Raw genomic sequence first — 129,141 nt, forward strand, 5'->3', positions numbered from 1 at the left:
TTAACTTAACGAAGCCTTTTGTCGACGCCGGAAATCGTGTCCGGCATCCAAAACCGTCCGTAATGTTTCATTCTTGGCATTCGCCCCCCTCCTCGAGCTCTGGATCTCGGCTGCGCCGTGCATTGTTCGCTCCGGCGTTTGCGAATGACGGCCGCCGCCGCCGCCGCCTCCATCGCGGCGTCCCGCAGCAGTCCGGGGACTCTTGACAGTATCTGTCCAACCTGAGGCGCTCGTTTGGAATTGCAGATTGGGCGGCAGAGATCTCCAGCCCCGGCCATGGGTCGGTTGGTTACATGGCCTCGCTACTCTCAGGCGCAATCCCTCTGAAGCCAAACATGACAGATTTCCTTTTTTTTTCGATTTTCATCTGATCCTGTGGACTATATTGCCTCCATCCCCCTCGGACTCATGCAGAAAAAGCACATACATTGTGCACGGCTTTCTTTATTTATTTTTTGCCGGTAACCCCTCTGCTTCCCGGGGCTTATCTTCCAACCGGCAGACACGGGAAATCGCACCTTCCCCGGCTTCCATCCCCGTCGTCTCAGCCACTGTCGTCGCCACTCTGCAAGCTTCTCGTACCTCCTGCTCTCACACCTTTCCAGTTCCGCGGCCGAGCGTCGGCGCTCGGTTCACACTCAGGTACAGGGCTCAGCGCGTGCGGCAGCTATCGACAGCCAATGCATCTCGACTTAGGAGACACAGTCACAGGTTCTTATATCGCAGGAGTCCATCTGCTTAGTAAAACAAAAAGGCTTTTGAAATGTTGCACAGTCCAAAAAAAAAAACATGCAGGAGGACTAAACTGGAATCAGTTCGGCAGGTTATAACAATAACTGCTAAATCAGGAAAAACACCTATATTATATCCAGAATAGCTAGAATGGCTGAAAATGGACAAAATAATAAAAATTACAAGCGTGAAAAATGGGAAAACTAAAATGACTAAATTTGTTTTTTTTGGAGGAAAAAAAAAAAAGAAAGGAAAGAAAAAAAATGAGGAAAAATGTGCGAATTGCTCGAACCATCAGAAAATGGAGAGCGAAGATTTAGGAAACAGCTAAAAGCCTAAAAGATGCATAAAATGACTAAAGCGGGGAAAATCTATGAAAAAAAAAAAATTATCTTTCAAAAGCTAAAAATAGAATAAAATATTTTTTGGACTTGTACCCTTCGTGAATGCAAAATCTTTTTTTTGTATTAAAGTCATTTTTTTTCTTCATCCTGGGTGATTAACATGTTTTGTGGTGGAAAGTCATGATAATGGCTCTTTAGGTCATGAAGGCTGCAGCAGACCCCGGCTAGAAACTCTGCGCCTCTCTGCAGGTTTTCTTCCTCTTAAAAGGAGCTATTGAAAGGGATTATTGAGTTTTTCTCGGTAAAAGAGCTTTTAGATGACCTCCTATGTCCCCGACAAGAGAAACACACTGCATGTTATAATTGGGCTCCTCTGATAGTTAGAATTACTGACATCTCACAAGTCGATATACCTCTTCCTGTTCAGCTCTGAGGGTTTCAGCCGCGTATTCACTGCGAAGCACGGCCGCGTCACAGATGGCACAAGTACAGTGCGTCTCCTCAAGAAACTTCCTGTCATAATGCATTAATGATGTGCCGCCGCAGTGCAAAAATCCAACCGCAGCCTCCTGCGAAAGTCAAACACAGTTAAAACCTCAAGACAAACAAGCGGCGCAGACGGACGCGCGTCTTTGTAACCGTGGCGGGCTTCACCTGACCGCGGCTGTTTGACGAAGCGACGGCGAAGGTTAAGCAAACTCCGATGAGCACACGCTGTGCACGTCAGCTGCCGAGCGTGATAAGGATGCTGTTTATAGCCGCTGGCAAAAAAAAAAAGAAAAAAAGACAACGGTAGTGGCTCGGTTACGTCCTTTTTTTTTTTTACAAGAATAACAAAAATGGTACTGACTGACTTGGAAGTCGATCAGGTGACAGTTTCCCTCCAGTCCACCAATAGAATCCGTGCGGTTTAATGATTACTGACCCTTTTGCGGCGGGAATGAGCGCGAGGAGCGCAAAACCTCCGATGTGACTGTCGGGGGGTAAAAAGCTCGTAATTACACCTGAATAGTGAGTTAACCTTTCCACCCCTGCTTCAAAAAAAATCACTCAACGCTCCGACTTAGCGACGCGAAGAGGGCGGACGCTCTCGTTACGCCGCCGGGATTGAGCGCCGATCACAACTTTGCATTTCCCCGAGATTAAACCCTTTGTGGGGGTTTGTTGGATTCCGTAAAGATGCAATCAGCCGCAGATACACCAGGAGACAAGATAAGTCTCTATTGAACACTAGTTGTCACAAAAAGTTCGCTCTCCTTTTACACGTCGCTTCAAACTGTGATTCTCACTTCATCCCATTAAGATGAGAGTGTGTCTTTGATTCTGACCTCTGCGTGAGGAAAGGGAAAACAAGGATATCTGAAACGGCGCAAAGTGTAGAAGCTTGTCAGGAGGAGGCAGAAGAAACAGAGACGCCCGGGCGGTAAACATCCCTTCAGCTATAATTAATTAAGCGAACCGACAGATTTAACATTCCCCGTAACCGTTTGCAGTGATCTGACAGCGAGAGAAAGTGCGTGGATGATTTGTCCCCGCGGGGGGGGGGGGGGGGGGGGGGTGGGGGGTGGGGGTGGGGATGGTGGTGGTGGGGGGGGGGGGGGGGGGGGTGGGGGAAGGGGGGTGTTCGACTGTTTGATCCAAGAAGACCCGATGGTTCGTGATTTCTGCGGGGAGCAGGGAGCCGCGTTTTGTTTCGGAGTAGCCGGAGAAAGACGAGCGCATTGCATCCGGGGTTCGAAAAAGGCCTCGGTAACAAAACTCAGTCGCTATTTTCTGTTTGTTGAATGAAAAGGAAGTTTTAGTAAAGAAATTCGATCTTGTTGTTCACTAAGATGTTTCTCAAGGCAACATTTGATTTGGCATTCGAGCAAACTTTAACGGAGAATGATTGTAATCTGACGATAAATCACAATCTGAATAGGGAGAAGCACGGATTGAATGTGATATGATATAAATGTGTTAATTAGCAAAAAAATATGCCCCAAAAAAAAAGTACACTATGCGAGGACCTCTCTGCCCACTGGATAAAAGTTACTAGTTCTGTGCCTCTCAACAGCCAACAATTAAATCGGATTAAAAGTGATACTCATAGGAGATGTGACGTTGACGAAGATATGTTTTATAGCGTGAGACAAATCTCTGTTTTTAGAGAGCATCGATAAGCTTTCACTCTTAAAGAGAAATAGATGCAAATTAGATCAAATAAAGTAGTTTTGTGTGTAACCATGGAACCAGGTTTTGCATTCAGCCTGTTTAACTTTGCTGTTTTTTTTTAATTCAATGTGTAATCCAATGAAGAAACTGACTTTTAGGTTGAAAATATGTCAGTTGCCATGTCCTGTGTAACAAATGAAACTGAGCACCTGAAAAGCCTATTTTTAAGCAATATTGTGTTTTTTTCTTAAAGCATCATATCGCGAGTTGTAATCACTTTTGTTTTGAAATACCAACCGTTCCATTGTGGGAACGGATTTGCTCTTTTCAGTTGAGTGATTATACTTTGAAACTACCTGAACCAACCGATTTATTTTCCCTGTTTAAACTAAACACTATATGATTCCCCCCCCTGCATTCAGAGTCCAATATTTCACATTCAAACCACTTATGTTTTGTCCAGCAGTGACGGAGTTTACCTTGCAGCTTGCTCTTGGGGATTTTCCCACAGGGCTTGGTGGCTGTGACGGTGGTGGCGCAGGTTGCATCCATGAGCGCTCGCTTCAGCACGCCCGTCCTGTTCTTCTTGCCCGTTGCCAGATCGCACTCCCCCCAAGCCTGGAAGTCATACTTGCATTCCCCTGCGGCACAAGAAGAAATCCGACCCTTAGACCCCCGTTCACAAAGGTGCCACGTGAAAACGCCTCGTTTTCGGAAAAGTTTCACGTTTACAAGGCGGCGTTTTGAAAACGATGTCCGCTGACACGGAAACGGCAGAGACACTGAAAGTGATGCAGTAAAGCATGCCAGGCCACGGCGTGGCTGCTATAAACACTGACAATGGGAGAACACAGAAACTTTCGAAACTTTTGAAAAAGTTTTTATTTTTTTCAAAAAGTTGCATTTGCCCCCATTTCCATGGAGACAGAATCAATGCGCTTTCGAAAACTTGCATTTTCTGTCTTTTCTACATAGAAAGAGTTGGAGCATTTTCAAAACGTTGCCTTTTCCCTCATTTCCACAGAGACGGAATAGAAGCACATTCAAAAAGTTGCATTCCCCCCCCCCCCCCCCCATTCCTACAGAGAATGAGTTGGAGCATTTACAAAAAGTTGTATTTTTGGCCATTTCTGTTGAGACCGAGGTGTAGCATTTTCAAATAATTGCATTTTCTATTGCGTAAACAGACAACCAAAAATGCAACCAAACTTTGTCAAACTGGGCCTTGATTAAATGTTTGTGTTTTGCGGAGAAGCTCCGAAGAATTGATCAAAGAAAATGAGCGATCCTGTGTGTGTGTTTTCCAAAAGCAGCCCCCCCTCGTCCCCCCCGGGACACTGGGGACTCTGAGTCAAGTTTCCTGAAAGGCTGTGTGATGGGCTGTTATCTCCTTCTATCAATCCAAAGGGCCCAAAAAAAAATCCAAGGAGTGACTTCACGAGACACTTTTGTGAACAATATGAAATCTGCTTTGGCGAACAGGAACAGATGCCGCCTGGCAGGTTCTGATTTTAAATGTCCTGCACGACGAAAGCCGCTGACAGATGAGCGTAATCAATAGCAGCCTGGCAGATATCATCTCGGCACCGGGGTGGCGAGATAGTCGCTCCGGCAGGACCGACCCGCACATGTGCTTAGATTTGATGTTGCATTTAACCTACTTTAAACCCAACCAGATAGGACGGGAGATTGCTCCCGGAATTGGCTGCCGAGGCCGACGCGCGTTTCGCAGAACTGGGTCGGGGGGAAAAGCGTGCGTGTGTCGTTCGCCCGCGTTGCTGTACGCCCGTGTCTGTCATATCTGCCTCCCGTTATTATTGTTGCCAATCCAGCCGGGCTCCCTCGAGGCGGTTGACACTCGTTCGTCAGCGTCGCCTCGCGCGAAAAGCGTCGGACCCCGTTGTCGCCGCCGCCCGAGATCCCAGGGCGCTCGTCAAGAGGCGGGGAGAAGGGGCGAGGACGGGAGGTGGCGGAGGGCAGAGGACGCCGGTGACAGGGCCATTGTTGTGAGAATCCTTCAGGGACTTCCTGGAGCGGCCCAACTTAAAAAAAAAAAAAAAACACCGCCTGCACACCTATAATTTGTCTTTGAGAGACAAGAGAGAGAGTTCTCTCGCCAGCTCCTGGGAGTCTGTCAGGCAGCTCATGTCCAACTTAAGGTGTTTCATATGTGTAGGCAAAAAAAGGGGGGGGGGGGGGGGGGGGTAGGAGATGGTTGTGGAAGTGTGAACGCACCCACTCGTGCAGCTCTTTGTGTCTGAGCATGATATCTTAATTGCTGGAAAAAGGATCTGATAAAGTTGACTCACGCCGCGTGCCGCTGCCAACGGAGAAACAAAAATTCATCACGATTCTGGTGCCGAGAATAATTTCTCTTTACCCCCCCCCCCCCCCCCCCCCCCCGTGTGGAATATGTTTCCCTCAAAGTATGTGTAGGTGGGTCATACGTTAATTAGCATTATATTATCTTCGTTTCGTTTATTAAATCAAAACATTTGGCCACTCAGTATTATTTTTCCTCAAAATGCAAAACTTTTTTTTATTACATTTTTATTTTTATTTTTTAAATGCTCCCCATTCAGTTGTATGAGTGCACCAGTTTATGGTTGTAGCGGGCCTCTCTCATTGTTGTGATCCAAGCCCAGAACTTCCCTATAATGCGCCAATCTTTCTTTTTTTTCCAGCAGGTGTTTCGATTTGTTGCAGGCAGATACGACAAACGCCGGCGAGGACGGCTCGCTTCCATCAAGTGCCCCCTTTCAGCTTTCACCCCTTTTAGGTTTGTTTTGTCTGTTTGTGTGCGACTGCTCGTATTCGTGGTGCGTCAGCCATTGTACCTGCAGTGTATAACGCCCCCCCCCCCGCCCCGGGCTTATTGTATTCAGAACCATTAGTGGCAGTGTTTGCGAGCGGTGTCACCCATCCCACAGGTGCGTGTCTGGTCTTTTTGGGTCGCAGTGCCAGGAACCCCCCCCCCCCCCCCCCCTGAACTCCATGGCTTTCTGCACACTCTCCTGTTTCAACATCCATATGCGAAGTTTTTTTTTCTCCATGTGCTTGAAAGAGAACTGTTAAATACATTTTTTTCTCTCTTCTTTTTTTTTGTTGTTGCTGGTTTAAACCTGTTGGGGTTCAGTGTTTTAATCAGATGTGACAGCATCACCAGACGAGACGTCAAGTCTGTCATGCTCGGGATCTCAGAACCTCTCAGAGAAAACTCCTCCGGCTTTCCGACGTTGCAGCGGCGGTTGGGATTTTCCCGGCAGGGCGGGGTAAAATAGTGACAAAACACATTAAAGTGAATGTTTTTTTTGCTGACGAGGCCATCTAAAAGCGGTACAGAGGGTTTATTTTGTGAGTTTTCAATCATTTTTATTCCCTCTACTGAGAGCGAACAGACAACAAGCTATGCCTGTGTGTTTTCTATTTCCTGTGTCGCGGTTCGCCTGTGTTCTTTTTGAGATTTTATAATAAATTTCAGGCCATTTTTACATGGACCCGCGTTTTTTACAAAAACTGATATTTCCCTCTTTATATTTACAAAAAAAAAAGAAAACTTGATTTACAAGGACCCTCATATAAACCTGATTCAGAGCTACTATGAGTATGCCAAACCTGTAGGGGGCAGTGTATTGAGAAGCATGAAGCCATGATAGACGATCAGAATCTTGAAAAAAAAAAAAAAAAAAAAACACGTCATGAATTGCAAAATTGCAAAGTTATTTCCTGTTCAGCGATAATGGCGCAGGGTTCGTTTATTTGGACCGATAAAGAAGTGGAGCTCCTCCAAAATGTGGCGGCAGAATTTAACGTATAAACAGGCACTGCTTTTACAGGAGCCATTTTCATTACATAGATGACGCCGATGACGCTTCTGTCGCCTGTTGCGACATAACTCTCCGCCTACCCCTCTTTAAATGCAAACTGAGTTTTTCTAAAGCTCCACTATCGCCGGAGTTTTCATGACTCATAGTTTCTCGCTGTGTTTATGTGTAAACGCAAGGTCCAAATGCAGCGAAATATAAGTTTTTGTAGTAAACGTGGCCTCAGGTCCCTTGACTTCCCCTCCTTGAGTCTGATTGCTGCTGATGTGTTCCACCTGTGCCTGAGTGTGTGATTATCTGCACCTGGTGTCTGCTGTATATATATTGAGCCTTCTCTGTGTGGTCTGTTTGTTGGGTTGTCTGTGTTTGGCTTTCCAGGGCCTCAGCAACAGTCTCCTGTGATTTCCTGGGGGATTTATGTTTTGGGGTTTTTTTGCTTTATTTTGGAGTGCTCCTTTCCCACCTCTGAGCCAAACACAACAACCTGAACCCTTTTTGTAATCACTGATTATAAAACAAGCTGGATTACATGCCCATGCAAATAGATTACACTTGCAGTTCAATTACATTATTTTCAGGTGACGCACTAAAAATAGACGCCGAGGCAGGCGTGTTTAAATGAAGATGTATGCTTTAGACCCGGTTTACATGAGAACCATCTGCAGACGAAAGGTTTCGCTTCTGGCTGTATGGTTATAAAATCAGCTAATAAAAGTTTACATGTCTGACCAAACGGACCTCTATGTCCACCATATGTTGGGCGGATACCTTGTAACTCCTTCCTATGCCTCTACGGTCACCTGAACACACAAGAGTTTGCTTTTAATGCTCAAGGCTGCCGTCTCGTACTGAATCTGTAAGTTTACAAGCCAGATAAATCCTAGTTACTCATTGCACCTGCACTGTCACATTGTGCGAGGTCCAGGTCCTTGTTTATTTTAAGAATACCCAAACTAAAGTCACTGCTCTCGGTTTGCAGCAATGTCCAGTGTCTTACGACACAACATGAGCTAGTTAGGCATTTCCATTGTTACTTCCTCAAGTAACTTTCTGCAATTTAAAGGCCAGGGGCTTGTAACTTACCGCCACTCCCCCCCTAAAGTTTTGCTGCTATAATCTATATAGCCAGTTAGTGTGGGCCATTATTTCCTGCAGTGTGTTCATCATTCGTGACAAGCTCATTGCAGAGCAGCAGGCTTCTGCCTGACAGGCCATACCGTGGGAACAAAAGTCCCCCAGGCTTGTCACTGCGAGACATTTTCGGCTCGAAAAGCTGCACAGTCTCCAGCCCCAAAAAGCAAATGACAACGCCGGCTGATTATTCCTGTGTTTTCCATGACAATGTATCACATTCTCCGCCGACGTCTCCGCTGTACCTCTAATTAGCGAGCTTATGCATTTTCAATTCTGAAAATAGGACCATTGTTTTGCGTGAATGACAGGCCACAATCGATCACCGGGAGGTGCGAGGTGGAAACGGATGGGAGCGATACATCTGCAGGGATGGAGGGGGATTTTTGTTTTTTTTCCTGAGTCTCTGGCATGTATATTTTAAACCTTCTTTGAAAGTTTTACACAGCGTTAAGTACCACCTGGGTTTTCGAGGAAAGCAGAGCTTGGTTGGCGCTGCCCAGGAAAATGGCTGTCTCATAAAAAATAAGCCCAGTTGGACGCGAGCGTCTCGTCTCACCTCCGAACTTCTTCTTCCAGTTGCACGGGATCTTGCAGCGTTGGGTCTTGATGGTCTGCTTGCAGTCGGTGCCGGTGCGCGTCCCCTCCCGGGTGCCGAGTCCACAGTCCCCCTCGTTGGCTACGCACACGCTCCACTGCCATTCCCCGCAGTCCGACTTACGCTCTTTCTTACCTGCAGGAACAACCACATACTTTCAGCACTGTAGATTTTTACGAGCCACTGTTGCTCTGACACTTTAAGTTTGAAAAAAAACACTTCAAAACAATATGATAGTTTCTAAACTTTTGAATGCGAGGAAGCAGAAGGAAGAATTAAGTTATGGAATCTGCCCCATTATATCCCACAATCCATTTACAATAGGAATAAAGACATTTGTACGTCTTTCCCAGTTGTTGTCTGGAAATCACAACAGCATTTTTCTTAATTTCAAGTTCAGTAAAGTAAACTATATTTTTATCTATTATATATTTCTTTTCATTAACTTTCTCTTTTCCAGTGTGAAGCACAATAGCTGAGTTGCTAGATACAACCAATAATGTAATAACGGCCAATAAAGTGAAAAATGGGACTATTTTTAATATAATAAACTCGATTAAAAACAATAAATTTCATGTGATTATAGATTTCCTTGTAATATAACGGCAAACAATTTTTTGATTAAATTTCCATGTTTCTTGTAATTTCTTTTGTTTGTGTCTTTAGATAGTTTTATATTAGTGGTAATGGGTTTAGATGTTTGTGCTCGTTTCCCATGCAAATGAACTTTCTCCCTTGTATTTCAAATTAAACCCAAGTGGCATTTGCCAGACGTATTTCTGTTTTTTTTGCTGAATATTGCTCTTTGGATCTGGTGAAAATCTCCAGTGACAATAATTATTCCCACCTTAAAGTGTTACTTTTCATTTAATACTTTTTGTGTGTGTGTGTGTGTCCAATGAAACGAGTTGCATTGCAGCATTGTCGTGCCGCAGCACCGTATGTGTATCACTTGATTCGAGACTAATTGCTTCCGCCGTCGTCTAAACAAGCGTCGGCGGCAGCTTGCGAGTCTCACCTTGTTTCTCTCCTTTGCCTCCTTCAGCTGCCATCACCGTTAGCACCAGGAGCGCCATTACGGCCACCTGTGTCCACCGCTTCTGCCCGTTCATCCTGAAACGAGAGACAAGACGAATGTTGACGGAGGATCCAATTTTCGTTACACAGCTGAACTGCCGTCGGTCGGCGCACGACAGTCGGTCTTAGTCCCGCTTCAAATGCTTGTATTTGTAAAAGCTTTTATTGTGACAGAGATTTTTAAATGCTCCTGGACTTGAAGGAAGGGAAAGACGCAAGGAAACCAGTCGTCGTCTCGTAAGACTGGAGGAATAGCTTTCCATCACCACGGAAACGGGGGAAATGCGACTTTTTGCATATTGTTCTCTGAGTGCATGTGATTTCATTACAAATCCAACCAGCAGTGTCAATTTGTGGCCCAACGTGCTATAACGCCATGGTCCGTGGAAACGGACACCATTTTCAAAACGCGGAAACGCAAAACTTCTCCCGAACGAAAATGCGGCGTAAACCAGGGGGGAGTTTTCATGTCTAACCCTCCCATCGCCACCAGCAAATCACACCCGGGATACATGAGCAGCTTAAGGCCCTGTTTACACGACAACGTTTCACGTGACAACACCTAATCCGCAAAAAAAAAAAGTGGGGGGCGTTTACACTGCAGCAGCGGACACAGAGACTACGATGTCGTTAGTATGCCGGGCCACTGGAGGGCGCTGTTGCTTGATTTTGTTATGAAACTACACAGACGTGTGCAGAGAACAACACACTATAAACGTGAGGAAAATGGAGAGCACCCGACATCCACATGGACTGATGACACATTGGATGCTATCAGGGGTGAGTCTCAACTATTAAACTACTGATCTGGACGATAAAACTAGAATATAGACCGCGGGTCGTACGACTACGCGGCCGCCATGTTTGTTAACAACTGAATGAGCAGGAGGGAGGGGGAGAGATGTGCATGTGCAGTCGCAGGCTCTGTAGCCTCCATCAGTCATTTGCAGGAGGGATTTGCACCATGAAAGAATCTTTCCACGTTGGGAGCCGGATTCAAAACTTTGCGGGTACAGTGCATCCACTTACTGGTGCCGTGTAAACGGACCCCCCCCAAAAGTGAAGAAAGTTTTGCGGATACACTCTAATTCGTTGTCGTGTAAACGGGGCGGAAGAAAAAAAAGAAAAGAAATGATATTACGTGAATAGATAAATTGCATTAAGAGTTAGACTTTTTCTTTAAAATCTTCTTTATTTCATCAACCCAGTTGGATGTCAGATACCACTGTGAGCAGAAAAAAAAAAGAAAAAAAAAAGTTTGTCTCTTGGGAGGATTTGAGTCCAGCCGAGCTCATTGAACAGCCTAATATTTGCTCGAGAGACGGACGGAACGAGCAGAAACACGTCTGGGTATTAGTGGAGCCGCTCATGTCCACGCGTAGATCTGAATATATTTATATATACATATATATACTGTATACGTTGCTGTAACAGAGCTTCCAGCTTTATCTAAGGTTTAACAAATCACGGTGGGATGGGATACATCAGAACAGACTCGTGGATCTGTAGACGCCGGGCTGCTCCTGTCACCATCACCAGACTAATGCACCCTGATGAAATTAAAAAAGAGAGAGAGAGAGAGAGAGAGAGAGAGAGAGAGAGGTCTGACGCCAACAACCTCTGTTGAACAGCACGGACCTGGCAACGGAAATAATATACATTTGTCATTTTTAATTAATCTTGAGCCGCTTCTGAGTCCATCATCCACCGATAATTCCCTGCGTTTCACTTCGCTCGCCGTACGTCTCATGTGAAAATAATAAATTAAAAAAAAAAGTTCAGCCTCGCTGACAGTAAAAGGAATTTACAGGCGTTCAAACCCAATATTTGATTATTAGATGGCATGAAAGTGTATTTTATCTTGGCGATAATATCTTCCGGCACTCATAATGAGCCTCGAGGCAACGCCTGTAGTTTTCCTGCCAGGAGAAATCGTCTGTATCCTCCGCGTGATTGATTTTATAGTTTTCTGACTGCGGCAGCTCAGCAGACAAACCCAGTTTTGATTAAATACGTTCGACTCCATCTCCTCGCTTTTTTTTCTCTTTTTTCTTTCAGTACTGTCTCCTTTTAAGAGATTCCAAACTATTCATCTCCACCCCCCCCCCCCCCCCCCCCTCCAAAAAAGAAAACCCAGCTTTAAGAAGTGCACACAATGACTTCTAAGAGTTTTCATAGAGAAACCCCAAAGAAAACTGCCTGATAAAGATCATTTTCCAAAGAAGAGGAGAAAAAAAAAGGAGGCAATGTGGCCTTTCAAAAGATAACAGAGTCTCTCCCTCGGTTAGTCACACGCAGGATGATGGGCTCTTGATGCAGTGCCGGCGTGATGGAAGGCCGGGGCTGATGGCTCTGAATGAGCACTCCATACGGCGGGTTAAAGGAAAATAAACCTCTGAATTAAGCTGACTTAACCGTTTCCTCGGAGATGACGGGGTCTCGCCTCCTCTGGGGAAAAAAAATCAACAGATGAATTGAAAGGCGCCGTGTAGGCTCGCGTTTCTCCTGTAATGGACGGCCGGGCGAGCGGGAACGTCTGACTGCACATCCAGCGGGGAGATGTGTAACACTTTGATAGGAAGCTCGTCCACACGGTACGCCCACATCCACATCTCCCCCCCTAAAAACAAGTGTCTCCCTTTTGGATTTCTTCACCCGGAAACGTCGAGGCCTTGACACATTGTTCAGAACTTAAAGACACACACACACACACACACGGATGGTTCGTGTTTAAAAGTCGAAGCTCCTGGCAACCTGAGTTCAAATCAGCCTCCTGTCATGACTCACACGCTCCTAATTTGATGTTGGGGGTGTTTGAGTTTTGTTGAACTTTTTTTTTTTTTTTTTTTTCTTCCTGTTCGGATTTTTAGGCGGGTGTGAGTAATGAGTATCATAAAACTCTTAGATATTACAATGTTCTGCTAAATTTGACACCAACGTGGCTTGACACAAGGGGAGGAAAAAAGGTGTCATTAATCATCCCTCAACATGTCCCTGGATCCAGAGACGGATATTGAAGGGAGGATATTGCCCAACCTGCAGGTGAGCGAGGGGAAGATCATCAACTAAGAGAAAGTAATTCATGTTCCAGGTTGGTAAGACTGTCTGGGGAGTAATCCCCACTAATGACGCGTCGTGGTTCAACAAGTGAGGCCAACTTGGGATGACAATATAGAGAAAACGTTGGAGAACGTTATGTGGGAGATGTACAATCAAAATTTGAAGTAAACCGCGGAAAATATCTTGTTAGAAAGTCATCGATTGAGATTCTGTTTACACGACAACATTATTAAGTAAAAGTGGAAAAACAATTCGTTGCATCCTGGGATCAGTTTATTTGACAGCGGAGTTCTGAGGCACTAAAAAATGTTAACTTCTTAAATTTTCCAAAACACTCTGTGGTCTCCATGGAAACAGGGGAAAAAACCCAACCTTACAGAAACGCTGCTCCTGAGCATGCCACCGCAACCGGGGTAAATTGTTCCGCACATGCTCAGTACACGGACAATAACAAGCATGGCGGCCTCCAGAGTGTAATGACTCCCAGGGTCCGCAGCAAGGAATTGTGGGGCATCGTGATCTGGTCTCCTTTGGTAAAGGCTGCATCAGTGTTTCCTCGGCTAAAGGAGGTTCTAAAGGAAGCACTGAGCCTCCTTTCCTGACCTTACTGAGAATTCAGATGTTCCTTATGGCCGCCACTTAAACACTTCGGGGGTTTAAGGAAAAGTACGTAGGAAAGGAGACAGGAGGGACGAGTTGGATGTACCCATAGTCCACATTCTCCTGGAACTCGGTAGTTTTATAGTTGACGGTCTCCATAAACAACAATCCAACTTGGTCGTCTGTCCACTAGAACGTCCGTGTACTCCCTTTTGTTAATGCTTTTAGTGTATTGTTCTCTGCTCGTGTGTGTGTGTGTGTGTGTGTGTGTGTGTGTGTGTGTGTGTGTGTGTGTGTGTGTGTGTGTGTGTGTGTGTGTGTGTGTGTGTGTGTGTGTGTGTGTGTGTGTGTGTGTGTGTGTGTGTGTGTGTGTGTGTGTGTGTGTGTGTGTGTGTGTGGTTTCATCACCAATAGAACCAACTCATGGCCCGGCATGGTAACTCCATTGTTTCGTACCGTTGAGCAATATGTCTGTGATTCTGTCCTCCGGTCTGTCGCTACTCTCTTTCAACTGGCTTCTGGATTTGCTTTGCTTTTGTGAGGTGTATTTTATTTATTTATTTATTTTTTTGAAGTATTTACATTAAAGACGGCCTTTTGTCACGAAAAGATCCAAACGTTCAAACGTTCCTGAATTCAAGAGGAGTAGCGAGACGTAACCTCAGCAGCTTATGTCTCACATTGGCAGTACAGTCGACGTGTACTTGAGAGACTAAAGCAATAGAAGCATGATTTATTATTTTTTTTTAATTAATATCATGTTCTGGGTCATATTTTTTTTTTAGGATGTTTTTTCCCCGATGCCTGGTGGACGCGGTTATTCCCGAATGATGCCGGTTCTCTTAATCCAAGATGGGAACTGGAGGAGAATCGATTGTTTTGCGGAACCTCACACCAAGGGTCACTTTAGCTGGAACATTAGAAACATCCCGCCGTCGGTACGGCTCAGGGGAGAGCGAGAATTAGCCCTATCAAACCCGACCATTTGCCCCATTGATCTGTGGGTTCCTGCTGAGGGGGATTGAAGGAGGAAAACCAATACGGGCCACAGATCGATGGCCCTTCAGCGACTCCTCGTGCGCGTCGGCAAATACGCACAAGAAGCTGCGGCGAACACTGGATCCGGCGCGGCCGCCGTCGCTCTCCTCGCTCTCTCTCTTAAAAGGACTGACGTAATCCCCGCTGAGCACATAACGGAGAATCTATTTATACGATCAAAACCTTTTGCTCGTGCTTGATATGAAGGCAGGAGGTGACGGAGTTGACGGCGGAGGAGTAAAAAGCAGTTTAATGAATCAATTACACCAACGAAGAAGAGAGAAACCGCCGGAGTTATTAACCCGTGGGGAGAAAAGAAAAAAAAAAGAAAGACCTCCAGCATTAATGTCGAAGACGACACTGTAGTCTCGCTCGTTTTAACTATTAACCTCTCGCAGCCCGCTTCCTAATCAGACAATCTATAACGATGCATACGGGGAGCGTGTAATCAGACGGAAGCGTCTCTGCGATGTGGAAACACAAATATTATCATAAAACACATGTATGCATTTAATACCACTTAGCCGAATATGAATTAATCATGTTTTTGTTTAGTTTTTTTTAATAGGTCTTCGCCCTGCGAGGTTCTAAACGAAAGGATGCAGCTTCCAGAGGTGCACTGTTGACTCAAAACTGTATCATGGCAATTTAATCTGTTCAGTTTTATTGCTGTGGCACCAAATACTATATATTCAATACAACAATGTCCCCTGAGCGACAAAAGGAAAAACTCTAATATTATAACAGCTCAATTTTAGACTGAATTAGACAGGATTTTGAAGTAAACGTTATTCACCACAACCACTGACTAGTGAGAAATTACGACTGTTTTGTGGCTTTATGGCATTGTTGTCAATTGAGCTCGTAATTCATTTTAAAGCTGTAAATGGGTCTTATTATCCAGCTTTTTAACACCTTCACATGGGTCTTGCTGGTCCGAAAACATTGTATTCAAAATTTATTGCCCCCAAATCCAGCTTTTCCTTGATTTTCATCCATTTCAATATTGGCTCATAGGAGCTGCATTCAGAATCTGCTGTGTCTGTGTGAGCTGGACTGGCTCCGCCCACATATGCCCATCTTGGGAAGAGGAGGCAGTACTTCCTCTCGTGGTGCCATGTGCCAGAGCCTAGTCAAAGGGAGGATTCGGATTGGCTGAACCCCCGATGACACTAGTTTGATTTCTGATTGGCTGGTTGGAGCGACACACTTTTTAAAAACTGAAACAAGCCAGGGAGAGCGATGACAGACTTCCTTCACTTCTGGGGCGTCATTCCAGGCACGGGGACGCATATTACTGTTGGAAAACTATTAGAAAGTGAATTTTGCATAATACGACCCCCCTTTAATGTATTTATTATATTTCTTTGCAAAGCACTGTGAACTGCCTTGTGTTTGAATGGTGCTCAGTAAATACATTTGCCTTGCCTTCTATTGAACCAGACCCAGAGGTGGAGACTTTCTTCAGAACCAGACTCCATTATTGGCTGAGGGAAGTTTGGCTTTTACCGTCTTCAAAATGTGGAGTTAAATACAGTATGTTTAAATAGATAACAGGCCTGCAACTTCCTATAACGTTCGCCGTTTGGGTTCTTGATTCCCGATGTAAATCAGCCTGCTGGTGGGATGGGAGAGGAAGTAGAACTCTGCGTGCTGTCAGCACGCCAGCTGGTTGCTGACAGTCACTGATGCGACGCCGAAATCCTCGCACAAACAATTACACCCGGGGAGGGAGAGGTGACGAAACGCGCAACGAAACACGTGAGAGCGGCGGACGAGCCGCGACAAACAAACAACACATGTTTCCATCAATCACCGGGGGGCATCATTGACGGGAGATCAGGTCACTGATGAAGGTTCCGGCTGAGGCAGAGCTGAACACATTGGAACCAAGAGAGGACAGCGCCATTGATTTTTCACTTTTAAGGCTGGACTCTGATGAGTTACTGAAAAATTACTATTTTCAATTACCAGTTATGGCTTTAAAAAGTAGTGGAGTCACTCGACCAGGTGTCGCAAATAAGAATAATAGTCACATTTCAAAGTTAAAATCACACATATCCATACTTTCGCACAATTTAAAATCATCAGTTGACGTTAAAGGCCGGTTTTTGAACTGCAGGAGGGTCCGGAGGGATCCTGCACAGGACATATGGAGACAAATGGCACAACAACACGACGCAAATGAGACAATACAAGTTGAAATGAGGCATGAAAAGTCACTATCAACTATAGATCTCACTCCTGCTCCCACTGCCAGGTCTGATGCCTCACATCGATTATTTTACTTCCTGTCCTGAATGGGAGCTTCCCGAGTATATCATTATATTTTAGTATATTGTTGTTCACTTCAACCTTTTTTTGCTTTGTAACCCGGCTAAATAAGGGTGAAATAACAGTTATATTTTTTTCTGATCATTATCTCTAATTTCATCTTATGCTGCTATGTACTTTGAGTTTTGTTTTGAAAAACCGGAAGTTTATTTTCTGCGAAACCAGACCTTCTTAATATCTTAAGAACACTCATTTACAGACAGAGCAGATATTGTTTCTCCGGTGAGAGTGAGATAAAGAAGAGAAAATGGTATGAAAACCCCCAAGCTTTAGTGTAAAAATGAAGAAATGATCTAGTTGATGAGCTCCTGATTCAAAATCTCGTTTTAGAGGTTGGAGAACCGAGGAGGAAGAACTTTTATTTGTCTCGACTCCTTTCTTGGTAAGCTCGCTCCCGCGTGTTCCCATCGGTGTGTATGTGACAATACCACGCGAGCACACGCTGTTAAGGGTGAACTCTACATTTTAGGTTGTTTTTGAGGGATACTTTTACATTTAGTTGTTTGATTTCAGTTAAAATTCTGCTTTGATTGATCCTGTATGTTGTAATTAGCACATTGTAATCATGTTACAGTGTGAAATGCTCATCAGCTTCACTGAAGAATAAAACCAACTTCATTAGGAAGGTAAAATGTCATTATAAGTTTATTTATGAGAGGTAAGCTGTAATTTATGTACATTCTGTTAATTAAAAAGGATTTATTTAATTGATTTTATTTCAAATCTAAGAGCCTGTGTTAAAGATTAAAAAGAGAGAGTACAAATGAGTTGGCGCTGTTTGTTTGTTTTTGTAATGAAACTACACAAGCATGCGCAAAGAACAAAACGGATTGTTGGAAAGTTGGATTGTCATGATGGTGACAGTTTTTTTTTTTTTTCAAAAAGTTGCATTTTCAGTGACTCCGTTGTCAAGTAAAGCGTTTTCAAGGTAAAACTCAATGCAGACTAATGGAAATTTGAATCTACTTTTTCAAAAATAAAATTTTTTCTTCTCTCTTTGAGGCCCAGTGCCAAACAATCCACAAACCAGGAGTGGTCCGCAGCCCCTGGTGTAAAGCACAACTCGTACCAGAACTGAGTTCAAATCATTTTCAACCATCCATAACGACCTCCAAAATGTGTCCTTTTTTGCTTTTGATCAAAAACACACACTTATTTGCATGAAAAATGAAGAAGAAAAAAAGAATATAGAAAAAAAGAATATAGAACAATATGGTAAATCGTCAGCAGAAGCTGCGATGACGCCTTCTGGTTGGTTAATGGCCGCCATTGAAGACAAAGTGAATCATTTTCCTCATTGGTCAAAACCACATTTTACTGCCGCCTTTTCTCGTGTGTTTAAGTTCAGATGATTCGAGGAAAGTGTGTGTGTGTGGTACTCTTTGTGCGTTTCAGACTAGAAAAAAAAAAAAAGGACTTTGAACAGCGGTGCATAATGATTAAAAAAAACCTCACAATAATAAAGATGATGAACAATGACTCGGTGAGAGCGTCGGAGCTGAAATTGAAGGCCGGTTCGTGCACTAATGCCTCATTACGCTCATCGTATCATCGTATTGTGCTTTGCCTCCAAACACCCACTCAGTGGCGGACCTGGCTGGTTTTCCGCTCTGGCTGAACGACCCCCCCCCCCCCCCCCCCCAAAAAAAAAAACATGACGGCGATGCCAGTCAGCCGAAACTCCGGCACTGCCGTGTGCTGCGCATAATGAGTATCAGTCCTATTTTAATCCTGTTTAGCGCGTAACGTTGCTACTGTATGAGCCCCGCAGCTCGTTAACATGTCGGAGGGCGGCTTTACATGATGCACCTGAACGCATCACTTAAAGCCATTTGCTTGTCCGCTCACTCATCTCTTTGTATTATTGACACGGTTATATACTTTTATTATCCAAGGGTTTTCTATCCAAGGGTTTTCTTTCCAGTGTTATGTGTACTTAATTTAAAAGTTAAGGCTTCATGTCTGTATTTTGGAGCTGCAGCAGCATCTCTTTGGGAACTTCTCATTTCTTTGTGTGTTTGGCTCTTCTGCACCACTGGACATCCTTCTGTCATGACCTCCACCTCTGGCTCTGCCCAGCAGGAGCCCTTTTCCCCGTCCCCCTCCCTCCTTTCCTCTTTCCCCCGGTGGGCGTGTGCTGCCTGCTGTGTGGTTTGGTGTCCTTTATCACTTTTTTTGTAAGTGAAGTGCACTGAGTGAACTCCTGATCTACTGAGTTCGTTCATTCATTCTGATGAATACATTTGGTTTTATCTAAGTAGACAAAGCAATGTGAGCATGCACAGAGCACAAGATTCACACAAGATGACGTTTGAAAACTGCACAACTACAAAAAAAAACATTTTTTCCAAGCTCACGTAGGAAAACAGTAACAATGTTCCTTAATAGTTGGATTATTTAACATATGTTGGTCATGAAGTGCTTATTAAGGCTTTGCTTGTGTTGGGAGTATTGAGTATGTGTCGAAAAATAACTTGTATTCAGGCCCCGTCTACACGTTTTCAAATACGACAGTGAAGTTGGTAGTTTGATAGATAGTCACCGTAACAACAATCCAAGTCCCAGGGGAATAAGGACGGGGAGTCATAACACTCTGGAGGCTGCCATCGTGGTTATTGTCCATCTACTGAGCGCGGGCAGAAGAACCGTTTAATACTGCATTTCAGAAAACCTTTTAGGACCAAATTAATGGAACGCCGCATTTTAAAAAGTAAAAGGGGTCAATTTAAATAACATTCTCGGCAAGGAATCAAAAGATCCACATTCACATGCAAGCTATATAAAAAGTAATTACAGCCAGCATATTACTCGAATACAGAGAAATAGCATTATAGTGTCGTGATATAATAATTGTGATAAGAATGAGAGTGGCTGTGCCTCTCAGGCTTTATAGGCATTTAGTTTATTTCTATTATTATAGTAAATTGTTTGTTACAAAAGGGGCAGATTACATGACTTCATTCTTTCTTCTGCTCCTTTTTATTCATAACTCGGAAACCTTTGTTTTGTATTTGTATAATTTTGTTTGTATGTGTCAATAAATGGTATATGAATAAACCAAACTATAATGCGTTCTACCATTTACAGAGTCTGAGCATTTTTAAAAAAGTTGTGCTTTCCCACATTTCCATGGAGAAGGAGCTGGAGCGTTTTCCCCCCAAAATTGCATTTTCGAAAAGTTGCACTGCCCCCGATTTCCAAGGAGATGGAATCGGAGCGTTTGCAAAAAGTTGTATTTTCCCGTTCCCACATTGATGGAGCATTTTCAAAAAGTAGCATTTTCCCTCGATTCCATAGAGATGGGTGTCAGAGCATTCTCAAAAAGTTGCACTTCCTCCCATTTCCACAGAGACTGAATTGGAACATTTATGACAGGTTGCATTTTCCCCGTTTCTACAGAGATGTTGCCAGACTGTTTTTCAAAAAGTTCCACCTGGGAAGCCATTTTCAAAAGGTTTTTTTAGTGATTTTGAGCACCGTTGCATAACTGGACACCCAAAGGCACAAGTGAACTTTTTTCATTTACACTTGAAAATGTTGTCATGGAAACGGGGTTCTATTCCCACAGTCCAAAAACATGCAGGTCAGGCTCATGGGTCCATTACATTGTGCTCCTTTTTTCAGATAATTTGCTATAAATAATCCTGTTTATGTCGTATTTTAGTTTAACACATTTGTTGGATGCACTGCGCAAACAATCTGACATCCTCCAACAAATGCTGCAGCCGGATATAAACTACGGTATTAAAATAAAGTTCCCTCCAGCACTTCAGGAACCGTTTGTGATTTCCCCGGACCAATTTGTTGAGCTTACAGCTGCCTTCGCATAAATTGGATCGTGCTGTCTTGTAGTATTATTGTGCTCTTTTCTATAAAGGTCTCACTACGAGAAGAAGGAGGAGGAGGAGGAGAAGAAGAAGAGTTCAGGGGACACGTGGACCGGTAAAACAGGGCTTTGTTCTTTGTTGGGGTGCACAGTTTGTCATACAAATGTCCCTAAAATTGCAATAATCTTAACATGAAGCCAATTTTAATTAAACTTTCTGCTGCAAAATACGGTAAAATGTAAAAAAAAACCCTCTCCATTGCTTTGAGACTAATACTAGTTATCAAGCCGATATCTGTTGCATCTGCTACTCTTACCATATTTGTTTTTTAAAAAAAAAATCAATATTTTCTTTGGAATTTTACCATTTCCTTAGTGCTTTGGCCGGATCGGAGCTTCTTGCCGGCCAGTTTTAGCCGACGGTTCTGATCATTTTCGATCTCGCTGATACGGGGAAGCTGTTTTCACGCAGTCATCTATTTTTATCCTGTCCATTAATCTCCATTCCTCCCAGTGAGAGAGGCTCCAGTGGAAGCACCTGTGTGTGCGAGCCGGCTGCAGGCGACGTCTTATCACAGCTCCTCGTCCTTTCCTTTCTGCCTCCCTCCCCCCCTTCTGATTGCTCGAAATAGCTTTGCTTGTTCACTTCTGATGCCGGCTGTCTGGCTGGACCCGTGCAGCCTAACCCCCCCCCCACAACCTGACAGCCCGGGAACAGCTTCGCCCTCGCTCCATCCCCGAAGCCAAACGCTGTTATCGCGAGGAGTCACCACCTCCCTGTCTCCTGCCGCCGATGCTTTCTCCTGCTGCACTTCGAAGGCGCCAATTTAGAGGTGGCTGTCTAATTGAGTAGGCAACATTCATGTGCGCGCACACACACACACACACACACACACACACACACACACACACACACACACAGTGTGGGGCAGTTTTGTCCCTTTGGATTGAGCCATCCTCCATCTTAGTTTTTTTGTGTTTCTGTCCCCGTGAGACTTTCTGTCCCAGCAAACATTAAACTTGTGTCTGTGGGCCCTTGGGTACTATGGTACAAAGTTGGCATGAGCCAACAATGAAGAGCTTAATGGGCAAACGAGTCCCCCATATAGATTCGCCTTTGTTGTCTTCCTTTAAGGTTCTAGTCTGGTCAATAATGGGAAATGTTGTGGGGGGGGGGGGGGTCACCGAAAATGTTCCCGCCTTCATTTGGTTTGGTTTACTTTGACGCTGCACTTTGGAGAAGAAGAAAAGCTTGACGAAGTAGCAACCCGACTCGTTGACTTGAGCCGTACGGTAAGCGGAAATCCCGCCCCTTTTAAGCGGCTAGCAGCTAGCGGCTAGTGGTTAGCCACAAGCAACCACGATAAATCTCTTCAGATATCAAAGAGCGTCTTCCTCACTATTTCTTCCTCAGTATTTCTTCCTCAAGTACTCCACATCGGCCCGCGACACATTTTATAAGATTTTCTCTGATAGCTTTGTTTGTTTTCTACCCAGAATGCACTGCGCTCTACATCACAGGGTCTGGGTTCTGACTGACTTGGACATCATTCATTAGTTTTTTGTATTTAAAAAAAAAATTTCTTGTCCACTTGCTCATAAATTCAGCGTACGTTTAAATCCCCTCCAATGCTTGTAACCGGGTCTTTGGGATTTTTCTCACGGTTTAGATAAATCTTGTTCAAAACCTTTTCTTTCTTTCTTTTTCTTTCTTTTTTTGTCTAGACATGAAATTACTTTTCAATCGCACATCAATAGGCAGTCACTCAACTCACAACAAAAGCGGCAGTTTGTCAGACGGCACTCGACCTTTAATTTCTCGTGTTTCAGCGTCACAATTTGAGTTGAGCCTGAAGAGTCGATCTTCACTCGCAAGGCAGGGCGACTCCACTTCAGGGGGGAAATGAAGCCTGCGTTCGGAATACTCATATAAACTGTACGGGGTCCCAATTCACCGCGTTGCTGCAAGTATTCTCCTCTCGCTGTACTCTGTGGAGAGGATGTTTACATTTCCTCACAGAACACTTTCAAATCACTCTTAGGTCCCGTTTTACACGAGGCTTTGTGTGGTTTCACGACAACAACAACCAGCAGCACCCACTAGTGACCAAACGTGCTAAAAACTACATTGTTTTCAGCGTTTCTGTCATTTTCTGTGTAACCACACATCGTTTTCACTAAAACGTGCCTCAGCAGTACCATAACTACCTAAAAACAAAACTGGTTTATTTGATCATTTTAAAGCCAAAAACACGATATGACTCCAACCTCCTCACAGGACTCTACACCGTGCACCACACACAGGAAGCTTGCTCATCTTTGGATTTCCACCATGATTCCAGACTCAGATAACCTCCGTCTACCACCTACACACGCACGCCAACATTTCCCCACAGACCTTTTTTTTCCACCCACTTTCCCCAAACCGGCCGTCTCACACACACACACACACACACACACACACACACACACACACACACACACAGAGCGATGCTGCTGTAGCTGCTGTAGCTGCTGGTGGAGCGATGAATCCTGCAGTCACCTGTAATTCCCACACCAGTTTCCTCACACACGTCACATTACGGCCACGGCAACGTGCGGAGAGGGGCAGACTGGGATTAACACCAGACTCTCAGACCCACAGACGGCAAGTCAATATCATCGAGTGCCCGCAGATTCTTTTTTTTTTTGGCTTCTACTTTTTTTTTTTTTCCTACCACTCCTGAAGTCTCTCCAGGTTCCTCCTCCAGAACGTCACTCTCTCATATCGAACAAACCAGAAAACCTGTTAAGTCCTTTCTGGATTGAGCCCCCCCCCCCCCCCCCATGAAATCCAGGAACGTCGACCGTAACCAACATCGGCTGAAATCAAATGTACTTTTTATGGAAATGTCAGAGATTATCACGTCATACACGCTGTTTACTTCACCCCGCTGAGTTTATGACACACGCGTCAGTGCAAATTTGCTCTTGAGCGAGGCTGGGTAGTGTAAATATGTTCCCCTCGATATGGGAAATGACAGCAGTCGTTATTTCACCTACAAGTCGATGGGGTTTGGGTAGAATCCAACATGAGGGAAAATTTTTCCCGCTTCTTCGACGGCGGCGCTCCAATTAGACCGGCATGAAAGTGTCAACATGCGGAATGTTAATGCAATTAGAGGAGGTATAACTTGATCTGGGTGTAATCTAGACCGTCACGACATTTTGCATCGCACGTGCACAAGATGAACGTCTCTTGTCAGGCCGAGAAATGAAGGTGTGCAGCTCGATGCCGAGCCGGTCTTGAGGATCTATATCAATTAATAGCCACTCTCTATTTAGTCGTGCACGATGGAGTGTCAAGGTCAGCGTCTGGGAATTTATGAAGGCTGTGGATCATGCGTGGACATGTGCTTCTCTCCACAGTCAAAACAAAGCAAACTATTTTTTATTTTTTTCCAACTTCGGAGAGCCAAAAATGCTGCCACGCCTCTAATCCTCTCCACAAAAGCCGAAATGATTTGGAATTTGGAAATTGGAACGATCATCCGGATTTGCCCTCCGCATCTCGTGAGAAAAAGGCGACAATGGCGGCCCGGCATTAGCTGAACTAAACCGCGCCGTCACCCCAGACGCGCGCCCCGCCATGAGAAGTTTTGACTGTCTGACATCGACGCAAGGCAACAGCGGGGAAAGCGCGGGCGGCTTGTGTTTCTTCACTTTGGCAAAACAAATTGTGGCGGACAGCTTTGACACGCTCTTCCCACTATTTTTGTTTGTTTGAGGAGACGCAATGTTGTGTTTACCGTATTGGTGTCACACCGCTGGCCAAAAAGCACTTGAGAATATATACGCAGCCCAGGCTATATATGTATTTATACATATCGCGTTTTAAAGTGGGACTCTCCTGATCCCACACGCTGTGAATCAGAGGCGCCTTTATGTGCGCTTCTTCACATGTTCTGGAAGGTGCAGCTCTATACGGGCCCCGGTGGTGAATAACAACGATCCAGTACGGTTTTCTTTGTTTCGCCGGAGCTCCGGAGCCCCCGTGGGTTCCCTTGTTGCCTGTGTGGCGGTGGAATAAAGCCCCGGCTGCAGATTACGAAAGCCTCACACAAGGCAAACGGTAGTAAATTTCCCTCCAGGCTAAAGCCCCACCTCAGATCACACAGGAGCAGCCCGGGGGGGGGGGGGGGGTAGTTACAGTTTAAAATCCAGGGGGTGTGCGTCACGCACCCTTCAACCAGTCAAGCACCAAAAGCGATGCCTAAAAAAAAAAAAAAGAAGAAAAAAAATTCCTATTGATTTTAGAATAACAATAACAGTCAGGCTCTGCAGCCCCTTTGAGTTGCGGCGTTACCTGAATATACGTCCAATTTCAGGGATGACTGCAAGCAGGCAACGTTCGGCCTTTTTGATCACTAACTCGCACGATTTCGTCGGAGTCCCTCGCCAGAGGTCATTCTTCCCGATTTTTTTTAACTTTCACGCCTGTTAGCGATCGTCTGATTCGCCGCCATATGTGGCCGACGCGCTGCATCCACGCGTGGATTCCCTGTTAATTAGAGCGCGCGTGTCCGAACGCCTCCGTTCGATTCCCGTCTCCAAGTTTCAGATGTTAAATATTAACAGACACGCCGCCGCCGGCAGGATGACCTGCGGAGGGAAGGAGCAGCACGCCGTTGCACTCTTTTCTTGTTGCCTCTATGCATTTTTATTTTGTTTTATCAAACACCCCTTGCAACCAGGGATGTAGTCTGGAAGACGTGTTTTCCAATTCCACTTCCAATAACCGAGTTCAATATTCTTCCCATTGAAATGGTAAAATTTGTCAAAAGACAAGCCACAAAGTGAGGCAGCTGCAAGCTGAGCTTCTGCTGCAAAATGGGTTGAGCCGACAATATTGATGTACATTAGTCTTTAGTCACAGTGGGAGCTCATGCTCTGAGTGGGTTGAAGGTTGAGCCCAGGAGTCTTGCAGCCTGCAGCTGGAGAGCCACATGTGGCTCTTTAGTTCCTCTGAAGCTTTCTGAAAAGAATACGTGTAAGAATTTGTATTCTTTTTTCTTTTCTTTTCTTTTTTTTTTTAATTGTCTTTGCATATCTCTTATTTTCTAAAGTTCTCTTCTGCTTAAAATGGTTGAAAAGGCTAAAGCGATATAATATGGGCCATTTTAAAAAAGGTTCCAAAGTGGTAAATTTGTAAAATAATAATAAAAAATAATAAAAATAATAAAAAATGTATTAAATACATTTTTTTAAATGTTAAAAAATAATGTAAATAAATAAATAAATAAATAAAATGATAATAATTTTAAAAAAAAAGTTCTCAAAATGTTTGAAATTGTCAAAGATGGAGCCAAAACAAAACATGACTCGAAAAAAGAATGGCCAAAATGGTGAAAACAACCAAATGGGCTAAATTCGTTAAAGTAGTCTAGAAAGATTATCGGGTATACGTACATGCACGATGGATGGATGGATGGATGGATGGATGGATGTATGGATGGAGCCCAGAAACTCTTGCTATTTCACCACCATGTCAAACAATGATTGATTTCAGTTCCGTCACCAAAGGAGTCACATCTGTGCGTAAAGTCAACAGTGGGTGTGGATTTATTGCGGTTTTCAACACGTAAAAGAGTCGTTGTAAAGCCGAGAAGCTGTAAAGAGTCACTTATAATGGAGCATTAAAAACTCCAGCATATTCACGCTGTTATCTTTATCACCGCCATACTTTCCCTTCAGTAATCCAAACCATTTCCTTTATGGCGGTAAGTCGGTGTGTGAATTAAAATCCTGGGTTGTAATTTCTCCCGACTTCACTGGAATTCTCCACGAGAGGAAACTATTTCCACGCGATGCAGGGAAGTCCAATTTTTCTTCCGAACGTGGAAGCAGGAGAGACCTGTTTTGATGACGATATTGGTTTTCTTTTGATTTAACTGTCAGCAGAGGGCTCTTGTGATCTATCTGTAATGGCCCTGACCTCTGTTGCAGTAACTGTATTTAATGGCGCCCGCCACCATCAAAGGGCTTTTCATGGCAATATTAAACAGGGCTTTTCTCTCAGTTTTTTTGTTTTTGTTTTTGTTTTTTTGGCCTCAAACAATGTGCAGAGACGGCCTTATCATTTCCCTCCCCTCACTGTCACACACTCGTGTGTGTCTTTGTTTTCCTGCTCAATGTCCCATTGATTTCCTCGCAGTGATTCTGGAGTAAATTATATCTATGGGCCTCTCTACATCATGACCTCCATGTGAAGGTGTATAAAAGCCCTTTTCTTTTTTCTTTTTTTTTAGCCATGTAGCTGTCATTCCCAGCCAATGACCTCATCAACTACACACTGGCCTCTGCTGGGTGAAGTAAGTTATTGCCGTAGGAAGAACAGAAAAGAGCGAGAGAGAGAGGCTCACTTTAAATGGGAGTTGTCAACCACATTAGGAGGCTCATTTGAAAATACCATCCCTGCTAATGGGTCATTCTGAAGCGGCACAAATGAGAAAGAAAACAAGAGTTTTCACGACTTCTTGTGTGTCTTCTCATCCTCACCAAAAAAAAGAAAAAACCCTCTTCTTTCGGCAGGTTTTTCTGAATCACCTGCATTCATCCCCTGCCTAAATTGTCCAAATATGTTGAGAGTTGATCAAACAGAGACGGCTTCAGAGCGAGCAGCCGACAGAGCTTCCCCCTGTGGGCTGTTGGGGATCAGACATGAAAACGGAGAAAGAACAAAGGCTTGTCGGGAGTGTTCAAAAACGCCCGGACCGCGGCAGCCCATCAGAATTGATTCTGTGAAAAGAGGCACGAAATAGCCGCCAACCGCGGGAAGAAGAATCTCTCAAACACGTCAAAACTCCTCTTTTCTGTCTGTCGGGGTGGGGGAGGGGGGAAACTCACTGTCAAAACAGAGAGGTTCTGATGTAAAGAGAAACCTTTACTTAAACATTGTTTTTCTCCAGGGAAAAGGCAACGAAGGCAGATTCTGCAAGTCGTGTTTTCATCAAAAGTTGAAGCACTTAGAAGCATTTAGCCTATTATTATTATTATCATTTATGTAGGTTTTTGTATAAGCAGAACCATCGTCCAAACATTAAAGGTCCCTTATTATGCATAAAGTCTCTACCAGCCATAGCAATAAATCCACCGTAAACATTAGGTGCCAGAAAGTCGCATCTTCTCCAGGGTTGCCAGATCTGATTCAGTGTTTCCAGCCCAAACGCAACGAAAAACCCACACGCCTCAGTAAAAAAACACAAATTTCAGAAGGATCGGCTCAACAGGAGGCTTCAGGACATGTAGTACATATGCCAGGCCTATAGGGGCTCATTAGCATTTAAAGTTACAGTAACAGAAACAGCCTGTTCTCGGTCAAGCTCACTGGAGGGACTTTTAGACTGGCTGGACTTCAGGACCAAGTCTGGATTTTTGGAAATACACTTGAAACACAATGCTGTGAGACCTCTGACCCAACAGGAAATTGTCGAAAAACTGTACAATATGTGACCTTTAAAATACAGATAATTTGTGTGCATTTTCTTTTTTGTGCTTTTTCATTCTTTTGAAGACATTTCGATAAATAGTAGGCCTTTTCCGTTGCTACTTCATGCAAAACGTGAAAATATTGGGGTCTGCCAACCTGTTTATTTTCTCCGTGTCTATTCAAAATGTCAAGAAAAAGAAGAGGAGCCTTCCCACCACAGAAAAAAAAAAAAGATTGCTATTTTTAAGTTGTTTACTGCAGTTTGCTGTGATAGTGTCACTCAGTGCCGACTCCGCCAGGCTGCTCGCGACCCTCAATGAATCAAACACGGCTCGCAACGCACTATATTCCAGCAGCCGCTGACAATCTTATTTCCAGCCATCGGAGAAGCCGGAGCGATGTTATTTACCGAGAACGGTCGGACAGAGGAAGATTGGACATTCCTGATCTGTCAAGGACGTGACTTTTGGCCGGAGTAAATCCTTCACTTTTATTGCATTGTCTTTGGGGCCATTTGGCACGAGAAGATCAAATTGGGAGGCGAGCATTGCTTTCATCGAACACTGTCTCCCACGGCGAAGTTTCCGGGTGCAGAGATAAAAGTCCAATCCGTAACGTGTGGACCCGGGGAGCACGGTCCTTCAACAGGTCTGGCCTCGCTGCTGACAGGAAACTGCTGATGTGGAAGTTCCGTTCATTAGAACGACATACGAGATGGCGCATTACCGGGGTCTTCGTCGGGGAAGAAGAAAACTTCAGCAATCAGCCTTTGAAAATATTTCATAGGTTTTGGAATTCGTGGTGGAGTTTGCATGTTCTCCCAATTCATACAATCACGGTCGACGCTTAGGCTCCGTTTCCATGGCAACGCTCGAGTGAAAATGCGTCGTTTTCGTCTCAGAAAAGCTTTGTGCCTACAACGTTTTAAGACGTCCTCATCCTACAAATGCATGCTCCTTCAACGTGAAATAATTGCAATGAGAAGCGAACAGGCTTTTCAAGAGGATGAGATTTATGGCGTAAAAGCATCACCCAAGATAAACGTCCTTACCTTTTGTGATATATATACTGCGCCCTATCTCCTTTCCTGTCCATCCATGATGCGTTTGATTATACTGTATATTCTTATTAGTTTTGCTGTTTCTCACTGTCACTCTGGTCCATTGAGTTTACTTTGTTGTGACGTTTGTTTTTGGTCCATCGCCTTTGATTAAATTATTGCTTATTGTGTGATAGAAGCTGTGTCAAGGTGCTTTTCGACATTATTTTTATCACATGGATGGATGGATGGATGGATGTTGAGATAGAAGCTGTGTGTCTGACTTTTAGAATAAAAAAAAGAGACTTGACTTTGAACTGTGCGTACATCTTTTTCAGTATGGGTCCTTATATGTGGCTTTCTTGACCTGAATAGGAATAAAAAAAAATTAAAAATACACGCACACATATTTGGGTAATTGGCTTTCAGGCTGAGTGCATGCGTGTTTGTGTGCGTTTCAAAGACAGTTGGAGTTTTCAGCGGCGAGCCGCCACGGAGGACGACACATGCAGCACTGCAGAGATCTACAGCCCGGGGGTCCTCTGACGTCAGCCCGAGAGGCTGATGGGAATTCAATACGCAGCAAACCGCACCGCCTAATTTATTCTACAATAAAAATCGACTGCAGCTTGTTTGTCTGCAGCTCCATTGATGGGTTTTTTTGGGGGCCCCGATGAATGTCACTGAAGTTCAGCGCAGATCCTCGCGGCTTTAGAGGCTTCTGTGAATCTCATTTATTTATCTGTTAAAGCAGGTGCTGCGTGACGGAGTATCCCTTATAACGAAAAGCAGCGGGGACAGTGTGTTCACTGTGTTAATTCCTGTAATGTGGTTATAAAATAGAACATTGAGCAATCCATTACACCAGAGAGTGCACACACAGACACACACACACACACACACCGACCGAGCTAAGTTGAAGCATCTCGCTGTAAAGGTAGACGGGGTATAATAATAGGGAAATAAAATACTCACGGATTTCTACTCGCATTTCCCAACAAAACTGATTTCTGATTCCTTTTCCTATTCAGACACTACAGTTTCCCCTGCACGGATTCATGATCGCAGGCTATTTCCATCCATCAAGAGGGAAACCAACCACATTTTCTGCCCGTCCGCGTCCGCCATTGTCTGCACGCAAACACTTCCATTTACCAAAACCATGAGCGTGGCAGTACTGTACACGACGAGCAAACGAGGCGGCCCGTTTTTTTTTTTTTTTTTGGCCCGCATGGAGAGATCCAATCATTCTCAAAGTGAAAACTTGCAGAGGAAAATGCCAGCAGCTGTGACACGTGCGGCGCTCAGCTGTGGGGGTCAAGGGGGCGGATCAGCCGGGTAGGCTCGGGCGACCGGGGCTGGCTCCTGCCTGGAGTCGCAGGCCCCCGGGCATCCAACGTGACCTTTCAACTTGCCACGCAGCGTTAGAACGGTCAGAGGAGACAAACTGTACAGTATGTACAACATGGAGAACGGAGGGTGGTGGTGGTGGTGGGGGGGTGGGGGGGGTCTGACACGCTCTTATTTACTCTAATGCGTGTCAAGCAAGCCGCTGCAGTCGAGGTAGTTCCAACCCGGCGTGAACAGAGTGACCTAAACCGACAATGCGGTTAAAGTCGAGAGCCGGTTATGTCTGCAGCTCCAACCAGAGTGAAGTCACAGAGGAGAAAGATGGAAAATGTTCAGATTTGCACACATGAAGGAGAAATCAGTCAGTCTGAGAAGTTTATAATATTATAGGTAACTTTTTGTGCGTGTGTGAAGAGTCAGTTCACATGTGAACTCACGTTAAGGCTCCGGCTTAGGTGAAAACGCCACACAGGTTATTTGATCGTTTTTCTGAAATTTATAAAAATGCGTGTTTCAATTTTAACATTTTGAGAAGAATGAAAAATAAGTCAGAAAGTCACACATTATAACATTATCGTCATGTTAATGCTTTCCACTGTTTTGCTACTCTGACACGAGTCAATTGTTTTTTAATTTACTTTACAAAATTTTAGCGTACATATTGTTTATGTGTCTAAAACACAGCTTTTAGGCCCTGGTTACTTGACAGTGTTTCAAGCGAAAACGCATTGTTTTTGCTTTTTCTTTAAGAAAAATGTTGTGGTTTGCGGCATTTCGGAAAGGTTTTACCCCGTTTCCATGGAGACGGAGTCTGAGCATCTTCTATAAAGTTCCGTCTTTAAAAAAGTCACATTGTCAGTGGCTCCGAGCAGCATTGTTGTAAACCCAAACTCAAAATGCAACAAAATGTGTCCGTTTTCACTTGAAATTGTCACGCAAACGGAGCTTAAATTGTCATTTCAGAATAGTCAGATAAGGCAGAGCTCTGCTGAAAGCAACTGCATGGTGGAAGAGAGAGAGAGAGAGAGACAGAGAGAGAGAAAAAGCTGCTTTGACCTTAGGTTCAATTCCCAGCGGCTATGCTGTGAGCTCGGTGGTAGCTGGTGAGCGTTCATGTCCTTGTCACGGCACTGACTTGTTCCACTGGTCGTTCAGTTTGTACTCTCGCTTGATAGTGCATCTGCAGTGTAAGAGGAATTGACTCTTAAAATTAAGACTGCGTTCAGATTTTCTCTTTCTATTCCCTCACAATTATGTTAAAAGGTCACTTGGGTACATTATTGAACTTTTCAAGGCACAACTTTACGAGATTGACTGTGTGATGTACCTGTCAGGGTGAAGCTATTCTGCTCTGAAAATCAGCCTCTTTTCTTTTTTTTTTTTGGAGGAAGGGGGGGGTCGGGTGTCCCGTGCTTTCTTATGCAACGCGTCCGGCTGCTTTACATGCTTTTTTCAATTTGCGCATGAAGCTCAAGCATGGTTGGGTGCACATAACACCCGTGGTTCAAGCCCCAGAAATTGGCCCGTGTTGAACGTCGATCTCTCTGCGGATTTGATTAGAAAACCCCTCGCAGGTGAGCCACAAGATGAATGTCTTCATTAAGGGATGCAATCTTTGTTGGGTTTGTTGAGTTGGCTTGAAAGACGTTAATGCATCGGAGACACACTTAATTATATAATCCACCCCTGTGCTCATGAATGATTTCATGTTAAGGTAGTTGATGGGAGCTCATTTGCATTTTCCCCTTGCAGATATTTGCAGCGTCGCTCCTGCAAAGATCCTGTCAGACCCCCAGAGCTGTTTGTGCCAGCAGAGATCTTTCACTATTGAGCAGAACTTGTCAACAGGCAAGGCAGGCAGCTGCTTGCAGCCCCAAGCCACTAGGGGGCCCCCAAGGGCTGACGAACTGTCGTAATGTCTTAAAATGCAGCAACTGCTGTGACCTACCTCATTAATCCCAACAAACGGCCGGTGGTCAATTTGCAATGACGTCTCTGACAGATGTCTCCCTAAAGAGGGCCCATGTCGCACTGACAGTAACTTTACTGACGTCAACCATGATGAAGGGAAGCTACTTGTCGGGGAGCGAGAAAAGAAAGAGAAGAAAGGAGAAAGCAAAACAGAGGTAAGTGGAGCCAAAACAATATTTTTTCTCCCCGCCGTTATTAAAGAGTTTCCCATCCACACGGGAAAAATCTGCATCCACGTGATGTCATGAAAACGGCTCAAAACAATGTAGTACTTATGGCAGGCCTCTAGGTGGTGCTGTAATGCTGCCACAGAAAATATGCTAAAAAAAAAACAAAAAGAGAAGAATATATAGAGCAGGGTTATTGGGTCGAGCAGTGGCATTTTTCAAAGTTGTCCTCTCTGGAACCCGTTCTTGAAACAACGCCATTTTTCAGACTCCTTAAAAAAATTTTTGCCGTGTCGTGTGGGCAGGACCTCACAGTTGGCTTTGTGTGTACCTTGTTCGGTTCCTGAGTGTGTTGACACACCGGCATGTGACCGTCCCGTCAACGTGGCTAGCAGCTTGCCAGCAGCGAGAAAGTGAATATGCGCAACATCTCTTACTGTAACTAATGAAAGGTATGTCTTAGAGAACTCTTTCGATCCTAATTTTGACAGTTTGCCAGAGAAGCACCTTTGTGAATTTGTGCCTGGGGCCAAATTTCTACAATCGCCAGTGACGCCTCAAAGGTAGAAAGATTTCCTCCGGACTTCAGCCACATGGCGCGTCAGTCTGGAATATTCCAAGGACATAACAGGATGAATCCATACTGTGTTTCTTTTGTCTTCTCCCCCCCAGATGCTGACTTGTACAGCACTGTCATCGTCTTGTGTTGAACAGCAGGCGAATTCTTGCTTTACTAGACTCGCTAACATCGCCGAACTCCAGCGGAGACGGAGGGCAAGGTCACAGCGCTGGCCTGGTGTTTATGGTCATAATGGAATGTGAACTCCGGGTGAGGGAAAAGGGGCGATATGTTATAATGAAGCGCCCCCCCCCCCCCCCCCCCCCCCTCCGCCGGTTGTTTGTTTGGACAGACCGGCTGTCTCACAGCACAAGCTGTGGACGGAATACTAATGGATATGACTAATGACTCTTTCTCGCCTCTCAATTCCTCCAGATTCCTTCTCACTCGACTCTCTCCTCTCACTCCTGCTTCTCCCTTTGCATCCTTGTGGATGAAACTTTCCACTGTTGAGTAAAGGATTCAAGATTTAACTGACGCTATCGGGGGACATAGAATATTTGGAGGAGGGGTGACATGGAGACTCTAGAAGCGGACTTGGGATTGAAAGTTTGACTCTAAACACTGTCCCGGAGCAAGACCCTTGACCGCCATCAGCTAGATGGAGCGCCCCAGTGTGGCTGCATCTTAGAAATAAAAATTAATAAATGTGGGAAATGGAATTTCCCCTGGAGGATCGGTAAAATATGTTGAAGTTGCAATCTCAAAAAAGGCACAACTCTTTTTCTTCGTTTTGGCAACTTTATTCCCCCCGGAGCTGAACACTATTTTGATTTTCTCTTCTACAGCAGCCGGCAACATGAGTTTCATCCATTTACAGTCCAACCAAGAAGCACAAAAAAACCAACTTATTTCTGCCATAACATTTTCAATATAATCTATTCAAGAAACACAAGTTAGAAACCACTGTGTATTTGTATACAAAATAACAAATGATATTCCCTATAATGTTTGCAGGTTGCAATATTCAGTGTAGTTTACTTTAATTAGTAGGCAGGTAGGTCGGACGTAGTTTTGTTTTGATTCCTACAGGATCCGCTCTCTTTGCGGCTTACTTTACCGCACATCAAGATAAAAGTTCTTAAACGCACAAAGTAATCCGACGTTGTGCCAGAAAAACGCCCCCACGTCCGTCCAAATTGAATCAGTGTGTTGGGCTTGCAGAGGCGTATGACGTTGCAGCCAGCGAGAGAATCTGGGTGGGATGGAAGAGTTCCAGTTGAGCAGAATGACTTTCTTGGCCTCCAACATTCTAAGATTTAGAGCCATTTGCACATCTCGTGAGAAGAAAGTAGATGTGATCGGGAAACAACCAAATGAGGGCAACAATGAACTCGTGACATGGAGTTCATTCGTGGAGTGGACAGGAAACCTGAAAATGGCATAATACCTAATCTGACGGTAGCAAAGAGCGGATAAATATGAATTGGGGAAGAACAAATAAAATGTGCTTCCACACGTGAGCCGGATGATGGGGTAGTAAATGTATTAGAGAATGCTGTTAATTCAGGCGTAAAAAAAAACAACCAAAAAAACAGCACACACTGCATTCACTCTTTCAAATGAATCCTTCTCGCACATGGGCAGAATGATTTACTTTGATTGCTGTATGCATAAACTGTGGTAGAAATTTCAGAAAACTTCCATTGTTAAACAATGCAGGTCATCTGCAAATCCCTGAATGTTTTGATGTCCCTATGTTTTTTTAATAGTTTTTTAACTGTATTTTAACATGTTCATTTTGTACAGTGAGCTTGTGTGTACTGAAAGACGCATATAGGCACATCAAAACATGCAGAAATAGTGTGTTATGACTTTTGTTTATGATCTGGTATACCGTTTCTGCAAAAATCGCAAAAAACTGTAAAAGATGAAAGGGATTTGGGCGAAAATTGAGGCACGTACACACAAAGCACATCAAAAGATGCAGAGAATTCGTGACTAGTGTGCTTCGACTTTTCTTTATAATTTTTTGGGCAAAACCGTTTCCGCATAAATCGCGAAAGACTGAAAAATTTGCCAGTCAAAGCAGATGGGACTTCGATGAAATGGGAGCACGTACACAAAACGCGCATCAAAACGTGTGTAAAATTGAGGAATATTGTGCTTCAACATTTGTTAATGATTCAGTCAACTGTTTCTGCAAAAATCGCAAAGAAATGAGAACAGCCGTCCAGCCAAAGCGGAGGGGATTTTGATGAAAAACACAAAAGGGAGGGGAAACAAATTCTCCACAATTCTACAGCCATAAAATCGGACTACATCCAGTCCGTCAAGTTACGCGACGGCGAACGACGCCCACATCCTCCACTGATCCTTCCTGATGAGTAATTGGTGGGAGGGCATCAAGCCAGTTTTGGCATTTTGTAACCAGAGAGTGGGCCTATCTAATCCCCTCTCTGCATCCATCAGAGGTGTTTAATTTTCCAAATCGTACTTTCTCCAGAAAGCGCTGCCCTCCAGGAAGACAAGGAAGACATCCCAGAGCTGCAGAAACTCTCCACTGGGCCCGATTAAAACCTGCTGAGATTTAACCGAGGATTAAACGCCCCCTTTGGCACGAGGAGCTTGTATAAACTGTTTGAAATTATTTTTGGGTATCGAGCATTAAAGATTTGGAGTCTTGGAGTGGCCTGTTTGCTCTCAGAAGAATGCTCCAAAAGGAGTTTATTTCTATATTTTATAGCAATAAAAGAAACTGGATCTGTTCTTTTATTTCATCGGATCGCCGCTCTGCAACGTGACTGAATGTCACGATCAATAGCACTAAGGCCTTCTAATCCGGCGTCTCGTCGCCACTGCGCGACACTACCGTTAGCCATCCAATTAGCACCGGCGCTGGGAAACAAGAGACACTGGGTGGTAGACGTTTGCTCCAACAGCCATTCTCACAATCAATTTAACTTTCCATTCAACACCACTGGCCACATCACAACAAAGCCCCGGCAGCCTCCGCCGCGCCGCACCGCGCCGGGTCGCCACACGTCTCCGAGAGCTGTTTGTTTACATCCAACGTGTTTGCACCTTACATAAATCATCTTCTCTCTTATTATGATATTACTTAAAAAAAAAAAACAAGTGGGTCGAATCTAGGGTTCTAAATAAAATGAGATTGCATTGATTGGGCCAATAGATTACGACATTTAAGAGGAGCTTTGGCAGCGTATTGGCTGTATGTTATTTAATCGTCCCTTCAGGCTTTTACTTCTGAGCCATTTAACGAGGTTCTGCACTCCAGGTCAATAATGTGGCTTTCTTTTATTTTCTGCTGCACCTCCCATCATCAGGAGGAATTTCAAACATTAACGACCAAGTCGGCGTTATAAGTAGCACGGGGTTTTAAAGCTCATCCAGCCGTCCTGTTCCCCTCGCTCTGCTTGAAGATTCCCCTCCATGTTGAGAGAGACAAGCTCGTCCCTCAGTTCATTAGTAGAATACAAACAGTACAGATTCCCCGGTGCTTCACAGTCTGTACACACACACACACACACACACACACACACGATTTGGGCAGGGGAGCACCCGCAGGACCCGTATTGCCAATATAACGTTCGCTAAAAGACACACACTCGCATCTGTTTAAACTAGAAAAGAATTCAAAACAAGAATTCTCACCCCCCCATCCCCCCCCCGAATACATTGCACACGCTTAAATCAGCTTTAATGAATCCATAGCCGTTTATTGCGATCAGCATGCATCTAAACTTTTGTTGCAGCGAGAGGTGGAAGTGTTTGAAAATGTTCACCAAAGTCAGCTGGAGAACAAAGAGGAGCAACTAAAGAGGAGGATATTTCCCTCTGGAGTGGTTGTTTTCAACTGTGCAGGACTTAACATTCATCAGGTAAACAAAAAACACAACTCACAATGAATGCTAATCAGATTTATTAGACGCTCCAAGTGTAAAAAAATGCCACTGCCGACGTGCATGTTTGTTATATCAACTTTGTGGGGTTATAATATGTCAAGGCTCTTTATCGCGACTGTAGAATTTATATTAATTTACTTCATGATCCATGCAATTTGTTTTATTTTTACATTTAAAGCCGCTTAAAACACTAAGATCAATGTTTTAACTTTATTTGTATTATATAATCTTTTACAAAATAGCAATTTTGTTGAGTTTTGCTTTAAACGTAGATGCTACAAGGAAAGTGTACAGAATATTCAAGAGCCAATAAAACAAACGTTTTGCATTTACACGGCAACGTTTTGAAAACGATGTCAGTTGACACAGAAACGGCCGAAATGCTGAAAACAATGCAGTGAGCATGCCAGGCAATGACTCAACATGTGGTAACACAGACATTCACATGTGCAGACGACCAAGTTGGATCATTATTGCAGAAACCGTCGACTATAAAACTACCAAGTCCCAGGAGAATCTGGACTGGGAGTCGTGACACTACGGAGGTAAACATTGTTGTTATTGTTCATCTACAGAGCATGTGCAGAAGAACTATTTACTACAGCCGGCGTGGACATGTGCAGTAGCAGCGTTTCGAAAATGTTCACCTCGGGAGCTGTTTTTAAAAAGTTATCTCTGTGCACAGTTGTCCGAAAAACAAATGCAGCAGAATTTTTGCAATTTTCTACAAAAGCAGAGTGAGACAATTTTCAAAAAGTTGTATCCCCCCCCCCCCCCCCCCCCCCCCCCCCCCCCAGTTTCCCGGGCAATGGAGTAGGAGCATTTCTGAAAAGTTACATTTTTGCCAAACTTTCACAGAGATGGAGTCAGAGCGCTTTTGAAAAGTTGCATTTTACCCCAGTTTCCATGGAGACGGAGTCAAACCATTTTCAAAAAGTTCTGTTTGATCCCCATTTCCACAGAGATGGAGTCGGCGCGTTCTCAAAAACTTATGTTTTCCTCCGTTTCCATGGACACGGAGTCGGCGCTTTTTCGTCAAGTAATTTTTTCCGCAGCTTCCATGGAGACGGAGTCAGATCGTTTTCAAAAAGCTGCGTTTTTCCCTCGTTTCAACGGAGACCGAGTCGGAGTGCTTTCAAAACGCCTGCTTGCAATTGAGTGTATTTTAGGGATTTTCACAACAACAGCTGAAGCAGTTTTACAGTGCAGACACTGTCACTCTATTTTTGTTTGCAGCGGATCAACACCACAGTAGAAACCAACGCATCCAGGTAAACTGCCTAAATTGTCTGTTTACTTGTGTGTGTGTGTGTGTGTGTGTGCGTGTGTCTGTTTACTTGTGTGTGTGTGGGTGTGTGTGGGACACTAATGAGCTGACTGATTACAGTGGAAAGCCTCAGGTTATCATTAGCTCTCCCGAGATCAAACACCGGATCAAGTCAACAGCAGGGCGGGCGGGGAGTTGCCGGCCACAATTAGATATTTGTGTTTTTTTCCGACTCGGAAAGTCGAAAAAACATGTCCAAAATGAAGGAAGTTGATGGAAAACAACACTCGACGGTGGTGACAGCGGGGATTCCCAACACGCCTTGTATACGTCCACAAAGGCCATCGGTGGCGGATTTCAATGGGTTCCCTTGGACAAAAGCAGCCAGCGGCACACACGGGGCTGGAGGTTTTTTCGTAGGCAGCTGTCATTGTCTCGCCTCCCTTCCCCGTAATGAGTTCGCCGGTCGCCTCATGTCTCCGGGAGAATTCAACACATGATCATTAACCCAACAGCCCGAGGATAGACGCTCCCCTACGCCGCCATTGTTCATCAACGCCCCTCGATCTGGGTCTCAGCTTGGGAAATGGGTTGGTGAGACTTTTTGCGTCGCCAAAAAAAAAAGTTGCTGGCTTCCACGTTTCCTCCCATTTTTTTTGTTTCCATGTGAAACTTTTTGTTTCACATGTCGTTTTATCGGTTTGTTTAACACGTATTTTAGAGATGTACTGTATCAGGGATTTTACCGGATGATGCAATAAATTGTATAGCGCTAATAATGTTTTCAAAAAAAAAGGGGAATGTAGTCTTGCACTACGAGTTAGTTACTTTTAACTCTCTCAGCTTTCTCAAATTACCACTTTAAATAGATTTAATTAATGAAACTACCGTTTCTGGCTCCAGTTAGATAGACTTTACATTTCCGATCGGAGCGTTCCGAGAGAGTCGTCCGGGAGGGATCGCACAGTGACCTTCTCCAGCTCCACTTTGCGGCGGACTCCGCGGAGCGGCGTCGGGGAGCCCGGACGCCCGGAGGATGGCTCCTCGGCAGGCCTCTCTCCTGGCATCCTTCCCCTCCTCTTTTCTTCTATTTCTCCCTTTATCCTGTCCTCCTTTTTCTGCGGAGGCCCTCCGAACCCCCCATCAGGGCTCATTCTGTTCATCCCACATGTGAGAGAGGGGGGTCAGCGCAGACCCTCGCACACACACACACACACACAAAAAAAAAAAAAAATAGATAAATAAACCAGCCACTCAATGTGAGGATCTTTGTTGCCCTATAGGCGAGAATTGGCTCCATTCACAAGCGCTTCCCTCCTCCTCTCCTCTACCCCCCACCCCCACGCCCCGGGAGCGGACTACTCGGGGCAATTCTATGCCTTATTGCTCCGGCCTCTCCATGGAGAACAGTCCCGTCAAAGCGTTTTGTGGGGACACGGGAGGAAATGAACTGGCTTTGTGCTTAAACACACTGACATATAGGGCCGGGATCACGTGGTGAAGTCCGCAGGGGCGAGCATTTAACAAGAGAAAAGGGCACAATGTGGAAAATGTCTCTTAAAGGCCTCCAAGTGACCGTCTTGGAGGAAATAAAGAAGAAGAAGAAGAAAAAATGCCAGGACCTATTTAGAAATGAGTTTGCCCTGAGCTGGCCGTCGTCCAACTTAATCCACATTGTGTTCTGACTTCCTCCGGACCGGAGCAGGTTTCTCAAGCTCATCTCCACTTCATGTTTAATCCCCCCCCCCCCTGCCCGCCCCCCTTGCTCTTTCATTGGGATCACAACATGTGTTGATTCTAAAGAAATGAAGCGGACACCTCATTTCGAGCAAGAATGAGCTGAGGGGAGGCTGGTAGGGGGGAGGAAGGCTTTTGTCCGTGGCGGGAATGCCCATAAGACAGAGAGGAACACTGTGTGGTCTGACAAGGTGGGGGGGGGGGGGGGTTGCTATACTGAAGAAAGCCATGGCAACGCAAGCCACGATCACATAGCGCCGATACAATACTGCAGCGCCAAGTTTGTCATTCCAGTCAGGCCTGACCCAAATTACGACATCCTGGGAAGGATTCTTCTTCTTTTTTTTTTTTTTTTAAATGGCCCACTTCAACCAGCTGCCATGCACAGACAGACTTAATTGGGCTTGCACATGTTGGACTGATAGTCCTAATACACCAAACATATGGATGTTTGAAGTTTAATCGCCGTGGAAGCAGTCCTGTGAATGATTTAACACCGCAGCCTTTCAGCCTATGGCGGCTGGATTATTGGAACTTTTCAATTGTTTACCCGACGTGTCTACAAGCCACCTCTCCCATCTGCACTTATAATTCCCAGAATTTTTAAGCCTGAATGTTTTTTTTTTTGTTGTTGTTTTTTTTAATGTTGCCGTATGTTTATTATCTCTTATCAACAGCCTCGAGGGAAAATCTGCTTAAAAATGGGAAGAACAACAAAGCAGCGATTAGGACCATATCTACAGAAGTTTGTTTTGTTTGGGGTTTTTTTTCAATCAAAAGGCAAAAGTGTCAAGAAAATGCAAACTCGTGTTATGATCCCAATTGGCGAGGGGGGGGGGGATCTTTCTGCAACTTTACTCAAAGTTTTCTAACTAAGTGTGAGTGCGAGCGCACGGATAACAATTTCCCAACTTTTCTGCTCCCGACAGACACGCAGAAACCCCCACCCCCCGAAAGAAAAGTCACATCAACTGCACAGCCAAGACACACATTGAGTTTTCCTTCATGCCATCTGCACTCGCAGAAAAGTTCAAACGCCAAACTTTTTTTGGAGTGAAAACACTCTTTTCCCCCCACAAAAAAACTAAACGAAAAAAGGTACCTGTAAATAAAAGTCACTTACTTTAGATTGGAGGTCTGGTCGTTGTAGTTTCAGAGCTTAAAGCAGAAAAGTTTCTCTAGGCTCTTTTCATCTGCACCTCTGCCCTGCTGCCCTGCCTCTTCAATACTATTTCTCTTTGTGGGCTGAGCATCCGATGGCTGTGTAGACTTTTTTTTTTTTTTTAAGTGTGTGTTGCACGGGGGTTGAGGGGAGGGTGTTGAATGCCGGATTTCCTGACTCGTGATCAGGAGCTCATTACCCCCACAAGGTCACTCCAGGGACGCCCTGCCCGGCACTCAGCGAGACCGGCGGGAGGATGAGAGTGTGAGAGAAAAGGGAGGAGAGAGTGGAGTGCCTGGGAGAGAGCCTTCGGGGACGGGACGGGGTGGATTTTCGGAGACGGCATAAACACAGAGTGGAGCGAGAGACGGTGATCTAAATGCTAACAGAGGCGGCTATTCGGGGTGGGAGCGAGCAAACACCAGAACAAAATGTGGCGGTGTGATCCGCGGTTGAGCCCGCCGAGCGAGCCGAGCGAGCTGGGAACAGCAGTCCAGTCAAAGCACACAGTTACATAAAACTCCGTGTTGATCCATGGAAAAGTGCGTCCAAAGCAATCGATAGAATATTGACCGACACCAGCTGCACTCCGGATTTGGTTTTCAAGCTTTTAACGTGGGCCAGCGCTTCAAAAAAAAACAACAAAAAAACAAGAAACAGACAAGTTCAGGACTCCGTAACACCGAAACTGTTGCCTCGGTGTTTGAAATGTGAAGATTTCTGATTTTATACTCAATTGATCATCCACAACATATCAGGTGTTGAAGATAAAACGTTTTGTTTGTTATTCATGGAGCCGATCCCAGCTGACTTTGGCTGAAATGTGCGGGAGGCCCTGAATATTTCATCAATCCATGAGAGGATAGACGCAATGTGCCTAATTTAGGCTCCGTTTACACAACATCAAGTGAAAATAGAACATTTCATTGCATTCTGGAGGTCTGTTTACATGACACATGCTCAGAACCTCTAAAAACGCAACTTTCCGAAGACTGACACCAGTCAATTGCGCACTTTTTTTTTTTTTTTTTTTTACTAAAAGTGTCTAAGTTCACATTCCCCCGTTTGATGCGGACCAGAGTACCCTTTAGGGACTTTCTGGAAACGGCAACATTTTGAAAACATGTTTCATTTGCACATAAATGGCAGAAACACTGAAAATGATGGAGTTAACGTGCAAACATTGTTCATGTTGTCCATCTACTGAGCATGTGCAGAAAAAAATATTCACTACGTCCATGGTGATCCTTGATCGTGCCGAGCTGCTCTTTGTCCTGTTTCTGTCCTTGCACCAATACGCCAAAGTCAAAAGAATTGGCTGCCATTAAACCCTGCAAGAGTTTGGAAATAAACCATTAATTTGAAAAGCAGAGAAGCAGCACCTACATGCAGGACGTTGGAGAACACGGGTGTCGACTGATTCTTGTCCGGTTACCATGAATAAAATATATCTGTATTTTACTCTTAGTGCTCTGGTCAAGAGAAACAATGCCTTTTTAATGTTTTACTGACAGAATTCAATTTTTATGAAAAATGTATTGGAGCCTAATAAAAGTTTAAAAGCTGTATCTGCTTCCTCACTTGCACAGACACTAAAGTTGCTTCTGGAAAAGCACAGTGAGGCTCTGTTTACACAACAATGTTTCAAGTGAAGACGCATTGTTTTTGCCTTTTCTTTTCAGAAAAGTTTTGGTGTTTGCACGTTTTGAAAACAAAGTCCATTTCAATGGAAACAGCTGAAATGGTAAACTATGTAGTGAGCATGTTGAGCCACTAGTGGGCACTGTTGGTAGTTTTTGTTTTTCTGCCGTTTCCACGGATACGGAGCGTTTTCGAAAAAGTAACATTTTCACACGTTTCCATGGAGAAAGAGTTGGAGCGTTTTCGAAAAAGTCACAGTTTTGAAAAAGTCTCGTTTGCCCCCATTCCCATGGAGACGGACTCGGGGCATTTTCTAAAAGGTCACATTTTCTCGAGTTTCCATGGAGAAAAAGTTGAAGCACTTTTGAAAAATTCAAGTTTTCCCCCCAGCTGAAATGTTCTAATGCCTAATTTTCCCCACAAAATTTCTTTCTTTCTTCTTAAGATCGTGAAACGTAAAATGATTATCGAGACTTGCATTTCTAGGAATCTACATCTTATCTTATAAGCAGTAGCGCAAAATCATAAGAGTCACAATTATGGCAGTTGCAGACTATTGGCTGATATTTAAGCATTAATCTGTAAGTGCAGCACTTCTTTTTGCATATGTATCACAACAGATGTTGAAAATAAATCACGATTTCCGACATTTCAACAACAAAACATAATTGTTTTATTTTGCGATGTAAAGCGTCTTTGAGTGCACAAAAAAGTGCTATATAAGTTTGATTTATTATTATTATTTTGTTCAAAGTGTGTGTACAAACGATCTTTAAGTGTACTTAATATAACAATGTAGATTCATTCCGTTAAACAGAGTCATCGTCAATACACAATCCCTCAAGTTCTTTCAGTCTGAAACAGACAGAGTAATGTAACTCACTGGCCTGGCTGAAAAGTACTGACGCTTTCCAGTAAGTAATTAGTAATTGATTTGCTTTTCCAAGTAACTTAGAAGGATTTTCTGCTGTCTGACCAATCAGTGCAATCGACTCATCAGCTAATAGCTTCGTACCCAAACACAACCCCGCAGTCCTGTCCCAACGTAGAGCCGGGAGACGGCTTGCTGTAAACCGCAAGAGTTCATCATTCGTCGTCGGCGTTTCTTCCATTTCTCTCCTGTTTCTGTTTGGATCCATTTTAGCTCTCATGTGCGGCCAGATATCATTTCAGAGGCCGCGTTGGTAATAACTGGCGGGCACTCTCGCGGCGTATTTGGACTGGCAGATGGCTGGAGATGACCCTACGGAGCGAGCCCGGCACTCCGCCACAGCTGGACAAGCCCAGATTGACAGATTACGGCACACGCGATCAATAAAGTCTGCCATTAGTTCTGTCCACAAAGCCCCGTGTACAATACTGATGTCAGACCGCCTCTGTAAACTCTCTGAAGTCCACACAAAGAGAAATGGCCTTATATATCACACTCTAAGGCTGTCTTTACAGGCTTGCTGTATTGATTGAGAGCCTGGCAAAGATTCATTCGGTGCTCGATTAAAATGCCCCCATAGCGCCAAGAAGAAAAAAAAAAAAAATAGCTCTTAATTATTCAGTAACCCATTTTAGTGACACGGGCAGCTGTTATGTTGCAATCATTAACAATGTGATTATAAGGTGCAATTTCCAATTTAATGGTAATTATGAGCAGGAATACATCGGACACCACTCACGGGTACAATGGCTCAAATTGGCAGTGGCGACACGAACGGTGTGCCCTGAAATTCAACGGCCTTATTTACTAACGGTTTGTATCGATGCACCACGACATCAGCACAACGTTGGTATGAAACGCACGGCCGGATGCCTTTTTTTTCCTCATTTCTCCACAACCACTGTGTGCAGTGAGTACTCTATGGGGGATGCCATGAGCACACAATGAGAATAACATGAGCACTCCTTGAGGACACCATAAAAAAAGGCATGAGAATGCCACAAGCATGCCATGAGAACACCACGGGTACACTGTGAAGATACCCTAAGCATGCCATGAGAACATAATGAGCACACTATCAGCACATAATGAGCACACTATGAGAACACCATGAGCACGTCATGAGTACCCTGTGAGGACACCATATAAAAAAAAACATGAGAACGTCATGAGAACACTATGAGCACATCATGAGCACACTATGAGAATGTCATGATAATGCCACAAGCATGCCATGAGAACACCACAAGCATGCCATGAGAAAATTATGAGCACATGATGAGCACACCATGAGAACACCATGAGCACCCCATGAGGACACCATAAAAAGCCATGAGAATGTCACGAGAACACTATGAGCACATCATGAGCACACTATGAGAATGCCATGGGAATGTCACAAGCCTTCCACACTCTATGAGATCGCCATGAGAACGACATGGGCATGCCACGAGGACACCATTATCACGCCATGAGAACACTACGACAATGCCACAAGACCGCCATGAGGACACCATTATCACACTATGAGAACGCCACAAGCATGCCATTAGAACACCATGAGGACACCATTATCACGCCATGAGAACACTACGACAATGCCACGAGACCGCCATGAGAACACCATTATCACACTATGAGAACGCCACAAGCATGCCATGAGAACGCCATGAGGACACCATTATCACGCCATGAGAACACTACGACAATGCCACGAGACCGCCATGAGGACACCATTATCACGCCATGAGAACACTACGACAATGCCACGAGACCGCCATGAGGACACCATTATCACATTATGAGAACGCCACAAGCATGCCATTAGAACGCCATGAGGACACCATTATCACGCCATGAGAACATTACGACAATGCCACGAGACCGCCATGAGGACACCATTATCACACGATGAGAACGCCACAAGCATGCCATTAGAACGCCATGAGGACACCATTATCACGCCATGAGAACACTACGACAATGCCACAAGACCGCCATGAGGACACCATTATCACACTATGAGAACGCCACAAGCATGCCATGAGAACGCCATGAGGACACCATTATCACACCATGCGAACACTATGAGAACGCCACAAGAATGCCACAAGAATGCCATGAGAATACAACTTGATACGTCATATGGATCCGGTCACCACTGGGTGATGCATTTCAGGCTTTTTATCGATTTCAGTCTTGATGATTATTGCTTACAGCTCATAAAAACCAAAACTCCAGCATCTCAGAAAATAGAATATCACATTACATTGATTTAAAAAATGGACTGTGACTGAAAGGTACGTCCATTATCAGTACGCTCTCAAATACTTGATCTGAGCTTGTTTTGCGTGAATGACTGCATCAGTGCAGCATGGAGGTACCAGCCTGTGGTCGTGCCGAGGAGTTATTGAAGGCCAGGTTGCTTTGATAGCCACAATTCAGCTCATCTGCATTATTGGATCTTCTTTCTCTGATCTTCTTCTTGGCAAAACCCCAGAGATTCTCCCTTGGGTTCAGGAGGGTCTTCTGGCCAATCGAGCACAGTGATCTTGTGCCCTTTAGAGGAGGTCCTGGAGGTTTTTAGTGCCGAGTCTTGGAAACTAAAAACCAAGATCTCCATAAAGCTGATCTACAGAGAGAACCGTCAGGTGCTCCAATATGCCCTGGTAGACCGTTGCATTGACGTTGGTGGACCGAGAACAGATGATGACGGGGCTCCTTAAGCCACCAGTGACTGTGGAAACTTTACCTGGATTCTGTGTCTCTCCACCGATGGCGTCGTCATCATTGGAGAAGTGGGCATACGCTCGATTTTCACCTTCTTTTTAATCAGCCCAGAAATTGTGGCATGTCAGTCAATCTCTCCATAATGTTTGCTCGTTGTCATAATAGGCAATCTGTCCCCTGGCTGCTGCTGAGTGGTGCATCATGGGGGATTTGCAGGAGGGATGTATTTAATGCTGACTGAAAAGTTGCTATACACCTCAGATCCTCAGATATGTGTGCACACAGTTTGACACGACAGTCAGTTTGCATGTTATCTAATATTGAGAATCTCAGTGAATCTGACCCAGAGTTAACTTTCTGTTGATGACTGTAAGCAGGATCGTCTCAGCATCACTTCAAAAGACTCAACCAAATCCTTTTTTAAGAAGACTCAACTCCTTGAGGGCATTTTTTTTAAAAAGTGAAATTCCAAGTCTAAAAGTATATATATTATTTTTCTCTTTAAAAGCTGGATTTAATGATGAATTATAAAAAATTCCTTCTGCCGGATCTTTTTTTAAGGCTTTTAATCACATCGCATTACGTTCATGAGCTTTCAGTTCTCGTGACTCCAAAGGTGTTCATATTCATTTTTTTTATTTTTATTTTTTTCAGGGAAGTTTTAAGGAGTTCTCGGCTTCATTTTGCTCAGAAGCAGAAGTTCAGGTTATAGTCTGACTCGTGGAAACCGTGGCGGAGAAAACAGACTCCCATCGTGTTTTCAGTGGGATCAGACGTTGTCAAGGTTTATATTTAAAATTCATTGCTTATGACGGTTTTCTGTTTATTTCTTATATTCCCGTGATGTTTTTTTTTTTTTTTTTACCCGTCAGGTCAAGTATTTAAGGAGTCTCTCTGCACTCCAGTTCTGACTGAAGTCCAACTCACAAGTGCTTCTTTCAGGACGATATTTAAAAAAAAAAAAAAAAAAAGAAGGCTGATGCTGCGAATTTCAACAGGCTCCCACTCCATCGCAGGTATTCAAACTCAAGTTCAAAAGCATGATGAGCTGGGCGTCATTACCACCTTGTTTTTTTGTTTTCTCAAGTTTGTTTTCCAAAGTCATTAAAGAGAAGCTTTAAGTGAACCACTTGGCCCGACAGCAAAATAACAAAAGTCGGACTTAGTATTCTGGTTGAGGTGTAAATTACGGCAAATACCACGAAGTAATAAAAGTGTTTTGGGACCAGAAGTAATAGATAAAACTGCGGCGATGACTTTGAACGCATTGCTTGTGGACACACCGGGCGAAAATGTTTTCAGTTGTGATTAAAAAGTGATTGTTTAAAAGCGACGTCTGCTGCCTTTGTTTAGGAGCCACAATATTTAACCTTTGAAATAAGAATAACGTGGCTGACGTTTCATGACTACAATTTAAAACATTGGACATATTTTTGGGGGATGAAATTTTGTGGAATTATATATATATTTCTTTTTTTTTTTTTCTTTTAAGATATTTTTAGTTGTTTTAGCTGTGCTAGCCACTGTGTTTGCCGTTTTACTTTTATTAAGTGATTTACTCTGTATAGACATTATGGCGATTTTACCTATTTTAATTTGACTTTATGTTATTATTGCTTATTTTTTCCATTGTTTTTTTTGTTTTTTTAGGCCATGTTATATATTTGTTGTAGTTATTTTATCTGTATTCATTTTTAAAATGTTGTCTATTCTTCCTTTTATTGTACTGATTTGAGGAATTTTAGTATTTTTTGGGGGGTATCATAGCCATTTTTAGCCCAACAGTTCTCAGCAACATTAAGACAATAACCAAATCAGCTCACGACCATCTGAAGAATATTAAGAATTAAAGGTTGCATATTATACCGCTTCTGAACAATATCACATCGATGTCAGAGGTCCAACAACATCGTATTCGAAGTTGTCACAGATTCTGATCAGGAAAGTACCGGCAGATACACAATTGTAAGAAAATTAACTCATGAGTATCATTTTAGTGATCAATACCAACGTGTCTCCACCTTAAGTCCTATTACTTTAGCCAGACATTCAGCGCCTCTATGGGGAAATGCATCATCTTGTCAGGCTTGTTTTGTGAGATAATTGCCTTCATTGAACTCCATTGTTCTTCCTTTGAGCTCGGGCCCCCTGCGAGAGCTCTCACGCTGCATTTCTACACACCGAGCGTCGTGTTGCACTGCTGGGGGACTCCAGCATCGGTCCCCGAGACGGTCAATAATTAGTATGACTCATCCCCCACCAACCCATAACCCACCGATAAAGCTATACTCTTCTCATATTTCACTCATTAATAATCCATTTCATCCATTTGCTGCCCCCCGAGGTGTGTAATATGGTTTAGTGCCGTCCACAAGGATCCTCTCCAATGATATCATGTGATTGGAAGAGATACAAGAAGCTATGAAAGGAGACCCTCGACAGCTTCATCTCTTCCAAGAGGTGATTTCTCCGTTGTGCCAAAGGCACAGAGGAAGGCCCAACAGCTCGGTTTCCATGGATATGAGGGCGCTTAAGTGAAATGTGGTCTTTATATTAAACCCAACATCTCCCTCATTATTTGCACGGGGTTCAAAGTGAGCGAGCCTGGACGGACCTGGGGATGAAGTCGCCGCTAAGCTCCGCCAAGCCCTCCCTCCGTTTGTCGGCCAACGAGAGGACGGCGGCGACCGGGGCCCGTCTGCAACGGCAGCGTGATGAAACCGCATGAAATCGGCCCGTCAAAAGTGAGCCACGACATCTTCTTTCCTCCGCATCATCGGCTCTACCTCTTCATCCCATCATTCCCCCGACAAGCACCGCACAGATGAGAGCGGCGGGAAATGGCAGAAAAGTCTTTTTTTCCTACTTCTTCTTGAAAACAGGTATTCAATTTGCACAACACCTCGTAAAAGAAGATTGAGATTGAATTTACGACGGCGAGCGAAGAAGAGAAAAATATCTGTGGCTGCGCGCTCCCTCGGAAATCACTCAAAAATTTTTGGGATATGAGATAATCATACACAGCGCAGTGGAAGCCCTCGCAATAACACACCCCGGAGTCTGGGGGCAGATACGTGCGTTCTTCAGTTCGGATATCTCATTCATCTCGTGGACGATAGAGCACAAGGACAAAACGCGGGGACACAGTGTCTTCACAGTGTGATTCACAGACTGTACTCCGCTTGGCTCCACGGGACAAAAGGTTTACACAAACATCTGCCGGGGGGCCACGGCCGGCATTTCAAACTAAATCCAGCCCCATAATGTATCCAGCTGTCTGCGGCGCACACCTAATGAAACAAGTCAAGTTTATTTAGAACGACCTCGACCACGGGTTGCTCGGAGAGGACGCTGATGCGTCGCGTACGCCGGAGTCAAACAAGTGTGTGCTCCGCGAATAAAACATGACAAGGAGAGGCGGCGAGAAAACCTCGGAAAGAGCAATGCGGCTGGAATACGTCACATAAGAGTCTGTGTGGTTAGAGCTCCGATAAAAGTCTTGATTAAATCTACAAAACATGTCAATTCTTGAAAGAAAATATTTAAAACTAACCTTGCATCCATGACGGTCCATACTCCAATATACAATTTACATATAATTTATTTGTATTTTATTTTTGTTTGATTGTGTACCCTTTTTAGGGAATTTTTCCCATTTTTGTAATTTTTTTTCATCTTTATTGTTTTGTCATTTTAGCTATTTATATCCATTGTACATTTTCTACCAGTAAGAGCAGTTATATTAACTATTTTAACCTTTTTTCATGTTTTTAGTAATTTTCCCACGATAGCTTATTTCCCTGTATCACTAATTTTGAGTAGTTTTAACTATTTTATCAATTTTTCACAATATTTTAGTGGTTCTGAATCATAGCGTGTTGTGCACCTACATTAAAAATGAGAGCAAAATGTTTATTTAAATAGAATTATATATTTTTTTTTTAAAGTTTCAGGGATGCGCTGAGGAGCCACATGTGACTTCAGGCTCCTGATTTAGAATGTAAGAGACAAAAAATTTTCGCTTTAACAGAAGAGGAGGAAATGGATAGAATTAAAATTAAAAATAAAAACTGGCAGACGGAAAGAAAAATGCCAGAAATACCCTTTTGCAACTATTGAAAACAAGATCAGAGGAAGTTCACAGTCAGTATATAGATTTTGTGCGTCTTCAAGGATTAAAAGTCCATTTTGTTTTCTGATAACTTTCCAGTGGCTCAGCACACAAATACAACTCTAATTAGACACAAACACAACACCGCCGCCTCTGTAAAGTCGATCCCATCCTTATGAAAGCAGAACCTTTATCTCCCGCTGAAGTTTATAGCTCTCATCTATTCGGCATGAGGTAATGAACGGTATCCCATTATGCCCATTTAATTTCACAAGAAGCTCGGTTTCATTAATAAAGCATAAGCTCTTGGTTGAATATTAATATTTATATGCCTGTGCCCTAGCTAATAAAAAGTAAAGAGATTTTTTTTTTTTTTTTTTTACTTTCCAAAGACCATCCTCGGTATTCCCGGCGGGACATGATCGGCATGTTTTTTTCCCCCTCCTCTGTTTTTGTTGATTCGACTTCAGACGAGACTTTATTCGCCAAATCAACGTTTACCTTTAAGGTCTGCAGCATCCAATTGTTATTCATGGATTAATTTAATCTCCATTTAGGATCCATTAGATGGTAATTAATCATCATACTCTTTTAGCATCGGCAAGCGTTATAGCAAAACTATTGATTAGCAAGATAATCAGACTGAGAGTGAATGAGGTGAATTAGTGCGATTCTAACAAAGAAAATGTCAAGTTTCAGGTTTCTCTCTGTTAAAAATTTTTTTTAAATCCCAACTTGCAAACAAATGGAAATCTGATACAACATAAGGTTCATTTGCTGACGGCTGAATTTTAATGTGACTCGCACCAGATAAATCAAACGTGTCCTCTGCTACCGCTCATGTGTTACCATGTCAGTGAAACCCACCCCCTCCCCCGTCACCGGAAAGTCCTGTTGCAAGACGGCAGAACTTAATTTATGACTGACAATTAATCCGTGGATGCCAAAACACTGCGGCACGCCCGCCGGAGCGTGACGGCGTTGGCGGGAAAGAACAGGCTCTCGTCCCCGATTCGTCTCCGGGCCGACAGTCTGGCCCCGTCGCCCAGCATTTATCTGCCTCCGTATAACCCCCCCCCCCCCCCCCCCCCCCCCCCCCCGCCCGCCCGCCCCCACCAAAAAAAAAAAAAAACCTCATTAATCTCTAATGACTTAATTCTGTGTTTCCAGTATGGTCTGCGTATGTTCTCATTAATAGCTTTTCAATCTTATCCTATAGAGCAGAAGAACGATTATAAAACGTCTTTTTCTATCATCAAAAAAAAGAAGAAATTAAATATATATATATATATCTCAGACGGCTCAGGCTGGAATGGGAAACGTACGTGATCCTTCTTGTAGTCATTTGATGTCAAACGCTGCAGATAATCAAGTGTGAGATCTGCTAGGGATGATGACAGAAAATGAAAATGTAGAAAAAGCTTCAAGCAAGTCATAGTTCAAACAAAAAATTAAGAAGTCGTGAAAGACAGTGAAAGGCAGGGTGCAAAGTTAAGTTTTGAGGGCAGAGGACTCTTTGCAACAGTGGATTTGTCCTTAATGGAGGGAAAATACCCACCGTGAAGAGGAAAAAGGTATTTTCATATCTGAAAATTAAAAAAAAAAAAAAACTCCTGATGTGAAACATTTGTCAGATGAGAAGAGGACTGCAAAATAAGAGTTGGGTGAGCAGTAAAGGTTTGTAAGAAGTAGCATAAAGTCAGAACACCAACAGACCAATTGTGGGAGTCAAGTTAAGTTTCAGGGTACGAGTACCAGAGTTCCCGCCGCTATAGCCCGTGGTGGCTAGGCTAATTAGCTTGTGGCTAATGGGTAGCCGGAAACAACCACGGTTCTCTTCCGACCAGATATCAATGATGCCTCTCTCACTACAAGTAAAGATATTTTCCAACCTTTTCTTTACGTCCTCTTCCACATCTTCTCACCCCGCCCGCGAGAAAGATCGATTGTAAACAAACAGAGACCTAGTTTTGGAAGGGGACCAGAGATCGCTAGTTAGTTTAGAGTACGTAGGCGCGTTCACGTCGCCTAAACACGACGGTTTTTCCCTGAAGAGAAGTCTGGTCCACACATTTTTGGCATTTCACTGCTATATATATATATATATATATATATATATATATATTTATTATTATAAGTGGCCGTCATGATCATACTTGACCACAACATCATAATTGTAGAAGTGTATACAAACTTCTGAATCAAGATCCAACTAACTTACACAAGTTAAAGAAAATTGTTTCCCAACATTCATTCATTTCTAGATTTTTTTATAAATTTTATTTTTTTAAATCAACAATATACTGCTTGAATTTTAGAAGAAACCAGGTTTATTTGACATTTTTCAAGCTGAGGTGTTATTTGTACAAGACAGATACTCTTGATTTTGCCGTTTGTGGCTGATTGTACGACACCAGGCTTGAAAATACTGGTGAACTACAGCTTAAAATAAGTTCTAAGCTAAATGCTCTGCCGTCTTGTCTCCCACCCATTGTTTATGGATTCTCTCTCCCCCTTTTTGGGTATTTGCTCCACGGTAAAATAAACACGTGTTCCATATTCCTCTCTTTTCCAATTCAGACTTCAAGCTGACAAAACAACCCAGAGCCTGGACGAGAGAGAGAGAGAAGCGAATCCCTCACAGTCGGTCTACAATAACTACACAGGCAGAATAATGGCCGGTGTGAGAGGGAGGTGAAGAAACACTTAAATGACACATCATCTGCCCACTTCTGTAGAAGTAACTTTGGGTCATCCAACAGAAAAAGCAAAAAAAAAACAAGAAAACACGGAGCTCTACTAAAGCATCGGAGCATCTTGGTTTTCCCGGCAGTTACCTTTAACAACAGGATTAGTGCCAAGCCGGGTACAGAGAGAGAAAGGAGGATAAAATGTGGCGGGGATCACTGCTATCACTGATGGAGCCTGAAGCCTCGAGGGAGCACTTGTCTTTCTGTTTGATTTGTTCCCTGTCATCTCAGTCTGGAGCCGGTGGGCCGGGGTCTGTGTGCTCGGCACCGGCACAGCAGTTTTTATCTGGGGATTGAGAGAGAACTGAGGGTGGTGGTCGGTGCGACCACGAGCTGAACCGTCCTCGACCTCGCCTGCTACCAACCCCATGGTTCTGACACCTGTGTGGCGCTGTGGCGCTCCTCCCAAACGCATCCAGGCCTGTGTGATACACTGTAAAAAACGAAATCCTTGTTTTGAGGCCAAACGCTGGCAGCTGCGGTTGCCAAAACACTACCGGAAAACTACGGTACATAATTTTTTACATTTACGTTAAGGAAATGTATTGACACTGTTGATTTTATGGTTGGAATTTTTTATTCATTCCATGTTTTACTGTAAAAAGTTAAACCCATAAAAAAAAAGAATTATACTTGAACATGTACGTGAAATTACAGTACATTATAAAGTTTGTGCCATGACATATTAAGGTTTTTTTACTTGACCATTAACAGTATAAATATAAACTACTGGGTTTTTTTCTGTAAAAAAAAGCAAAGAAGTTACTGTTAAAATTCCCAGAAATTACTGTTAAAAATTCCAGAAATTATTATGAGAATTCCTAGAAATTACAACTGGAACCCCTAGAAATTTGTAAAAAAAAATCCCAGAAATTAAAATTAAACAATTAAAATTAAAATTACAGTTTTACTTAGTATCAGTACAACAGTAGATACAACTGTAAAATATTTTTTTTTATTGTTTTCCAGAATTAAATGCAAAAATTACAATATCAACTGTTTTACAGTTTTGCATTTTTTGATTAAAAACAACTGTGCAAGACCATAAAAACGAAATTTTCAGGAGAAAAAAAAATACAGCTTTTTTTAACTCATTTATTCAATATTATATAAACAGTATGATACTGCTTTAGACTTTAGAGATTTTTACTGTCATGGTTTTTTCACCAGAAAATCTTTTTTCACAGTGTTTGTATTCAAAATTGTATACAATTGGTTCTGACGCATCGTCTTGCATCAGCCTTCGCCCTACCTGTAGTACTTAAGTGAATTTAGATAGAAGTCAATGCGTTGATCATAAAACACGGCTGTCGCACTGCAGCTGATCACCAGTTGTCAGTGTTTGGAATCGGCTCGCAGCTCTAATCGATAGGAAGATAAATGACTGCCGGCGGCCATCTTCAGAGGGCCGAGGAGCCACAGCTGAGGTTCGACCACCGCCGACACCCCTCGTCACAATCTTCTGCTTTGAAGCAGAAACTCAGTTGCGAGACATCAACCGGCAACGATATGCCAACGGTGTGAGTTTGTCTCCATCTTCTCCAGGGGATTGGTTGAGACGGCTAAAAAGCTTGTGATTGGCACCGGGCACCCCTCCGTCTCAATATCTTTATTACCAATGTCATGGTGATGCATTAATGATGTTAGTTCACAATTTGGTCGTTCCACAGGCACTAAAGTACCTTCTACGTTACATCCTTGGTGCATATTATACTCATTGTAGCCAGATATTTGTCTTTATTCAGCAGGTTACTTGACCAATCGTGGCAAAATCCAATTAAGATTATTATTTGTTAAATAGTTCAGTTATTTAATATTCAAGCGACTGCAGAAAACTAAAAATAATTTTGGGATCTCATACGTATGAAATGCACCAACAAGGCAGTTTCTGTGTTTTTTTTATTCAAATAAATAAAAGTAAATGTGACCTTTGACATACTTTGACTCACAGACAAATCATTTCAAGACAAACAGATTTATAGACGGGCTTAAATAATCTCAAATGCACATCTTGTTTTGTACTGTAGCCAAATCTGCTGAACAAATTGGTCCAAACTTTCCCGCTATGGCCGCGCAATATATCGCAAACTTATCAGAAGCACAAAATCAGAAAAATCCTACGGAAAATGATCTAAAACGACAAAGTCAATAAACTTCTCCACTGGTGAGAATTGAAAATGGACACGGGACACATACATTGCCTGGCTGGTTAAATTAGGTTGCAAGAGAAAGAGCACTGTTATCCCCAAAATTCAAAGATATTACCATTATTAAGTGTTTGACACAAATCTTATGATTGTCACAATACTTGTTAGTTTGCAACATGTGACGCAGGAACAGCAGTAAAACAAATCTGTGGGTTTGGAGGATCCATTTATAATAGAAATGACAAAACAGTCAATCTAAAGTAGGGTGTCAAACTCATTCTAGTTCAGGGGCCACATACTGCCTAATTTCATCTCGAGTGTGCTGGAAAGGTAAGATATTGCCATAATAATCTTTACTTTAAAACTTTAAAGTGTTTTCTTTGTTATGGCGCAGAGTATACATGATAAAAATGTCTATATTTTTCCCAAAAATTACTACAGTCTCAACACAAAACCAATTTTAATAAAATCTTCTGGTCCCAAAGACATTGAAACGTCCAATAAACTTCTCCTATAGCTCTCACGTCATGCATGATTTCATAAACTCATCCCTACAGGTCTAATTCTTCTGCAAAAGTGCCTTATTGACATTACGAATGACTTTACAACATTGAATTAAGGAGCAATTACTGCAGATTTTCTTGAATTTGCTGTATTCTAATGGAAAGATTTCGCATTATGTGAAGCAATGAAGACTAAATGTAAATTAAAATCAACAGTGTTTAAAAATAAAAAACGTTGCTTCTCCTGTAGTTCCATTTTGTACCACATGATGGCGCAGTTTGTTATGTTTAGTCTTTTATAGTAAAAGTGAAAAAATAAAAAAAAAACAAGCAGAAGACAATTAAAAACTTAACGTTTTATGCAAAATAAAAGTGTCCACCATATACTAATGTCCACAATTGACCCACGGGCCTTTTGTTTGACGTCTCAGATATAAAGACTAACCAGATAATTGAGCAGGTCCACGGTCCAATCAGAGTCAAGGAAGGTGGGAAATAAAAACAAAACAATTTTTAACACGCTAACAACAGTCAAGTACTTCAAGGATCAAGTTGCAGACTGACTGTAAGCGACGTACCATCGTAACAGGATAAAATCTCAGAAATTGAACTTTTAAAAATCAAAAAAATAGTTTTCTTTTTCAGCCCTACTCTTGAAAAAAAACATAACAATTATTGCGACACTCTCACCTCGTTTTGAGCTGCATCCATTTTTAACGAAGCCCCATGCGGCCTCCCGTCCGCGGAAGATGTGCTGCAGCAGCGGGCCGTTCGTCACGCTCCGAAATGGACATTCTGCCGGAGATAAAATGTGAGGATTAGCCGCTGCGCCGCGGTGCTTTGTGCTTAATGCTTGCTGATGAGTTTTAATCTATCACCAAGGTACACAAAGGCTGTATTCTCATTAGCAAGCATTAAATGTGCTGCAGTACAATGCGGCCTCCCAAATGGTCTCCATTATTGTAATTGGATGCGTGGGTTTTGCAAGTTTAACCAAAAGAGTCAACGTCTTATTCACACTTTTGAAAAGTTATTTCATCTTTTTTTTTTTTCAGAGATGAAAATGTCCCATATAATGCAGTTTTTTCAACAATGTCACATCGATGTCGGAGGTCTAACAACATTGTTTTCAAAGTTTATTTCTCCAAATCAAGACTTGGTTTGGTATAAAAGTCCCTCTAGTCAGCTCTACTGAGAACAGGTTGTTTCTGTGTCTGTACCTTTAAATGCTAATGAGATGTATCTGTCCACACCAACTCCACGCTCTTCTTGGGGAGAAGATGCAGCTTTATTTACGATATCAGTAATCGTTGTAAGTTTTTATCTACCTGTAGGAGGGTCAAAGTGACTATCCACTACCAGAGTGAGGAGTTATTTCCCCCAAGTGACATCACAAAGGGGAAATCTCTGCTTCTCCCATATGAGCAGACGTTTGCTGAAACGTGGAGCAAGCAAGTGAGGGAGACGACAGACTCTCTTCACTTCTGGGACCTCATACATAGACAGTGGAGACGCATAATACTGTTAGAAAGTGAAGTTTACATAATAAGGGACCTTTAATTCTGGCTTGTATCAGACATTTGAATATTGATCTGAAGCATTTGCAGTGATTTTGGCTTTTTGCTATTGGCACCATTTGTTCAATTTGTGCTCTACTTGGCTTAATTCTAGCCGGGCAGACGGAGCGGAGCACCAGTCGTATTGACATTTGTGTTGAGAGTCTGATGGCATACAGATGAGAACGTGTCTGGAGCGCCGCCGTTTCCTCTTAATGAGTTTGAGAGCGGCCTCAGTTTGATGGGGGTTCAGCTCGGCCGCGGTGGCCTTTAGCACCACGGAACCGGCAGTCACAAACATCCGGCGGAAGCACTGTACATGAATGTTCCGCAGGACGACAATACTTGGATTCTAATTAACTTCGTTGCGTTTTGGAAGTCTGTTTACGTGGCAATGGTGTTCGGAGCCACTGAAAATGGATCTTACCAAAAGTGTCTGTGGACAATGCAACTTTTCAAAACGCTACTGTGCATGCACGCCATGGCGCAGTAAATGGTTCTTCTGCACATGCTCAGTAGATGGATAATGACAACAATGGCGGCCTCCCGACTAAACAGACATTGAGTGTTAAACACTACACTGGTGCGTATTTAGATGTTAAACAGCAATGGGCCCAGGTTGGCGCCTTGGGGAACCCCACAAGGATTCGGTTCCTGTCGTCACCTGTAGTTAACCTTCACATATTAGTAAGATTTTTAAAATTTTTATTGAACTTTTTTCAATTCCCATTGACCCCCAGATTCTTCCTTCAGCTCCTTCTACAGAAAGTCTCCATCTCTTAGGCTGGTTCTTCAGGTTTCTTCTCATTTAAAGGGAGTATTTCCTCTGCTTGCTCAAGTTTGAATTGTTGGATTTTTCGTGTAAAATTGCCTTAAAATAACTATGTTGTATTCGGATGTCATACAAATTGAATTGAATTGTGTGTTCCGACTGCTCAAGCAGTAAATTGGTTTTATAGATTAAAAAAAAAGCCAGTTCATTCACATGTATGCTCACATCAGAGAAATTCATGACATAGTTAAATAAATGAACAAATAAAATTCTGATAGTATCACATTTTCCGATTGGCTCAGCCGCTTCAGACACATCGTTGTTTCAACTGGCCCAAGATGAAATAGCTCTTTTTATTCAGTTTTACACTTCAAGGTTTGCAGGTGAAAACGGAAAAACTTTTTCGGGGTCCATTCACACGACGACTTTAAAACTGCTCCCGCGGTGGAACATTTTGTAAACCGTCTGACTCAGTCTCTGTGGAAATGGGGTGAAATGCAACTTTTTGGAAAATGCTCCAACACCGTGGAAACAGGGGGAAAAACATTTATTTGAAAATGCTCCATTTTTATGGGATTGGGAAAAACGCGGCTTTTTAAAAATGTGGAAAATGCAGTTTTTCAACACCGCGTTTGCCACCGTCATACTATGGAGTTCTTCTGCCCATGCTCAGTAGACGGACATCTCTGCTGTTTCCATAGAAACGGGCATCACATTTGAAACGTTGTCATGTCAACTATTAGTTTATTGTTGATGTGACTGTTTCCGGTGGCTTCGGTGTAAACGGACAACAACACAAACGCAACAAACATTTTCCAACGGGGCCTTAAATATCCTACAATACTGTCTATGATCTACCTATCTATCTATGTATTAATTCCGTTATACCAAATACTTTCTTCATTTTCTCGACCGCCTTTAGATTTGAATCAATACCTCCCCCGTTGATATTAGCGGCCCGTTTCTTGAAAGTAAAACACACAGTCAGAAAGCCACAAACGGCTCTGATCAATGCCGCCATTCCCCATAACCGCATGACTCTGCTCACCCGCTCGATAAGTCTCAACCTTCACCGAGGGCGCGGCGTGGTCAACGAGGGAACCCCCGACGCAGAGCTTATCCCGGCTCGTCTCGCCCCGGCCCGTTAAGCCTCCGTACATCATTGTTTTATCGGAATGGAAGCGGCCATACCTTGGGATTGATGGCCGATTGCAGCTCCGACTGCGGCGTGAGCGCCTCTCATCACGAGCCGGTGTCCAAGCGAGTCAATACAGATGGTTGCCATTAGCGGCCACATCATATTCCCGCTTAAGTTTGAGTTATTGCCTCTTCCACGTGTGCACCTGTAGTCGGGAACGGCTGTTGTTTTCCCTGTCGGGATGTTTCTTTGAGCAAGCAGCACGAGGGAGGGGGGGGGGGGGGGGGCTCTCTCAACGCGACGCGACACTCGTCGGATTTGGGCCACTTGCAGAAGTTATTAATATTTGAAAAGACAAAACAGAAGGACCACAACAAAGACTTCAAACGCCGCATTGTTCTGTCTCGCCCACGGTAAACCTGTGATTTCCACAACTCAGCCAAGCTTTCAGGATACTGGCATTATGCAACCGCTATCATCAAATGCACCCGCAGTCGACGGAGAGTTTGTTGTGTCTTGAAAGGATGCAAAAAAAAAAAAAAAGAGGTCTCTTATCAGTTTCTGCATTTGTCCTACAATCTGCAATATGTTGTTTTTCTTTTATTAGTATATTAAAACATGTCAAGACATAAAAACAAAAATCATTAGCCCTTGCAGTCTGACATTTGGATTCAGCCAAGCCTCTGAGTCATCCGGGGACAGTGTCCTCCTCTTGTAGAAATGTCAGACTAATAAGGTACAAACAGCCTCAGTAATCCGATTCTGTGTACATCTTTAAGCAGAAAATGCAATCAGTGTATTCAGGCCTCTGCTTTCCCAGCGTCCAACTCCCAATGCTGCTCATAACCAAAGAGGAGGCTGGGGTTTGTTTTGTTTAGTTGTTTTTTTTTTTTTGCAAAAGTCATCTTATTTTATGGGCACATTTAGAGAAGTCAATCATTTTAACAGGTTCGTGACCAGAGAACATATTGGCACACGTCTAATGACACACCTCCTGCCATCTTGGAGGCCGTTCCTGGCCGATGTCAGCGGGTAATTTGCTCATGCATGCACTTCTGCTCGCTCCCCCGTTTCCCCCGCCGTTGGGACGACATTGCAGATTTCGCTGCTTCCTCCCCATGGGTCATTTATTTTTGAATTCGAGCTCACGACGCCCTCGTCACAATCTCCACAGAGAGTTTGTGACCTGTGTGATCGAAAAATCTGCATGACGTCAATACATGTCCCGTCTTTTACTGTACACACATCTGACTATCCCATTAATCCATTTGATTCCTTGGCTTTTAACCCAGTTTGAGACACAGCCCCTAATTGTATTATTGCCCCTTTATTAATATTATTATTATGGTTTTACTGTATTTTTATTGTTTAACTGTTTACATTTTCAAGTTTTGATATACATTCATGTTTGTCGTTGTATGTTTATTACGTATGAGACACGTTCTTCTACACGAACGCTCGTATATCCCCAGGGGAAACGAGCTCTCACTGCCGAAGCCGAAAGTTGGCACCCTCGCTGTAGAAATTGTTCAAATTCACGCTTCCCTGCCAAGAACTTGCCGTCGAGTTTGAGCTCGGTTCCAAATTGATTAAGAATGCTTCAAGGTAATGGGCCACTTAGAAGACCATCGCTGGCGTTTTCAATCTCGCCCGTCGGTGAGCGGGGTGAATTGGAAGTCCTTCTGACTCAAAACAGGGTTGTGTAAAAAAAATCATTTACTTTGCTGCGAATGCATAAACTTGGAAAACGATAAAAGGACCCACGGATACTCGTAGAAAAAGCAGTGTTGTCATCCAACAGTAAAACACTGTGCGACTCAGCCCTCACAGCGATCTAATCTGCGGGTTGCTGGGATGAAGCGGAGCAACACAAGGTGGGATTTAATAGCACACGAGATGTGGGTGGCGGTGTTGCTGACGACAGCGGTGGCCTCAGCAGCGGCGGCGGCGGCGGCCGATCGTTCTGTGCCGGTGTTTGAGCCCCTGTGTTATGCACACTATAGCGAGGAACCTTTGCAGTGCTGCTGACTGCCCAGATTACAGGATTACTGCCGTCGCGGACTGTTTGACACCTTTAAGTAAAGCGAAAGCTCCAATCCTTTTTTCTGGCAACGGGGATTTATATCATTGAAATGCTCCCTCAGGCTAAAATATATATATATATATATATATATATATATATATATCAACGGGTCAACGGGAATTGAAAAGAAATCGTGATAATAAGTGGAGGGTAAGGTTTAACAGTGATAAGAACAAAAATTACTTGTGGGGTTCCTCAAGGCTCCAACCTGGGCCCACTACTGTTTTAACACTTGTCATAATAGGACTGTACGTGGTAGGGGGTTGAATTTGCACCTTCTCCCTGTGTGCTTTTTTGGTCACCTCCAGGTACTCTAGGTTTCCTCCCACGGTTCAGAAATGTACTTCTGAGGTAAAGCAATGTCACTAAAAATGCCAGTAGTTGTGAAAGGGAGTGTTTTTGTTTTGTGATGGACTGATGACCTGTTCAGAGTGTACCGCGCCAAGTGGATACATGAATGGAGTCATGACAAGAAATAAGAAGAGGTTTAATCTATTAATAATTTTCCAAAAATAAATTTTAAATCTAAATATAATAAAGTTTTAAAACTATTTTAAACTACGATTGTTACAGTGAAATCAGGAACTTTTTGGTTTCCTTACTTATCCAAGTGGGCTCAACAAAATTGTGTGGCGTTCCCCAAGGCTCCAACCTGGGCCCACCACTTTTTAACATCTCAAACTGCAGATGGTCATTTTCATTTTATTGCTGACAGTTAACACGTCCATTTTTTGCTCATCTTTATAAGTGAATGTACGGAACAGGTCGCCCTGTGAATGTACCAGAAGTTTCCTCAGCCCAAATGTCCCAACAAAGAGACAAGCCGAGCAGCTATCATGAATCTTTCAAAGTGGACTCTGTGTTCTGTTTCGTCTGGGGCCTTGGACCATTAATCCAGCAAACGACATGCATCACACGACTCAATATGTTGTCCCGGGCTTCCATCATTCCCGGCTGGAACATATACTGACAAGTACACATACTCACATCCACACAGAGAGGGGCTTGTGAGGGTCAGCGGGGGGTTGTGCAGCCTTCATCCAGCAATCCATATCTTCTATTTGCCCCAATATAGAGCCATCAAGGATGGGGGAATCCGTCTCCTGGATGGGCTCATAATGTGCACGTCACGTGATAGAGGGGCCTTTGGGTGTCATACTGGCGGAGCGAGCAACATCCATCTGAGCCCTAAAGAGACCCAAGCCTGCCTTCAGTGGAAGAAATGAAAGGAAGCCCGGGGCCAATTTGTTTCTGGAGAACAAAAACCACATACATCACAAAACCACATCTTGGCTCGGATCCACAAAAGTGGATTATGAGACATTCGGGCTATAAAAAAAACCACCATTGTAATGACGATGATCATATTTACCATTCTGTGAGGTTTGGCTGTCGATCTTCATCTCGACTTAGGCTTCGTTTACACGACGAGTGAAGACGCAAAATCTTTGGTGTTTTCGTTTCAGAACATTTTGACAGCAACGTTTTGAAAACAATGTCCGTTTCCACAGAAATGCTGAAAATGATGTAGTTAGCATGCGAGGCCACCGGGTGAGTATATGGTATGGATGACGAAGTTGGTTTGCTCTTCCCAGGTGACTTTCGTTTATAATACTACCAAGTCCCAGAAGAAGAGGGACTGGGGGGTCATCATCAAATCAATCCAAATCAAATCAAACTTTATTTGTACAGCATTTTTCATACAGTTGTTGGAACACAAAGTGCTTTACATACATTAACAAGTGAACTAAAACACTAATACACCCCCACCCCCCCCCCCCCCTTTCCTGAACATTGTTACGGTCCATCTACTGAGCATGTACAGATAATCGATCTACGACACATACCGCACAGTTGTGGTAGCAGCTTTTTAGAAAAGTTGCATTTTTCCCATTTCCAAGGCGACAGAGTTGGAACATTTTTAAAAAGTTGCCCCCCCCCCCCCCGTTTCCATAGAGGCAGAGCCTTTTGAAAAAGTGGCACTTTTCACGGTTTCCAAGGAAACGGAGCATTTTCAAAAAGTTGCTTTTCAACCAGTTTTCATGGAGACAGAGTTGGAGTGTTTTCGAAAAAGTCGTGTTTTCAGCGACTCTGAACACAGTTGACTCGTAAACAGACCCCCCCCCCCCAAAAAAAAAAAAAAAACACGCAGGGAAAATTTTCCGTTTTCACTTGAAAACGTTAGCTTTAGCCCCACAGACGGTATATCTCTGTATTTCGAACATTCGACAAAATAAAAGACAATAATAATAAAATAATAATAATAACCCATGTTTGCAATCCCTCTCGGTGGTGACGGACCGTTCTGTCCTGAACTGAGTCAAAAACACCCACATCGACGGTCACAGGATGGTGCAATCCTCGCTGCTCCGCCACAAATACGCTCGGCCATTTCATCGTCTCCGGCTCGGCTGCGATTCATTTAATACAGCAGGAGGACGAGGGATCCCATTTCTATCTCACCCCACCTATTGAGGGTGACACGGAGCGCCGAGTAGGTTTCAAATAAAACAATTCCCGGACACGGCTGCAATTTCCATCGAGGCTTTTCCGTACCTTTCTCTTTCTTTAATGGAAGAAGAAAAAAAAGGAATCAAATTTAGGTCATCGCACAGACAGAAGATTCATCCGGCTAAAACCAAATTGTCATCACTCGGCTTTGCTGAGCTGGAGTTTGCGGGGAAGAGAGGAAGCCAGGAGGGGAAATGGGTTAGGAAAGAGAGAGAGAGAGGGAGAGAGAGAGAGAGAGAGAGAGAGAGAGAGAGAGAGAGAGAGAGAGAGAGAGAGAGAGAGAGAGAGAGAGAGAGAGAGAGCAGCTGTGTTGTGGTGCGTTGCTCTGTCCCTGTCAGCCTCGGCTTATTGACTTGATGTCAGTCCCTTTAAATTTTGCTGCGTGCAGGTGTGTAAGTGTGTGTGTGTGTGTGTGTGTGTGTGTGTGTGTGTGTGTGTGTGTGTGTGTGTGTGTGTGTGTGTGTGTGTGTGTGTGTGCGTGTGCGCGTGTGCGCGTGCGAGAGAGACTAGTAATGGGAGAAACTTGACAAAGGTAGAGGGAAATCAATATATGACCCCAAAAGTAAAATAAAGAACCTGGCCCGTGAGAGTGCCGGTGAAATTGTGCACTTATTCCAATTTATATAGAGCACTCAATTCAAGTGTGAAAGTAGAGAGAGAGAGAGAGAGAGAGAGCGAGAGAGAACGAAAGCATCCCCCCCGACGAAATGGGCGCCGCTTCAGTGTTTCCCCTTCAACCGTGAGGCTCGCCGCTTGTGAGTCACGATGTGAGGAGCCTGGGAATGATTTGTCGGTGCGTCACGGTGTAATCTGAAAAGATCCCAAACTGATAAGGCAGAAAGTATAATTCGGTTTCGGAGCCTTTCTTTCTCTCTCTCTCTCTCTCTCTCTCTCTCTCTCTCTCTCGTCTGTCAGGTCGCAATTACATTTATGACTAAACTTGTAAAGGCGTCTCCGCACTGACTCACCGCTGCCTGCGCTTTTAATATTCAGTAGGCTGGGGGTTTCTGTGTGGTTGTAGTAAAAAAAAACAAAAAAAAAAAGCACAGAAATCAGGACGTGTGAAAAAGTTGACGCGCCGACGCATCGACGCGGCGTGGAGAAGAGCGAGCGCCGGCGTTCAGCGGGACTGAATGCAAAGTGAGTTTTTGATGATGTAAGTGGACACGATACCTACTTCTACTTCTCGACGCTTCCACTGCCCCCCCCCCCCCAAAAAAAGAGAACGCCGCGAATGGTTTGCTGGTTCCATTCCCACGGTAGACCCAGGTCCACTTTTCCAAAACTGCACGAGGAAAAAAAACCTCCCGGAAAGAATTCCCCAAAACGTAAGCCAATAAATGCATTACAAACAGTATATAGTTCTACTTTGACTGTTTGAACGCAGCCATTTGTACTTGAGGACAGAAAATAGGCCCGTGTGAGGGTGAAATAAATATGTAACACTTATCAGTACTCGTACAAAGATGGGGGGGAAAAAAAAAACGCAGCTTGGGAACGGACTTCGTCTCCGTCTGCCGTCTGAAGGCATCAGGCAGTGAGACAAACCTGACTGGGGTTGTCTCTCCTGTTTGTTAGTCTGCCTGTCCTCATTAGATGCCGAGAGAGATTGACACGACCCCCCCCCCCACCCCTACCCATGCGCACACACACACACACACACACACACATACATGCACCACCCAGCCGCTCCGAACACTCACCCGGGTGTGAGCAATAATGAATCACTATTAGCCCGGGTCACAGAGACTGACAAGCAATTTACAGAAACCGCCATGACCAGGTGAATATGAGCCGTTTCCGCAGCTTCAGAAACACAGGTGGTCTTCAAAGTGACCGCCCGGGTCGCACGGGAGTGGAAGATTATATCTTTTTGGTGTTTGTCGAGTGGTTTCTTTGACACGACGCATTCTGGAGTGAGTTCTGCAGCACATCAAGTCCTCAAGCCTGCCTAGGGTTCTGGCTTCGTCATTCGTGGGGATATCCTGACATCTAGTGGCGGAGAGGAGTCAAAACAAGACGGCGCTCAAAGGCTCTGCCGTTGGCCTTCAGGGAAAAACGAAGCATGTCGTGATTTAAAGAGGACAAGAGGTGATTGTAAGATCAGGCCGAGATTATAAAGTGACGCAAAATCATTGTTTGAATTAAAACAATTCATAAAATTCATTAAAATAACACAAGTGTAAGAAATCTCTGTGGCATTTTTTTTTAATCTAGTGTTCACTGGTTTTATGTGTTTTCTATGTTTTTATATGGACCTTAGAGTCTGCAATAACGATTGATTTGATTTACTCACAATGAAGCGCGCTGAAATTAACGAGACTGACCAATAAAGCAAATGCGTCACTATTTCTAACTTTTAAAAATCTTAACAGCACCCACTAGTGGCCCAACGTGAAAACGACCATCGCTTTCAAAACATGGTCGCGTAAGTGCCAAACTTTACTGCTTTCACTTGAAACGTCTCGCTCTTTTCCTTTCTTTCTCTTCTCTTTTTGGCCTTTTGCCATTCATGAGAATTTCTTTTTAATGTTCCGATTCAAACTGGATGTAAATAGAAGCAAATGGAGCGTAAATAAAGCAGCGGGTATGTTCAATTATGCCATTAAGAATTTAAAATCCACTCATTTTAACATCCAAAGTCTAAAAATGTTGACTTTTATTTCTCGTTTCAGTGAACTTTAGTCGCCACCTGAGACTGATCATGTTTTGTTTCCCCCCCCCCCCTGCTTTTCTAAAGATAGATCTTGACCTCCGCCATTAAAATGCAAAGTTAGTAAGAGGATCCCTGCAAGTGATGACTTACAGTACGCGGCATTGTTCCTCTGCGAAGGGCTCCGAGTGATTTGCGGCGGTGAGGAGTCGGCGGCTCTAATCAGAGCCCCGAGAAGACGGGCTGGACGGGCAGGCCCGGCGGGGAGCCGCCGCTCTCTGACGGAGACAATCAAGTGAAGCCGCTGCTGCTTTCACTTAATCAGGTTTCAATCAGACGGAGACACGAGGACGCGCCGAGACGAGTACGGCCGGACTCCAAGCGCACCGAGTGAAAGATGGGAGACACACTTGAGGTGGTTCAATACGACCCATCGAGGCCGGCCAGGGGTGGACAACCTGCTGCCACATGTGGCTCCTGAAGCGTTCAGAAAATTCTATATTCTGTTATGCAGATAAGACACTTTTCTTTCTTTTTTATTTTTTTTAAAAGATCCGATCTCCAGCTGAATAAACGGCTAAAACAGTCAGAAAAGCAGGGATTGATAAAAATAGATAAAACGTACTCAAAATACACGAAAAATGGTCCAACTTAAAAGACTAATATTGTTAGTATGGGTTGTTTTGGTTTTCTTTTTAGAAATAGAAAAAAAGGAGAAAAATAAAGGAAAAAGATTTTTTAAAAATGAGAAAAGAAAAGGAAAGAAAATGGCTGAAAGGAAAAACAAGAAGGAAAAGGGAAAATGGAAGGAAAGGAAATAAAAGGGGGAAACAAAAAAGGGGAAAAAGAAATAGTCAGAAAAAGAAAATAAGAAAAAAATAGAAAACAAAAATAGAGAAAATGGAAAAAAAGAGGGGGAAAGAAGTAAAACACAAAATTTAAAAACACAAGAAGATGTAGAGCCAAAATCGCTCTATAGAGAAACTTACAGTGGCTCTAAAGAGCTTAATAGCTAAAGAGGCTAAAAATAAACTAAAGCAGGAAAATCCACAAAATAATACCACAAAATCTACAGATGTTATGAAATACAACTAAATTGTACCTCCGACACGTCACAAGTGTAACATTAATCAATAAAACACCTCCTTTGGTCGAGCTCTCTTCCTTCCATTCTGAAGCGTCCATGTGGCCTGTGGACGGCCAGTAAAGGGTTAAACGTTGGCCCCGCCCCCTCCCAGTGACTCGACAACATAACAGGAAGCAGGAAGCTCAGTCGCAGTCAGCTGTATTTCAGTGAGAGGCTCAGCTGTCAGGAGGTCTGTGAGTCCTTTTTTTCCTCTTCTCCCATGTCTAATGACGACTCTCACACACTCACACACACTCTCACACACTCTCACACACTCGGCCAGTGAAGGATTTGAAGATTGTCGTAGGACAGTGTTGTGGTTGTGGGGAGTAAACAAGAGCTTCTCCTGCGTCTGATCAATGTCTCCACCTTTGCTCCACTTTCATTTTCAGTGACGTCCAGCAGGGACCCGGGAGGCGGCGGGATGGCGGGCAGGCTCTCTCTCCACGAGGTGGACCTCACTTGTCCCATCTGCTGCGACATCTTCCGAGAGCCGGTGGTGCTCAAGTGCAGCCACAGCTTCTGCGGACCCTGCCTGCAGACCTACTGGTCTCGGCACGGGAGCAACCGGAGCTGCCCCGTGTGCAGGTCCCGGAGCGTGGACGACCCCGTGCCCAGCCTCACCCTGAAGAACCTGTGCGAGTCCTGCGTGCACGAGAGCGAGGCCCCGGAGGACCGGGCCAAGGACCTGTACTGCGACCCGGACGAGATCTGTCCCCTCCACGGGGAGAGGCTCAAGCTCTACTGCTTGGCCGACAAGGAGCCCATCTGCGTGGTGTGCCACACGTCCAGGAAACACAAGCAGCACGACTGCTGTCCCGTCGGCGAGGCCGTCGTGGACGTGAAGGTAAACGTTTGGCCTTTTCCGAGGTCAAACGCCGACGATCTTTGCGATGTCATGTGCTCACGAGGTCAAATATTGAGAAACTTTCCTTCTGTCTCTCGATTCAATCACACAGGAGGAAATGAAGTCGGCTCTGAGCTCACTGAAGGAAAAGAAGGACACTTTTGACAAAAGGAAGACGGAGTACGAAGGCGTGGCGGACCACATTCAGGTGCGAAGGGCCTCTTTGGTTACCGCCACACTCTGTACAATCGTTTCCAGATAACAACTTCTAAGCGGGATTTCTTTCAGGACCAAGCTCGCTTCGTGGAGAGACGGACACGCGAGGAATTTGAAAAGCTCCACAGCTTCCTGCACGCCGAGGAGGAGGCCCAGATGGACGCTCTGAGGAGGGAGGAGGAGCAGAAGAAGGAGGAGATGAGGCGGAGGATAGACGAAATGGAAAGAAATATCACGTCCGTGACGGAGTCCATCAGACTTTTAGAGGAGGAGATGGCTTTGGACGGCCTCCCTGTTCTTCAGGCGAGTCTGCAAACCTTCGACAAACCGCATAATCACACACCCACTTCACTAAAGTCGCTTGTTTCTTTTACAGAAATGCAAGGGGACGCTGGAAAGGTATCAGATCAGAGTTTCGAACCTTTGTCGTTATTTGCTTTCGGAGCGCGAGTCACCCACGAGCCTCTCCTGTTCTGTGCAGAGCTCAGTGTCCATTTGAAGACCCAGTCATGCCCCCGGGAGCACTCCTGGACGTGGCCAAATACGTGGGCTCTTTGGCGTTCCGCCTGTGGGAGAAGATGCAGACAATTGTCAAATACAGTGAGTTCAGTGGAATCCGTCTCGCCTGATTTGTACCTTCGCCGACAAAAGTTGGGCTGCGTGTATTTATTTATTTATTGGTTTGTATGTATGTATGGGTTCAAGGGTGAGGGGGTTTCTTAATGAACCAGAGCTAGAAATGTGCCATGTTTCCCCCTCCGTCAGCCCCCGTCACTCTGGACCCCAACTCGGCCGCCCCGTGGCTCCACCTGTCGGACGACCTCACCAGCGTCTGCGACAGCGACAAGAAGGACCGGCTGCCCGACAACCCGGAGAGGTTCGACCCGGACACCGCCGTGCTGGGCCGCGAGGGCTTCACGTCGGGGAGACACGCCTGGGAGGTGCACGTGGGGGACAACGCGGCGTGGGTGGTGGGCGTGGCCAAGGAGTCCGTCCAGAGGAAAGAGAAGGTGTCGTCGGTGCTGAAGAACGGCTACCTGTGCGTGTACTTCTACCACAGGATGTACTTCGCCGGCACCTCGCCGCTGACACGGCTGAGCCTGAAGGGCAACCCGAAGCGGGTGAGCGTGCAGCTGGACTGCGACAAGGGCAGGGTGTCCTTCTACGACGCGCTCAGCAACACGCACATCTACACCTTCAAACACGGCGTCACCGAGACGGTGTACCCGTACTTCTGGGTGGGGTGTCAGCAGTGTCCTCTGACGGTCCAGCCGGTTGAGGTCTCCCTTCAGGGAGTTCAGTGAAAGCACAAGTTCCGAGGCCTCGTTTACACGACGAAAAGTTTTCCGGCGATGGCAGAAACGTTGAAAACAATGCAGTAAGCATGCCAAGCCACGGGGGGGCGCTGTTGGTTGATTTTTGTAATGAAACGTCACCTGCGCGTAAACAACAATACGCTATAAACCGACATTCGTATTGACATATGAGGAATTGGATGTCCTAATACTACCAATATGGACGATAAAACTAGAGTCATGCCACTCCGGAGGCCGCCATGTTTGTTTCTCGCGCACGAGCCGAAGAACTACTCACGCATGCGAAGTAACGGCTTTCCGTAGCCTCCGGCTGTCTCTGCGGGGTGAAAAAGAAAAGTTTCACTTTGGGAGCCGGTTCTAAAAAGTTGCAGCGGCTCCAAGCACCGTTGTCGAAAAACGCAAAACTTTCTTCGCGTTTATACGATAACGAATAAATAAACAGCACCCCCCCGTGGCCTGGCATGCTAACTACATTGTTTTCCATGCTTCTGCCGTTTGCTCGTTTCAAAACGTTTCGGAAAGTTGTGAAAACGCGACCTAGGTGTGTCCGAAAAATCGTTTTGGAGGCAAAAACTGGTGTTGAAGTAAAAAAAAAAAATTGGAGCTGATTGTTGAAGTAAAAACATAATTTTTGGGGGCGTTTCGGTGCACTGTTAAAATAAAACACTCACAGGTTTATATCATTTATTCAAAAGTCGTACATGTGGCAGTGGTTGCAGAAATAACCTGTTTATGTGGACGACTCTAGATTTGATGCTCACATACTAATAAAGTTAGACTCTGCTCATTTAAAAAAAACGATGCAGTTTTTGCTTGAAGCCTGAGTGGCCCGGATGGAACACACTGTACCTTTAATAAATCACTAATGTATCCATTTTAAACTTCTGATTTAATTTAGAATGAAATATTTTGTTATAACAGCTGGAATATATGTGGAATATAATAGAAGAAAATTTTGTGTTCAATGGCCAAAAACTCATGTTTAGTTTTTTAATGTTTTTGAGTGAGTTTGCATGTGTGTGTGTGTGTTTGTGTGTGTGTGTGTGTGTGTGTGTGTGGTGGGGGGGTTCTTCCAGGTACTTCATTTCCTTCCTTTTTTTTCTGGGTCGAATTTTGTTACCAAATACAAATGACATGTAGTTTTTCCCGACTTTAAGAAGCCACATTCTTCAAAGTCGAGATGAACTTTTCCAACGATACTATCTGAGAGTGCAGGGACGGAAAATGCTGTTTACTTCAATCAAGTGTAAAAAAAAAAAAAAAAAAATGACAAGACAAAAAATTCATTATCCAGAAGATGTATTTTTCAAAAATGTCTTTATTTTGGTTATTTCAAGACTTTACATTGACTTGTTTTTGCTCCTGAAGGTAAAATCGTGTTGATTTCTGAATAAATTCACCTCAATGAAAACGACCCGCTGGTTTGATCTCTGGTCTTTACCTGGATTCACGCTCCTGCAACGTCGGACTGGAATGTTGTTCTACTGAAGTATCTCGCGAGCAAAAGTGAATACACAGGATATCTCAAAATATTTCATATAAATCTTTCTTTAGAATTGAATTGCACATATTTTTTTTTAACAACAATGACAACAGGGTTTTAATGATCTTTTCCAGACTTGTAACACGGATTAAGTTTCTCACTAAAAGAAGTGAGTTTATTCCAATAAACTCCATAAATCTGGATTAAAGAAATGGCCACTGTTGGTTTTTGGAGCAACTATGACGAGGAAAATGAGTTTAAATGACACGTAAAGAAGTCTATAAAACCCTGCTGAGGTTTTTGCACAATTCAGCTGAAAGAAACTCTGAAAAAAAAAAAATGCAAATCTATAACCACCCCATATACCTAAAGGAACTTAATTTGTGTTTGTTTTACTTCAAGCAGATTCAAAAGAATTAAATGGTGTCGTACTCCCATAAACTGGTTATAATGATGATCTCTTGTATAATATGATAAACATTATATATATATATATATATATATATATAATAAATTCAACTTAAGCTTCTAGATCAAAAAGACTCAAATTGAATGACAGATATCGATTGGTGAAATTATCTCGCACTCGTTTTACATTTTTTGACAAATCGTCTCCAAATTCAGAATAAATCCAGTTAATTTTGCCGTGAAAATATGTATTTTTCTTTTAAATAAACAGCTGAATTGTGCAAATATTAACTTTGAAAACAACCTTATTTAAAAAAACAAAAAAACAAAGCCCTGATATTTTTACATAAGTTATTGATTTAGTCCCTTTAGAATCAGACCTCTGAGTGGCAGTTCAAATCTTCTTTCAGTTCATAAAAATACATCGGTTTTTTTTCTGTGTTTGTTTGAATACTCTACTGTAGATAAAAATAGATTGACGGTGCCTGTGCACCCAAATATGTGCGATACATTCAAAATTTTTTAGGACTCCCAACTCTTCGGGTGATATTAAGTCAAGTTTTGAAAATAAGGAGGGTATTTCTGTACAGCGTCCTTTCTTCTCAACATGTGCAATTTTGCATTCATGGATTGTTTTTGTATCGATAAACCAACGACGAGAATCACAGTAATAAGAGGAAATTACACTCAAAAACACAAGGCGGAGCTCCTGTGAATAACGCTCCGTCCACACGAAGATAAAAGTTGAGTTAGAAGGAGCTTAATCATAGAAACCAAAGGCGGAAAAAAAATCTAAAGTTTGGCCTCCAGGTGGCAGCAAAGGAAAGGCGAAATTCCCTTCTTTGAAGGAGACACGCTGCGACCATGAGGACAGGAGTGAAGTGAAAGTGAAGTCCACGGTCTGAACAGAAAGCACGTCAGTTATTTTGTCCCTTTTTTACCTGTACTGCGGCGCACAGCTGCACGTGTTCCTGCTGGCTTGGGTCAACGCACGTTGGTCTTGTGTCTGGGGACGCTCGTCCACCCCCGTCCACACGGGACGGGAAGCCGAGAGGGACGAGCTTCATTCACAGGCCAGCTTGCTGTCGAAGCTCGACAGGCCGATGGCGAAGGCTTGCAGAGCGCACATGGGGTAGTTGTAGTCCAGAGTGAAGATGTCTTCGGCCACGCGGCCGAACTGCATGACGATGTAGTCGGCTGGAGGACAGGAGAAAAAAAGAAAAGAAAAGCATATTTCGTTTTAAGTGCAACATTGATGGTCAATGGTAAACGAATTGGAAAATGAAATGAACTACATTCTTTTATTCGTTCATCATTTAGAGCAGGGGAGGAATATATAATGCACGTAGGCCAAAACGACAGAAATACTGAAAACAATGTAGTGAGCATGCCAGGCCTCAGGGTGGCGCTGTTGGTTGTTTTTGTAATGAAACCACACGCGACACATGCGTGCAGAAAACAATACGCAACAAACTTCTTTTTAAGAATGTGCAGAAGAACCGTATGGTCCTGGTGGACGTGTGCGGTAGCGGCATTTCAGAGGACTTGCGTTTTCGCCGAGTTCCACCTGAGATGGAGACAGAGTGTTTTACAAAAAGTTGTGCTTTCCCCCATTCCCATGGAGCTTTTTCGAAAAATTGCATTTTCCCCATAACAACAGAGATGTTGTACTTTCCCTCGTTTCCACACAGACCGAGCATTCTCGAATAGTTGCGTTTTTCACGCTTCCACAGAGATGGAGTCTTAAGAGTTTTCAAAAAGTTGCAGATCCCTTCTTGCCACGGAGATGGAACATTTTCTAAAAGTTCCGGTTCCACGTAGACAGAGTTTCAGCATTTTTAAAAAGACGCATTTTCTCCGTTTCCACAGAGACAGAGACTTGCCGTTTTCGGAAGGTTCCACCTTTGGAGCTGTTTTCAAAAAGTTGCCTTTTCAGCGGTTCTGAGCACCATTATTGTGTAGACGGACCCCAAAACGCTCTTTTCACGCGTAAACGAGGCTTAAATATCACATTCGTCACTTTAAAGTTTGGAGACTTTGAAAAGTAACAGAATCCTAATCAAATGAAAACAACTTTATAAAAGCAGGTAAAAACCTCAGAGAAGTCTGGACGGTAGAGAGCCTGAATCCCCCGGCGTACTTACGGTCGTTGTCGTGAACGATCTGGAAGTTTTTGACCGAAGCTTGAGTTACCCGGCCGTGGAAGTTCAGCACGTAGGACTGGGTGTCGTCGTTCCACAGCGGAGCCTTGTTGTGTAACTCGATCAGACTGTCCAGCGAATTATTCTGCCACCTGCTCAGGAGGCTCTCCTGATCCTGTCACACACACACACACACACACACACACACGATTTAACTTCCCGTCTTTTAGCTGCTCTCCCTGCTCCGACCGAGCCGGCGATCACTTTAAACGTTCGCTCACGTTCTGAGGCCTCACGGGAACCCTCTCGAAGCTCATGTTCATGCCCGGGATGATCACGGTCATCTTGCGGGGTCCTTTGAATCCCAGCACGTTGGTTTCCTGCCGGGAGGCGGAGACAGTCAGACGCTGCAGACAAAAGACGGACGACCGGCGGCGGCGGCGGCGCTCCGACAGCGCTCACTCACGTAGCAGATGGCGGCCAGTTCCTGTCGCTTGTCGCTCTCCTCCAGCAGCGCTCCGGGGTTTTTACAGGGGTTGGTGCCGTTGTCGTACACGGTGAATTTGGTGCCCATGAGGTTAGATCTGGTAGAGAGACACAGAGAGCTTCACGGTGGAGGAAAGTTTTTTAAAATCCAGAACAAAACAGGAAGAAATCAAGGGAGTAAAGTAGATTTTTTAAAACAAAAAAAAATGAAATAAGCTACAAGTTTAACATTTAGTTTTGGGCTTTTCAACCAGAACCGTATAAAGACATATGTTATCTATTGCTAATAAGTTTCTACTCGACATTGTCTTAAAAGTTGAAGGGAAAAAAAACCAAAAGAAAAACCTGGTGCAACTTTGTTGGCAGCATTTCTTCCATCTGAGTAGAGCTGAGCGGTACAACTAAACAGTTTTCTCGTCTTGTACACATATTTATGGCCAAGACCTCGTTTACATTCATATGGCCAGAGGCAAACTGTCAATTATAAAACGTTTTCATGGAATTTACAAAAAGGTGCGTTTTCCCTGTTCACACTGAGACGGAGTGTTTTCAAAAAGTTGCATTGTCCCCCGATTACACGATGGAGACAGACAAGGAGTGTTTTCAAAATGTGTTTTTCCCAAGTTTCCAGGGAGATGGAGATGGAGTCGGGGTGTTTTCAAAAAGTTGCGTTTACCCTTTGGAGTGTTTCCAGAAAGTAGTGTTTTCCCCCAATTATCCAAGGAGACGGAGTCGGAGCATTTCTTTTAAAAAGTTGCATTTTGCCCGTTTCCACGGTGATGGAATCTTTTCAAAAAGTTGTGTCACTGGTAAGAGGAAGGCTTGTTTTTACCTGAGTTTACCGATGAAGCTCTCTCCCTCTCGCGACAGATCAGTGGCATCCACTGAAATTAGGTAGTTGGAAGTTTTACTCTTTTTCCGTTTTCTTCCTGCCAGCAAAAATACCTGGAGCGAGTTTGGACGAGACGGATGGAGAACAATCAGAAATCTGGTCGATTGAAGAGCCCAACAATAACAGATGCTGAAAGCACAGAGTGAAACTTCACACGATGCATGTCACAGTTGGTGAAAGAAGCAGTGGTGTCAAGTGATGGAAGTAGAAATACTTCACTACCTGACTTAAGCAGGATTTTTAGGTATCTACACTTTAATGGCGTCATTATTTTTCGGCCTACTTTTGACTTCTACTTCTTACGTTTTCACAGATATCTGTACTTTCTAATGCTTACATTTTTAAAAACAGCAACTCCTATTTCTTTGAGGCCTGTTTTGTTATTCTTCAACCCCCCAATTTTTTTTTTTAATAAATCACACCATGATTGGATGAGAAGTATAAACATGTACCATTCCTATTGGATCAATCCACCACCCCTGAACATGAATGGCAAGTGATCAAGCCAAGCCAATCCTGTGCTTGTATGCAAATTAGCCATGCGAGCTCCAAAAGTTGAGAAGTGGCTTGCAGGCTAATGTTAGCCGCTCCCGGTGGTTGGTTGGTGGAGCAGCCGAACTTCGGAGGTGGAGAAGCTAGTGCGTGCTTGGATAAGAGAGAGAGAGAGAGAGAGCTATGGAGAGAGAGCGACTGCCGTGACGCCTCCATCAATGTGAGAGATGTCCCGTTTTGCACGGCTGGACGGACGCTCTTTGTGTACGCGTTCACTAATGTATTTGTCGGATCATATTTGCTGCGGAAGTGCGATTACATAATGTCGCATGATTTTTCTCATACCGCCGGCTCTCATTTCCAAGTGCACTGATTGCTTGTCATGAGGCCATAGTGGCCAGGCTGGTGCCAGTTACTGTCTTGTCTGCAGGGTGATGAACAACTTTGGCTCTACTTGGCGTAAAACAACCCGCATCCAAGCAACTTTAGCCAATGCAACCTCCTACTGTATGTCGGATTATCAAAAAACTGTAAAGTTTATGTGTGTGTGTGTGTGTGTGTGTGTGTGTGTGTGTGTGTGTGTGTGTGTGTGTGTGTGTGTGTGTGTGTGTGTGTTGTCACGTCACCCATACCGAGCGTCTCGTCTTGCATCTGTGGAATCCTGTAACGTTATAGGCCGACTGCACATTGAGAAAATGTCGCTCAGTATTGCACAAAAAAAACGACAAACCCTCTTGCCGTCCTCCTTCTCCATGTGCATGAAGTACGTTGGGTAGAGGCCCCGGTCCATGCCCTTCTTGTCCCGGGTGACCCGACACTTCACGGTGACGCCGCGCGGAGCCGGCCGCAACACAAACTCTTCCAGGTTGGACACTTCGGAGATCAGGCTGTCGGCCGAGGGCGACCCGGGGGCGACCGGCTCCTGAGTGGAATAAAAGGCGGTCGACAAACGTCAGCGGGCTGGTGTCGGGGGGGGGGGGGGGGGGTGGGACCGTGTGACTCACCGGAACGTCTTTGCCGCTGGCGGCCGACGTGGGCCTGTCGCCGTCCGCGTGAGGCGACAGAGAGCGTCGTCCTTCGTCTTCGTCCTCGTGCTCGCTGGCTTCATCGAAGTTCATGCTCCCGCACAGACCTGAGGGGAGGAAGAGGCGGGGGAGACTTTAATGACTGAAACACACGATTGTGGATATAAATGATGGATGTTATTAATTATGAAGACGCTCGAATTAATCGTGAACGATAACAAGAAGTCTGCAGCCTTTATGACCAAACAACCCGTTTTCCTGAATTTACATTTGTCTCGAGCCAAACAAATCTGTTAATTATCTGGAGAACAACATTTAAAAAAAGAAAATTCCCGCTTTAGCCATTTTATAGACTTTGGCTATTCTAGCTGCTTTATGGATTTCGCTGTTTAGAGCCGCCGTGTGTTTCCTAAATGTTAGAACAACAATTTTTCCCCTTTTCTCACAATTTTTTCCTTCTTTTTTTCTGTTGTTTCTTTCTTCAATTTCTTCTTATTTTTTCCCTTTTCTTTTTTCCTTTCACCCTTTTTCTTCCTCTTTTTGCTTTTTTTCATCATTTTTCCCCACTTACTTCATTTTTTCCTTCTCCTGACAAAGAAAGCTGAACTAGCAAGTTGAATCATTGCAATTTGATCATTTTTCTTGACTTATTTACATTTTCTGATTAGTTTTTAACTATTTCATTCTTTTTTTTTTTTTTTTTTTTTTAACAGTTCCAGTTATCCCGCCTCTTTTAGCTGTTTGTAGATCAGCCCAACTCTGAAAATCACTGCGGCATGCAAATAGAATAAAAATGAAAACAAAAAAATAAAAATTTCCCAAAATACTGCTCCAGACCTCTCAGGAGGTCACAACTACTTTGCGGATGTTCAAATCCAGTTTTTCAAAGTCAGGATGATCCTAATGCCGCGAAATGATGCCGCCGTCGCTCCGTCGCTCCGTGCGGCCAGGCAGATGTAAAATGAAGTGAGCGTGTAGCGTGTGTGGGAGCGTCTCAGGAAGTCCAGCAAATTGTGATTTGTTTAACTTTGGAGTGTTTAAGCGTTCAGACATATTGTAATAAACATGTATAATAACTTGAACGCCAGAACAAAGCAAAGTCACCGCTATAAAAATGATTCTTCCCATCGTAACTCAGGATTTAACTACAGTGACTAAATGTTATATATATATATATATATATATATATATATATCTAAATAAACTAAGAACTGTAATTACTTCGTGAAGCTCTTCTCAGTATTGGCAAATGTAAGTACTCATACTTGGTCTGTTAATTAGGACTGTACCAATCCCACTTATGTCTTTTCCTGACGTAACCGTCCTTCTAATCCCGGTTAACATATTCTGAACTCCTATAGAGTAAAAAAAGAAAAAAAAAGAAAAAAAGAGCCATAGTGTGTCGATATAGAGAGGGAGACACCGTGTTTCTATCAAGAGACTCACAAGCAGGAAATGATGAGCAGCTGACGGGCACCAGAGAGCAAAAAGCATCATGAAATATAGATTGCTGTTTGCAGACGGAGACTCCGGGGCTCCAATTAAAACAACGTTCCGTGAGCTGTCAGAGTTTGAAATGTCAAAGAGGAGAAATCGAGCAAATGCAGAGCGAGTCGAACCAGAGAACACGTCCGGACTTTTCTCCAGGCAGGTATTACTGCTTCTAGAGGGACATTCGGTCGTATTACAATGCTTTCATCTGTGGTTAGATCAATAAGGTGACTAAATATGAGTATTTCTCCAATGAGCAGAAACTTCAACGACTTTCTATGAGATTAAAGGTAATTCAGCGTTCATCTCTGGATGGAAGAACTCCTTGCTCCTCAGTTTTGAACATGGTGAAAGACGACACGATCTTCTCTGGGAAGGTTTGTTTTTTTATGACCATCTCCTATAACTCGGTGCCAGCTGGCTGGTGAGAGCGGGAGGCAGTGAGTCTAATGATGCCATAAATGAGCACTGCAGTGCGAACAAAGCCGTGGCCTGTTAGGAAACGACCCATTTCCCACTGCGTCCGTCATGCCACTCCGCTTTGAGCGCCGTCAAACATTCTGCCCAGTTCACAAACTGAAGAGCAAACTTCAAAACAATGGCCACAGTGAGGCCCCGCGGCTTACGCGACAACGTTTCAATTGAGAACCCATCGATTTTGCATTTTCGTTTCCGAAAAGCGTCAAAAAGTTGCATTTTCCTCGGATTCCACAGAGATGGAGCGTTTTCAAAAAGTTGTGATTTCCCCTGTTTCCATGGAGGGGCATGGTCAGATCATTTTTAAAAAGTTGCATTTTCCACACAGACAGAACAATTTCAAAAAGTTGTGTTTTCACAAAGTTCAGTGTTCCCGTTTCCACGGAGATGGAGTCAACGCATTATCAAAAAGTGTCTCCAAGCACTGTTGTCATGGAAACGGACACCCAAAGCGCAACGAGAGTTTTCACTCCGTCAGTCAATGATTATTTCCGCGATTCGTGCTGGACGCTCACCTTGTTTCTGCAGGAGCTTGTGGATGTCCGTCTTGGGCTCCAGTAGCGTCTCGGTGTCTCCGTCTCTCTCGGGCTCCTCATTGGCTGCAGACTGCGGCTCGCACTGAGCCCGGAGCTGAGACTTGGGGGACCCAGATTGGGACTGGCTCATCGACAGGATTTGGATTTTGGTTCCCAGATCGGGAGCTTCTGAGCCCAGGAAAGCTGCAGGGCCGTCGATGCCTGCAGGAAGAGTTTTGATCACAGGCGACATGATGGAGATCAGATAGAATCCACGACAATGATGATTTGATCTTAAGACAAACAGAGACCTGGTCTATTTCAGGAGTCTGAAACCTTCATGACCTAAAGAGCCGTTTGACAAAACATGCTTGGTATATGATATTAAAAACATTTTTTAAATTTTTTTAAAATTGCTGCGTACAAAATACATACATACAAGAACTGAGGTTGCATTCATTAAGTGTCATAATTCAAATATATTTCAAATTTTTAGCTTCATTTTTGAAATTTTCTCTCTCAATGGTGAGAGACATTTTAGATTTTTTTTTCTTCTTTTTCATTTCTATTCTTTTCCTTTTAACATTTTTTTTTGTTTTTTATCTTCTTTATTGTTATTTTCTGTCTTTTCTTACTTTTTTTTATTTTTCAATTTTTTTCCTCTTACCTTCCTTTATTATTTTTGTTGCTCTATTTTTTCTCATTGCCTGCCTTTTTCTATTATTCCTATTTTTGTTTTTTTACATTACATACATTTTCCTGTATTTTTCTTCTTTTTTTTTTTTTTTTGCAATATTTAGCAATCCCACCTCTTTTAGCTGTTAGCAGCCTGGAGATCAGTGTGGACTTCAAGTTAAAAAAAAATTAAAACAAAATGTTTATTTATCTATTTCATGTGGCTCCAGAGTCAGAAGCTGGAGAGAAAAACTCCTATTTCACGTTTAAACATGCGAGATGGTGAGGCTTCCTTTACCGTCCATGATGACATCGTTGGTGACGCTTAGTTGGGAGTCCACCAGTGGAGCCTGCTCTTCGCCGCGCCTTGCCCGGGAGCGCCGGGGTCGGGCCTCCGTGTTCGGCTGGACCATCAGCGGTTCCTGACGCTTCCGCCGCTGCTTCTGCTCCAGGAGCGCTCTCTGCGGATCGGACGGGGAGACGGGGAATGAGACGGCGTGACTCTGAAGACGCGCGAAGAGAATCGGGACAGACGGCTAAAGTAGAGAACAGGGTGGTTAACGTGTTTCATTGTAGCTGAAAGAAACTTTCAGTTCTTGCAGCGTTCCCAGAGAACAAGCAAATCCTGCAGCTGCAATTTGTCACTGCTTCAATGCGTTCTTGTTTTTAGGCCCCGTTTCAAGTTTTTTTTTTGCGTTTTCATTTACACAGAAACACTTAAAACAATGTTGTTTTCCTGTGGGGCCACTAGTGGGTGCTGTTTTTATGTAATAGAATCACCTATGCACTCAAACAGCAGTACGCTAAAAACATCCAAGCACCTTTAAACTGTCTTGTTTTTGTTGTTGTTTTGTTCAACACGGTATCGTTACTTTGTGAGGAAACATATGTCTCCGCATGTGATCCAGGCGAGGGCGCAGTACTTTCTTGACTTTATTTGAGAAGTGCTGGTGAATTCAAGAGTGAAGGAGAACAAACACGGGAATGCGTTAGAAGAGCTTTACTGGCTTAAGAAGTTATTTGGCGCTCAGACCCCGGCGGAGGACGGCGACAGTAATGGATGCATGGACATGATTATCTAGGATTAGTCTTCCCTCCGGAGTCTGGACACCGGTGGTGGCGAGGAAGAGGATGGCCTGGGGGAAAGCCGGAGATTCGGTTGTTTTTGAACAGAGAGAAACCAAACTGAACCACGTAAGCAAGCAGAGCGACCGTGGAAAGGGAAGAACTCCCAGGCTGGGCGGTTCAGGTAGGGTCTGGAGTCGGACTGGATGACGAGCGTTGATGGAGGCGTGGATGCGAGACCCGGTGGGGGGGGGGGGGGGGGGTCGCGATGCAGCTGGAACAGCCCCGAGGCTTGAACGTGAGGCGGAGTTGGGCGGAGGCGATCTGCAGCAGGGATTGGCTGAGGCGGGAGGGTGTGCCTGGAGACGAGCGCTGGTTGGACGATGGCTGGAGGTTGGTCTTCCAGGTTAAATGACCACTTTAAGCTCCATTTTCAAAATGTTACGTCCTCCCCCCGTTTATGGATCGTTCTCAAAAAGCTCCACCCTGGGAGCCATTTTTAAAAAGTTGTTGTGTAGAAACAAAATAAATTGTTTTCAGTTGTTATTTCATTGTAGCCACAGTGTAGCGATAACATTTTTTAAACATCCAATGTGATTTTTATGTATCAAGTCTTGTCCTAAATCCTAGTAGGCAGAGCTGCTGTTTTATTTTGAAAGCTTATTAATTAAAATGCCACATGCACAACAACAAGCCCTGTGTAGTGACGCATTCAAGGGAGCTGAAAACGGCTGCAGAGCTTTGAGAAAACTACTACAAAATATTTTTGCTGCAAGATTTACCAGCATCTCCTGCTAATATTCATCACTTGTGTTTAAAAGAAAGTATAAACAGGAGCAACAGAATACACATTTAAAAAATACTTTATTATGAGTGATTATTTTTTTAGATGACAAAATCTGAAACCGGCAATATTATTGTTGTTTTCAAAATCTAAAAGCTTTAACTGTGTGGAGAAGTATTGTCAGTTCAAAAGTGAACCAAGACTGCATTCTGACTTCAATAAATAACGACCATAATGAACAGCAGCAATGTTTGTGTAATAATCCTTTCGATTAGGATAATCTCTACTGACTATTTTGAATCTCTTCTACTGAGTCAGACTCAAAAAGTGCAAACTGTTAGTCTGGAGTTTATTTAGCCTCCCGGCTATTTTAAGCCAGTCCATTGTAATATCCAGTCCTTTCGTAAAGGTTGGGCACTTGGCATTTTCAGCTCAGGATGTGACTTCATTCAGGCTTTTACAATTCTTCCTGTTGTGGGTTTCAAAACAAGGAGAATAACAAAGTGGAGCAAAGTGGATTTAACCAAGGAGACGATGGATTTGACACGGAAGTACTGAAAACGACAATAACCAGCCAGTCGAGTCGGAAAAAAACGTGAGGCTACAAACCCGCTCCATCGATGTGGATTTTCGCTACAGAAAAGGCAAAGCTGATTCCATTTCTTGTTGCTTCAGATGAATATTTGTTTCCACCCAAAGAGCAGGACACCAGCTGGGCAGGAGTTTGTCTTCCTGCTCCTCGCTCCTCCTCGGGGGGAGCTCGGTCCCGGAGTCTCCTGGGCACTACGCGGTCCCCTGATGGTGAAAACGCTCTATCTCCTGGTGAACGGGCGAGCAGCCGAGCATGTGTACGTGCAAGTGGCCACTGCAAACTGAATCACTAGTCATTAGCACTCGAGCAGGGGGGGAGAGGGAGAGAGTGAGAGTGAGAGAGAGAGAGAGAGAGAGAGAGAGAGAGAGAGAGAGAGAGAGAGAGAGAGAGAGAGAGAGAGAGAGAGAGAGAGAAAGCCAGCAACAAGCTGGGAGGTGCACTCCAACGTGAGACAAGTTGAAATCCAGTGAGAAAACACCGAGCTCGGTAAGAGTGCTGTGTGTAAAGGACAAGTATTCATTTTTCTGCCCTCGTTTATTAAAAAAAAAAAAAAAAAAAAAAAAAAAAACCTCAGCTGTTCCCTTCTGGGTGCAACAGTGTTTGTCCTTGTGGGTTACGTAAGAACTTGGCTGAAAGTGAGCCACAGTGGAACTATCAGCAACACACACACACACACACACACACACACACACACACACACACACACACACACACACACACACACACACACACACACACACACACACACACACACACACACACACACACACACACACACACACGCTCAAAAACCAGGCGTCTGGAACTTTTATGACCAAAAGTGCCACTTTCAAGACTTTCCACCTAATAAACTTTGTATGGAGCTGCAATTTAAAAAAACAAACAAAAAAAAAAACGTCTGATGTTTCATGACAACAATCTAACATCAGATATATATTTTGTTTTTTTTATTTTAGTGTCGGGGGGGGGGGGGGGGTTCACACCTTCATTTGGTTCGGGTGGCGTTCACATTCAGTTTTGATAGCGGACCAAACCATCTGTAAAATGTCACGCAATTACACCAGCTGCTAGATTCAGATGACAAAAATACCAAAAGTGGTGTTTTCTCGATTTACCACAGAGACGAGGAGCAATTTCTTTCAAAAACGTCCAGAAAGCATGTGGCTTTGTTTGTGACTGAAGCTTCCTACCTGTTTCTCAAGCTTCTGCTGCATGAAGCTGGCGCTGTCATCTTCAATCCCGCTGTGGAGAAAAAAATACAAACTGACATTTCACACGGAAACATTAAAGACATTAGTTTGAGACAATATAACACAGATTCAAATGGTCTCGCGTTGATCTTATAAACGAAAAAGACAAAGGGACGGGATAATGCTGGAGCTGGCTGAAAGCCCTGCAGTCGGGGGCCTCTGGGCATTTACCTTGGACACCTATCTGAGGGAACTGAGTCCATGTTGCTTAGCTACAGCGAGGAGAGAGAAGATCAACAGTCGGAGTCTCCACTACGTCTGAGTCAGCGTCTGAAGATAGCTGGATTCCTTTTAACCTTGTTCGCAATGCAACTGATGACTCCATTTTCTCATATTTTCTCCTGTAGAGTAGCTCTTAAAAATACTCCACGTTCTACTTTTCCTCTCTGTCTCTCTATTAGGTCAGCTCATCAGATTCCTAATTCATTCGTCCTCAGCGCGCTATTCTCATCTCCTTCAGTCGCGACCTCCCCGCTGCTGTCGACTTGAAGGCGATGACGCACGGCGCTCGAGGACCTTCGGCTCCGGCGTCGCCTGTCATTACGCTCCATCTTTGAGGGACAAGCACCGGAAGCCCATTGAAACACACACAAGTCCTTAAGTGAGTGCGTCCCACTTCTGCAAATGTTACAACTGACGTTGTGATCTGTGACCAGACAGTCAGGCTTTGAGTCACGATGTGGCGACCTTCTGTCAAAATGAGTCCTCTGGAGCTCGGCATTAATGAGTCCCCTGCTGTTGACACCCGGGAGAAGAGGGACCTTCATGCGGTTTCAACTGATCCCAGATACTACAATAGATATTACAATTACATTTTTTTTTTTTAATTATTGTGATTTAGTTGTAGATCACGTGACGTTACCAAAGCGATTAGACAGACTCAACTGTTGCAGTGATAAGGTGTGTTATGTTGAAGCCTCTGCGCCTGATGATCCGATTTGTCCTCTGTGTGTTTCAGTGAACTAGTTTGCCGGACAAACAAACACGACGCAAAACTTCCAGGGCTGAGGGGACTGCATAGAGTTTGTAACATTTAGTTTGTAACATTTACCATTAAAAGAATTATGGAATGTAATAAACCATAGATTCTGTATGCTTACTATTAGTGTAATTCACTTTATTACCTTCGCCAACCAAAGTGGGCCGAGAAGGTTATGTTTTCGCCTGCGTGTGTTTATTCATTTATTTATTGGCTTGTAGTACGTATGTATTTTTCCAACTTTTCGCAAAAACTACTCCCCCGAAATGCATAAAATTTTCTAGGATGATTCGTCATCATCCAAGGACCAATCAATTCGATTTTGGGACGATAACAGCTTCCTGTTTCTGAATGAATCCCCAGAAACTGCAAAAGAAAATGTCCCACTCATCTCCTATCATCTCATCACACAAACTTTTCTTTGAACTTCTCTATTAATAATTGCACTAATACATCTCCCAGAAAGCCTTGCAGCCTGATCAACCCAGTTAGCATCGATATGAGCTAATGGCTATCGATGTTAACTCGGTTACACAAACAAATGTGGCTCCACCGAGGGCCCGTTGTAATTCTCTAAAGTTGTAATTATTATAAATCAAATCAATCCTGTCAATGCACAATATCCAAGCGATTTAATAGACATTTAGAAAAGAGAGATGTGTGAGTTGTTGGCGTGTTGTACCTTGCTGTTGAGTTGGAGGAGAAGCTGGCAGAGCTCGATTGTCTTCGGTAGGAAACGGCACAGGACATGCAGAAAAGAAAAGAGTGAGATAAGTTACGTAACAAGCTTTTAAAAAAAAAATACCCCATCTGATTCACGTGTGTCTAAAATAAGAGAAGGAAACAAGGCGATAATGTACTAAAGGGCAGCTGCAGACCAGGTGCAATGACAAAAAAAGCAAGACGGGGATATTATAATACATACTTTAATCTCGTGAGGGTTGGGACGGACGCCCTCTACGACGACGCGATCACAGTGAGGGATCAATGTTTTATTAGCGACCGTCACAGCTTGGGTGACAAGAGAAAGACACGCTGTTGTGTGTCAGACGCCAAGGTAACCATGGCGACCCTGACGGCACACCTTGGACAGTATTGATTAAAAACCCTGCGGCCGGTCGGTAACCGGAGGCCTTTAGCACCGTGCTGCAAAGATTCTCAGAGGGGGAGGGATCGGTCACGGTGTGCGGTTGTTGTCGAGCCGCACCGTCAAAATCTAAAGATCTGGTTTGGATACATAACCGACCGCGTATTGAATACTTGCATAAGTTGTCCGTAACCTCATTGTTGTTTCAGCATAAGAGAAAAAGACTTAATCCAAGCCGACACTATCAGAGCTGTTTCGAAACTGCGTGACATCCGTCAGACGTTCGCTTTAATTAGAAGCTCGGTAATTTGCATCTTCCAAAAAAAAAAAGAAAGAAAAAGGGGGATCTAAAAGCCAAATGGGTGTAACTGAATTTCTCCCAGAGGCAATTTATTGAGAAGAGAGGATGCGGGGTAAAAAAAAAAAAAAAAAAAAAAAAGGAGGTCTGATAAGATTAAAAGCTTTAATCCTCAGCAGGTCAGAGCATAATAACCAGAGAGGGGAAATTATAGCAAAATACAGGAAAAAGGAAAAAAAAAAACAAGCAAGCTGAAGCTGAAAAGTTTCCCTGATGATTCACATTAGCAACACTTCAGGAAGTTAAAGGATTTACTTGAAGTTAAATTATACGGTTTCATTTTCGGCAGCATGATTCATACTGTGAATGAATAATATCATATTATTTCTATAGTACAACATACAGCACGGGCATCTAAAAGTACTTTAACAGAGTAAAACCAACAATGCTACATGAGCAAGTAGAGGAGATGGTGGCAAAGATAAAAAAAAAAGCCTCCCTTTTAACAGGATGAGACCTGCAGGACCAGACTCAAAAATGGATATGAAATGTGGGGCTACAATAATAACAATAACAAGAAAGAAAAATAAATGTGTAAAACAGCAGTAAGAGAAATTCATAGACCCAGACCTGCATATACACCTGGTTCAGAGCTGCTATGAGGAGCCAAACCTGTAGGGGGCAGTGTCACGACAAGCATAAAGCAACAATAGCCAATCAGAGTCCTGGACATAACACAGCGTCATGAATTGTGACGTAAATCTCCCCCGTTAGATGCAAACGGAGACGTAGAGTTTTTCGAAATCTCCACTGTGGCCGGAGTTTTTAACAATCATCCTTTGTTGTGACTTCTTTTCAAAAAGAAACGGGAACGTGTACACTGAAACAACTATTGCTACTTAAACAGTATAGCAAAGTGAAAAAACTTGTATTCTTTCAAAAACTACTAAAAAACTTGCACATTCCTTTAGTGAAACATTAAATGTAGCCTTCAGCAGTAACCCAACTTTTGAGAATATTTAGTCAGGATTTATGACGATAAAGGGCGAATACGTAGTAGATTAAAAGGTGCAAATTGTACTTAAGGAGTAAAATTACAGCCAAGGTCTTTCTTTAATCATTTGGATCGTTGTCATTTGTTACGTGAGCGTTCCGATCGATTTGCCAACAAACCAAATAAAGAACCGTTGAGAACTCTGGTTACAGCGTGCGCCGACACATTGCTCTGAATAAGTAACGACGCGGTGGCAGGAACATGAGCGAGAGCCACGTCCAGATTGCCCGTCACTCGTTCAGCGAGTGGAAACAAAACATGACGGCAAAGCTGACCTCTGTCTCGACGAGGCCAATCTGTCTCGACTCTCCAGAGGTCAAAGCAGAAGTCAGGAACGAGACACAAGTGGGCTTCTTCTTCTAGAACAGTACCAAGCAGAGATCCTACTACACCTGTACGACCAGCGGCTGTAGGCGGGCTGAGGTCCCTCCGTCTTTACAGTGTCCATGGATGCAGCGGCAGGAATGTTGGGCTGCGGGTTTCCAAAAGTCTCGCAGCGATCGTCATTTACACGACGGGCAGTTTGAGCGCGGTGTCGCTCGACGGCGGAACCCTGCAGGCGTGCGGATCTCTGGTATTGTGTCTCTGGGAAAGAGTGGCTGCGTCCCGCCCAGGGGAGTGACAGCTACCAGGGCTGAGGTACACTGAGCTCGTGAGGCTTACGCCGTTACCATGACTTCATGCTTCAGGCGAGGCACGAGGATCCAGGTCTTAAATGCCACTGATGATCACCCGGGGATGGAGGAGGGAAAGCTTTTGGTCTGCAATGTGGTATTGAAGGACACTGCGATACACGATATTTATACAGTTAAATCTCAGCAAAATCCCACATATATTCACTATTTGTAGTATGAAAACATGTCTGAATAGGCTTCCCTATATTGTAGGATTTCCTTCAATTTACAAAATGCCACACGCAGTGTCCCCCACTGATTTAAAAAAAACAAAAAAAAAAAAGGTTTAATCTCAAGCTGAATAAGGTAAAACACCTGAAACTTCCAGGATAGCTGGACTTCCTAAAAAAACAAAAAAAAAAAACAATGGTCAAACTAAAATTATTAAAATTGTTGATTATTTTTTTAGGAAAAGTAAAAGGGGGAAAATTGATAAAAGAAAAACGTTTTTGTGTATACAAATAAATATACAAACTATATAAGTGCATACATGCAGTTTTGTATTCACTTTATTTTGTACAGCAACAAATTTCAATATGATTGGGTAAAACAAATCCAATAAGCTGTATGTCTGCTGTGAAACAAAAGAAAAAAAATTAAGAAAAATAGAAACAATAGCAAGAACGGCTAAAACTCCAGCAACTCTTAGGAAACGCTCAGCGAGGATAAATAGCTAAAGTGGCTGTAAAAGTAAAAAATGTCATCAAATTGTAGTAATGACACTTGATGAATACAGCCTGCAAATGTTTTTTCTTCTTCATTTCAGATAATTAACCAGTTTTGCAGCTCGTATTTGTCGGGAAATTACCACAAGGTCTCTTCTGGTCATAAAGGTGGCAGAGTCTTGGTGAAGACAGTCGTATATATTTACCTGAACACATTCACTTTGGGGAGGAAATATTCACTTGCTGCCTGATACAACATACATGAAAACGTGGAATGGAAAACAAATAGTCCATTCTTACTGATTTTAAAAAGTTAAAAAGGAGTAAATGTTTCACAGGGTTTTTTGGGGTTTGGTTTTTTTGTTTGTTTTTACTTGCCAGACAACTTTCCAGTTACTTTCTGGGAGACTCAGCAGTCAGTCACTGCTTATTTCCTCTGACTCATAAAAGGGGAATTGCATATCTGTCTGGCATCTCGGATGTATGGCAATAACGGCGCCTTACGGAGCTTTAAATAGTGCAAGTTCAAAAGAAAAGCTCAGTCACAATACTGATTCAGCCTGTATTTGTCATTGTGATAGTGAAAAACATGCTGTCTGCAATTTTTATTATCAGAAGAGCCGATTTTACAATTTCCCACCAAATAAAATTTGTCCGGAGCTGCAAAACGTGTTAATTATATGGGAGGAAGAAAAAAAAACATTTGAAGAATGCATTCATGAAGTGTCTAAGTTACAATTAAGATTTTACTTTGTTACACTTTTAGCTTTGGTCGCCATTTTTAGAGAACTTTTCAGCTTTATAATCTTTTTTTCGCGGATTTTTATGCATTTTGGCTTTTATATATTTGTTCTTTAGCTATTTATAGTCATTGTGTGTTTCCTAATGGTGAGAGCAGTTTAAGCTTTCCTAGCAATGTTTTTCTTTTTCAATTTTTTTTCTTATATTCTTATAGGCTATACTCAAAATTGTAATCGTTTGTAATTTTGTTATTATATTTATATTATATATATCAATCTATTTTTAAAAAAAATTTCCTTTACTTATTTTTTCTTCTTTTTCACTTTTTTTCATTCTTCTTTTCCTTTTGTTTTTTCATTGTTCTTCCATTTCTTTTTCTTCTATCTTTCTTTCCCTCCTAAAAAAGTCATCTTCATCAATTTAATTTGACCATATTTCCTATAATATTATTATTTTTGGAGTAATTCATTCATAATTCAGATGCATTTTTAGCAATTCCAACTACTCTGGCTGATTTAGCTGTTTTACCTTATTTAGCTTGAGACTTAATAATGTTTTTAAATCATTGTGGGATGCAAAGAAATAAAAAGAAAAATGTTTTATTTACATTACTGGAAGCTTCAGGGAGCCGTTTCCGAGGAGCTCCAGAGCCACAGGTTGCCTACCCCAGTATAAGGTTGAATACATTCTAAAAATTACCTTTTAAAACCCTAATCCAGTTGCTAGGAGACCAGATCCATTCTTAGACACGTATTTGCAACATAATGGAGGAGCGTCTACGTTGTGTATGTTTGTCCTGAGAGACGGTGGTAAAATGACATATGAGTCGAGTGGTGATGAGCATGGGGGATCATCAGCAGAGGGAGTAATTACCCGGCTCAAAACAAATGATGGAAATAAGCTCTAGGAGTCGATAATAATACCATTTCCCCCGGGTGACCCCGGGCGACACGCTTTATTCATGGTTTTATCAAGGAAAACTTTAAAGAAATGTGGTCGGCGGCGACGATCGACCAGAATAAGACACATTTCTGATCACTTTTGTGTAAAACCTCTCGTTCCAAAGACGTCTTTTAATTGACATAATCATTCAAACGACAAATCAATAGTTACTAATTTTCGTCATCGATTAGTTGGTTCATAATTTCTTTAAAATTTTCAACCAAATGTGCTCTGGTGGCGGCCACAGTGTGGCAGTAATGAGCCGCTTGTGGCTTTAATCTACCAGCACAGCAGGAGAAGCATCCAACAACCAATCGTTGGTCTTGTTTTGCGTCACCTCTGCCACATCACATCAAATGAGTGAAAAAAAAAAGAAAAAAAAAAGTCATCCATCGACTAATCAAACAATCGTACAACTAATCTACAGATTAATCAATTAGCTGAATTATCGTCAGTTGCGGCCCTGATATCCAACAAGAACGGCGTTCTGATTCCTCTGATTCCATTAAAGGCTTCAGTTCCTCACGTATCAGTTCAGTCCAGGGAAAACAAAGAGCCATAAAACGCCCACTTCCAGCTCTGCACTCCCCGCGGTCAGTGCGACGCAACATTGCCGACGCTGTTATGAAAACTGTCAGGACTGAGTGTGTCATCTCAGCAAGCAGTCGCTGCCGTCGGAACGTGTTTCACGCTGCCGAGCGTCTCAGTCGCCGCCAGTTATTGACTATTAAATATGTAACAAAGAAGAATCTGCAGTGGCTTGCGCGTCAAAAATAGAAACACTTGCGAGTAAATATAATAAATTCCAACCAAAATACTGAATTAGTTGCAAAACTGTCCAACCTGATTGAACCTATACTTGTCCTTAATAAGTACCTAAAAATATATCTGTCGATAAACGTTTTCTTTTCTTTCCCTTACAGTGTGTGTGTGTGTGTGTGTGTGTGTGTGTGTGTGTGTGTGTGTGTGTGTGTGTGTGTGTGTGTGTGTGTGTGTAATGGGTTTGCTATGTGACTCTGTCCCTGTTTACATGTTTTCAAGTGAAAACGGAAGACTTGCGTTTTGGGGGTCTGTTTCCATGACAACAGTGCTCGGAGTCAATGAAAACTTAACTTTTTGAAAACGACTCCCATGTTGGCACTTTTCACAAATGCTAAAGCTCTGTCTCCAAGAAAACGGGGGAAAACGCAACTTTTCTGAAATGCTGTTACTGCGCATACTTCTTCTGCACATGTGCAATAGATAGATAATAACAGAGTATTCTGTCCGTGTTCTCCCATTGTTAATGTTTATCGCGTTTTGTTCTGTGCACACATGTATGCGTGGCTTCATTACAAATGCAGCCAACCACCTGGCATACAGACATACTGACGATCTTGTTTTCAGCGTTTCCGCCGTTTCCGTGTAAACAGACATTGTTTTCAAACCATGGCCGAGTAAACACAAAAATAATGCGTTTTCACTTGAAACGCTGCTGCGTTAACGGGGTCCTAGATTAAAGAATTGCTCAAGTTATGTCACATCCTCACGTGTCGTTTCTCAGTTAAGGTCATAAAATGGTGTTAAAATTCTTTATAAAATGTACACAATTCTAAACTGGTTTCATTCAACACCATATGCTTTCTATACCAATTTTTTAAACCACCATAAACGACATAAAGATAAAGAAAAGATCAAACAGCAGAATGTAGATTAAAAAGGCTAAAATATCGACAAAATCTACCATTTTAAATTGAGGCCTAACATGCTAACTGCTTTCAGTGTTTCTGCCGTTTCCTTGTAATGGACATTATATTCAAAATGTTCCCATAAACTGAAATGAAAACGCAAAAACGATTCGTTTATCACTTGAAACATCGTCGTGTCATTGTGCAGATATTTGTGTACTTCATTCAATCTTTCACTTTTTAAAGAACGATTGGTTTACAGTATTTTAGCTTCAGTTTACAGTACTGAAGAATACACGGATGAGTCCGTTACAGTTCTCCATTTTCCTTTTCAATGAAAACCTCCAAACACAACTGACCCAAAGCCTGTTGGTGCCACGTGTTGGATTTATCTGTTAAACAACTGATTTACAATTTCCACGAGGTTTGTCTCGGTTGCCGGTTGTTGTCAAAAAGCTGATAAAACTCACATAATCAGGGTTTCAATGTAACAGGAAAGGGTTGGGAGCTGATCTTTATCCTCCCGAGCTGCACATGTGAGTCCGAAAAGATCATTTTCCCCCTGACGTGAAAAACCAAATAAGTGCGTGAGGAATTACAAACAAGTCCTCACAACCACTAACTGACTATTCGGGTCGCAGCTTCGCTCACCGAGGATGGAAAGTCGCTTCATGCCTGAACACAAAAGAGGCAAACGTGTTGAGACACGACACGCAACATTTCTCCGCCTCGCGTCACACGTCAGTGGGGACACTGATCCGGGAGATGCCGGAAAAAAATGTGTACTCGAGTACATATAGGGCCGACTTGATTACAAGATGAAGAGCCACAAGGCTTACAGACAAAGGTTTGAAAACATAAGTTTCAGTTATATTTGAATCATTAGATTTATTTTTTTTATTATAGCATCAAAGAAGTAAAGCTGAAATAATTGTGCGGACATCAAGTTGTTTTGTTGTTATAAGTTAGTCTTATATATATATTATAAGTCTGTTAGTGGCTGGAAAATTTCACTTCAAGGGCCATGATCAGGTATAATAATCTGATAATAATTCTACTTCAAGTCGTGTGGAACATGAAGTAAATATAGGCATGAAGTACTGTAGTCAGCAAAGTAATACACAGTCACAATTATGTAAAGTGTGTGTGTTTGTGTGTGTGTGTGTGTGTGTGTGTGTGTGTGTGTGTGTGTGTGTGTGTGTGTGTGTGTGTGTGTGTGTGTGTGTGTAGAGTTGTGTGTCTATGTATGAAGAGAGTTGTGTGTGTGCGTGTGCGTTGTGTGTCTGTATAGTTGTGTGTCTACATATGAAGACAGTTGTGTGTGTTTGTGTGTGTGCGTGCGTGCGTTGTCTCTGTAGAGTTGTGTGTTTACGTATGAAGAGTTGTGTGTGTGTGTGTGTGTGTGTGTGTGTGTGTGTGTGTGTGTGTGTGTGTGTGTGTGTGTGTGTGTGTGTGTGTGTGTGTGTGTGTGTGTAATGGGTTTGCGATGGGACTCTGGTGCGCGCGCGTGTATGAAGAGAGGCGCGCGTGTGTGTGTGTGTGTGTGTGTGTGTGTGTGTGTGTGTTTTCCCTGACAATATGAGGCTATCTGCCATCTTTCTAAATCCGTGTCGTGTCGTGTCGTCGGCTCCCTCCACACAGTCTCTCTCTCACCACCAACATTCCCCGTCAAAACGACACACACACACTGAAAGTTGTCCTTTTCTTTCCACGCACGAGCCGTGGAATTATCCCGTTAGCGCGTGAAGCTAACGCTAGCCGCCTCAGCCCTGGAGCGGAGCCGTTTTGTTTTTAAGGAAAAAAAAAAAAAAAAAAAGTTGAGGGGCGACAATGAAGTTTTCGGAGCTTTGGGAAGGCGGCGTGAACCACAGCGGCTTCCCCGCGTCCCGCGACACGACATGGAGCAGAAGGGAGCCCAGAGAAAGAGTGAAATGATGTTTTAATCTCACCTTATGCTGTAGTAACTCATGTTTATCCGCCGTTGCTAGGGACGGTCCTCGTGAGGCCGAGCAGATGAAGAGAACTCCGCTCCTTAGTTACCGAGCGCTTGAAGAAGCAGCGCTGCTATTGGTCGGAGGCGTATTTTAGGAGGACGCTAATTGGTGGAGACTTACAAGGAGGTGGAGTCTAAGAGGACTCTCGGTCCCTGAAGATGTAACACTACATTAATAAATCATCTTTTTCTGAATGTATTTATATCCCACGCTGGGATATTTAATGATTTAAAAGAATGTCCAGATAAATAAGGTATAACTGTGAAAACAGTCAGAATACCTGGAAAAACTAAAAAAACACACGATCAAATAGTTAAAACTACAATAATAATAATAATAATAAGAATAAGAATAAGAATACATGAAAAAGGCTCAAAATAAATTAACTGAAATTGATAGTATAGCCTTTTTAGAGGAAGAAAAAATAGAGAGAAAAAAAGAAAAGGGGAAAAAGAAAAAAGGAAAAAAGAAGAAGAAAAGGGCAAATGAAGAAAAACAGAGACATTTGGAAAAGAAAGAAGATGAAAGGGAGAAAAATGTCTCTCTTGTCTGAAAATGAGATGCAACAACTTGGAATGTGTTCATGTGTACTTAAGAGGCACACAGCTACACTCACCTGCTCTTATTAAATAATTAGCTTTGTTCTCACTGCAGCATTTTGTCGGTTTTTCTGATTTCCCTTTTGTTTGTGTTTTTTTTCCATAATTGCGAGGAAGTACTCCGAGTTTTTGCCGGTGAAAGTCGGTTTGTAGTAATTTTATAATTACATGTTGCTTTCATTTATGTATCAATTGACCAGTTCTAGTTTTTAGGGAAAATGTGGTCGTTGATAGTGGATGATAGTGAGTGATTATGAAAATGTATTGGCAAAATCCTTCTAGATATTATAGAGTGAAGCGATACAGTAATAGTTTTAACAATAACACCTGCATTGCTTCAAGACAGTATTACACGAAGTATAGTTAATAATCAAACTAGTCAATTTCTCTTCTTCAGAGGTTTTGTGTGACGGTTGAAATCATTTGTTGTTTGGAACAAGTCTGTCTGAATAAATAAAACTGCATGCTCAGTGCCATGTCAGTGTTAAACGGGTAGACTTTGGGTTTGGAGTGTTTTCTGATGCGGTGCTGCCCTCTGCTGGTCACTTGGTGGAACTGCTGGCTGCTCCTCCGGATATGGTCTTCTTGTCCTGGCATCAAAAAAAGAAAATCCAAATTTTCACGAAATAAATTCTGAATGTTCGGCGGGTTGAATGATGGATATCAAGAATTTGATAGGAATGTCTTGTGTTGGCTCATTGTGACGAACGAGTCTGTATGTATATGCGTTCACATGTGTAAATAGATGTGTGTGTATAGATAAATTCAAATTAGTGAAGATAGATTTTTGTCCTTAAAGTTTGTAACTGTATTTTTTATATGTGTTGAAATGTCTGGAAAAACTAATTAAAAATCAGATATATGAAAAAAAAAAAAAAAAAAAAAAGGAACACTTAGGAAGTGTCCGCGTGCATAGCCGAGCCTTTAAAAATGACGCACACCCTTTCAACCGGATTAGCAGTTCCGGTGTGTCAAGTCGCTACAACTGAAGGTAAATTACTTTTTCTTTACTTAAACTTCAGTCTTTGTAAGCTAAAGACGTCGTTGAGGACCGTGATTTAGTCGGTTAGCTGACAAAACTCCATCTCGTGTTTGTTTAACGCGCGGCACTGTCTGCTAGCTTTAGCTTAGCCACGCGGCGTTGCCAGGTAACGGTATTAACCCGTCAATGGCCGAACGTGCGTTGAGTTTACAGAAATCTGAGAAATGTTTATGTTAAATATTAAAAAGTTATTTCGAAAATACTACTTTATGGATATTTTTTCCCTCACTATTGCTGGTAGGGTTTTGATATCTTTTAACCATTTCTGGTGATTTATGGATATTGTCTAACTTTTCCTAGTAATTTGGCAATATCTTTTGACTTTTACTGGTACTTTATGAATTGTTTTTCACTATTACTGGTACTATATTGATATTTCTTTAACCCTTACTGGTACTATATTGATATTTTTTTGTAACCCTTACTGGTACTTTATTGATCCTTTTTAACCCTTACTGGTATTTTATTGATCCTTTATAACTTTGACTGGAACTTTTAACCCTTACTTTTGCTGGCACTATATTGATACTTTTAACTATTGCTGGTGCTGTATTGATAATATCTCACTATTACTGGTGTTTTATTGATCCCTTTTTAACTTTACTAGTACTTAATTTACACTTTTGTAACTATTACTGGTGATTTTTATTCTTGCTGGTGCTTTGTTGTTACCTTTTTACCATTGCTAGGATCATTTTGCCTTGTATTAGTACTTTAGTGACACTTAAAACTGATGCTTGTGGTTATGAATAAAATATGCTGATTATATTGAGTTTTGGTCAGGACAAAAAAAAAGGTTGCACGGTCAAAATTTTGAGTGTGAAAATTGACTCTATGCAAAGAGTATGGAAGGTTCATGTTGGTGCATGTTTTAGAAAGTGAACATTTAAGGCTACATATGTGTTGCTTGAAGTTTAGAGGGTAGCAGTGTCTTGCTCTCATAATGTTTTTATAAATTTTAGGGATTTAGAGTTGTAAACTGTGCATGTTTGAAGCGCAGACGTGCAAATTTCACTTTATCTGTAGGATGAAATGCGATTTCTTAATTTATTACAGTTTTTAGTATTTCCCACAACCAATGGAGTACCTGGGAGTCCGGGCTTTCCCCCGTTCATTCAGTAGCAGGTCACCTGTCGACTTTCAGCTTCCTCTCGCCCTCCAAAAAAATGATGTCGTCTGCGGCACAGTATATGTTATGAGGTGTGTCAACACAAAAACAAACATTTTGGGATCATTCATATTTATTGAAAGGGATAACATTTGAAAAGCAGACGTTCACAGGTGTGATGAACTGATGCAGACAAGAAATAAAAGTGAAATAAGTCAAAGTTGAACGTTTCTGAGTAAGTTGGCCACGTTTTGTTTCATTTGGGCCACTCTATTGACATATTTGTCATTTTTTTTGTCGAAAAAACCAAAAACAGCATTGGAATATAACAGAATTGGGGAAAATTCTCAACTTAAACGCAGAAATTGACAATTTTTTGTACATTTCGTTTAACAAAAAAGACTTTTCTTCCACATTTATGCTCAGTTTTCATTCAGTTTGTCCCGTTTGAACTTGAACTTTTAAGCGTAAACAACTGCAGTTTGTGTTTATGTGAATCATTTGATTTCATTGAGTCAGAGATTTTTATCTTCTTCTTGTTTTGGCCCAAAACTTGCAGCGCTTTAAATCAAACTGCATTATTCGGGAGCAAATTGGCGATCATGTACATCCGTAATGCAGGGACACGCGTCTTAGATTGAAGCGAAGTTTCGTGAGCGCGGCCCCGGAGAGAATCTCTGCTGCCTCATTAGAAACGCGGACATGGGCTCACAGCAGGAGCCACTTAGCGTTCGAACCCCCGGAGGAGCCCAGACAAGAACGAGCAGGTCGCAGCTCCGCGGGGACAAAACATTTTTTATTAGCGGACTCAAATGAGGCTGGGAAGGAAACAAGCTGGGAGACTTAAGAGTTTGCAGCTTTTCTCGAGGTATCTGGAGCAGAATGGCCGCGTTTAGGAGAATAAATACGGCCCCCTGTGACGACGACTTTCGTATAAACTGGGAGCAAAACATTTCTACTGTTATGACTCGATTATTGAAAAATATAAACGGACTCATTTTTTACTTTTAAAAGTTGACGCTGAACTTCCAGGCAAAGAAACTTGATTAGTTTCTTTACTCATTGAAAGGAAAATGGGCACTTTACATCTTTAGTGGCGCAATTTAGTCTCTATTACCGTATTTTCTGTGGTAAAAGACCCCTTTTTTTAAAAAAAAATTGTCATTTGTGCGCTCGTGTGACCCGTATAAAAAAATATAGTGGTACCTACCACTTGTGACCACTAGATGTCACTGTATGACAACAGAACGCTGCTACAGCACCACAGAATGACCATCATTACTACTGTGTTTGACTGACAGAGGTGTCGCGTTACAAACATCTGCTCCAAATCTCTTGAGTTTGTTTACCTCGGACTTTAAATTACATCCAAATCCAGCTAAGATTGTCGTTTCTATCCTTTTTTTTTTCCCATTATCAACCAAGAAGGAGCAAAACAAAATATGGTGCAATGGCGCCAGCTGAAGGTCGAATATGTACAAAATCCACACTTAAAAAAAAATGAACATGCCTGGAACAACATGTTTTAATGGGATAAGACATGATTTATTGAAGTTAAAAGGTTTTCATACCTCATGGCAACTCGAGATTGTTGAAACTGAACAGAGAATCAACAGGCGTCGTGAGATTTATCAAGAAAGCGGAGAAACGTGTCACACTTGTGTACATTTATCACAGTTTCCCAGCATTTCTTTTGACCGTTTCTTCACACCGACGAGCTCCGAGTCGGCCGAGAGAAGCGCGTCGTGAAAACCTGTTCATGGTATTTTAATAACCGCTCCACCACGACCCCCCTGAGGCCCCGGTACCCCCCCCCCGCGGTGCTGCCGGGGCCACGCCGTGACTCAGAGCTCGGCTGAATCAGCTGAGAAAAAGCTGTCGAGTTTCCTCTTGAAGCTTCATTCGCCTGGAGGAGAACAAATTAAGTTTATTACTTCATTTTGAACTGAGAATTTAGCAAAATACAATGGAATTAATGTAGTAAATTGATGTAACATGATCGCAGCGATACACAATACTGACAAAAATCGATCAAAATGAGCTGCCAAAACACGCGAAACAACCAAATCCAGCAACAACATGCGATGCAAACTGACTAAAACAAACTAAATCTGTTATTTTAACAAACAAATGTATGTCGAATAAACAAGGAAGAACAAGTACAACTAGCTTAGTACCGGGACTTTTTCATTACAGAACTACTTTTTTTATTTATTTTTTTATTTTTTTTAACTCTAGCTTCGCCACAGGACATTTTTCGCTGTACGGTAAGGCAAGGCGCATCGAGAACCAGACGTCGGAGTAGAACGGTGAGCCTCCGTTCTCTGTGACAGTTTGGAAAACGTTCTCGTTCTGAACTGCAGCGTCCAGCTCCTCCTCTCCTGGGACGGGGAGGATGTCCGCGCCTGGCTGAAACACCAGGGGGCAGTGTCGCGCCAACATTTCAATAAACTGCGTTAACGGAACAATCGGTGTCAGACTAGCTTAGATAGCTTTTTCCGTCAATTCAGCTCCCAGACTCACCTGATCACCGCGAGATTAGCATTCCGTCAGTTTCATTATAAAACTACAACAGTTACTCGGTAGAGCGTATTCCTTCGCCAACACCACTTTGCAATGTTATTGTTAAATGACGGTGTTCTGTTAGTTGCCATTCGTTTGTGTCACTTGAACGTTGGCATGTGATTGGCTGAGAGTGGAGAAGGGGGACGGGGGAGCAGATTTAGAAACGCGGTAGAAGGCGGCTAACAGCCGCGTCGGCCCCCGATGGTTGCTTCCCTAACGTTCGGTAATCAGACTAATTTAGCGCTTTAGTGCAGCGGACGCTATCGAACGAGACGTAAATCGGGTTGTACTTGTGTCGTTTCGTGAGCCGGCGAAAACATGGCGCCCGGAGATTCGTTGACTCACGTCCAGCAGCGTCTCCGCGTTACAGTCCGTCCCCCCACAGCGGCGTCCTCAGTGACAGAGAGTCTCTGTTCAGCTCTGTAGAGCAGCACATCGTCCGTCAACACTCAGTCTCCACTGCTTCTGCTTCCTACGGATCTGAATGTGTTCGTCTCTAGCTCATGTCCTTTTGATTCCAATTTTGATCATTTTGGTTGTTTTCAGTTGGATTTGATCTTTTTAGGAGACTCAGTGGTGCTATTGTACCGTTTAGCATCTGATTTTATCTTTTTTCAGGCATAACTCGTTTGTTTTTAGCACCTTTCCACATTTTTTCCAAGTTTTTCTTAATTTTGTCATTTTGCGTTTGATTTACATTAAATGTTTGTTTAGATATCTGTCAGTTTGAATCAGAATGTTTATTTTGAGCCAATTAAAGTCACATTTTTTGGTATAAATTTGTCTGTTTTGGCCATTTTGCCTCAGATCACCGGATTTTAAGAAGTTTTGGTCAAATTTTGTATAAATTGGAGTCTGATATTGTGGTGGTTTTGTACCTTAAAGAATAATTGTGATCTGGATTTTGTTTATTTGTGGTCATTTTGTCAGATTTTTTCATCAATTTCTAATTATTTTACTTTTTAATTAGACTTACTTGTGTACTTTTATTCTCCTTTTAGTAGTTTTACATTTTTGCACCCTTTTGTTTTTATCATTTATTGTAAGTTATGTTCATGTTTTATCAGATTCTAGATGTCTCTAATGGTTTTTGATTTATTTGTTGGCTATTAGTGTTAGATTTGTGTTTTTTTTAACGTCATTTTTGTTTGATTGTGGGTCATTTGTTCCTGGTTATGGTTGTTTTATGTCTGTTGAGCGACTTATTTCAGCATTTTGGAACCTTAATTTTGCTAAATAACTGTTGTGCCTGATATTTCCTTTTATTTTCTCCTATTTTCTTGCCACAGAATTTAGTTTTAACATGTGATTTTGGTTGTTTGAGATCATTTTGGATCTTATTTAGTTGGTTTTGCATCATATTCTGCATCATTTTGTGTCGCTGTTTTTGTAGTTCAGTTTGGTAATCCTTTTTTGTCTGACACGTGGTTCGTCTGGCTTCTTAAACACTTTTCTTTTATTGGTTTTCAATCTTTTCCAGGATTATTTTGTGTCTCTGCCCTCACGGTGCAGAACCTTTTTGCAGGTTTCTTCTCCATTTTACGCTGATTTTGGTTGTTTTTCGGTCATTTTCTTTCTTTCTGTCGGTCGTTTTCACGCAGCGGTTTCTCCTGTCCAGCGTGTGTGTTTCTGTCTCCCAGGATCTTCTGACCCCGCAGAGTTAACAGGAAGTGTGTTTGTGTGTGTTTCCCCGTCTCCTCATAAACATCCGTTTTCTTCATTCGACATCCAGATTTAGTAACTTCACCGTCTATTTTAGTGGGTTTCTGACCGATTTCAGTTGTGATTTGTTGTACTGTATATTCAGTTTTGACACATTCCGTCCGAGTTTAAAACCACTTGCGGATTATTTTAGTTATTTAGTCGTTTTTCATCTGATTTGGGAGTCGAATTCCATTTTAGTTTGTCTTTGGATCGATTTTTTTGTTAATTTGGTGTCACTTTCAGTTCTTTTCGATTTTTATTGTGGTGATTTTGTGAGTGTTTTTGGTCGTTCACTGCGTGTGTGCGTTGTCACGTCTGTAAATATGAGAATTTTGTGTCGGTTTTTCACCACAGACCTGGAAAAATGTTAGTCACCTCTGAGAGATCCGATCTGGACTTGAGGAACGCTGCTGAGATCCGACGGTAAACCCACATACACACCTCCATAGTTCCTACACACACACACAAAATACACGCACACACACACACACACACACACACACACACGTGCACACACACACACAGACAAAATGCAAGAGATACACACACAAAAAATACACAAATACAAAAGATACACAGACACATGTGCACACACAAAAATTCAAAACACACAAAATGCAAAATACACCCAAAAAACACAGATACATGCTTGTGCAATAAATAATAAAAAAATTGAAAAGATACACACAAATAAATAATATACAAACAAAAATAAAAGGTCGTCGAACACATTGACACATGCACACACAAAAATACAAAAAATACAGACACACACAAAATACAAGATGCAAAAGATACACACACACAAATACAGGATACATGAAAAAATACACAAGGTACACAAACACATAGACAAATGCATGTCCACACACAAAAATACAAAAGATACACACACACACACACACACACACACACACACACACACACACACACACACACACGCGCGCGCTCATTTGAGTTTTATTCAGTAAACAGATTTTGTATTCACGCTCTGAAAGTCACAAATGACTCACCTGCGTTTATCGTCTTCTGGCAGCGACGCGTCTGATCTGACACACACACACACACACACACACACACACGCATTGAAGTCTGATGGAACATCAGAAGAAGGTCAAACGTGAGCGACGTGTTTGGCGGATGAAGCAGAATCAGACTCACAGCTTTGATGAAAACTCCGTCCGACCTGACGAGAGGGAAGAACATCGGTTCACGTCTCCTCAATCTGACATTTTCACACCCGAATCAAACATCTTATCTTTGAAAAAGTCGCCACACCTCATGTTTCTGTCTGAGAGTGACGAGATGCACCTGAACGTCTCAGAAAACTGCAGAATTCTTTGAAATGTAAATGAAAACGTGCGAGAGAGACACTGAACAACCAAAATGATCTGCAAAGAAAGCCACAGAAATAAGAGAGGCAAAAGAAAGACCTGTAAAAGGAAATAAAGGACCCAATAAGGATGAAAGACGAGCAGAAATGTCCATTAAAAAAATACAAAAAAATGGAGAAAATACATAAAATTTACTTAACAATACAAAAAAATATGATGAGGTAAACATCTTTCTTTATTTGGAGCCCTTAACGGGATGCAAAATAACCAGAATGACATACAAATTGAGTTCCAAAGTGAATATCAACCACTAAATGTGACGTTAAAGCTATGCACAATGGTAATGGGATGCAAAATAGCCCTCAAAATTAATAAAACATCATTAAAAATATGAGAAATATCTAAACAAAGCTTTAAAAGTAATATTAAATGGATGCCAAGTTATCACAAAACATACAAAAGGTGAGAAATCACAATGAAGGGATGCAAAATGGCCATAAAATCATACCAAATAAGTTGATTGAGATTCATGAAAAAAATAAAATAAAAATCTAAGAGAGATTCACAGCATCTCACAGAAGACTTAAAATGTACCACAGGGATGAAAAAGGGCACAAATTAATGAAAGATGACTTGTAGAACTACAAAAACATATACACTGGGATGCAAAATGTCTGCCAAAGTTTGTAAAGGGATGCAAAATTATGAGAAAAATTGAACATTTCCAAAAATCCATGGGAATGATCATAAATTTATGAATGTAAACCACAAAAGATATTGACATGGGGAAAAAGCACACAAAACCATAACAACTGGAAAACGACATTAAAGCGACATTAAGAGATACAAAATCACCACAAAGGGATTCAAAAAGACCCAAAATAAGATGGAAACCTCAAAAGACTGAAATTAGCCTAAATATTTCCCTTAATTTCAAAACCCATGAAATGGAATTACTAATTATCATAAAAAGATAAAAGAAAGGCTCTAAAGGGATCCAAAATGTCCACAAATATATAAAACGGTTACAAAGTGTATAAAATCTATGTGAAATAACCGGCAGACTGACCTCAAAGGGATGCAAAATGGCTATATAAAGGACAGGGAATGAGAAAAACTATCAGAAAATGATCAAACAGATTCTCAAACTTAAAACCCACAAACTCAGATTGATGACGAAACCAAAAAGATCAAACAACATGACAAGGAGAAACATGTGAATTAGTCACAAATGTAGGATTTAAAAAAGAATAAAATGGGATGCAAAAAACCGTGACTGTATCTAAAATAATTACAAAAATGCATCTGAAGAGGCGTGAAATGAGAAAAGAGCCATAAAAAGATGCAAAACAACCATAAAGTCAGAAAAATGTCACAAATAAATTCCATAAACCTGAAGGAAATAAGCTCAGATGACGAATGAACACACAGACATAAAATAATCTCAATAAGGGATGCAAAATGATCAGTGGAGTGACATTCAAAGTGGCCACAAATGCACACTAAACCTCATAAGGACACGAAATTAGATGGTAAACAACCACGGTCTTATTGAAAAGATGCAAAACGGTCCAAGACTTATATGTAAGGGATGCAAATTGGCTCGGGAGGGAGTCTGAAATGATCTCAACTTACTGTAAATGACAAGAAACATGCATGGAACAAAAATGACCACAGGGGATTTAAAAGACTAAAATTAATCTCCAAAACAACCACAAAAACGGGACGCAAAATGGCTCCGGAGACGCACAAAAGTTCCCATTTGGGGTGAAAATCGCTCACCTCCTGCGCTGCAGCCGCTGCCGCTGTTGTTGTTGTCACTGTTGGCCGGTGACGAATTCCCACAACCCATCGCTGAGCCCAGTCCAAACTAAACCTGCGGCGGCGAGCGGCGCAGCCAGAGAGGTGGCTGTTTTTCATCCGTGTGCAAGCGAGCGAGCACGGGGGGGGGGGGGGGATTGAAATGACAGCGTGAGAGGAAGAGGAGGTGAAAAGTGTGGTCTCCTCCTCCTCCTCCTCCTCCTCCTCTGCCAGTCCGAGAGAAGCAGATCAAAGTCTCCAAGAATCGATTTAATTGGAACATTTTTGGCCATAAAAAAAAAAAAATGGCCGAGAAGGATCAGAGGGACGCATGAAGCAGCTCCAGGTCAGGGGGGGGGGGACCACACATGTGAGACATGTGCAAGAGGAAAACGGGAAGAGCCAAACTGAGACACAGAGAGGCAAACGGCGTAACCAGAAATGTGAAAAATGATGCAAAGTTTGGTCAAAACAACCTCAGAATAATGGAAAAATGACAAAAAGTGACACAAAAATCTATTAAAAAAATCTGAAATGAGAATGAAACGGCCAGAAAAAGTCACACAGAGACATAATCGCAGTAAAACAAGCACATAACCGTCTTAGTAAGATGGAATACAAACACAAAAAGATGGAGAAAAAAGACCCAATAACTGCAAAATGTTTTCACAAAATCGCACAATCCAACAAAATGTCAGGAAAACACACGAGGGCGGCGGTAAACGAAATTAAAATAACCCCCCCACCCCCCAAAAAGACACTAAATGATCACAAAGAGCAGCAGTGTGACGCCAAGCTGGAATTAAATTCACAAAATGTTACTGGAGTGAAGAAAAGCATCAGAAAACAAAGTAAAACAATCGACGAAGGTTGGAAATGATAAGAAATATATAGAGGGAGGTATGAAAAATCACAAAAAGAAACAAAGATAGGAGGGAAGCACGAAAAAAGATAACGCATCATAAAAGATGAGCACAGATCAAAAGGCTCAAAATAAGAACAAAGAGCTACAAAATAAGACCGAGGGAATAAAATCAACAAATGCAACAAAAAAGGCCAGAAATGTAAATAAAAATGTACTAAACCGGCGCAAAATGACGCCAAAGAGACAATAGCGGGAACATATTGCATCAAACATCGAACCAAAATAAAAAAAGGTTTTCAAAAATAGCTAGAAAGACTTTAAATGAAGGGGAAATACAAAATAAGAAAAAAGACAAAAACCATCAGAATGTGATTTTAAAAAAAATAAATTCATAAGATTAAAGAAAAAGAAATGAAAGGATCCAAACAGACGGACAGTTTGGACGTCTTTGGTGAAGTAAAAACAAATTTTAAAACTGATGAGTCGTGACTGGAAAAATAAATCTTCACAGGATTTGAGCGGACTTTATATATGTAAAGACTAAAGTTGACCACTGGGGGGCACTGTTTAGTCAGGAGAGTTAAAAATACGTAATTTATGTGACAAAAACAGAGAATATATGATATTTGAACGACTCAAAAAATACAGAAGTCCTTTGGTGATAAAGAGATAATAAAAAGTTATTTATAAAATAGGGAAAATAACTAAATGTTGTGCGACGGTTCATATCAATGGTTCATGTTTTTATGAAATTCAATGATGGTAGATTCCAATTAAATTGAAAGAAAATGGGAATCATTTATTTATGGGGGGAAAAAAATATTAAAATAAAAAAAAGAGGAAATAATCTTATCTGTATATCCATACTATATGTATAACTGTGAAAATATTAAAATTAATACAAAATACAGCTGGAAGTAGAGTTGTAGAGACTTAGGATTCTGAAAAGTTCTAAATAATTTCAATAAAACAACAAAAAAAGACAAAAAATGCCAACCATCTAAAAGATTATTTGAATAGAGACGAAGGTAACGCTGCTCAAAGATTGTGAAAAAAAGATTCAAACTAAAGTATATGATTAAAACCAAAACAGAATTATTGTTTCAGCCCTAAAAACGTGACTTACAAACATGCGTATAGCATGTTGCCCTACACAATATAGTTTGCTATGTGTTCTGTTATTAATCTCTCTTTAAATTTGATTTAAATGAACACAGAAACCGATTAAAGGTTTATTGGAATTCTTTTATTATGAAAGTTCCTCTGGGAGCTTCCTCTGCGGTTTCACATCGAAACGTGTCAGAGGAGGAGAAGGCAACAAAGACTGAATCCTGCAGTCCCGACGCGGCGCCACGGCACAGAACAGAAGAGCGGCGTGATGGAGGAGAACAGAGAACGGCAACAGAATACTCCAATTTATGGAAAATATGAGCGGCGACCACGGTGACGGGAGTAAAGACACTTTAAAATGAAGTTACAGTTTGGTTTGAAAACAAAAGAAAACCTTACAGCTGGTTTCAGAATGGACTCAACATCCTGAGCGGAACCTTTAAAGTCTCTACATTGTTTTCCTATCGACCGACGCTGCTGCCGTCATTGTTAAAACGACCACTAGATGGCAACATAAATATTTTCTTCACCTTCATGTCTGATAAAAGCCTTTTGTTCACTACAAATACCATTTTATTGACCCGTTAAAGCCCCGAAGATGCAGAATTATCCGATATTTGCTAATAAAGTTGGCAAAAAACAACGTGAAATAGAAATAAACGAGACCCGGGTATACCAATTATCCGCACTATAATGGTATAACCCCGTTCCTTTTGCGCGCCACTAGGCGCTCTTAACCGAGAACCCGGAAGTACCTCCGTTTGACAGTTCCAGCCACAGGTAAGCGCGTGTGTGTGTGTGTGTGTGCGCGTGTGTGCGTGTGTGTGTGTGCGTGTGACGTGTATGTCTGTGTGACGTGTAGGCAAAGAGTGTGCACCCTACTTTGCCTACAGCAGGGAAGCATGTCCAGGGACCCGGGAATCAGTTTCTGGAGTTGATCTTTCCCACAACACTGACAGCGCTGTGCGCGCGCTCCCAGCACCGGCTCTCTCCGCCAGCGGAGAGAGGAAAGGCGCACCGCTCCGGGCATGACGGTGCGTTCAAGAGCGCTCCATTCCGGGCATGACGGCGCGCTCAGGAGCGCTCCGTCACACACTACAAATACCATTTTATTGACCCGTTAAAGCCCCGAAGATGCAGAATTATCCGATATTTGCTAATAAAGTTGGCAAAAAACAACGTGAAATAGAAATAAACGAGACCCGGGTTGCGCCTTGTTCAACGAAACAGCGAGTGCTAAATCTAAAAGCGCACCTGGACGCGGCTACGGGTTCCTCCTTCCCTCGGCAGAGACGACTTCTTCTGATCCGCGGATCAAATCCTACAAGCAGCAGAGCGTCAAACACAAACCCTCCACCTGCTGCGGGATCAAGGTCGCTCCACCTGTTTACTGTTGTGAGAGTCTGAACCCCCCCAGAGGCTCCCCGCTCTCTTTACACACATAAATCCTGGGTTTTGTTGTGGACTTTGTTCCTGAGCTCTCAGACTGAGGCTCTTCTCCCGGAACCTTTAAAGGTTTAGTTCTTTGCCCCGGCCTTCAGTCGTCTCAACTTAAGAAGCAGCCGAAGAAGGACGGATTGTACGTCTCTGTAAATAAGGTTTTGACGGGTCGAAAATATATTTTCAGGGTGGAGACGGAAAGTTTGTCGCACGATAACTTCCTCTTCAGGAATGAAAAGTATTTTATTACTATTGCGGCATAAAAGTTTAAGGGAAGAAGAATCAGGTTTTAAGTGAGTGATTCTCAAATCTGAGCGGTTTCACCATTCTTTCTGTCATACAGTCAACAACCACTAGAGGGCGCCAGCTACCGTCAATTACAGGTCTCTTTTTGCTTCTTATGTCAGAGTCGCGCGAGTTCAGAACGAAGACCGGACACAAGAAATAAACTAAAAATAAACGTCACTATCATCTTCTATAGTAAGAAATGGTCTGGATACAAAATGTATAAAAAAAACTTTAGTTTCCAAATGAAGTATATAAAAATAGGACTCCGACGCTATGAGAAATACTGTAAGGCATTAAAAATGACAGGTTAAATCAACTTTACTGAAAATCTGTGCAACGTAACGACCACAGGTTCACCAGTAAACCAGAGGAAATGTAGAATATTTGTAATTATTGATCAAATTGAAGTACGTGAACTAAATAAAGAGTAACAGGCACAGTTTAGTAAATTTTCTTGAAAACAAATAAAAACATTTGATCTGTTGAACTCCAGCTCTCTGGTCAATGGAACCTGAAATGTATTTTTTTTTAAATTGAAAGGACTATTTTGATCCACTTTTAAAATTCAGCCAACAAATCCAACCCTACAATCGCCGTATAAAAAAAATTCATTTTATTTTTTAATATTTCCCCCCTTTTTCCCCTTAAGTACTCAAACTATATAGTTTTTGAATTTTATTAGATTCAATTTAAATTAAATTATTAAAGTCTTCATTAAATGTAATTTTACTTTAAATTAAACATTTCAACAATAATAAATTCTCTGGATTTTTTTCTTTCAATATTTATATATATATATATATATATATATTTCCACAAATATGCAAATAAAAAATTCTATTAGTATTTTTTAGCAATAGTTATTTTCAAGATGAGCTTTCATCCAGGATTTCTACATTTTTCTTCTTTTAGAGTTAAAATATTATTTGATATCATTAAACTAGCGTATGATGAAACTTTCCTCCAATATTATCGTCACTGTAAAAATTCTCAGATATTTCGATCTCTCTCGTCGATTTTGACGTTTCGCTGTCGGTTTCTCCGGTTCCCTGCTCAGTTTGATGGCGGCCGGTCGGGGCAGCCGATGTGAGCTGCTGCTCGTCTGGACAAGCCGACTCCAACGTGCTGAAGTAAGTTTCTTTTCATCCACTTTTCTTGGCATCTGGTGAAGAATTAAGGAAGCGGAACCTTTAGCCTAGACTTCCCCGCAGTCCAACGGTTTCCCGCCAATTTGCACTTTTTGGCGGGAACAAAAGCGCCGGACCACGAACCCGCGGTGTCCGTCCGGGAACCTCTGAAGAACTTCCCGTTTTTTGTTCTCTGCAGGTGAGGAATCGAACCAGCGGCTTCCTGCTTCTCCTCGGCATCAATCGATGAGCGAGCGCAGCGCCACCAGCAGGCCGAGTGCGGCGCCGCAGGCACGCCCCGTGACGCCGGCCGCGGCGCCACAGGCCGTCTCCTGCAGCGTGGAGATCCTGTTCGTGTCGGACTGGGTGGTGTCCCCCGGCGGGACGCCCGTCCTCATGTCGACGCGTCGCAGGAAGAAGTCGTGGGTCATGGCGGAGTAATTCTCGGGTCCGTACGGGACGCTGAGAGCCTCCGTCAGAAGCTCGTGGCCTGGATACGTCACCTGAAACACAGAAGTGGAGACGGATCAGGGTGTGCGGCTGTGTGACACTCGAGGGCGCTACTGATGGCGTGCATGTGCGTGCGTGTGTGTGTGCTCACAGTGAAGCTGTAGTTTCCAGGCAGCAGCAGTCTGTAATATTCCCCGTGTCGGTCGGTTCTGAAGGGACACATGTTCTCGCGACCTTTGACCTCGACCACTGCGTTCTGCACCGGCAGGCCCGAGCCGTCCAACACGCGACCTTTGACCCCTGCAGGCGCAAAGTCGGTCAGCGTGTGTGTGTGTGTGTTACCACAGGCGGTGGTTAGGCGGGGTGGAGGAACTGACCGAGATGGACCTGCTGCATGAAGGCCAGCAGAGCTTTTCTATTCTCCGTCCACAGAGCAGGAAGTTCTGCAGCAGGAGGAAACTTGCAGCACGACACCTCCAGAGTCAAGTCCAGACACTGACCCCACACGTAGTTATAGTCCTGCATCCCCCCTGCAACACACACGGTATAGCGCACACACACACACTATTACAGACACAGACAAACACTTGATTATACACACTTAAACATAGACACACACACACACACCTGACAGCGGGTACCACAGGTACCCATTGGTGACGCCGTCCAGGAAGGGTCGTCCATCCCCGCAGTGATCTCCGAGGTGCATGGAGGCGTGGCTGTACGAGTACACCTTGGCCAGGTGGAGGAACACGTCATCATCAGGGGTCAGGCTGGCCCCGCCCACCAGCTCATGACCTGTGGGGAGTGTCACAAACACGGCAACACCATGGAGACTTGGTTTGTAGGATTTCAGAATCGACAACAACCTACACACACACACACACACACGCAGAACTATAAAACACAAACATGACAAATTAATGTTTTCTGCAGTTTCCACCTATGTTGCAGTACCGCCGGCTGCCAGCAGGTGGCACAATCCATCCATATTCTTTCCTGCCTGCTCACACACTCAGTAAAACTCTCCACACTCCTAGTAATGCTTGTTTGTCTTTTTTAACTGTTGTTTTTTCTTTCTTGGAACCTTCTCAGTGGCGTGTGCGCAGGTTGTTTATGTTTGTTTGTTTGTTTTACCTCCATTGCTGTTGTCGTAGGGATAACTGGCCACCAGCGCTCCTCCGTGAAGGTTGGCAGAGAGAATGAAGGTCTCGCTCTGCAGCCAGCTCATCACGGCTGTCGTCTGGAATTCAACAAAAACACACAACAAAAAAAACCCTATTTATTTCACTCTTGACTATGACAACATTAACTGTAAATACAAGTAACGACCAGCAGAGGTCAGAGTTTCATTCACTGCCTTAAAAAGTAGAGTTCCAAAGTGAGAAGCTTGAGTATGATCAATGTTGGTGGTGATGTGGAAACATCTGCTGGTCATTTTCACATTTTTTAGGAGTGTCCGAGCATTTCTGAGTATTGGACAGTATAATAATGCACCTGGAATTACATTTTTACATCGATGTAACGGACAAAATAAGACAGATATTTACGACTAATACAATTGTACTATAAGAAAAATGTACAGCTATCCACAAAGTCACAGAGTGGACAGAAATAATTCAGAAAATATACATTACAAAATGACTTTTGCTGAGACATGCAACACAAAGACGTGTCGGGAAAAGTGGAAACATCAGGCGATCACAGTCCTTGTTGACCTGTTTATTGATCAGTTCTGAACTGAATGAGAAAACAAAGGCTGTGTGTCTTGAAAGGAGCAAACTCCAAACAAACAAGCTCGTAGATACGTGGAAGAGTCTTACTCAAGAAAGATCCGGAGGATCAATGTCCAAGACTGTCAACATAAAACGCTCCTTGCTCTGTTTGTTGGTTCGTTTGTTGTGAGAAATAACAAAAACAAAGTTTAAAAAAAACCCCAATAGATTTAAAACGCAAATAGCAGTTTCTTTCAATAAATTAGTTCCTCACATGTCTTGTATAAGAAAATTTGTATAAAAAGTAGTGCCGTCAATTGATTTAAAAAAATTAGCTAATTAATCGCACAATTTTCTGTAATTAATTGCGATTATTCACATTTTTTTCTTCTTAAGACTGAAGCTTGTAATGCATCATATTATTTTATAATGTCCTTTTAGCTTTGAGTGAATGCATTTTCTCTCCAAGTTTAGCAAAAAATTTAATAAACAAACAAACATCTTTCTTATCTCAACTCACAGACATACATAAATCTGGGTTTTGTTAGAGTGCAGGTCCAACACGTTCAACATTTGGAATATTTGTAGAAACAAAGCAGCAAATACACACACACACGACTAAAAATGTGCCCGGTGTGCACAATGTTCTCGTGTTTCCCCCACGGTGCAGTACCAGCGGTCACCAGCAGAGGCATTCACATTATCATCATCCACATTCAATTTTAATTTGAAAGAACGGCGGTTTTATCGATTTACCGGCCGTGACTCACCTCAGCCTCCCTCTTGCCCCCCGCCGGCGGCTGCCGCCTCTTCAGCCCGGCGAAGGCGTCGGGGAAATCTCTGTTCAGGTCCACGCCGTTAGCGTTGAACCTGGCGGGGAAAGGACGGAACGTAATCAAACAAAACAACCGGGCCTGTGGCGGGGGGGTCACAAAAACTTCAGAATAAAACGGACCGAGCCACTGAACATAACGGACAAAAAGAGATTCCGGAGCGTTTGTCGAGGTCTATAGAATACTTCAAACGTGTGGAAGTTTCTTCTTGCGTTGGCGGATAAAGACGAGATGTGATTTAAATAAAAACAAAAAAAAGCATTTAACTTGTCATATTTCAGACGACCACAGAAAATGAACTCAAGTTCAAATATGTGAACTCTTATGTAATCTAGCATTTTATCACACAATACATATGGACATAGGCAAGCATTCAAGCACACACCTAATATATATATATATATATATATATATATATATATATATATATATATATATATATCCCAATAAACAATCCCCACCCCAATCTTAAATCATTAATGTCGTTATTAATGATTGTTTTGTATTAATATCTATCTATACATACATACATGTATATATATATATATATATATAGAGAGAGAGAGAGAGAGAGAGCGATACATATGAAAGTGAAACCACTAAATGTATAAATCAGCTCACAGCCAGACGATATTAGTACATCAGCCATCGTTACAGCCACACTTCACCCCAAGTGTTACTTAGTGAGAAAGAAGTAAAAGATCCATTATTCTAACAACGTCTAACAAAGGAGCCGCAGGTTGTCCAGAATTTGATCGTGGTGCTTCGTAAAGACGATCTAATTTTTTTTTCCCAATCGGAGAAAATACAACACATCCTTTATCCAGTGACTAAGTCACGGCGTTACTTTGGACTTCCAGCTGATCCTGATTAATCTCCTGGCGAGCAGGGTCGTAAAAGCGGTGACATTTCTTTTGTGTGAGGACGGTGAGACTCATCAAAGAATCCGGTTGAGGAGCCGCTCCGGTTACTTCCGAGAGCGTATCAAGTCACCGCGGGCAGAAGTTCCTGAGACGTGGACAAAGCCAGGGGGTCGCATGTCTGAGGATGGAGGCCTCCGTCACAAGCTGGAGAAAACCGATCTGGGCCAGGTGAGACTTGGTGTAAAATCAGTGTTTGTTTCTGAAATGAAATGTCAAACTAATTGTTTTCAGTTATGGGTCATGAGCTCAGCGGGGCCGTGCTGGCGCCACCTGGAGGGTGAGAAAGGTAAATCGGTGACTATTTTAGAATGAAAGGATGTTTAGAGGCGCAGCGTGCGTGCGCGTGTGTGTGTGCGCGTGCAAAGCTGAGAACAGTTCCAGGAAGCTCTGCGCTGTCAGGAAAACGTTTCTTTATTTAAACAGTTTAAACAGCAGCAGCGGAGGTCATGAGAAAACAGATTCTTTTCTTCCTGCAGCATCAGAAACGAGCTCGAAATGTATTTTTAATCATCGATGCACTTATGTTGTCGTGTTTACTGCCTCCGCTACTCTCATATTAGTTCTAGTTTATTAGTTATAGTGGCGTGTTTACTTCTGGTGAAATGGAGGATAAATAAAGTTTGTCATCAAAGGCTGTGTGTGTGTGTGTGTGTGTGTGTGTGTGTGTGTGTGTGTGTGTGTGTGTGTGTGTGTGTGTGTGTGTGTGTGTGTGTGTGTGTGTGTGTGTGTGTGTGTGTGTGTGTGTGTGTGTGTGTGCGTGTGTGTGTGAGACGACATCACAGGTCAGATTTGTTTTGACGATAAAGTTTTAACGATCCGACGGGATCAGATTAGATTCAAGTGTCGCTAACGGCTAATTGCTAACAGATTCACTTATAATGTAGGAATGGGGGGGGGGCGCACACACACACACACACACACACACACACACACACACACGGCCTCGTGCTCCAGTGTCAGTCAGATAACACGTCATCAACACATCCGTCCTCCTCCGGTGCGGGGTTTTCTCCAGGAGCGGCCTAACAACCTGCATTCTGCCGTCTTGAGGTGTGAAGCTCCCGACAGCCGCTTCACGGCGGGAATCAGCGAGAAGCGGCACGTAAACACCGACTGTTTACAAGCGAAAAACCTCCAGAAGGGTTTTTTTAGGATGATGAAAGAGGGACGTTTTTTTTAAGAGCGATCACAGAGACACAAAGAACTGATCTTGATCCCGTGAAGGGATGGAACCCAGGGGACTGTGATACCTGATGTTTGGTTTTTAGCATGCCATGAGATTCTCTCATGACGTTTTGTTATGTCATCACTTGTTGACATGTAATTGTGTTAGAGCATAACTTTTGGTTTATTATGGCTTTTTGTCTGCTCGCTGACCTTTGATTGATAGAAAAGTCGCCGACGGTCCAGCGGGAGAAGACTAAACACTCGCCGTTCCACGCTGTGATCTGTGTGATGCAGATCTACAGCGGGTTTCCTGTTAATCAAAGTCTTTTTGGGCGTTGGAGCGTCGCACAGTTTCGCCTTTTCATAACAAACAAGCCGGTCTGTGTGGTGTCGGAAGCCTTTGTGTTTCGCTGAAGTGGAACAAGTTTCTCCCTGGAGACTACTTTGTGTTTCTCTTGTTTAAAAAGCTCCACGTTCAGTTAAAGTCACCGGGATTCGTAGAGGTCCTCCGATTCTGGAGCGACGCAGACCTTTAACAAGCAGACGTGTGTGTTTGAAGTGTGTGTGTGTGTCGTGGTACCTGCCCTGGCTGTACAGGCAGTTGGTGTCGGAGGAATCGAACCCGTCGGGGTTCATCGTCGGCAGGACGTGAACGCGGACGCTCCTCAACAGGCGCACCGACCACGTCTCGTTGTTTCTGTAGCTGCGCACGAGGTCGTCGATGAGGTGGAGGAGGAGGACTCTGCCGAGAGCCTAAGCACACACACACACACACACACACACACACACACACACACACACACACACACACACACACACACACACAAAACCGTGAGCTTTACAATTTCAGCATTCGATGTTCACAGTTGTTCGACAGATATCAAGAGCAGAAGCTATAAGGTCACGTTTACAACATTTTCAAGTGAAAAAACAAAGAACCGTTGTATTCTGACTGTCCGTTTCCATGACAACAGAAACGCAGAACACGCAACTTTTTTAAAATGGCCCCCAAGGTGGAACTTTTTCAAAAATACCCCGTCTCTGTGGAAACGGTAGGGGGGGGGGGCAACCTTTTTCAAAACACTACATCTCCGTGGAAATGGGGGGGAAATGATACTTTTTGAAAATAGTTCCCAAGGTGGAACTTTTCTAAAATACTCCGGCTATATTGAAATGGGAAGATGCAACTTTTTGAAAACACTCCGCCTCCGTGGAAACAGGGGATAATGCAACTTTTCAAAAATGCTTATTTACCGTATTTTCCGGACTATTTTCATAGCTTAGCTGTTCCCGCGATTTATAGCCAGGTGTGACTTATATATCAAATGTTACAACACGTATGACACAGCTAACACTTTATTCTCTTTTCCATCGAGTATGAAACCGACTTCATCAGTCAGCCGTTAGCATAGCCACCTGCGTCGACCAGCTTCACGGCTCCCGTTTTAAAAAGTGAAGGAAAAAACGATGTGATTCTATGGTTTGCAAGAGCAGAAGCGAGGTGTTACGCGCTTCGAGGCTAACTCCGCGAGCTTCCCGACTGGAATGTTACATTAGATATTCTTTTATTGTCCCACAATGGTGAATTGAGACTGAACTTTTATTTTGGCGCCAAGCGCATGAACCGATTTTTGTCTTGCTGCGTTTCACACTCTGGTTCATTCCTCTCCACCCGACATTGTTCCTCCTGGGGGGGGTTTTTTTCCCCCCCAAACGGAAACACCAGTGGGTGTGGAAGTGATGTTGTGAGTCAGCGAGGAATCGAAACGCGATCCAGAGACGAGTCAGCAGCTGTGTTTCCTTGGTTTTTTTGTTTAATCACCCTGAGAGGAAGAGACAACTTTTTATTGGACGCGGGACAGTGGAATTAAAAAATAAATAAATAAAAAATAAGAAGGGAGACTTTGAGAATGAACGAGAGCCTGAGGAGTGAGAAAAAGAGAAGGATGGGAAAGGTGAACGGCGTGTGCTCGGAGCCCACACACACACACACACACACACACACACACACACGTTAAGACAGGCACTGCCTCTGGCCGTCTAAACTGTGTCTTTTCTCTCTGCTGCCGTCACTAAAACACACAACGCCCGTTTCCACCCTTCAATTATCCGTGTGCTGATATTCTATAGTGTCGCGGTTAATTAAAGGCTGCGGCAACAATAAACGGACACCGGGCGCACAGTGGCGCTCCGTTATGATCCGGCGCCGAGGTTTGTTCCCCGCTATCGTTTTAAAAACGGGATCGCCTGCTGAGTGTTCAAGCAGGTTTCTCGTGGTGAAGTCAAGACCACCTGAGCCGGGATCAAAACCAAGACCGGAGCGTGTGTGTGTGTGTGTGTGTAAAAGTAACTCAAAAGTAACTAGACAGCAAACCCTGCAGTTCCTGTTCATACTCGCTCAGACCGGCATGTCGTAACAATAAATCATACGCACACAACTCAAACTAGAATAGAATGTAATAGAATAGAAGAGTCATGGAAAAGGGTTAAACAGAATTGAATGGAATAAAATAGATTCCAAAGAAATGGAATAGAACAAAAACAAACAGAGTGGAAATAAATCAAATAGAAGACAATACAACCAAACAGAATAGAACCACATTTAGTGGAATGACAGAGAAGAATATAATACATGTGTAAGTGGACCTGAATAGAATTAAGTGGAATATAATAGAACAGAGCGTTACACAGTAGAATAGCAAAGAAAGTAGAAGGACCTGAAGTAGATTTCAAGTGTGGAATAGAAGTGAAGTAAACCAGAATGCAGTTAGAATAGAATAGAATGGAATAGTTGAGCACAGGTTCACAGCTCACAGTAGGGAAAAACACAAGAGAAAATACAATGAATCAGAAAGCCCAAATTAAATTTAAACAAATTAAATTCTATTTCTAAAGAGTGAAGGTTTTCCTACGTGGGCCCCAGCCCCTCTAAAGTCTGCTTACGGCCCTGCGGGGAAATTTACTGACCTGGAAACACAGAAAAACCTTACTTATTTGTCAAATTTAGTCAATGATTTTGTTCTTTACAGCGGACAGTTTGAGAACGGACATCATTAGACTGTCTGATCACACACGCACACACACACACACACACACACACACACACACACACACACACACACACACACGCACACACGCACACGCACACACAAACCTCTTGTCACACAGGAAACGTGTTTGTTGGGAGTCACTCACATGAACCTTTACTGGTTTTTCATTAAGCTGACATTCCCGCTGTGTGTGTGTGTGTGTGTGTGTGTGTGTGTGTGTGTGTGTGTGTGTGTGTGTGTGTGTGTGTGTGTGTGTGTGTGTGTGTGTGTGTGTGTGTGTGTGTGTGTGTGTGTGTGTGTGTGTGTGTGTGTGTGTGTGTGTGTGTGTGTGTGTGTGTGAATCCAGAGAAAAGTTCCCTCTGGACCGATACACTCGGCTGACTCTCTCTGTTTGCTCAGTGTGTGTGTGTGTGTGTGTGTGTGTGTGTGTGTGTGTGTGTGTGTGTGTGTGTGTGTGTCCGGGCGTGACTTGTCTATTTAAGGACATTTCCATGCAGGCCGATGGAGCCGTCCAGAGCAACCACACGCCGGTCGGAGGTCTCCAAACTCTTTCCATCCCTCTGACTTTAATTCACCGTCAACTTAAGCAAAGTGCACTTGAACGCATCGCGTCACACTCTCTCTCTGTCTTTGGATTTGGACTTCAGCTCGCTTCTCCTCTCGGTTTTTCTCATCCTGATGACATCATTCTTGCTAAATGTGCAAACCGAGCAGATCAACCTTCAATTCATGGAGGAAAAAAAAAAACCCAAGAAAAACTATTATAAAGTTTCCTCATAAAAAAGGGAAAACGTCACTGCTGGTTGCTTGTAACGAAGCGACGCATCAGGATTGATATTTATTTAATTATCATGAAATACACCAATGCAGTAACTTCTAGAAAGAATTTTCCTTGCTGATCGTCAGTATATTGGATCATTTTTTACAAACATAAATAAAATGGCTTCAGCTACTAAGAGGACTCAAACTTTAAAACAGCTCATGACCTCCAAATCAAACGTCGCTAAAACGGCTAAAAACCCGTGTCGTCTTCTCTGTTTTTGGTTCATTTCTGTCGCAGCGTTACAGCTCCACCTATAGGCCTGGCATATGTACTACATCATTTTGAATATGTTTCATGGACGGGAAACTTTTTTTTTTTTTTTAGGAACGACCGGGAGAAATAAAAAGAACGTTTTGTGGACGGGGACTTCGAGTCTCTCAGTGTTTCCCAGGGTGTCTCAACGTCTCTCGGAGTCTCTCAGTGTGTCCATGTTGACTCAGCCCTCTTGTACATTAGGACCGGAGGGAAAAAACACACCTCACCTCGCAGTCTGCCGTCGTCACACAAAGGAGAGTGTTTGCCTCTGAATGGCTTTTGTTGATCTCTTTAGTCTCCTTTTTATTCCTGCTTCCTGTTAACAGGGAGGGGTCCCGGTGGGTGTGCGTTTGTGCAAGAGTGTGTGTGGGTGTGTGTGGGTATGTGAGAGTGTGTGTGTGTGTGGGTGTGTGTGTGTGCGCTCTCACCTCGTTTCCATGCATGTTGGCCACGTATTTGAACTCGGGGACGCCGACGGTGTGTCGGTGAGGACTGGCGCCCAGAGCCAACACCCACAGCTGCTGACCTGAGGGGGGCGGAGGCGTTACAGAGCAGGTGAGGCTCCGTGACGCTCTGAACTTGCATCATCACATTACGAACAAAAAAATCCGCAGAGGCGCCGCACGGAATGTATTCACCCAATAAAACATATTGATTCAACAACCATGAACACATCACAGAGACACGACTGATGGATTCTACACCAATCAGCCAATATGGACTCCATGAGGTGGAGCCTCGATCGGTTGGACTTGTTCCTCCAGCACATCCCACAAATGTTCTCCTGGAATCTGTTGGCCAAGTCAACACCTCAGACTTGTTTGTGTTGGTATCAGATTGGTATCGGTATCAGATTAGTATCGGTATCAGGTTTGTATTGGTATCAGATTGGTTTGGTATCAGATTGTAACAGTATTTGACTAGTATCAGGTCCATATCGGATTGTATCAGATGGGATCGGTATCAGTATCAGATTAGTAACAGAATCGGATCGGTATCTGTATTTTTTTCGGATGGGAATGAGATCAGTATCAGATTGGTATTGGATCAGAACCTGATAGGTATTAGATCGTTGTCGGCCATACCAGATCTGGTGAAAGAAAGAAAGTCTGTCTCACACGTCACCACCAGAACACTGAATGAATGAAGCTCTGCATGTCTCTGCAAGTCTCTCTCACACACACACACACACACACACACACACACACACACACACACACACACTTTACTGTCTCGGCAAAGTGTGAACGAGTCATCGCAGCAGCTCGAAGGGGGGAAAAAAAATATGACAGCAGATGACACACAAAAATGCTCCAGTGAGGTTGGATGAAGGCCAGCTGGCGTCTTGGATTAGCCTGGATTATTACTGTGTGTGTGTGTGTGTTTGCAACCATCCGGATTAAGCCGTCCCAGATTAAATTAGCCTCCTATTTTACAGTCTAGTCATACAATTACATCAACACACGCACACACACGCACACACACACACACACACACACACACACACACACAGAGTCAGTGTCCTGGTTGCCATGGAGACTGACACCGGACTCCCCTTCAGGTGAGCACTGAGCCTCCAACCGGCTGCTCGTGATGTAAAATTCAGATTGAGGAGCTTCACCTGCAGCGTTGAGAGGAATTTGTGTCACAGAGTGTCAAACCTGTACGTCTGTACGTCTGTACTCGTACCTGGAGTTATTTCCATGTAGGTCAAAGGTCAGTGAGTCATACTCTTATGCAAAGCTGTTAGAACAGCATCAGGCTTGGTACATTTGCTTTCAAGGAATTAACAATAATATACAAGTGGCGCTCTCACATTGGAAAAAGCTGTTGTTTTTTTCACGATTATTTCATTGAAATACAAAAATGTTCATACATTTATTACACATAAATTTTAATTATTTTGATTTTATCCTCGAATTTTATCTTATACCATCGCATGCAATTTAAAAAAAATGTAACTCAAGAAAATATTAAATATTGAATTTAATCAGACATTATATTATGGAAAAATAAAAATGTTTGAAATTTTAGTGGCTATGTTATATTTGCATTATAATAATGTCATAAATAAAGTAAATAAAGTCATGTGTAAAAGAAAAAGTTAAAGATATATATTTAAAAAGAGTACAGTCACAGTAACTTCAAATAGTGCCAAAAACCAATCTTAAATTAGTCAAAAATATGCCCCCAAAATGATTCTAAATAGTACAAAATATCAGTACAATACAAGTTTAAAACCGGTGTAAAATTAATGTAATATTAGTCAACGACTCGTCCAAAAATATTCCCAGAAAAATCATCCAAAACTTGTTCAAAATTGTATACAAACTTTAAATAGTGCTGAAAGCCAGTAATTACTTGTCAAAAATATGTTTAAAATCTAATGTAAAATTTGTCCATCATTAATCCAAAAATATATACAAACGTTTTTCCAAAAGTAGTTCAAATACAAACAATCCCTGTAGAGAAATACTCGACAAAAACATACGCTATTTCTTCAATATAAACATCTAGAAGTACTTTTGCCTCAGATTCATTTATTTGGTTGCGTCTTTAAGCGTCACTCACCTCGGACCGAGCGCCCGATGCTGTACAGGTGAGTAATGTCCGGGTGCGACGCGTTCACCTGCAGGAGGTACTTCTCCATCTCACGGTTGCTATGGTAACGGAACTCCAGAGTCCAGGCAGGGGTGAGGACGAGGAGAAGGACGAGGAAGAGGAGGGTCGACATCACTGCCGGGTGAGCAACACATCGGTATTTAGTACAATATAGAGCATCTTCCTTCTAGTAACTGATGTAACTTCAGATAACATCCAGATTATACGGCATCTATATCGGTTTGGAGGTATCTAATGGAGAAGCCATGGGGAGCCCTCTAGTGGCCGTGTTAATTATGACAACATCAATGATACGGAACTTTCAGAACTCAAAAAATACTTAATTGAATGTAAAAATCAATCTTTATTTTTCTATATAGGATTGTTAACAAACGTGTACATAGTTGATTTGCCAGTTCAAATAAATAAATTAAGTCAAAAAAACCTTACAAAATTAATGCTAAGCAAGTTCAAAGTGAATTTTCAAAGTATTTACCTCCAAATTCTCATATACTTTCATCTTTACTCTTGGTGTATCACTTTGATTAAAGAGACTAAATATTAAAAAAAAGATGATAAACTGACCTTTGAGTTTAAGGCATTAAAGGTGTTTAAGGAGTTAAAGGTGTCAAACACATGTTAGTCCAGGGGTCCCATTCCACCTAATTTCATCTTGATTGAAATTGTGATGACTTCAACCTTTAACGTTTTTCTTTGTTGTGGTGCAGAGTATACATGATGAAAATTTGCAAAAACCAAATAAGTACTACTGAAAATTACATATTAACATAAAGACAGTTTGAATTAAACTTTCTGGTTCAAAATGTGCTGAAATCAAGGTTTCGTTTTTTTTTTTTACTTTTCCAAATTTTCTTGGTGTTTGGCCAGACTGGAGTCTCTTGCTGGTCGGTTTTGGCTCACGGGCCTTATGTTTGACACCCCTGATCTAAAGCTTTGATTTTCAGCGGTGGAAGTAACAGATTTCATGGTGTGAAATTATTTTAAGGAAGCATGAGTACAATTCAAAAATACTTCTTAATGTGAAAATTTGTAATTCCCGCACATGTGTGCGTGTGTGTGTGTGTGTGTGTGTGTGTGTGTGTGTGTGTGTGTGTGTGTGTGTGTGTGTGTGTGTGTGTGTGTGTGTGTGTGTGTGTGTGTGTGTGTGTGTGTGTGTGTGTGTGTGTGTGATCAGACAGTCTAATGATGTCCGTTCTCAAACTGTCCGCTGTAAAGAACAAAATCATTGACTAAATTTGACAAATAAGTAACGTTTTTCTGTGTTTCCAGGTCAGTAAATTTCCCCGCAGGGCCGTAAGCAGACTTTAGAGGGGCTGGGGCCCACGTAGGAAAACCTTCACTCTTTAGAAATAGAATTTAATTTGTTTAAATTTAATTTGGGCTTTCTGATTCATTATATTTTCTCTTGTGTTTTTCCCTACTGTGAGCTGTGAACCTGTGCTCAACTATTCTATTCCATTCTATTCTAACTGCATTCTGGTTTACTTCACTTCTATTCCACACTTGAAATCTACTTTTTTTTTTTTTTATTATTAACTTCAAAAACAGAAGTGAGACCAATTCCTGAAGTTAAAGTCACTATTGTCAAAATACTCAGATACTAATTATTTTCAAAGTAAATTACATGTTGTGACGTTAGTTGAAAGTACAAGCGGCAGCTTGAAAAACTTTACTAATGCAACAGATTACATGGAACTTGAACAAGTAACTAAAATTCTTGATCACAATGGTGTGGGAATCTGTCATAGATCAGAAATACGGAGGCCATGTATGGATTGAATAATCTCATAACAATTAAAATATATAGTAAAGTCATCAGCTTCATTAATCCAGAGCACATCAAACATGAGCAGAATAATTATTGGTGATTCTTTATATTCTCGATGATGAGGACGTTACCAAAGGTCTTACCTGGGCACAGGTTCGAGTCTGATCCAAGAGGAGAGCAAGCGAGAAAACACCGGGAGAGGACCGGGAGGACACCGGGGAGGACACCGGGAGGACACCCGGGGAGTGAAGCTCAGATTCGGCTACAGAGCGGCTCCTCGTCCGCCCGACGCTTCAGTCCTGTCAATGAATGTTACTTATTCACCAGCGGCGCTGCCCGGCTCTCTCTCTGAGAGGGGCGGAGCTTAGCAGAGCGTGTGTGTGTGTGTGTGTGTGTGTGTGTGTGTGTGTGTGTGTGTGTGTGTGTGTGTGTGTGTGTGTGTGTGTGTGTGTGTGTGTGTGTTTGGATTCAACAGGTTTTATGAATGAAACAGAGCACTGATTCATTCCTTTCAGACAGAAAAAAAAAAAAAAAAAAAAGCCCAAATTTTTGCACTTTATTTGTCTCATTTCTGTTCAGATTGACGCCTCCCAGAGTGTCACAATTGTAAATAAATGGTGTTGTTGTTTTTTTTTTTTAAATTAGCCACTAACGGAACTAGTAAAAACCTTGAGCTCCGTGTGATTTACAAATGACCCTCATGAGAGGAAGCTGCGGCCTGAAAAAATGTCCAGAACGTCAGAAATTATAAAAAATAATTTATAAACAATTAATGAGAGACTGGATATGTGAGAATACCCGCTGAAGACTCCTTTAAATATATTTTAGAATCTTCCTGAAAAGTTCATCGGCCTTAAAATGTTTGTTAGGATCTTCCGAAGGTCGTTCGCGTAGACATTGTCGGGACTCTTGTGAATGCTCTCGGTCAGGGTCGATGAGATCTTTTATGAGGTCACAGGTATGAGCTCCACACATTGTTTACATATGAAGCACTTAATCTTTACTCTCATTACTTTAAGGTGGTATTTATGACAGTGTGCTTGTTTAGTTTATCTGGCCCGTCTGACAGATTTGGTGCGTTGGCTGAACTGTGTGAACTCATTACATGTCCTTAAATATAGATTTATTTTATCTATGAAGATCTTAGTATTTTTGAAGAGGTTCTTAAAGGTATTTTTTTTTCTCTAATATTTGTGTCTTTAAAAGATTGTTGGACCCTTGAAGAAGCTTTGCTTCCGATACTAACAATGTCTGATGCACCTTCATTAACTCAGCATCCCCAAGAAAAGTACTATCTCAAGAATCCTACAAGGTCTTCAGGAACACCTAGAAACCATTAGGAACACCGGTATTGTTTTAACTGGGCAGTAAAGACCTCAAAATTGTTTGTAAGCATTTTGACGATGTACTAATCGTCTTTTGATTAGCAGATATTCTCAATAATTTCGAAGGACTCTGGAATTAGTTTCTTCAAGTTCTTCTGTTAATTTGGCCGCATCAAGACTTTTTAACTGCTGTTGCCGAGAACGCCGGGATACTCTTTGAGCAGCGAATTTTGTGGACGAAGTCGATACAGATGTGATCCTACCTACCTAGGAACATCTAGGAATACTTTGGGGTTCCCTGCACAGTACCCTTAAGCAGTTCACAAAGATATTCCTGACGAGGAGAGGAGGCCCTTAAAATTCTTATCTGTGTCTTGAGGGGGTTGACAAGTTCCTAGATGCATCCTAAGCATTTCTGACAAGCCGATCCTGAAGAGGTCGTAGAGTTCTTGAAGTAGTTCGCTGATTCATGGGGAGGGCGGAGGTGTGAGTGTCCTTGAAGACATTGAAAGTACCGTGAACGAGATAACGAGCACCTTACATCTAAGATGCCAATTTCCTCTTTTTGATGTTGTCGGATCTTTGAAGACATTGTTGAAGAATCCAAAAATCGAATGAAACAGGAAATGTACAATCGTCACCATTTCATCCAGATTACTTTTTCATGTCTCAATTAACCCGCCAACCTCCCAAAAAAAGGCCCTATAACAACAATTCTAAGGCCCCCGCAACCTTCTTAGGGTTGAAGACTTCTGTGGGATCATTAAAAACAGCTGGTTGGAATAAGAGTCAATAATAAGGTAGAAGTTCTGTGGGACAGAGGAGCCAGCTGAGGTGAGCCGGGCCTGGGATTAGGTTGCCACCTGGTCACATCCGAGGTCGTCCGAGGACCTGCTGGGGAGATTATATCTCTGGTTTGGGGTCCACCTCGAAAGAACTGGATTAATTCCAAGGGAACAGAGATGTCTGGACTTAAGCATGTGCTGGGGTTTTATGATAAAGCTAAAAGTCACATTTATTTGATTCCACTAAGTTGAAGTGGTCCAGTTTTCATGAATTAATAGTCTGTATTGAATGAAGAAGATGTCAGACTGAACCCTAAAGTAAAGCTTATGCCGCTCCTGATAAAGTTTATGGAGCTTTGGCTCCACCTGGTGGCTACATTCTCAAACTACAACATGAGAAATGCCTTAAGAGGAGGAGAAACGTTGACGTTAAGCTACAAAATACCACAAATAAACCCAACGTCATGTTTGTGATGATCCTTGAGCAGTTTGCATCATTAAATGAAATGTCTGTTAGGTTCAATTACAACTTAAAACCCTCGAAAAAGCAAGACGATTGTTTTTTTGAGTTTGAGAAAGTTCCTCAGTGTTTTTCAAAAGGCAGTACAGTTTGTGGAGGTGGTTTGACGAATCCCCGAAGAGATTTTAGAGGAGGCAGCACTTCAAGGAGGTCCAAGGCTCCTCGAGATGATTGTTCTGGGAGAACTTGTTAGAAGTCCACGTGAAGGTTACAGGTGTGTTGGCTCAGGCTGTTCTGACCTTGGAAAGTATTTCTGGTCATTATTGGAGTCGCTGGAAACATTTGGGGTTTTTAGAAGAAGTTGTACAAAAAGTTGCTGGAGTCTTTAGAGGAGCCTGAATAAGTCGGCATGTGATTGGATGGATGGATGGATGGACGGATGGATGGATGGATGGATGGATAGAAATGGGCAACAGAGGACCAGAAGTTGGCGTAATGGCCGTTGGTTTGAATTGTGTTGACGAAGAAGTGAAAGATGTTGACAAGAGAAGATAGGGTGGGGAATGAGGGAAGCAAAATATGACACTCAGGCACCTTTTTACCGTCAGTACATGCAGTACCTGACCGTCAACGGCACTGTGGAAAAACCCGTCTGATGATATCACCTCACAACGTTCAGTAGAAAGGTCAAATTAAACACTCAAATTATCAAAACTAAAAATGTCCTCATTAGCGATGGATGCAACATTTAAATAAGAGTAAAAAACCGGAATGTGTCCTTTGGTAAGTAAGTTCTGTGTTAAATTAAAATACAGCACGAGATCCAGGAAACTGAGGGAAAATCTGTCCGTGTGGATGCTAAAGTCATCACTGATTACCACTTTAGACCACTCAATTATGGATTAAAGGTCGCTGCATTCATTAAAAAAAAAAAAAAAAAGAAGCCATCTGGGCCCGGAGGATGGCAGATTAAAAGGACGTGTAGAGGATCCCATCTTATTAATTTGAAGTTCAAAAAGGTAGTGGAAGATACGTAAAGTGCCTCCTGAACTTGGCAGCAAGTCCTCCCGAAAGACCCAAGTAGTATCATGAGCGTGTTTAGGACCTCGACAAAAACTCACAACTACAGGTAACAGTGTCTTGAACGTGGTTGTTTACAAGGTTTTCAAAAGATAGTCGAGATTCTCAAGGTAGGTTGAAGAGTTTAAGAGATTTAAGAGAAGCCAGAAGGATCCTTGTAAAGATTATTTATGCAGTATTTGTACAAGAAGTTCAAGGAGTTTGTCTTCAATCCTGCAATGACCATCAAAGCCTGAAGGGGTCACTAATGAATTTTGAGGAGTTTTTTTGTTTGTTTGTTTCATTAGAGAGGTTTTAATTTCGAGGCACTAGAGTCAATTATGAATCACAGGTTTATTTGCACCAACACGTGACCCAGTACGTTTCTGTTGATCAATCCCACAATGCTTTGCACTGCGAGGTGGGCTGTTTGTGGCATGCACACAGAATCCCACGTTTGGCTTTAACCGGAAAGGCATGGGTGGCAATTCTTTTTCCTTGATGTGGCACGGATTACTCTGCTACCTTGATCACCTCCCAATATGTGTGTGTCATGGTCACGTCATGATGTCAGGAAGTAACCCGATATGCCACTTACATGGACTGTGATTGGTTAAAAAAAACGGACTGCACCTACCCCTTACGATCCCATCATAATTCCTATCATGTAAGTATAATCAGATTGAAGCGCTTATAAGAGATAATTATTGAAGGGGTCTTTCCGTTTGGACCCATATAGGTTTACTTGAATTCCTGTTGTCCTTGAAGAAACTATGTTTCGTCAAGGTTGCGGCAATCCTTGATACGCGTTGTCAGTTGCTAAAGAGTCTTGCTCGGTACTTCAACTGGTTGAAGGGGTGTTGGAGATATGCTGTAAGGTTGGCAAGTCCTTGAAGAGACGGCAAGCTTCAAGGAGATTGATTGTAGGGAACGTCGATGGCCAGAAGCACCTGAGAAGGAATACCTCCAATTCAGACGATTTCAAGAGGTTTTTTTTTTTGGGTTTTTTTCATTTCGATTAATATGCTGGCGTTTTCCTCTCGCTACGTCAGATGCGTTTCTCCGTCTTTTTAGCCCGTGCTCACATTAAAGTGAACCGACAGCGCCGAAAGTGGGTTTTAATCCTCCTGCCTCGCATGTTGAGGTAATAAATGTCCAAGTAATTGCAGCTTTGGGATGGAGGTGGGGGGTGGGGAGTGGGGGGTGGGGGTGGGGGGTCCGTCTGACAGCTCATTTAAACGGACACGGTCAAAGAAGGCGAGAGCCGCGGTTCAGATCCTGGAAGTTAATGAAGCTGGAGGGATGAGCGACAGGTACAACATCACTGATACAATCCACCGTCTCCCTGTAATTGAAGCCTCATTGTGTGGAGCTGCGTCGCCGTTCTTTCCGCTTTAATCACAGGAAGAATAAGGAGAAGAAGGGGAAAGAAAAAAAAAAAAAGAGAGATTCGATTTACCTGAAAACAAATAGGGAAAGTGTTTAAAATTCATCTCCACTTCAATAAACAGACATAAGTGGAACATGTGGAGATAATTTGGCTCGGATGGTTTGTTAAATGTGGGATCTCGTCGTCCTTGGGGGGGGGGGGGGGGGGGGGGGGGTTGGGGGAGCGCTCGGAGCGCTTTTATATTCGCTGAAGTGGTTGTTAGCATTTTTGAGGAGGCAATTCCTCTGGAATGTTTCAATTCCTCAAGTCAGTTTCGCTCAATCTCAAATTTCTCATTATCATATTAATGCTGCAGCTGAAGAGATGCATTATGAAAAAAAAAAAAAGAAATGTCAGCAAGTTTTGTTTAGAAATTGTTAATTTGAGCCGACTAATGTTAAGTTTAATGACTCCATGTTAGTGCCTTGCTCAGCTGCCGGGGAGTGACCAATCAACTTGGACTGAAGTTGAGAAACGCGGTATGAATGTCGAGGCTAAAGCTAACCGTTGTATACAGTACAAGTATACAGTTCCTGCTCATGCTGAAGCTAACGGGCAACTCTGTGAGCAGCTAATGCTAACACTGAGGCCCCGTCCCCACGACAACGCCATTTCATGTGACCACGTAGCTTTTTTGGTCGATCGTCCACACGGCACGGCGCCTGAAAACGGCGGTGTTTTGAAAATGGGTTTCAGATTGGAGAGATTTGAAAACACTGCCTCGGCTTTGTCGTGTGGACGGACAAGATGCACATTAGTACAAAACGATGATGTCATCGTGTTGTCTTCCCCTTTTTGGGTGTGTTTCTGTGGCGGGGTCACAGCACCATCTATAGGCCTCGCATATAAAATTTTGAATCGTTTTTCATGCTGCCGCGTGGATGCAGATGTTTCCACGGGAAACTTTTTAAGAATGGCGGGGAGAAAACATCTTTTTGTCTCGTGTGGACCGGGACTGAGAGTTGGACAGGGACGGCCATTGCTGCTAATAGTAACGCCAGCAGTCAGTATGATAACAGAGATTAAGAGTGACCGCAGCTAATGCTAAACATAGACATAACACATGACAGATAGCAGTTTCTGCTAATGCTAATTGAAGCATCTGCATATTAAGGACGATACAGTGGAAGCGGTGGAGGCTAAAGCTAACAGATGTAAGAGACATTTCTTCATCAGTGAGTTAAGAGTCGTGTCATGTTGCAGGACACATGCTAAAGCTAAAC

The 129,141-nt window shown here is 42.9% G+C and overlaps 5 protein-coding genes across 15 annotated transcripts in view; 1 reads left to right on the top strand and 4 right to left on the bottom strand.

Annotated features, from left to right (window-relative positions):
• The window catches only part of ptn (pleiotrophin), a 49,430-nt gene extending 7,593 nt beyond the window's left edge, over positions 1-41,837 (bottom strand). Inside the window, exons 1-4 of one of the 2 annotated variants that reach the window (XM_080492304.1) lie at positions 41,326-41,837; positions 9,802-9,896; positions 8,745-8,918; positions 3,710-3,871 (exon numbers count right to left, since the gene is read on the bottom strand). In XM_080492304.1, coding sequence (XP_080348430.1) covers positions 3,710-3,871; positions 8,745-8,918; positions 9,802-9,895 — 430 coding nt within the window. In that variant the 5' untranslated portion in view covers position 9,896; positions 41,326-41,837. Of the gene's footprint in view, positions 1-3,709; positions 3,872-8,744; positions 8,919-9,801; positions 9,897-12,275; positions 12,426-41,325 lie in introns of those variants that run through there. The other variant, XM_080492305.1, reaches the window with a different exon arrangement.
• A 26,314-nt stretch (positions 41,838-68,151) lies between these two features.
• On the top strand, positions 68,152-71,691 carry trim35-14 (tripartite motif containing 35-14). 9 transcript variants are annotated; one of them, XR_013936499.1, is made up of 8 exons: positions 68,152-68,206; positions 68,409-68,863; positions 68,976-69,071; positions 69,152-69,382; positions 69,456-69,478; positions 69,561-69,679; positions 69,845-70,457; positions 70,838-71,691. XR_013936499.1 is itself a non-coding variant. In XM_080492333.1 (8 exons), exons 2-7 carry the CDS (start codon positions 68,441-68,443, stop codon positions 70,381-70,383), a joined length of 1,431 nt encoding a protein of 476 aa, XP_080348459.1. In that variant the 5' UTR covers positions 68,152-68,206; positions 68,409-68,440; the 3' UTR covers positions 70,384-70,428; positions 70,838-71,691. The 9 variants fall into 9 exon arrangements, 7 of the variants coding, with proteins under 7 accessions (XP_080348459.1, XP_080348457.1, XP_080348456.1 ...); XM_080492333.1 differs by having other exon boundaries at positions 69,845-70,428; XM_080492331.1 differs by having other exon boundaries at positions 69,845-70,391.
• Positions 71,692-71,797: 106 nt separating this feature from the next.
• Positions 71,798-94,310, bottom strand: tulp3 (TUB like protein 3). Of its 2 annotated transcripts, XM_080492327.1 has the most exons (12): positions 94,228-94,310; positions 85,833-85,874; positions 84,112-84,163; positions 80,779-80,941; positions 79,806-80,027; positions 77,302-77,429; positions 77,028-77,219; positions 75,746-75,858; positions 74,894-75,011; positions 74,709-74,807; positions 74,431-74,602; positions 71,798-73,483 (listed from the first exon to the last, which is right to left on the bottom strand). In XM_080492327.1, the coding sequence occupies exons 1-12, from the start codon at positions 94,245-94,247 to the stop codon at positions 73,350-73,352; spliced, it is 1,455 nt and encodes a 484-aa protein (XP_080348453.1). In that variant the 5' UTR covers positions 94,248-94,310; the 3' UTR covers positions 71,798-73,349. The 2 variants fall into 2 exon arrangements, with proteins under 2 accessions (XP_080348453.1, XP_080348454.1); XM_080492328.1 differs by lacking the exons at positions 84,112-84,163; positions 85,833-85,874; positions 94,228-94,310 and adding an exon at positions 82,939-83,045.
• Positions 94,311-97,140: 2,830 nt separating this feature from the next.
• Positions 97,141-104,557, bottom strand: c25h12orf75 (chromosome 25 C12orf75 homolog). Its single transcript, XM_080492340.1, has 6 exons — positions 104,407-104,557; positions 102,452-102,476; positions 102,304-102,339; positions 101,666-101,742; positions 99,932-100,006; positions 97,141-98,927 (listed from the first exon to the last, which is right to left on the bottom strand). The coding sequence occupies exons 1-5, from the start codon at positions 104,474-104,476 to the stop codon at positions 99,951-99,953; spliced, it is 264 nt and encodes an 87-aa protein (XP_080348466.1). The 5' UTR covers positions 104,477-104,557; the 3' UTR covers positions 97,141-98,927; positions 99,932-99,950.
• Positions 104,558-109,493: 4,936 nt separating this feature from the next.
• cpm (carboxypeptidase M) lies at positions 109,494-121,204 on the bottom strand (the record flags this gene model as incomplete). The annotated part of the gene is made up of 9 exons (XM_080491574.1): positions 109,494-109,757; positions 109,856-110,004; positions 110,082-110,234; positions 110,332-110,502; positions 110,842-110,947; positions 112,190-112,289; positions 114,923-115,095; positions 118,899-118,996; positions 121,042-121,204. 9 exons carry the CDS (start codon positions 121,202-121,204, stop codon positions 109,494-109,496), a joined length of 1,377 nt encoding a protein of 458 aa, XP_080347700.1.
• Between the last annotated feature and the right edge of the window lie 7,937 nt (positions 121,205-129,141).

This window comes from Lipophrys pholis (genome assembly GCF_963383615.2).
Source record: "Lipophrys pholis genome assembly, chromosome: 22".
Lineage (NCBI taxonomy): Eukaryota > Metazoa > Chordata > Actinopteri > Blenniiformes > Blenniidae > Lipophrys > Lipophrys pholis.

Bases quoted from the DNA above. Each gene is read 5' to 3' on its own strand.
- trim35-14 (XM_080492330.1), top strand. From the start codon at position 68,441: ATGGCGGGCAGGCTCTCTCTCCACGAGGTGGACCTCACTTGTCCCATC. The intron at 68,864-68,975 runs GTAAACGTTTGG...TCAATCACACAG, and splicing joins AGGCCGTCGTGGACGTGAAG to GAGGAAATGAAGTCGGCTCT. The intron at 69,072-69,151 runs GTGCGAAGGGCC...GATTTCTTTCAG, and splicing joins GCGTGGCGGACCACATTCAG to GACCAAGCTCGCTTCGTGGA.
- tulp3 (XM_080492327.1), bottom strand. From the start codon at position 94,247: ATGAGTTACTACAGCATAAG. The intron at 84,164-85,832 runs GTACAACACGCC...TTTTCTCCACAG, and splicing joins TCCTCCAACTCAACAGCAAG to CGGGATTGAAGATGACAGCG. The intron at 75,012-75,745 runs GTAAAAACAAGC...TCTCTCTACCAG, and splicing joins AGCTTCATCGGTAAACTCAG to ATCTAACCTCATGGGCACCA.
- c25h12orf75 (XM_080492340.1), bottom strand. From the start codon at position 104,476: ATGGGTTGTGGGAATTCGTCACCGGCCAACAGTGACAACAACAACAGC. The intron at 102,340-102,451 runs GTGAGTCTGATT...TGTGTGTGTCAG, and splicing joins ACGGAGTTTTCATCAAAGCT to ATCAGACGCGTCGCTGCCAG. The intron at 101,743-102,303 runs GTGAGTCATTTG...GTGTGTGTGTAG, and splicing joins CCAGAAGACGATAAACGCAG to GAACTATGGAGGTGTGTATG.